The sequence below is a fragment of the Ovis canadensis genome, chromosome 21 (genome assembly GCF_042477335.2).
Source record: "Ovis canadensis isolate MfBH-ARS-UI-01 breed Bighorn chromosome 21, ARS-UI_OviCan_v2, whole genome shotgun sequence".
In the NCBI taxonomy this organism is placed as follows: domain Eukaryota; kingdom Metazoa; phylum Chordata; class Mammalia; order Artiodactyla; family Bovidae; genus Ovis; species Ovis canadensis.
In genome coordinates, this window is record NC_091265.1 from 7,807,005 (window position 1) to 7,947,034 (window position 140,030).

A 140,030-nucleotide genomic window follows, 5' to 3' on the forward strand; every position below is an offset into this window, starting at 1 on the left:
CCACGTGCACACGTGGTGGGAGTCGATCCTCGGCTTGAACGTCAAGGCAGTGCAGGGAAAACAGGTTCCTCTGGAATGGACTGACACATCTGGGGGACTCTTGGAATGGTGGCACGACCCTGGAGTTCCTCTCGCCTTTCCTGTGGAGAGCGCCTCCTCTTGAGATGCGACGGGAAAGCCGGGAATTCTTTCCCTACGAAACAGGGAAAGGCTCCCTCATCTCGAGCTAGGAGGCGGAAACGGGACTCCCCTGGATGTGTGCCGGACCCTCGTGTTTCCTCTCGAGTGGGGACGGGTATGTCGGGGAACTTCTTGAGTTGCAGCAAGGCTGTGAAGGACCCTTTGGAAGTTCCAGAGGTTAGATGTGATTAGCCTCGAGAAGCCTCAGCGGAAATGGGCCTCATCTCGCCTGGAGGGCAAAACCTCCTGGATTTTCTCGAGTTGCGGCAGGTGCTCTCGACTTACGACGGGGACCTCGGGGACCCGCTCTGGTGGCCTCAGGAAAATCCAGTCCCCATGCGAGTTCCTCGGGGCCCTCTCGGGATTCCTCTCCCGTCGATGCCAGGGCCTAAGACCTTGTGTGGAGTCGGGGCCGGAACATGAGGATTCCTCTCCAGTGCTGACATGGATCTTGGGGTACTTCTGGAGCCTTCCGAGGGGAGTCAGTCCTCTTCTCGAATGCGGGCAGGCACTTGCGCTTTCCTCCAGAGCAGTAGCAGCAGTGTCACGCAGTCCACCGCGTGGATCAAAGGATCTATGGTTTTCCCTCGAGACTTTCCCACGAGGCTTTCCCACGAGGCTTTCCCACAGGGCTGTCCCACGTGCACACGTGGTGGGAGTCGATCCTCGGCTTGAACGTCAAGGCAGTGCAGGGAAAACAGGTTCCTCTGGAAAGGACTGACACATCTGGGGGACTCTTGGAATGGTGGCACGATCCTGGAGTTCCTCTGGCCTTTCCTGTGGAGAGCGCCTCCTCCTGAGATGCGACGGGAACGCCGGGAATTCTTTCCCTACGAAACAGGGAAAGGATCCCTCATCTCGAGCTAGGAGGCGAAAACGGCACTCCCCTGGATGTGTGCGGGACCCTCGTGCTTCCTCTCGAGTGGAGACGGGTATGTCGGAGAACTTCTTGAGTTGCAACAAGGGTGTGAAGGACCCTTTGGAAGTTTCAGTGGTTAGATGTGATTAGCCTCAAGAAGCCTCAGGGGAAATGGGCCTCATCTCGCCTGGAGAGCAAAACCTCCTGGATTTTCTCGAGTTGCGGCAGGTGCTCTCGACTTACGACTGGGACCTCAGGGACCCGCTCTGGTGGCCTCAGGAAAGGCCAGTCCCCATGCGAGTTCCTCGGGGGCCTCTCGGGATTCCTCTCCCGTCGATGCCGGGGCCTAAGACCTTGTGTGGAGTCGGGGCCGGAACCTGAGGATTCCTCTCCAGTGCTGACATGGATCTTGGGGTACTTCTGGAGTCTCCCCAGGGGAGTCAGTCCTCGTCTCCAATGCGGGCATGCACTTGCGCTTTCCTCCAGAGCGGTAGCAGCAGTGTCACGCAGTCCGCCGCGTGGATCAAAGGATCTATGGTTTTCCCTCGAGTCTTTCCCACGAGGCTTTCCCACGAGGCTTTCCCACAGGGCTGTCCCACGTGCACACGTGGTGGGAGTCGATCCTCGGCTTGAATGTCAAGGCAGTGCAGGGAAATCAGGTTCCTCTGGAATGGACTGACACATCTGGGGGTCTCTTGGAATGGTGCCACGACCCTGGAGTTCCTCTCGCCTTTCCTGTGGAGAGCGCCTCCTCTTGAGATGCGACGGGAACGCCGGGAATTCTTTCCCTACTAAACAGGGAAATGATCCCTCATCTCGAGCTAGGAGGCGGAAACGGGGCTCCCCTGGATGTGTGCAGGACCCTCGTGCTTCCTCTTCTGTGGAGACGGGTATGTCGGGGAACTTCTTGAGTTGCAGCAAGGGTGTGAAGGACCCTTTGGAAGTGCCAGTGGTTAGATGTGATGAGCCTCGAGAAGCCTCAGCGGAAATGGGCCTCATCTCGCCTGGAGGGCAAAGCCTCCTGGATTTTCTCGAGTTTCGGCAGGTGCTCTCGACTTACGACGGGGACCTCAGGGACCCGATCTGTTGGCCTCAGGAAAGGCAAGTCCCCATGCGAGTTCCTCCGGGGCCTCTCGGGATTCCTCTCCTGTCGATGCCGGGGCCTAACACCTTGTGTGGAGTCGGGGCCGGAACCTGAGGATTCCTCTCCAGTGCTGACATGGATCTTGGGGTACTTCTGGAGTCTCCCCAGGGGAGTCATTCCTCGTCTCGAATGCGGGCATGCACTTGCAATTTCCTCCAGAGCGGTAGCAGCAGTGTCACGCAGTCCACCGCGTGGATCAAAGGATTTATGGTTTTCCCTCGAGTCTTTCCCACGAGGCTTTCCCACGAGGCTTTCCCGTAGGGCTGTCCCACGTGCACACATGGTGGGAGTCGATCCTCGGCTTGAAGGTCAAGGCAGTGCAGGGAAAACAGGTTCCTCTGGAATGGACTGACACATCTGGGGGTCTCTTGGAATGGTGCCACGACCCTGGAGTTCCTCTCGCCTTTCCTGTGGAGATCGCCTCCTCTTGAGATGCGACGGGAACGCCGGGAATTCTTTCCCTACGAAACAGGGAAAGGATCCCTCATCTCGAGTTAGGAGGCGGAAACGGGGCTCCCCTGGATGTGTGCGGGACCCCACGTGCTTCCTCTCGAGTGGAGACGGGTATGTCGCGGAACTGCTTGAGTTGCAGCAAGGGTGTGAAGGACCCTTTGGAAGTTCCAGTGGTTAGATGTGATTAGCCTCGAGAAGCCTCAGCGGAAATGGGCCTCATCTCGCCTGGAGGGCAAAACCTCCTGGATTTTCTCGAGTTGCGGCAGGTGCTCTCGACTTACGACGGGGACTTCAAGGACCCGTTCTGGTGGCCTCAGGAAAGGCCAGTCCCCATGCGAGTTCCTCGGGGGCCTCACGGGATTCCTCTCCCGTCGATGCCGGGGCCTAAGACCTTGTGTGGATTCGGGGCCGGAACCTGAGTATTCCTCTCCAGTGCTGACATGGATCTTGGGGTACTTCTGGAGTCTTCCGAGGGGAGTCAGTCCTCGTCTCGAATGCGGGCATGCACTTGCGCTTTCCTCCAGAGCAGTAGCAGCAGTGTCACGCAGTCCAGCGCGTGGATCAAAGGATCTATGGTTTTCCCTCGAGTCGTTCCCATGAGGCTTTCCCACGAGGCTTTCCCACAGGGCTGTCCCACGTGCACACGTGGTGGGAGTCGATCCTCGGCTTGAACGTCAAGGCAGTGCAGGGAAAACAGGTTCCTCTGTAATGGACTGACACATCTGGTGGTCTCTTGGAATGGTGGCAGGACCCTGGAGTTCCTCTCGCCTTTCCTTTGGAGAGCGCCTCCTCTTGAGATGCGACGGGAACGCCGGGAATTCTTTCCGTACGAAACAGGGAAGAGATCCCTCATCTCGAGCTAGGAGGCGGAAACGGGGCTCCCCTGGATGTGTGCGGGACCCCACGTGCTTCCTCTCGAGTGGAGACGGGTATGTCGGGGAACTGCTTGAGTTGCAGCAAGGGTGTGATGGACCCTTTGGAAGTTCCAGTGGTTAGATGTGATTAGCCTCGAGAAGCCTCAGCGGAAATGGGCCTCATCTCGCCTGGAGGGCAAAACCTCCTCGATTTTCTCGAGTTGCGGCAGGTGCTCTCGACTTACGACGGGGACCTCAGGGACCCACTCTGGAGGCCTCAGGAAAGGCCAGTCCGCATGCGAGTTCCTCGGGGGCCTCTCGGGATTCCTCTCCCGTCGATGCCGGGGCCTAAGACATTGTGTGGACTCGGGGCCGGAACCTGAGGATTCCTCTCCAGTGCTGACATGGATCTTGGGGTACTTCTGCAGTCTCCTCAGGGGAGTCAGTCCTCGTCTCGAATGCGGGCATGCACTTGCGCTTTCCTCCAGAGCGGTAGCAGCAGTGTCACGCAGTCCGCCTCGTGGATTAAATGATCTATGGTTTTCCCTCGAGCCTTTCCCACGAGGCTTTCCCACGAGGCTTTCCCACAGGGCTGTCCCACGTGCACACGTGGTGGGAGTCGATCCTCGGCTTGAACGTCAAGGCAGTGCAGGGAAAACAGGTTCCTCTGGAATGGACTGACCCATCTGGGGGACTCTTGGAATGGTGGCACGACCCTGGAGTTCCTCTCGCCTTTCCTGTATAGAGAGCCTCCTATTGAGATGCGACGGGAACGCCGGGAATCTTTCCCTACGAAACAGGGAAAGGATCCGTAATCTCGAGCTAGGAGGCGGAAACGGGGCTCCCCTGGATGTGTGCGGGAGCCTCGTGCTTCCTCTCGAGTGGAGACGGGTATGTCGGGGAACTTCTTGCGTTGCAGTAAGGGTGTGAAGGACCCTTTGAAAGTTCCAGTGGTTAGATGTGATTAGCCTCGAGAAGCCTCAGCGGAATTGGGCCTCATCTCGGCTGGAGGGCAAAACCTCCTGGATTTTCTCGAGTTGCGGCAGGTGCTCTCGACTTACGACGGGGACCTCGGGGACCCGCTCTGGTGGCCTCAGGAAAAGCCAGTCCCCATGCGAGTTCCTCGGGGGCCTCTCGGGATTCCTCTCCCATCGATGCCGGGGCCTAAGACCTTGTGTGGAGTCGGGGCCGGAACCTGAGGATTCCTCTCCGGTGCTGACATGGATCTTGGGGTACTTCTGGAGTCTCCCCAGGGGACTCAGTCCTCGTCTCGAATGCGGGCATGCACTTGCGCTTTCCTCCAGAGCGGTAGCAGCAGTGTCACGTGGTCCGCCGCGTGGATCAAGGGATCTATGTTTTTCCCTCGAGTCTTTCCCACGAGGCTTTCCCACGAGGCTTTCCCACAGGGCTGTCCCACGTGCACACGTGGTGAGAGTCGATCCTCGGCTTGAAATCAAGACAGTGCAGGGAAAACAGGTTCCTCTGGAATGGACTGACCCATCTGGGTGACTCTTGGAATGGTGGCACGACCCTGGAGTTCCTCTCGCCTTTCCTGTGTAGTGAGCCTCCTCTTGAGATGCGACGGGAACGCCGGGAATTCCTCCTTACGAAACAGGGAAAGGATCCCACATCTCGAGCTAGGAGGCGGAAACGGGGCTCCCCTGGATGTGTGCGGGACCCTCGTGCTTCCTCTCGAGTGGAGACGGGTGTGTCGGGGAACTTCTTGAGTTGCAGCAAGGGTGTGAAGGACCCTTTGGAAGTTCCAGTGGTTAGATGTGATTAGCCTCGGGAAGCCTCAGCGGAAATGGGCCTCATCTCCCTGGAGGGCAAAACCTCCTGGATTTTCTCGAGTTGCGGCAGGTGCTCTCGACTTACGACGGGGACCTCGAGGACACGCTCTGGTGGCCTCAGGAAAGGCCATTCTCCATGCGAGTTCCTCGGGGGCCTCTCAGGATTCCTCTCCCGTCGATGCCGGGGCCTAAGACCTTGTGTGGAATCGGGGCCGGAACCTGAGGTTTCCTCTCCAGTGCTGACATGGATCTTGGGCTACTTCTGGAGTCTCCACAGTGGAGTCAGTGCTCGTCTCGAATGCGGGCATGCACTTGCGCTTTCCTCCAGAGCTGTAGCAGCAGTGTCACGCAGTCCTCCGTGTGGATCAATGGATCTATGGTTTTCTCTCGAGTCTTTCCCACGAGGCTTTTCCACGAGGCTTTCCCACAGGGCCGTCCCACGTGCACACGTGGTGGGAGTCGATCCTCGGCTTGAACGTCAAGGCAGTGCAGGGAAAACAGGTTCCTCTGGAATGGACTGACACATCTGGGGGACTCTTGGAATGGTGGCACGACCCTGGAGTTCCTCTCGCCTTTCCTGTGGAGAGCGCCTCCTCTTGAGATGCGACGGGAAAGCCGGGAATTCTTTCCCTACGAAACAGGGAAAGGATCCCTCATCTCGAGCTAGGAGGCGGAAACGGGACTCCCCTGGATGTGTGCCGGACCCTCGTGTTTCCTCTCGAGTGGGGACGGGTATGTCGGGGAACTTCTTGAGTTGCAGCAAGGCTGTGAAGGACCCTTTGGAAGTTCCAGAGGTTAGATGTGATTAGCCTCGAGAAGCCTCAGCGGAAATGGGCCTCATCTCGCCTGGAGGGCAAAACCTCCTGGATTTTCTCGAGTTGCGGCAGGTGCTCTCGACTTACGAAGGGGACCTCAGGGACCCGCTCTGGTGGCCTCAGGAAAAGCCAGTCCCCATGCGAGTTCCTCGGGGCCCTCTCAGGATTCCTCTCCCGTCGATGCCAGGGCCTAAGACCTTGTGTGGAGTCGGGGCCGGAACATGAGGATTCCTCTCCAGTGCTGACATGGATCTTGGGGTAATTCTTGAGTCTCCCCAGGGGAGTCAGTCCTCGTCTCGAATGCGGGCATGCACTTGCGCTTTCCTCCAGAGCGGTAGCAGCCGTGTCACGCAGTCCACCGCGTGGATCAAAGGATCTATGGTTTTCCCTCGAGACTTTCCCACGAGGCTTTCCCACGAGGCTTTCCCACAGGGCTGTCCCACGTGCACACGTGGTGGGAGTCGATCCTCGGCTTGAACGTCAAGGCAGTGCAGGGAAAACAGGTTCCTCTGGAAAGGACTGACACATCTGGGGGACTCTTGGAATGGTGGCACGACCCTGGAGTTCCTCTCGCCTTTCCTGTGGAGAGCGCCTCCTCCTGAGATGCGACGGGAACGCCGGGAATTCTTTCCCTACGAAACAGGGAAAGGATTCCTCATCTCGAGCTAGGAGGCGAAAACGGCACTCCCCTGGATGTGTGCGGGACCCTCGTGCTTCCTCTCGAGTGGAGACGGGTATGTCGGAGAACTTCTTGAGTTGCAACAAGGGTGTGAAGGACCCTTTGGAAGTTTCAGTGGTTAGATGTGATTAGCCTCAAGAAGCCTCAGGGGAAATGGGCCTCATCTCGCCTGGAGAGCAAAACCTCCTGGATTTTCTCGAGTTGCGGCAGGTGCTCTCGACTTACGACTGGGACCTCAGGGACCCGCTCTGGTGGCCTCAGGAAAGGCCAGTCCCCATGCGAGTTCCTCGGGGGCCTCTCGGGATTCCTCTCCCGTCGATGCCGGGGCCTAAGACCTTGTGTGGAGTCGGGGCCGGAACCTGAGGATTCCTCTCCAGTGCTGACATGGATCTTGGGGTACTTCTGGAGTCTCCCCAGGGGAGTCAGTCCTCGTCTCCAATGCGGGCATGCACTTGCGCTTTCCTCCAGAGCGGTAGCAGCAGTGTCACGCAGTCCGCCGCGTGGATCAAAGGATCTATGGTTTTCCCTCGAGTCTTTCCCACGAGGCTTTCCCACGAGGCTTTCCCACAGGGCTCTCCCACGTGCACACGTGGTGGGAGTCGATCCTCGGCTTGAATGTCAAGGCAGTGCAGGGAAATCAGGTTCCTCTGGAATGGACTGACACATCTGGGGGTCTCTTGGAATGGTGCCACGACCCTGGAGTTCCTCTCGCCTTTCCTGTGGAGAGCGCCTCCTCTTGAGATGCGACGGGAACGCCGGGAATTCTTTCCCTACTAAACAGGGAAATGATCCCTCATCCCGAGCTAGGAGGCGGAAACGGGGCTCCCCTGGATGTGTGCAGGACCCTCGTGCTTCCTCTTCTGTGGAGACGGGTATGTCGGGGAACTTCTTGAGTTGCAGCAAGGGTGTGAAGGACCCTTTGGAAGTGCCAGTGGTTAGATGTGATGAGCCTCGAGAAGCCTCAGCGGAAATGGGCCTCATCTCGCCTGGAGGGCAAAGCCTCCTGGATTTTCTCGAGTTTCGGCAGGTGCTCTCGACTTACGACGGGGACCTCAGGGACCCGATCTGGTGGCCTCAGGAAAGGCAAGCCCCATGCGAGTTCCTCCGGGGCCTCTCGGGATTCCTCTCCTGTCGATGCCGGGGCCTAACACCTTGTGTGGAGTCGGGGCCGGAACCTGAGGATTCCTCTCCAGTGCTGACATGGATCTTGGGGTACTTCTGGAGTCTCCCCAGGGGAGTCATTCCTCGTCTCGAATGCGGGTATGCACTTGCAATTTCCTCCAGAGCGGTAGCAGCAGTGTCACGCAGTCCACCGCGTGGATCAAAGGATTTATGGTTTTCCCTCGAGTCTTTCCCACGAGGCTTTCCCACGAGGCTTTCCCGTAGGGCTGTCCCACGTGCACACGTGGTGGGAGTCGATCCTCGGCTTGAAGGTCAAGGCAGTGCAGGGAAAACAGGTTCCTCTGGAATGGACTGACACATCTGGGGGTCTCTTGGAATGGTGCCACGACCCTGGAGTTCCTCTCGCCTTTCCTGTGGAGATCGCCTCCTCTTGAGATGCGACGGGAACGCCGGGAATTCTTTCCCTACGAAACAGGGAAAGGATCCCTCATCTCGAGTTAGGAGGGGGAAACGGGGCTCCCCTGGATGTGTGCGGGACCCCACGTGCTTCCTCTCGAGTGGAGACGGGTATGTCGCGGAACTGCTTGAGTTGCAGCAAGGGTGTGAAGGACCCTTTGGAAGTTCCAGTGGTTAGATGTGATTAGCCTCGAGAAGCCTCAGCGGAAATGGGCCTCATCTCGCCTGGAGGGCAAAACCTCCTGGATTTTCTCGAGTTGCGGCAGGTGCTCTCGACTTACGACGGGGAACTCAGGGACCCGCTCTGGAGGCCTCAGGAAAGGCCAGTCCGCATGCGAGTTCCTCGGGGGCCTCTCGGGATTCCTCTACCGTCGATGCCAGGGCCTAAGACCTTGTGTGGATTCGGGGTCGGAACCTGAGGATTCCTCTCCAGTGCTGACATGGATCTTGGGGTACTTCTGGAGTCTCCCCAGGGGAGTCAGTCCTCGTCTCGAATGCGGGCATGCACTTGCGCTTTCCTCCAGAGCGGTAGCAGCAGTGTCACGCAGTCCGCCACGTTGATCAAAGGATCTATGGTTTTCCCTCGAGTCTTTCTCACGAGTCTTTCCCACGAGGCTTTCCCACAGGGCTGTCCCACGTGCACACGTGGTGGGAGTCGATCCTCGGCTTGAACGTCAAGGCAGTGCAGGGAAAACAGGTTCCTCTGGAATGGACTGACACATCTGGGGGACTCTTGGAATGGTGACACGACCCTGGAGTTCCTCTCCGCTTTCCTGTGGAGAGCGCCACCTCTTGAGATGCGACGGGAACGCCGGGAATTCTTTCCCTACGAAACAGGGAAAGGATCCCTCATCTCGAGCTAGGAGGCGGAAACGGGGCTCACCTGGATGTGTGCGGGACCCTCGTGCTTCCTCTCGAGTGGAGACGGGTATGTCGGGGAACTTCTTGAGTTGCAGCAAGGGTGTGAAGGACCCTTTGGAAGTTCCAGTGGATAGATGTGATTAGCCTCGAGAAGCCTCAGCGGAAATGGGCCTCATCTCGCCTGGAGGGCAAAACCTCCTGGATTTTCTCGAGTTGCGGCAGGTGCTCTCGACTTACGACGGGGACCTCAGGGACCCGCTCTGGTGGCCTCAGGAAAGGCCAGTCCCCATGCGAGTTCCTCGGGGGCCTCTCGGGATTCCTCTCCCGTCGATGCCGGGGCCTAAGTCCTTGTGTGGAGTCGGGGCCGGAACCTGAGGATTCCTCTCCAGTGCTGACATGGATCCTGGGGTACTTCTGCAGTCTCCTCAGGGGAGTCAGTCCTCGTCTCGAATGCGGGCATGCACTTGCGCTTTCCTCCAGAGCGGTAGCAGCAGTGTCACGCAGTCCGCCTCGTGGATTAAATGATCTATGGTTTTCCCTCGAGCCTTTCCCACGAGGCTTTCCCACGAGGCTTTCCCACAGGGCTGTCCCACGTGCACACGTGGTGGGAGTCGATCCTCGGCTTGAACGTCAAGGCAGTGCAGGGAAAACAGGTTCCTCTGGAATGGACTGACCCATCTGGGGGACTCTTGGAATGGTGGCACGACCCTGGAGTTCCTCTCGCCTTTCCTGTGGAGAGAGCCTCCTATTGAGATGCGACGGGAACGCCGGGAATCTTTCCCTACGAAACAGGGAAAGGATCCGTAATCTCGAGCTAGGAGGCGGAAACGGGGCTCCCCTGGATGTGTGCGGGAGCCTCGTGCTTCCTCTCGAGTGGAGACGGGTGTGTCGGGGAACTTCTTGAGTTGCAGCAAGGGTGTGAAGGACCCTTTGGAAGTTCCAGTGGTTAGATGTGATTAGCCTCGGGAAGCCTCAGCGGAAATGGGCCTCATCTCCCTGGAGGGCAAAACCTCCTGGATTTTCTCGAGTTGCGGCAGGTGCTCTCGACTTACGACGGGGACCTCGGGGACCCGCTCTGGTGGCCTCAGGAAAAGCCAGTCCCCATGCGAGTTCCTCGGGGGCCTCTCCGGATTCCTCTCCCATCGATGCCGGGGCCTAAGACCTTGTGTGGAGTCGGGGCCGGAACCTGAGGATTCCTCTCCGGTGCTGACATGGATCTTGGGGTACTTCTGGAGTCTCCCCAGGGGACTCAGTCCTCGTATCGAATGCGGGCATGCACTTGCGCTTTCCTCCAGAGCGGTAGCAGCAGTGTCACGTGGTCCGCCGCGTGGATCAAGGGATCTATGTTTTTCCCTCGAGTCTTTCCCGCGAGGCTTTCTCACGAGGCTTTCCCACAGGGCTGTCCCACGTGCACTCGTGGTGGGAGTCCATCCTCGGCTTGAACGTCAAGGCAGTGCGGGGAAAACAGGTTCCTCTGGATGGACTGACACATCTGGGGGACTCTTGGAATGGTGGCACGACCCTGGAGTTCCTCTCGCCTTTCCTGTGGAGAGCGCCTCCTCTTGAGATGCGACGGGAATGCCGGGAATTCTTTCCCTAAGAAACAGGGAAAGGATCCCTCATCTCGAGCTAGGAGGCGGAAACGGGGCTCCCCTGGATGTGTGCGGGACCCCACGTGCTTCCTCTCGAGTGGAGACGGGTATGTCGCGGAACTGCTTGAGTTGCAGCAAGGGTGAGAAGGACCCTTAGGAAGTTCCAGTGGTTAGACGTGATTAGCCTCGAGAAGCCTCAGCGGAAATGGGCCTCATCTCGCCTGGAGGGCAAAACCTCCTGGATTTTCTCGAGTTGCGGCAGGTGCTCTCGACTTACGACGGGGACCTCAGGGACCCGCTCTGGTGGCCTCAGGAAAGGCCAGTCCCCATGCGAGTTCCTCGGGGGCCTCTCGGGATTCCTCTACCGTCGATGCCGGGGCCTAAGACCTTGTGTGGAGTCGGGGCCGGAACCTGAGGATTCCTCACCAGTGCTGACATGGATCTTGGGGTACTTCTGGAGACTCCCCAGGGCAGTCAGTCCTCGTATCGAATGCGGGCATGCACTTGTGCTTTCCTCCAGAGCGGTAACAGCAGTGTCACGCAGTCCGCCGCGAGGATCAAAGGATCTATGGTTTTCCCTCGAGTCTTTCCCACGAGGCTTTCCCACGAGGCTTTCCCACAGGGCTGTCCCACGTGCACACGTGGTGGGAGTCGATCCTCGGCTTGAACGTCAAGGCAGTGCAGGGAAAACAGGTTCCTTTGGAATGGACTGACACATCTGGGGGTCTCTTAGAATGGTGCCACGACCCTGGAGTCCTCTCGCCTTTCCTGTGGAGAGGGCCTCCTCTTGAGATGGGACGGGAACGCCGGGAATTCTTTCCCTACGAAAAAGGGAAAGGATACCTCATCTCGAGCTAGGAGGCAGAAACGGGGCTCCCCTGGATGTGTGCGGGACCCCATGTGATTCCTCTCGAGTGGAGACGGGTATGTCGGGGAACTTCTTGAGTTGCAGCAAGGGTGAGAAGGACCCTTGGAAGTTCCAGTGGTTAGATGTGATTAGCCTCGAGAAGCCTCATGGGAAATGGGCCTCATCTCGCCTGGAGGGCAAAACCTCCTGGATTTTCTCGAGTTGCGGCAGGTGCTCTCGACTTACGACGGGGACCTCAGGGACCCGCTCTGGTAGCCTCAGGAAAGGCCAATCCCCATGCGAGTTCCTCGGGGGCCTCTCGGGATTCCTCTCCCATCGAGGCCGGGGCCTAAAACCTTGTGTGGAGTCGGGGCCGGAACCTTAGGATTCCTCTCCAGTGCTGACATGGATCTTGGGGTGCTTCTGGAGTCTCCCCAGGGGAGTCAGTCCTCGTCTCGAATGCGGACATGCACTTGCGCTTCCCTCCAGTGCGGTAGGAGCAGTGTCACGCAGTCTGCAGCGTGGATCAAAGGATCTATAGTTTTCCCTCGAGTCTTTCCCACGAGGCTTTCCCACGAGGCGTTCCCCCAGGGATGTCCCACTTGCACACGTGGTGGTAGTCGATCCTCGGCTTGAACGTCAAGGCAGTGCAGGGAAAACAGGTTCCTCTGGAATGGACTGACACATCTGGGGGACTCTTGGAATGGTGGCACGACCCTGAAGTTCCTCTCGCCTTTCCGGTGGAGAGCGCCTCCTCTTGAGATGCGACGGGAACGCAGGGAATTCTTTCCCTACGAAACAGGGAAAGGATCCCTCATCTCGAGGTAGGAGGCGGAAACGGGGCTCCCCTGGATGTGTGCGGGACCCTCGTGCTTTCTTTCGAGTGGAGACGGCTATGTCGGGGAACTTCTTGAGTTGCAGCAAGGGTGTGAAGGACCCTTTGGAAGTTCCAGTGGTTAGATGTGATTAGCCTCGAGAAGCCTCAGCGGAAATGGGCCTCATCTCGCCTGGAGGGCAAAACCTCCTGGATTTTCTCGAGTTGCGGCAGGTGCTCTCGACTTACGACGGGGACCTCAGGGACCCGCTCTGGTGGCCTCACGAAAGGCCAGTCCCCATGCGAGTTCCTCGGGGGCCTCTCGGGATTCCTCTCCCGTCGATGCCGGGGCCTAAGACCTTGTGTGGAGTCGGGGCCGGAACCTGAGGATTCCTCTCCAGTGCTGACATGGATCTTGGGGTACTTCTGGAGTCTCCACAGGGGAGTCAGTCCTCGTCTCGAATGAGGGCATGTACTTGTGCTTTCCTCCAGAGCGGTAGCAGCAGTGTCACGCAGTCCGCCGCATAGATCAAAGGATCTATGGTTTTCCCTCGAGTCTTTCCCACGAGGCTTTCCCACGAGGCTTTCCCACAGGGCTGTCCCACGTGCACACGTGGTGGGACTCGATCCTCGGCTTCAACGTCAAGGCAGTGCAGGGAAAACAGGTTCCTCTGGAATGGACTGACACATCTGGGGGTCTCTTGGAATGGTGACAGGACCCTGGAGTTCCTCTCGCCTTTCCTGTGGAGAGGTCCTCCTCTTGAGATGCGACGGGAACGCCGGGAATTCTTTCCCTACGAAACAGGGAAAGGATCCCTCATCTCGAGCTAGGAGGCAGAAACGGGGCTCCCCTGGATGTGTGCGGGACCCCATGTGCTTCCTCTCGAGTGGAGACGGGTATGTCGGGGAACTTCTTGAGTTGCAGCAAGGGTGAGAAGGACCCTTTGGAAGTTCCAGTGGTTAGATGTGATTAGCCTCGAGAAGCCTCAGCGGAAATGGGCCTCATCTCGCCTGGAGGGCAAAACCTCGTGGATTTTCTCGAGTTGCGGCAGGTGCTCTCGACTTACGACGGGGACCTCAGGGACCCGCTCTGGTAGCCTCAGGAAAGGCCAATCCCCATGCGAGTTCCTCGGGGGCCTCTCGGGATGCCTCTCCCATCGAGGCCGGGGCCTAAAACCTTGTGTGGAGTCGGGGCCGGAACCTGAGGATTCCTCTCGAGTGCTGACATGGATCTTGGGGTACTTCTGGAGTCTCCCCAGGGGAGTCAGTCCTCGTCTCGAATGCGGACATGCACTTGCGCTTCCCTCCAGTGCGGTAGGAGCAGTGTCACGCAGTCTGCAGCGTGGATCAAAGGATCTATAGTTTTCCCTCGAGTCTTTCCCACGAGGCTTTCCCACGAGGCGTTCCCCCAGGGATGTCCCACATGCACACGTGGTGGGAGTCGATCCTCGGCTTGAACGTCAAGGCAGTGCAGGAAAAACAGGTTCCTCTGGAATGGACTGACACATCTGGGGGACTCTTGGAATCGTGGCACGACCCTGAATTTCCTCTCGCCTTTCCTGTGGAGAGCGCCTCCTCTTGAGATGCGACGGGAACGCCGGGAATTCTTTCCCTACGAAACAGGGAAAGGATCCCTCATCTCGAGGTAGGAGGCGGAAACGGGGCTCCCCTGGATGTGTGCGGGACCTCGTGCTTTCTCTCGAGTGGAGACGGGTATGTCGGGGAACTTCTTGAGTTGCAGCAAGGGTGTGAAGGACCCTTTTGAAGTTCCAGTGGTTAGATGTGATTAGCCTCGAGAAGCCTCAGCGGAAATGGGCCTCATCTCGCCTGGAGGGCAAAACCTCCTAGATTTTCCCGAGTTGCGGCAGGTGCTCTCGACTTACGACGGGGACCTCAGGGACCCGCTCTGGTGGCCTCAGGAAAGGCCAGTCCCCATGCGAGTTCCTCGGGGGCCTCTCGGGATTCCTCTCCCGTCGATGCCGGGGCCTAAGACCTTGTGTGGATTCGGGGCCGGAACCTGAGGATTCCTCTCCAGTGCTGACATGGATCTTGGGGTACTTCTGGAGTCTCCCCAGGGGAGTCAGTCCTCATCTCGAATGCGGGCATGCACTTGCGCTTTCCTCCAGAGCGGTAGCAGCAGTGTCACGCAGTCCGCCGCGTGGATCAAAGGATCTATGGTTTTCCCTCGAGTCTTTCCCACGAGGCTGTCCCACGAGGCTTTCCCACAGTGCTGTCCCACGTGCACACGTGGTGCGAGTCGATCCTCGGCTTGAACGTCAAGGCAGTGCAGGGAAAACAGGTTCCTCTGGAATGGACTGACACATCTGGGGGACTCGTGGAATGGTGGCACGACCCTGGAGTTCCTCTCGCCTTTCATGTGGAGAGCGCCTCCTCTTGAGATGCGACGGGAACGCCGGGAATTCTTTCCCTACGAAACAGGGAAAGGATCCCTCATCTCGAGCTAGGAGGCGGAAACGGGGCTCCCCTGGATGTGTGCGGGACCCCACGTTCTTCCTCTCGAGTGGAGACGGTTATGTCGGGGAACTTCTTGAGTTGCAGCAAGGGTGTGAAGGACCCTTTGGAAGTTCCAGTGGTAGGATGTGATTAGCCTCGAGAAGCCTCAGCGGAAATGGGCCTCATCTCGCCTGGAGGGCAAAACCTCCTGGATTATCTCGAGTTGCGGCAGGTGCTCTCGACTCACGACGGGGACCGCAGGGACCCGTTCTCGTGGCCTCAGGAAAGGCCATTCCCCTGCGAGTTCCTCGGGGGCCTCTCGGGATTCCTCTCCCGTCGATGCCGGGGCCTAAGACCTTGTGTTAAGTCGGGGCCGGACCTGAGGATTCCTCTCCAGTGCTGACATGGATCTTGGGGTACTTCTGGAGTCTCCCCAGGGGAGTCAGTCCTCGTCTCGAATGCGGGCATGCACTTGCGCTTTCCTCCAGAGCGGTAGCAGCAGTGTCACGCAGTCCGCCGCGTGGATCAAAGGATCTATGGTTTTCCCTCGAGTCTTTCCCACGAGGCTTTCCCACGAGGCTTTCCCACAGGGCTGTCCCGCGTGCACAAGTGGTGGGAGTCGATCCTCGGATTGAACGTCAAGGCATTGCAGGGAAAACAGGTTCCTCTGGAATGGACTGACACATCTGGGGGTCTCTTGGAATGCTGGCACGACCGTGGAGTTCCTCTCCCCTTTCCTGTGGAGAGCGCCTCCTCTTGAGATGCGCCGGGATCGCCGGGAATTCTTTCCCTCCGAAACAGGGAAAGGATCCCTCATCTCGAGCTAGGAGGCGGTTACCGGGCGCCCCTGGATGTGTGCGGGACCCCACGTGCTTCCTCTCGAGTGGAGACGGGTATGTCGGGAAACTTCTTGAGTTGCAGCAAGGGTGTGAAGGACCCTTTGGAAGTTCCAGTGGTTAGATGTGATTAGCCTCGAGAAGCCTCAGTGGAAATGGGCCTCATCTCGCCTGGAGGGCAAAACCTCCTGGATTTTCTCGAGTTGCGGCAGGTGCTCTCAACTTACGAGGGGGACCTCAGGGACCCGCTCTGGTGGCCTCAGGAAAGGCCAGTCCCCATGCGAGTTCCTCGGGGGCCTCTCGGGATTCCTCTCCCGTCGATGCCGGGGCCTAAGACCTTGTGTGGAGTCGGGGCCGGAACCTGAGGATTCCTCTCCAGTGCTGACATGGATCTTGGGGTACTTCTGGAGTCTCCCCAGGGAAGTCAGTCCTCGTCTCGAATGCGGGCATGCCTTGCGCTTTCCTCCCGAGCGGTAGCAGCAGTGTCACGCAGTCCGCCGCGTGGATCAAAGGATCTACGGTTTTCCCTAGAGTCTTTCCCACGAGGCTTTCCCACGAGGCTTTCCCACAGGGCTGTCCCACGTGCACACGTGGTGAGAGTCGATCCTCGGCTTGAAATCAAGACAGTGCAGGGAAAACAGGTTCCTCTGGAATGGACTGACCCATCTGGGTGACTCTTGGAATGGTGGCACGACCCTGGAGTTCCTCTCGCCTTTCCTGTGTAGTGAGCCTCCTCTTGAGATGCGACGGGAACGCCGGGAATTCCTCCTTACGAAACAGGGAAAGGATCCCTCATCTCGAGCTAGGAGGCGGAAACGGGGCTCCCCTGGATGTGTGCGGGACCCTCGTGCTTCCTCTCGAGTGGAGACGGGTGTGTCGGGGAACTTCTTGAGTTGCAGCAAGGGTGTGAAGGACCCTTTGGAAGTTCCAGTGGTTAGATGTGATTAGCCTCGGGAAGCCTCAGCGGAAATGGGCCTCATCTCCCTGGAGGGCAAAACCTCCTGGATTTTCTCGAGTTGCGGCAGGTGCTCTCGACTTACGACGGGGACCTCGAGGACACGCTCTGGTGGCCTCAGGAAAGGCCATTCTCCATGCGAGTTCCTCGGGGGCCTCTCAGGATTCCTCTCCCGTCGATGCCGGGGCCTAAGACCTTGTGTGGAATCGGGGCCGGAACCTGAGGTTTCCTCTCCAGTGCTGACATGGATCTTGGGCTACTTCTGGAGTCTCCCCAGTGGAGTCAGTGCTCGTCTCGAATGCGGGCATGCACTTGCGCTTTCCTCCAGAGCTGTAGCAGCAGTGTCACGCAGTCCTCCGTGTGGATCAATGGATCTATGGTTTTCTCTCGAGTCTTTCCCACGAGGCTTTTCCACGAGGCTTTCCCACAGGGCCGTCCCACGTGCACACGTGGTGGGAGTCGATCCTCGGCTTGAACGTCAAGGCAGTGCAGGGAAAACAGGTTCCTCTGGAATGGACTGACACATCTGGGGGACTCTTGGAATGGTGGCACGACCCTGGAGTTCCTCTCGCCTTTCCTGTGGAGAGCGCCTCCTCTTGAGATGCGACGGGAAAGCCGGGAATTCTTTCCCTACGAAACATGGAAAGGATCCCTCATCTCGAGCTAGGAGGCGGAAACGGGACTCCCCTGGATGTGTGCCGGACCCTCGTGTTTCCTCTCGAGTGGGGACGGGTTTGTCGGGGAACTTCTTGAGTTGCAGCAAGGCTGTGAAGGACCCTTTGGAAGTTCCAGAGGTTAGATGTGATTAGCCTCGAGAAGCCTCAGCGGAAATGGGCCTCATCTCGCCTGGAGGGCAAAACCTCCTGGATTTTCTCGAGTTGCGGCAGGTGCTCTCGACTTACGACGGGGACCTCGGGGACCCGCTCTGGTGGCCTCAGGAAAAGCCAGTCCCCATGCGAGTTCCTCGGGGCCCTCTCGGGATTCCTCTCCCGTCGATGCCAGGGCCTAAGACCTTGTGTGGAGTCGGGGCCGGAACCTGAGGATTCCTCTCCAGTGCTGACATGGATCTTGGGGTAATTCTTGAGTCTCCCCAGGGGAGTCAGTCCTCGTCTCGAATGCGGGCATGCACTTGCGCTTTCCTCCAGAGCGGTAGCAGCCGTGTCACGCAGTCCACCGCGTGGATCAAAGGATCTATGGTTTTCCCTCGAGACTTTCCCACGAGGCTTTCCCACGAGGCTTTCCCACAGGGCTGTCCCACGTGCACACGTGGTGGGAGTCGATCCTCGGCTTGAATGTCAAGGCAGTGCAGGGAAATCAGGTTCCTCTGGAATGGACTGACACATCTGGGGGTCTCTTGGAATGGTGCCACGACCCTGGAGTTCCTCTCGCCTTTCCTGTGGAGAGCGCCTCCTCTTGAGATGCGTCGGGAACGCCGGGAATTCTTTCCCTACTAAACAGGGAAATGATCCCTCATCTCGAGCTAGGAGGCGGAAACGGGGCTCCCCTGGATGTGTGCAGGACCCTCGTGCTTCCTCTTCTGTGGAGACGGGTATGTCGGGGAACTTCTTGAGTTGCAGCAAGGGTGTGAAGGACCCTTTGGAAGTGCCAGTGGTTAGATGTGATGAGCCTCAAGAAGCCTCAGCGGAAATGGGCCTCATCTCGCCTGGAGGGCAAAGCCTCCTGGATTTTCTCGAGTTTCGGCAGGTGCTCTCGACATACGACGGGGACCTCAGGGACCCGATCTGGTGGCCTCAGGAAAGGCAAGTCCCCATGCGAGTTCCTCCGGGGCCTCTCGGGATTCCTCTCCTGTCGATGCCGGGGCCTAACACCTTGTGTGGAGTCGGGGCCGGAACCTGAGGATTCCTCTCCAGTGCTGACATGGATCTTGGGGTACTTCTGGAGTCTCCCCAGGGGAGTCATTCCTCGTCTCGAATGCGGGCATGCACTTGCAATTTCCTCCAGAGCGGTAGCAGCAGTGTCACGCAGTCCACCGCGTGGATCAAAGGATTTATGGTTTTCCCTCGAGTCTTTCCCACGAGGCTTTCCCACGAGGCTTTCCCGTAGGGCTGTCCCACGTGCACACGTGGTGGGAGTCGATCCTCGGCTTGAAGGTCAAGGCAGTGCAGGGAAAACAGGTTCCTCTGGAATGGACTGACACATCTGGGGGTCTCTTGGAATGGTGCCACGACCCTGGAGTTCCTCTCGCCTTTCCTGTGGAGATCGCCTCCTCTTGAGATGCGACGGGAACGCCGGGAATTCTTTCCCTACGAAACAGGGAAAGGATCCCTCATCTCGAGTTAGGAGGCGGAAACGGGGCTCCCCTGGATGTGTGCGGGACCCCACGTGCTTCCTCTCGAGTGGAGACGGGTATGTCGCGGAACTGCTTGAGTTGCAGCAAGGGTGTGAAGGACCCTTTGGAAGTTCCAGTGGTTAGATGTGATTAGCCTCGAGAAGCCTCAGCGGAAATGGGCCTCATCTCGCCTGGAGGGCAAAACCTCCTGGATTTTCTCGAGTTGCGGCAGGTGCTCTCGACTTACGACGGGGAACTCAGGGACCCGCTCTGGAGGCCTCAGGAAAGGCCAGTCCGCATGCGAGTTCCTCGGGGGCCTCTCGGGATTCCTCTACCGTCGATGCCAGGGCCTAAGACCTTGTGTGGATTCGGGGTCGGAACCTGAGGATTCCTCTCCAGTGCTGACATGGATCTTGGGGTACTTCTGGAGTCTCCCCAGGGGAGTCAGTCCTCGTCTCGAATGCGGGCATGCACTTGCGCTTTCCTCCAGAGCGGTAGCAGCAGTTTCACGCAGTCCGCCGCGTTGATCAAAGGATCTATGGTTTTCCCTCGAGTCTTTCTCACGAGTCTTTCCCACGAGGCTTTCCCACAGGGCTGTCCCACGTGCACACGTGGTGGGAGTCGATCCTCGGCTTGAACGTCAAGGCAGTGCAGGGAAAACAGGTTCCTCTGGAATGGACTGACACATCTGGGGGTCTCTTGGAATGGTGCCACGACCCTGGAGTTCCTCTCGCCTTTCCTGTGGAGAGCACCTCCTCTTGAGATGCGACGGGAACGCCGGGAATTCTTTCCCAACTAAACAGGGAAAGGATCCCTCATCTCGAGCTAGGAGGCGGAAACGGGGCTCCCCTGGATGTGTGCGGGACCCCACGTGCTTCCTCTCGAGTAGAGACGGGTATGTCGCGGAACTGCTTGAGTTGCAGCAAGGGTGTGAAGGACCCTTTGGAAGTTCCAGTGGTTAGATGTGATTAGCCTCGAGAAGCCTCAGCGGAAATGGGCCTCATCTCGCCTGGAGGGCAAAACCTCCTGGATTTTCTCGAGTTGCGGCAGGTGCTCTCGACTTACGACGGGGACTTCCGGGACCCGTTCTGGTGGCCTCAGGAAAGGCCAGTCCCCATGCGAGTTCCTCGGGGGCCTCTCGGGATTCCTCTCCCGTCGATGCCGGGGCCTAAGACCTTGTGTGGATTCGGGGCCGGAACCTGAGTATTCCTCTCCAGTGCTGACATGGATCTTGGGGTACTTCTGGAGTCTTCCGAGGGGAGTCAGTCCTCGTCTCGAATGCGGGCATGCACTTGCGCTTTCCTCCAGAGCAGCAGCAGCAGTGTCACGCAGTCCAGCGCGTGGATCAAAGGATCTATGGTTTTCCCTCGAGTCGTTCCCATGAGGCTTTCCCACGAGGCTTTCCCACAGGGCTGTCCCACGTGCACACGTGGTGGGAGTCGATCCTCGGCTTGAACGTCAAGGCAGTGCAGGGAAAACAGGTTCCTCTGTAATGGACTGACACATCTGGTGGTCTCTTGGAATGGTGGCAGGACCCTGGAGTTCCTCTCCCCTTTCCTTTGGAGAGCGCCTCCTCTTGAGATGCGACGGGAACGCCGGGAATTCTTTCCCTACGAAACAGGGAAGAGATCCCTCATCTCGAGCTAGGAGGCGGAAACGGGGCTCCCCTGGATGTGTTCGGGACCCCACGTGCTTCCTCTCGAGTGGAGACGGGTATGTCGGGGAACTGCTGGAGTTGCAGCAAGGGTGTGATGGACCCTTTGGAAGTTCCAGTGGTTAGATGTGATTAGCCTCGAGAAGCCTCAGCGGAAATGGGCCTCATCTCGCCTGGAGGGCAAAACCTCCTCGATTTTCTCGAGTTGCGGCAGGTGCTCTCGACTTACGACGGGGACCTCAGGGACCCACTCTGGAGGCCTCAGGAAAGGCCAGTCCGCATGCGAGTTCCTCGGGGGCCTCTCGGGATTCCTCTCCCGTCGATGCCGGGGCCTAAGACCTTGTGTGGACTCGGGGCCGGAACCTGAGGATTCCTCTCCAGTGCTGACATGGATCTTGGGGTACTTCTGGAGTCTCCCCAGGTGAGTCAGTCCTCGTCTCGAATGCGGGCATGCACTTGCGCTTTCCTCCAGAGCGGTAGCAGCAGTTTCACGCAGTCCACCGCGGGGATCAAAGGATCTATGGTTTTCCCACGAGATTTTCCCACGAGGCTTTCCCACGAGGCTTTCCCACAGGGCTGTCCCACGTGCACACTTTGTGGGAGTCGATCCTCGGCTTGAACTTCAAGGCAGTGCAGGGAAAACAGGTTCCTCTGGAATGGACTGACACATCTGGGGGATTCGTGGAATGGTGGCACGACCCTGGAGTTCCTCTCGCCTTTCCTGTGGAGAGCTCCTCCTCTTCAGATGCGATGGGAACGCCGGGAAATTTTTCCCTACGAAACAGGGAAAGGATCCCTCATCTCGAGCTAGGAGGCGGAAACGGGGCTCCCCTGGATGTGTGGGGGAGCCTCGTGCTTCCTCTCGAGTGGAGACGGGTATGTCGGGGAACTTCTTGCGTTGCAGTAAGGGTGTGAAGGACCCTTTGAACGTTCCAGTGGTTAGATGTGATTAGCCTCGAGAAGCCTCAGCGGAATTGGGCCTCATCTCGGCTGGAGGGCAAAACCTCCTGGATTTTCTCGAGTTGCGGCAGGTGCTCTCGACTTACGACGGGGACCTCAGGGACCCGCTCTGGTGGCCTCAGGAAAGGCCAGTCCCCATGCGAGTTCCTCGGGGGCCTCTCGGGATTCCTCTCCCATCGATGCCGGGGCCTAAGACCTTGTGTGGATTCGGGGCCGGAACCTGAGGATTCCTCTCCAGTGCTGACATGGATCTTGGGGTACTTCTGGAGTCTCCCCAGTGGAGTCAGTCCTCGTCTCGAATGCGGGCATGCACTTGGGCTTTCCTCCAGAGCAGTAGCAGCAGTGTCACGCAGTCCGCCACGTGGATCAAAGGATCTATGTTTTTCCCTCGAGTCTTTCCCACGAGGCTTTCCCACGAGGCTTTCCCACAGGGCTGTCCCACGTGCACACGTGGTGGGAGTCGATCCTCGGTTTGAACGTCAAGGCAGTGCAGGGAAAACAGGTTCCTCTGGAATGGACTGACACATCTGTGGGACTCTTGGAATGGTGCCACGACCCTGGAGTTCCTCTCGCCTTTCCTGTGGAGAGCGCCTCCTCTTGAGATGCGACGGGAACGCCGGGAATTCTTTCCCTACTAAACAGGGAAAGGATCCCTCATCTCGAGCTAGGAGGCGGATACGGGGCTCACCTGGATGTGTGCGGGACCCCACGTGCTTCCTCTCGAGTGGAGACGGGTATGTCGGGGAACTTCTTGAGGTGCAGCAAGGGTGTGAAGGACCCTTTGGAAGTTCCAGTGGTCAGATGTGATTAGCCTCGAGAAGCCTCAGCGGAAATGGGCCTCATCTCGCCTGGAGGGCAAAACCTCCTGGATTTTCTCGAGTTGCGGCAGGTGCTCTCGACTTACGACGGGTACCTCAGGGACACGCTCTGGTGGCCTCAGGAAAGGCCAGTCCCCATGCGAGTTCCTCGGGGGCCTCTCCGGATTCCTCTCCCGTCGATGCCGGGGCCTAAGACCTTGTGTTAAGTCGGGGCCGGACCTGAGGATTCCTCTCCAGTGCTGACATGGATCTTGGGGTACTTCTGGAGTCTCCCCAGGGGAGTCAGTCCTCGTCTCGAATGCGGGCATGCACTTGCGCTTTCCTCCAGAGCGGTAGCAGCAGTGTCACGCAGTCCGCCGCGTGGATCAAAGGATCTATGTTTTTCCCTCGAGTCTTTCCCACGAGGCTTTCCCACGAGGCTTTCCCACAGGGCTGTCCCGCGTGCACAAGTGGTGGGAGTCGATCCTCGGCTTGAACGTCAAGGCATTGCAGGGAAAACAGGTTCCTCTGGAATGGACTGACACATCTGGGGGTCTCTTGGAATGCTGGCACGACCGTGGAGTTCCTCTCCCCTTTCCTGTGGAGAGCGCCTCCTCTTGAGATGCGACGGGATCGCCGGGAATTCTTTCCCTCCGAAACAGGGAAAGGATCCCTCATCTCGAGCTAGGAGGCGGTTACCGGGCGCCCCTGGATGTGTGCGGGACCCCACGTGCTTCCTCTCGAGTGGAGACGGGTATGTCGGGAAACTTCTTGAGTTGCAGCAAGGGTGTGAAGGACCCTTTGGAAGTTCCAGTGGTTAGATGTGATTAGCCTCGAGAAGCCTCAGTGGAAATGGGCCTCATCTCGCCTGGAGGGCAAAACCTCCTGGATTTTCTCGAGTTGCGGCAGGTGCTCTCAACTTACGAGGGGGACCTCAGGGACCCGCTCTGGAGGCCTCAGGAAAGGCCAGTCCCCATGCGAGTTCCTCGGGGGCCTCTCGGGATTCCTCTCCCGTCGATGCCGGGGCCTAAGACCTTGTGTGGAGTCGGGGCCGGAACCTGAGGATTCCTCTCCAGTGCTGACATGGATCTTGGGGTACTTCTGGAGTCTCCCCAGGGAAGTCAGACCTCGTCTCGAATGCGGGCATGCACTTGCGCTTTCCTCCCGAGCGGTAGCAGCAGTGTCACGCAGTCCGCCGCGTGGATCAAAGGATCTACGGTTTTCCCTAGAGTCTTTCACACGAGGCTTTCCCACGAAGCTTTCCCACGAGGCTTTCCCACAGGGCTGTCCCACGTGCACACGTGGTGAGAGTCGATCCTCGGCTTGAAATCAAGACAGTGCAGGGAAAACAGGTTCCTCTGGAATGGACTGACCCATCTGGGTGACTCTTGGAATGGTGGCACGACCCTGGAGTTCCTCTCGCCTTTCCTGTGTAGTGAGCCTCCTCTTGAGATGCGACGGGAACGCCGGGAATTCCTCCTTACGAAACAGGGAAAGGATCCCTCATCTCGAGCTAGGAGGCGGAAACGGGGCTCCCCTGGATGTGTGCGGGACCCTCGTGCTTCCTCTCGAGTGGAGACGGGTGTGTCGGGGAACTTCTTGAGTTGCAGCAAGGGTGTGAAGGACCCTTTGGAAGTTCCAGTGGTTAGATGTGATTAGCCTCGGGAAGCCTCAGCGGAAATGGGCCTCATCTCCCTGGAGGGCAAAACCTCCTGGATTTTCTCGAGTTGCGGCAGGTGCTCTCGACTTACGACGGGGACCTCGAGGACACGCTCTGGTGGCCTCAGGAAAGGCCATTCTCCATGCGAGTTCCTCGGGGGCCTCTCAGGATTCCTCTCCCGTCGATGCCGGGGCCTAAGACCTTGTGTGGAATCGGGGCCGGAACCTGAGGTTTCCTCTCCAGTGCTGACATGGATCTTGGGCTACTTCTGGAGTCTCCCCAGTGGAGTCAGTGCTCGTCTCGAATGCGGGCATGCACTTGCGCTTTCCTCCAGAGCTGTAGCAGCAGTGTCACGCAGTCCTCCGTGTGGATCAATGGATCTATGGTTTTCTCTCGAGTCTTTCCCACGAGGCTTTTCCACGAGGCTTTCCCACAGGGCCGTCCCACGTGCACACGTGGTGGGAGTCGATCCTAGGCTTGAACGTCAAGGCAGTGCAGGGAAAACAGGTTCCTCTGGAATGGACTGACACATCTGGGGGACTCTTGGAATGGTGGCACGACCCTGGAGTTCCTCTCGCCTTTCCTGTGGAGAGCGCCTCCTCTTGAGATGCGACGGGAAAGCCGGGAATTCTTTCCCTACGAAACAGGGAAAGGATCCCTCATCTCGAGCTAGGAGGCGGAAACGGGACTCCCCTGGATGTGTGCCGGACCCTCGTGTTTCCTCTCGAGTGGAGACGGGTATGTCGGGGAACTTCTTGAGTTGCAGCAAGGCTGTGAAGGACCCTTTGGAAGTTCCAGAGGTTAGATGTGATTAGCCTCTAGAAGCCTCAGCGGAAATGGGCCTCATCTCGCCTGGAGGGCAAAACCTCCTGGATTTTCTCGAGTTGCGGCAGGTGCTCTCGACTTACGACGGGGACCTCGGGGTCCCGCTCTGGTGGCCTCAGGAAAAGCCAGTCCCCATGCGAGTTCCTCGGGGCCCTCTCGGGATTCCTCTCCCGTCGATGCCAGGGCCTAAGACCTTGTGTGGAGTCGGGGCCGGAACATGAGGATTCCTCTCCAGTGCTGACATGGATCTTGGGGTAATTCTTGAGTCTCCCCAGGGGAGTCAGTCCTCGTCTCGAATGCGGGCATGCACTTGCGCTTTCCTCCAGAGCGGTAGCAGCCGTGTCACGCAGTCCACCGCGTGGATCAAAGGATCTATGGTTTTCCCTCGAGACTTTCCCACGAGGCTTTCCCACGAGGCTTTCCCACAGGGCTGTCCCACGTGCACACGTGGTGGGAGTCGATCCTCGGCTTGAATGTCAAGGCAGTGCAGGGAAATCAGGTTCCTCTGGAATGGACTGACACATCTGGGGGTCTCTTGGAATGGTGCCACGACCCTGGAGTTCCTCTCGCCTTTCCTGTGGAGAGCGCCTCCTCTTGAGATGCGACGGGAACGCCGGGAATTCTTTCCCTACTAAACAGGGAAATGATCCCTCATCTCGAGCTAGGAGGCGGAAACGGGGCTCCCCTGGATGTGTGCAGGACCCTCGTGCTTCCTCTTCTGTGGAGACGGGTATGTCGGGGAACTTCTTGAGTTGCAGCAAGGGTGTGAAGGACCCTTTGGAAGTGCCAGTGGTTAGATGTGATGAGCCTCGAGAAGCCTCAGCGGAAATGGGCCTCATCTCGCCTGGAGGGCAAAGCCTCCTGGATTTTCTCGAGTTTCGGCAGGTGCTCTCGACTTACGACGGGGACCTCAGGGACCCACTCTGGAGGCCTCAGGAAAGGCCAGTCCGCATGCGAGTTCCTCGGGGGCCTCTCGGGATTCCTCTCCCATCGATGCCGGGGCCTAAGACCTTGTGTGGATTCGGGGCCGGAACCTGAGGATTCCTCTCCAGTGCTGACATGGATCTTGGGGTACTTCTGGAGTCTCCCCAGTGGAGTCAGTCCTCGTCTCGAATGCGGGCAAGCAGTTGCGCTTTCCTCCAGAGCGGTGGCAGCAGTGTCACGCAGTCCGCCACATGGATCAAAGGATCTATGGTTTTCCCTCGAGTCTTTCCCACGAGGCTTTCCCACGAGGCTTTCCCACAGGGCTGTCCCACGTGCACACGTGGTGGGAGTCGATCGTCAGCTTGAACGTCAAGGCAGTGCAGGGAAAACAGGTTCCTCTGTAATGGACTGACACATCTGGGGGATTCGTGGAATGGTGGCACGACCCTGGAGTTCCTCTCGCCTTTCCTGTGGAGAGCTCCTCCTCTTCAGATGCGACGGGAACGCCGGGAAATTTTTCCCTACGAAACAGGGAAAGGATCCCTCATCTCGAGCTAGGAGGCGGAAACGGGGCTCCCCTGGATGTGTGCGGGACCCTCGTGCTTCCTCTCGAGTGGAGACGGGTATGTCGGGGAACTTCTTGCGTTGCAGTAAGGGTGTGAAGGACCCTTTGAAAGTTCCAGTGGTTAGATGTGATTAGCCTCGAGAAGCCTCAGCGGAATTGGGCCTCATCTCGGCTGGAGGGCAAAACCTCCTGGATTTTCTCGAGTTGCGGCAGGTGCTCTCGACTTACGACGGGGACCTCAGGGACCCGCTCTGGTGGCCTCAGGAAAGGCCAGTCCCCATGCGAGTTCCTCGGGGGCCTCTCGGGATTCCTCTCCCGTCGATGCCGGGGCCTAAGACCTTGTGTGGAGTCGGGGCCGGAACCTGAGGATTCCTCTCCAGTGCTGACATGGATCCTGGGGTAATTCTGCAGTCTCCTCAGGGGAGTCAGTCCTCGTCTCGAATGCGGGCATGCACTTGCGCTCTCCTCCAGAGCGGTAGCAGCAGTGTCACGCAGTCCGCCTCGTGGATTAAATGATCTATGGTTTTCCCTCGAGCCTTTCCCACGAGGCTTTCCCACGAGGCTTTCCCACAGGGCTGTCCCACGTGCACACGTGGTGGGAGTCGATCCTCGGCTTGAACGTCAAGGCAGTGCAGGGAAAACAGGTTCCTCTGGAATGGACTGACCCATCTGGGGGACTCTTGGAATGGTGGCACGACCCTGGAGTTCCTCTCGCCTTTCCTGTGGAGAGAGCCTCCTATTGAGATGCGACGGGAACGCCGGGAATCTTTCCCTACGAAACAGGGAAAGGATCTGTAATCTCGAGCTAGGAGGCGGAAACGGGGCTCCCCTGGATGTGTGCGGGAGCCTCGTGCTTCCTCTCGAGTGGAGACGGGTATGTCGGGGAACTTCTTGCGTTGCAGTAAGGGTGTGAAGGACCCTTTGAAAGTTCCAGTGGTTAGATGTGATTAGCCTCGAGAAGCCTCAGAGGAATTGGGCCTCATCTCGGCTGGAGGGCAAAACCTCCTGGATTTTCTCGAGTTGCGGCAGGTGCTCTCGACTTACGACGGGGACCTCGGGGACCCGCTCTGGTGGCCTCAGGAAAAGCCAGTCCACATGCGAGTTCCTCGGGGGCCTCTCGGGATTCCTCTCCCATCGATGCCGGGGCCTAAGACCTTGTGTGGAGTCGGGGCCGGAACCTGAGGATTCCTCTCCGGTGCTGACATGGATCTTGGGGTACTTCTGGAGTCTCCCCAGGGCAGTCAGTCCTCGTCTCGAATGCGGGCATGCACTTGTGCTTTCCTCCAGAGCGGTAACAGCAGTGTCACGCAGTCCGCCGCGTGGATCAAAGGATCTATGGTTTTCCCTCGAGTCTTTCCCACGAGGTTTTCCCACGAGGCTTTCCCACAGGACTGTCCCACGTGCACACGTGGTGGGAGTCGATCCTCGGCTTGAACGTCAAGGCAGTGCGGGGAAAACAGGTTCCTGTGGAATGGACTGACACATCTGGGGGACTCTTGGAATGGTGGCACGACCCTGGAGTTCCTCTCGCCTTTCCTGTGGAGAGCGCCTCCTCTTGAAATGCGACGGGAACGCCGGGAATTCTTTCCCTACGAAACAGGGAAAGGATCCCTCATCTCGAGCTAGGAGGCGGAAACGGGGCTCCCCTGGATGTGTGCTGGACCCCACGTGCTTCCTCTCGTGTGGAGACGGGTATGTCGGGGAACTTCTTGAGTTGCAGCAAGGTTGAGAAGGACCCTTAGGTAGTTCCTGTGGTTAGAGGTGATTAGCCTCGAGAAGCCTCAGCGGAAATGGGCCTCATCTCGCCTGGAGGGCAAAACCTCGTGGATTTTCTCGAGTTGCGGCAGGTGCTCTCGACTTACGACGGGGACCTCAGAGACCCGCTCTGGTGGCCTCAGGAAGGCCAGTCCCCATGCGAGTTCTTCGGGGGCCTCTCGGGATTCCTCTCCCGTCGATGCCGGTGCCTAAGACCTTGTGTGGAGTCGAGGCCGGATCCTGAGGATTCCTCTCCAGTGCTGACATGGATCTTGGGGTACTTCTGGAGTCTCCCCAGGGGAGTCAGTCCTCGTCTCGAATGCGGGCAAGCAGTTGCGCTTTCCTCCAGAGCGGTGGCAGCAGTGTCACGCAGTCCGCCACATGGATCAAAGGATCTATGGTTTTCCCTCGAGTCTTTCCCACGAGGCTTTCCCACGAGGCTTTCCCACAGGGCTGTCCCACGTGCACACGTGGTGGGAGTCGATCGTCAGCTTGAACGTCAAGGCAGTGCAGGGAAAACAGGTTCCTCTGTAATGGACTGACACATCTGGGGGATTCGTGGAATGGTGGCACGACCCTGGAGTTCCTCTCGCCTTTCCTGTGGAGAGCTCCTCCTCTTCAGATGCGACGGGAACGCCGGGAAATTTTTCCCTACGAAACAGGGAAAGGATCCCTCATCTCGAGCTAGGAGGCGGAAACGGGGCTCCCCTGGATGTGTGCGGGAGCCTCGTGCTTCCTCTCGAGTGGAGACGGGTATGTCGGGGAACTTCTTGCGTTGCAGTAAGGGTGTGAAGGACCCTTTGAAAGTTCCAGTGGTTAGATGTGATTAGCCTCGAGAAGCCTCAGCGGAATTGGGCCTCATCTCGGCTGGAGGGCAAAACCTCCTGGATTTTCTCGAGTTGCGGCAGGTGCTCTCGACTTACGACGGGGACCTCAGGGACCCGCTCTGGTGGCCTCAGGAAAGGCCAGTCCCCATGCGAGTTCCTCGGGGGCCTCTCGGGATTCCTCTCCCGTCCATGCCGGGGCCTAAGACCTTGTGTGGAGTCGGGGCCGGAACCTGAGGATTCCTCTCCCGTGCTGACATGGATCTTGGGGTACTTCTGGAGTCTCCCCAGGGGAGTCAGTCCTCGTCTCGAATGCGGGCATGCACTTGCGATTTCCTCCAGAGCAGTAGCAGCAGTGACACGCAGTCCGCCGCGTGGATCAAAGGATCTATGGTTTTCCCTCGAGTCTTTCCCACGAGGCTTTCCCACGAGGCTTTCCCACAGGGCTGTACCACGTGCACACGTGGTGGGAGTCGATCCTCGGCTTGAACGTCAAGGCAGTGCAGGGAAAACAGGTTCCTCTGGAATGGACTGACACATCTGGGGGTCTCTTGGAATGGTGCCACGACCCTGGAGTTCCTCTCGCCTTTCCTGTGGAGAGCGCCTCCTCTTGAGATGCGACGGGAACGCCGGGAATTCTTTCCCTACTAAACAGGGAAAGGATCCCTCATCTCGAACTAGGAGGCAGAAACGGGGCTCCCCTGGATGTGTGCGGGACCCCACGTGCTTCCTCTCGAGTGGAGACGGGTATGTCGCGGAACTGCTTGAGTTGCAGCAAGGGTGTGAAGGACCCTTTGGAAGTTCCAGTGGTTAGATGTGATTAGCCTCGAGAAGCCTCAGCGGAAATGGGCCTCATCTCGCCTGGAGGGCAACACCTCCTGGATTTTCTCGAGTTGCGGCAGGTGCTCTCGACTTACAACGGGGATCTCAGGGACCCGCTCTGGAGGCCTCAGGAAAGGCCAGTCCCCATGCGAGTTCCTCGGGGGCCTCTCGCGATTCCTCTCCCGTCGATGCCGGGGCCTAAGACCTTGTGTGGAGTCGGGGCCGGAACCTGAGGATCCTCTCCAGTGCTGACATGGATCTTCGGGTACTTCTGGAGTCTCCCAGGGGAGTCAGTCCTCGTCTCGAATGCGGGCATGCACATGCGCTTTCCTCCAGAGCGGTAGCAGCAGTGTCACGCAGTCCGCCGCGTGGATCAAAGGATCTATGGTTTTCCCTCGAGTCTTTCCCACGAGGCTTTCCCACGAGGCTTTCCCACAGGGCTGTCCCACGTGCACTCGTGGTGGGAGTCCATCCTCGGCTTGAACGTCAAGGCAGTGCGGGGAAAACAGGTTCCTCTGGAATGGACTGACACATCTGGGGGACTCTTGGAATGGTGGCACGACCCTGGAGTTCCTCTCGCCTTTCCTGTGGAGAGCGCCTCCTCTTGAGATGCGACGGGAATGCCGGGAATTCTTTCCCTAAGAAACAGGGAAAGGATCCCTCATCTCGAGCTAGGAGGCGGAAACGGGGCTCCCCTGGATGTGTGCGGAACCCCACGTGCTTCCTCTCGAGTGGAGACGGGTATGTCGCGGAACTGCTTGAGTTGCAGCAAGGGTGAGAAGGACCCTTAGGAAGTTCCAGTGGTTAGACGTGATTAGCCTCGAGAAGCCTCAGCGGAAATGGGCCTCATCTCTCCTGGAGGGCAAAACCTCCTGGATTTTCTCGAGTTGCGGCAGGTGCTCTCGACTTACGACGGGGACCTCAGGGAACCGCTCTGGTGGCCTCAGGAAAGGCCAGTCCCCATGCGAGTTCCTCGGGGGCCTCTCGGGATTCCTCTCCCGTCGATGCCAGGGCCTAAGACCTTGTGTGGAGTCGGGGCCGGAACCTGAGGATTCCTCACCAGTGCTGACATGGATCTTGGGGTACTTCTGGAGTCTCCCCAGGGGAGTCAGTCCTCGTCTCGAATGCGGGCATGCACTTGTGCTTTCCTCCAGAGCGGTAACAGCAGTGTCACGCAGTCCGCCGCGTGGATCAAAGGATCTATGGTTTTCCCTCGAGTCTTTCCCACGAGGCTTTCCCACGAGGCTTTCCCACAGGGCTGTCCCACGTGCACACGTGGTGGGAGTCGATCCTCGGCTTGAACGTCAAGGCAGTGCGGGGAAAACAGGTTCCTCTGGAATGGACTGACACATCTGGGGGACTCTTGGAATGGTGGCACGACCCTGGAGTTCCTCTCGCCTTTCCTGTGGAGAGCGCCTCCTCTTGACATGCGACGGGAACGCCGGGAATTCTTTCCCTACGAAACAGGGAAAGGATCCCTCATCTCGAGCTAGGAGGCGGAAACGGGGCTCCCCTGGATGTGTGCTGGACCCCACGTGCTTCCTCTCGTTTGGAGACGGGTATGTCGGGGAACTTCTTGAGTTGCAGCAAGGGTGAGAAGGACCCTTAGGAAGTTCCTGTGGTTAGACGTGATTAGCCTCGAGAAGCCTCAGCGGAAATGGGCCTCATCTCGCCTGGAGGGCAAAACCTCGTGGATTTTCTCGAGTTGCGGCAGGTGCTCTCGACTTACGACGGGGACCTCAGGGACCCGCTCTGGTGGCCTCAGGAAGGCCAGTCCCCATGCGAGTTCTTCGGGGGCCTCTCGGGATTCCTCTCCCGTCGATGCCGGTGCCTAAGACCTTGTGTGGAGTCGAGGCCGGATCCTGAGGATTCCTCTCCAGTGCTGACATGGATCTTGGGGTACTTCTGGAGTCTCCCCAGGGGAGTCAGTCCTCGTCTCGAATGCGGGCAAGCAGTTGCGCTTTCCTCCAGAGCGGTAGCAGCAGTGTCACGCAGTCCACCGCGTGGATCAAAGGATCTATGGTTTTCCCTCGAGTCTTTCCCACGAGGCTTTCCCACGAGGCTTTCCCACAGGGCTGTCCCACGTGCACACGTGGTGGGAGTCGATCGTCAGCTTGAACGTCAAGGCAGTGCAGGGAAAACAGGTTCCTCTGTAATGGACTGACACATCTGGGGGATTCGTGGAATGGTGGCACGACCCTGGAGTTCCTCTCGCCTTTCCTGTGGAGAGCTCCTCCTCTTCAGATGCGACGGGAACGCCGGGAATTTTTTCCCTACGAAACAGGGAAAGGATCCCTCATCTCGAGCTAGGTGGCGGAAACGGGGCTCCCCTGGATGTGTGCGGGAGCCTCGTGCTTCCTCTCGAGTGGAGACGGGTATGTCGGGGAACTTCTTGCGTTGCAGTAAGGGTGTGAAGGACCCTTTGAAAGTTCCAGTGGTTAGATGTGATTAGCCTCGAGAAGCCTCAGCGGAATTGGGCCTCATCTCGGCTGGAGGGCAAAACCTCCTGGATTTTCTCGAGTTGCGGCAGGTGCTCTCGACTTACGACGGGGACCTCAGGGACCCGCTCTGGTGGCCTCAGGAAAGGCCAGTCCCCATGCGAGTTCCTCGGGGGCCTCTCGGGATTCCTCTCCCTTGGATGCCGGGGCCTAAGACCTTGTGTGGAGTCGGGGCCGGAACCTGAGGATTCCTCTCCAGTGCTGACATGGATCTTGGGGTACTTCTGGAGTCTCCCCAGGGGAGTCAGTCCCCGTCTCGAATGCGGGCATGCACTTGCGCTTTCCTCCAGAGCCGTAGCAGCAGTGTCACGCATTCCGCCGCGTAGATCAAAGGATCTATGGTTTTCCCTCGAGTCTTTCCCACGAGGCTTTCCCACGAGGCTTTCCCACAGGGCTGTCCCACGTGCACACGTGGTGGGAGTCGATCCTCGGCTTGAACGTCAAGGCAGTGCAGGGAAAACAGGTTCCTCTGGAATGGACTGACACATCTGGGGGTCTCTTGGAATGGTGCCACGACCCTGGAGTTCCTCTCGCCTTTCCTGTGGAGAGCGCCTCCTCTTGAGATGCGACGGGAACGCCGGGAATTCTTTCCCTACGAAACATGGAAAGGATCCCTCATCTCGAGCTAGGAGGCGGAAACGGGGCTCCCCTGGATGTGTGCGGGACCCCACGTGCTTCCTCTCGAGTGGAGACGGGTATGTCGCGGAACTGCTTGAGTTGCAGCAAGGTTGTGAAAGACCCTTTGGAAGTTCCAGTGGTTAGATGTGATTAGCCTCGAGAAGCCTCATGGGAAATGGGCCTCATCTCGCCTGGAGGGCAAAACCTCGTGGAATTTCTCGAGTTGCGGCAGGTGCTCTCGACTTACGACGGGGACCTCAGGGACCCGCTCTGGAGGCCTCAGGAAAGGCCAGTTCCCATGCGAGTTCCTCAGGGGCCTCTCGGGATTCCTCTCCCGTCGATGCCGGGGCCTAAGACCTTGTGTGGAGTCGGGGCCGGAACCTGAGGATTCCTCTCCCGTGCTGACATGGATCTTGGGGTACTTCTGGAGTCTCCCCAGGGGAGTCAGTCCTCGTCTCGAATGCGGGCATGCACTTGCGCTTTCCTCCAGAGCGGTAGCAGCAGTGTCACGCAGTCCGCCGCGTGGATCAAAGGATCTATGGTTTTCCCTCGAGTCTTTCCCACGAGGCTTTCCCACGAGGCTTTCCCACAGGGCTGTCCCACGTGCACACGTGGTGGGAGTCGATCCTCGGCTTGAACGTCAAGGCAGTGCGGGGAAAACTGGTTCCTCTGGAATGGACTGACACATCTGGGGGACTCTTGGAATGGTGGCACGACCCTGGAGTTCCTCTCGCCTTTCCTGTGGAGAACGCCTCCTCTTGAGATGCGACGGGAACGCCGGGAATTCTTTCCCTACGAAACAGGGAAAGGATCCCTCATCTCGAGCTAGGAGGCGGAAACGGGGCTCCCCTGGATGTGTGCGGGACCCCACGTGCTTCCTCTCGAGTGGAGACGGGTATGTCGCGGAACTGCTTGAGTTGCAGCAAGGGTGTGAAGGACCCTTTGGAAGTTCCAGTGGTTAGCTGTGATTAGCCTCGAGAAGCCTCAGCGGAAATGGGCCTCATCTCGCCTGGAGGGCAAAACCTCGTGGATTTTCTCGAGTTGCGGCAGGTGCTCTCGACTTACGATGGGGACTTCAGGGACCCGCTCTGGTGGCCTCAGGAACGGCCAGTCCCCATTCGAGTTCCTCGGGGGCCTCTCGGGATTCCTCTCCCGTGGATGCCGATTCCTAAGACCTTGTGTGGAGTCCGGGCAGGAACCTGAAGATTCCTCTCCAGTGCTGACATGGATCTTGGGGTACTTCTGGAGTCTCCCCAGGGGAGTCAGTCCTCGTCTCGAATGCGGGCATGCACTTGCGCTTTCCTCCAGAGCGGTAGCAGCAGTGTCACGCAGTCCGCCGCGTGGATCAAAGATCTATGGTTTTCCCTCGAGTGTTTCCCACGAGGCTTTCCCACGGGACTTTCCCACAGGGCTGTCCCACGTGCACACGTGGAGGGAGTCGATCCTCGGCTTGAACGTCAAGGCAGTGCACGGAAAACTGGTTCCTCTGGAATGGACTGAAACATCTGGTGGTCTCTTGGAATGATGGCACGACCCTGGAGTTCCTCTCGCCTTTCCTGTGGAGAGCCCCTCCTCTTGAGATGCGACGGGAACGCCGGGAATTCTTTCCCTACGAATCAGGGAAAGGATCCCTCATCTCGAGCTAGGAGGCGGAAACGGGGCTCCCCTGGATGTGTGCTTGACCCTCGTGCTTCCTCTCGAGTGGAGACGGGTATGTCGGGGAACTTCTTGAGTTGCAGCAAGGGTGAGAAGGACCCTTTGGATGTTCCAGTGGTTAGATGTGATTAGCTTCGAGAAGCCTCAGCGGAAATGGGCCTCATCTCGCCTGGAGGGCAAAACCTCCTGTATTTTCTGGAGTTGCGGCAGGTGCTCTCGACTTACGACGGGGACCTCAGGGACCTGCTCTGGTGGCTTCAGGAAAGGCCAGTCCCCATGCGAGTTCTTGTGGGCCTCTCGGGATTCCTCTCCCGTCGATGCCGGGGCCTAAGACCTTGTGTGGAGTCGGGGCCGGAACCTGAGGATTCCTCTCCAGTGCTGACATGGATCTTGGGGTACTTCTGGAGTCTCCCCAGGGGAGTCAGTCCTCGTCTCGAATGCGGGCATGCACTTGCGCTTTCCTCCAGAGCGGTAGCAGCAGTGTCACGCAGTCCGCCGCGTGGATCAAAGGATCTATGGTTTTCCCTCGAGTCTTTCCCACGAGGCTTTCCCACGAGGCTTTCCCACAGGGCTGTCCCACGTGCACACGTGGTGGGAGTCGATCCTCGGCTTGAACGTCAAGGCAGTGCAGGGAAAACAGGTTCCTCTGGAATGGACTGACACATCTGGGGGTCCCTTGGAATGGTGGCACGACCCTGGAGTTCCTCTCGCCTTTCCTCTGGAGAGCGCCTCCTCTTGAGATGCGACGGGAACGCCGGGAATTCTTTCCCTACGAAACAGGGAAAGGATCCCTCATCTCGAGCTAGGAGGCGGAAACGGGGCTCCCCTGGATGTGTGCGGGACCCCACGTGCTTCCTCTCCAGTGGAGACGGGTATGTCGCGGAACTGCTTGAATTGCAGCAAGGGTGTGAAGGACCCTTTGGAAGTTCCAGTGGTTAGATATGATTAGCCTCGAGAAGCCTCAGCGGAAATGGGCCTCATCTCGCCTGGAGGGCAAAACCTCCTGGATTTTCTTGAGTTGCGGCAGGTGCTCTCGACTTACGACGGGGACCTCAGGGACCCGCTCTGGTGGCCTCAGGAAAGGCCAGTCCCCATGCGAGTTCCTCGGGGGCCTCTCGGGATTCCTCTCCCGTGGATGCCGGGGCCGAAGACCTTGTGTGGAGTCGGGGCCGGAATCTGAGGATTCCTCTCCAGTGCTGACATGGATCTTGGGGTACTTCTACAGTCTCCCCAGGGGAGTCAGTCCTCGTCTCGAATGCGGGCATGCACTTGCGCTTTCCTCCAGAGCGGTAGCAGCAGTGTCACGCAGTCCGCCGCGTGGATCAAAGGATCTATGGTTTTCCCTCGAGTCTTTCCCACGAGGCTTTCCCACGAGGCTTTCCCACAGGGCTGTCCCACGTGCACACGTGGTGGGAGTCGATCCTCGGCTTGAACGTCAAGGCAGTGCAGGGAAAACAGGTTCCTCTGGAATGGACTGACCCATCTGGGGGACTCTTGGAATGGTGGCACGACCCTGGAGTTCCTCTCGCCTTTCCTGTGGAGAGCGCCTCCTCTTGAGATGCGACGGGAACGCCGGGAATTCTTTCCCTGCGAAACAGGGAAAGGATCCCTCATCTCGAGCTAGGAGGCGGAAACGGGGCTCCCCGGGATGTGTGCGGGACCCCACGTGCTTCCTCTCGAGTGGAGACGGGTATGTCGCGGAACTGCTTGAGTTGCAGCAATGGTGTGAAGGACCCTTTGGAAGTTCCAGTGGTTAGATGTGATTAGCCTCGAGAAGCCTCATGGGAAATGGGCCTCATCTCGCCTGGAGGGCAAAACCTCGTGGAATTTCTCGAGTTGCGGCAGGTGCTCTCGACTTACGACGGGGACCTCAGGGACCCGCTCTGGTGGCCTCAGGAAAGGCCAGTCCCCATGCGAGTTCCTCGGGGGCCTCTCGGGATTCCTCTCCCGTCGATGCCGGGGCCTAAGACCTTGTGTGGAGTCGGGGCCGGAACCTGAGGATTCCTCTCCAGTGCTGACATGGATCTTGGGGTACTTCTGGAGTCTCCCCAGGGGAGTCAGTCCTCGTTTCGAATGCGGGCATGCACTTGCGCTTTCCTCCAGAGCGGTAGTAGCAGTGTCACGCAGTCCGCCGCGTGGATCAAAGGATCTATGGTTTTCCCTCGAGTCTTTCCCACGAGGCTTTCCCACGAGGCTTTCCCACAGGGCTGTACCACGTGCACACGTGGTGGGAGTCGATCCTCGGCTTGAACGTCAAGGCAGTGCAGGGAAAACAGGTGCCTCTGGAATGGACTGACACCTCTGGGGGTCTCTTGGAATGGTGGCACGACCCTGGAGTTCCTCTCGCCTTTCCTGTGGAGAGTGCCTCCTTTTGAGATGCGACGGAAACGCCGGGAATTCTTTCCCTACGAAACAGGGAAAGGATCCCTCATCTCGAGCTAGGAGGCGGAAACGGGGCTCCCCTGGATGTGTGCGGGACCCCATGTGCTTCCTCTCAAGTGGAGACGGGTATGTCGGGGAACTTCTTGAGTTGCAGCAAGGGTGTGAAGGACCCTTTGGAAGTTCCAGTGGTTAGATATGATTAGCCTCGAGAAGCCTCAGCGGAAATGGGCCTCATCTCGCCTGGAGGGCAAAACCTCCTGGATTTTCTCGAGTTGCGGCAGGTGCTCTCGACTTACGACGGGGACCTCAGGGACCCGCTCTGGTGGCCTCAGGAAAGGCCAGTCCCCATGCAAGTTCCTCGGGGGCCTCTCGGGATTCCCCTCCCGTCGATGCCGGGGCCTAAGACCTTGCGTGGAGTCGGGGCCGGAACCTGAGGATTCCTCTCCAGTGCTGACATGGATCTTGGGGTATTTCTGGACTCTCCCCAGGGGAGTCAGTCCTCGTCTCGAATGCGGGCATGCACTTGCGCTTTCCTCCAGAGCGGTAGCAGCAGTGTCACGCAGTCCGCCGCGTGGATCAAAGGATCTATGGTTTTCCCTCGAGTCTGTCCCACGAGGCTTTCCCACGAGGCTTTCCCACAGGGCTGTCCCACGTGCACACGTGGTGGGAGTCGATCCTCGGCTTGAACGTCAAGGCAGTGCAGGGAAAACAGGTTCCTCTGGAATGGACTGACACATCTGGGGGACTCTTGGAATGGTGGCACGACCCTGGAGTTCCTCTCGCCTTTCCTGTGGAGAGCGCCTCCTCTTGAGATGCGACGGGAACCCCGGGAATTCTTTCCCTACGAAACACGGAAAGGATCCCTCATCTCGAGCTAGGAGGCGGAAACGGGGCTCCCCTGGATGTCTGCGGGACCCCACGTGCTTCCTCTCGAGTGGAGACGGGTATGTCGGGGAACTTCTTGACTTGCAGCAAGGGTGTGAAGGACCCTTTGGAAGTTCCAGTGGTTAGACGTGATTAGCCTCGAGAAGCCTCAGCGGAAATGTGCCTCATCTCGCCTGGAGCGCAAAACCTCCTGGATTTTCTCGAGTTGCGGCAGGTGCTCTCGACTTACGACGGGGACCTCAGGGACCCGCTCTGGTGGCCTCAGGAAAGGCCAGTCCCCATGCGAGTTCCTCGGGGGCCTCTCGGGATTCCTCTCCCGTCGATGCCGGGGCCTAAGACCTTGTGTGGAGTCGGGGCCGGAACCTGAGGATTCCTCTCCAGTGCTGACATGGATCTTGGGGTACTTCTGGAGTCTCCCCAGGGGAGTCAGTCCTCGTCTCGAATGCGGGCATGCACTTGCGCTTTCCTCCAGAGCGGTAGCAGCAGTGTCACGCAGTCCGCCACGTGGATCAAAGGATCTATGGTTTTCCCTCGAGTCTTTCCCACGAGGCTTTACCACGAGGCTTTCCCACAGGGCTGTCCCACGTGCACACGTGGTGGGAGTCGATCCTCGGCTTGAACGTCAAGGCAGTGCAGGGAAAACAGGTTCCTCTGGAATGGACTGACACATCTGGGGGACTCTTGGAATGGTGGCACGACCCTGGAGTTCCTCTCGCCTTTCCTGTGGAGAGCACCGCCTCTTGAGATGCGACGGGAACGCCGGGAATTCTTTCCCTACGAAACAGGGAAAGGATCCCTCATCTCGAGCTAGGAGGCGGAAACGGTGCTAGCCTTGATGTGTGCGGGACCCCACGTGCTTCCTCTCGAGTGGAGACGGGTATGTCGGGGAAATTCTTGAGTTGCACCAAGGGTGTGAAGGACCCTTTGGAAGTTCCAGTGGTTAGACGTGATTAGCCTCGAGAAGCCTCAGCGGAAATGTGCCTCATCTCGTCTGGAGGGCAAAACCTCCTGGATTTTCTCGAGTTGCGGCAGGTGCTCTCGACTTACGACAGGGACCTCAGGGACCCGCTCTGGTGGCCTCAGGAAAGGCCAGTCCCCATGCGAGTTCCTCGGGGGCCTCTCGGGATTCCTCTCCCGTCGATGCCGGGGCCTAAGACCTTGTGTGGAGTCGGGGCCGGAACCTGAGGATTCCTCTCCAGTGCTGACATGGATCTTGGGGTACTTCTGGAGTCTCCCCAGGGGAGTCAGTCCTCGTCTCGAATGCGGGCATGCACTTGCGCTTTCCTCCAGAGCGGTAGCAGCAGTGTCACGCAATCCGCCGCGTGGATCAAAGGATCTATGGTTTTCCCTCGAGTCTTTCCCACGAGGCTTTCCCACGAGGCTTTCCCACAGGGCTGTCCCACGTGCACACGTGGTGGGAGTCGATCCTCAGCTTGAACGTCAAGGCAGTGCAGGGAAAACAGGTTCCTCTGGAATGGACTGACACATCTGGGGGACTCTTGGAATGGTGGCACGACCCTGGAGTTCCTCTCGCCTTTCCTGTGGAGAGCGCCTCCTCTTGAGATGCGACGGGAACGCCGGGAATTCTTTCACTACGAAACAGGGAAAGGATCCCTCATCTCGAGCTAGGAGGCGGAAACGGGGCTCCCCTGGATGTGTGCGGGACCCTCGTGCTTCCTCTCGAGTGGAGACGGGTATGTCGGGGAACTTCTTGAGCTGCAGCAAGGGTGAAAAGGACCCTTTGGATGTTCCAGTGGTTAGATGTGATTAGCCTCGAGAAGCCTCATCGGAAATGGGCCTCATCTCGCCTGGAGGGCAAAACCTCCTGGATTTTCTTGAGTTGCGGCAGGTGCTCTCGACTTACGACGGGGACCTCAGGGACCCGCTCTGGTGGCCTCAGGAAAGGCCAGTCCTCATGCGAGTTCCTCGGGGGCCTCTCGGGATTCCTCTCCCGTCGATGCCGGGGCCTAAGACCTTGTGTGGAGTCGGGGCCGGAACCTGAGGATTCCTCTCCAGTGCTGACATGGATCTTGGGGTACTTCTGGAGTCTCCCCAGGGTAGTCAGTCCTCGTCTCGAATGCGGGCATGCACTTGCGCTTTCCTCCAGGGCGGTAGCAGCAGTGTCACGCAGTCCGCCGCGGGGATCAAAGGATCTATGGTTTTCCCTCGAGTCTTTCCCACGAGTCTTTCCCACGAGGCTTTCCCACAGGGCTGTCCCACGTGCACACGTGGTGGGATTCGATCCTCTGCTTGAACGTCAAGGCAGTGCAGGGAAAACAGGTTCCTCTGGAATGGACTGACACATCTGGGAGACTCTTGGAATGGTGGCAAGACCCTGGAGTTCCTCTCGCCTTTCCTGTGGAGAGCGCCTCCTCTTGAGATGCGACGGGAACGCCGGGAATTCTTTCCCTACGAAACAGGGAAAGGATCCCTCATCTCGAGCTAGGAGGCGGAAACGGGACTCCCCTGGATGTTTGCGGGACCCCACGTGCTTCCTCTCGAGTGGAGACGGGTATGTCGGGGAACTTCTTGAGTTGCAGCAAGGGTGTGAAGGACCCTTTGGAAGTTCCAGTGGTTAGAAGTGATTAGCCTCGAGAAGCCTCAGCGGAAATGGGCCTCATCTCGCCTGGAGGGCAAAACCTCCTGGATTTTCTCGAGTTGCGGCAGGTGCTCTCGACTTACGACGGGGACCTCAGGGACCCGCTCTGGTGGCCTCAGGAAAGGCCAGTCCCCATGCGAGTTCCTCGGGGGCCTCTCGGGATTCCTCTCCCGTCGATGCCGGGGCCTAAGACCTTGTGTGGAGTCGGGGCCGGAACCTGAGGATTCCTCTCCAGTGCTGACATGGATCTTGGGGTACTTCTGGAGTCTCCCCAGGGGAGTCAGTCCTCGTCTCGAATGCGGGCGTGCACTTGCGCTTACCTCCAGAGCGGTAACAGCCGTGTCACGCAGTCCACCGCGTGGATCAAAGGATCTATGGTTTTCCCTCGAGTCTTTCCCACGAGGCTTTCCCACGAGGCTTTCCCACAGGGCTGTCCCACGTGCACACGTGGTGGGAGTCGATCCTCGGCTTGAACGTCAAGGCAGTGCAGGGAAAACAGGTTCCTCTGGAATCGACTGACACATCTGGGGGACTCTTGGAATGGTGGCACTACCCTTGAGTTCCTCTCGCCATTCCTGTGGAGAGCGCCTCCTCTTGAGATGCGACGGGAACGCCGGGAATTCTTTCCCTACGAAACAGGGAAAGGATCCCTCATCTCGAGCTAGGAGGCGGAAACGGGGCTCCCCTGGATGTGTGCGAGACCCCACGTGTTTCCTCTCGAGTGGAGACGGGTATGTCGGGGAACTTCTTGAGTTGCAGCAAGGGTGTGAAGGACCCTTTGGAAGTTCCAGTGGTTAGATGTGATTAGCCTCCAGAAGCCTCAGCGGAAATGGGCCTCATCTTGCCTGGAGGGCAAAACCTCCTGGATTTTCTCGAGTTGCGGCAGGTGCTCTCGACTTACGACGGGGACCTCAGGGACCCGCTCTAGTGGCCTCAGGAAAGGCCAGTCCCCATGCGAGTTCCTCGGGGGCCTCTCGGGATTCCTCTCCCGTCGATGCCGGGGCCTAAGACCTTGTGTGGAGTCGGGGCCGGAACCTGAGGATTCCTCTCCAGTGCTGACATGGATCTTGGGGTACTTCTGGAGTCTCCCCAGGGGAGTCAGTCCTCGTCTCGAATGCGGGCATGCACTTGCGCTTTCCTCCAGGGCGGTAGCAGCAGTGTCACGCAGTCCGCCGCGTGGATCAAAGGATCTATGGTTTTCCCTCGAGTCTTTCCCACGAGGCTTTCCCACGAGGCTTTCCCACGAGGCTTTCCCACAGGGCTGTCCCACGTGCCCACGTGGTGGGTGTCTATCCTCGGCTTGAACGTCAAGGCAGTGCAGGGAAAACAGGTTCCTCTGGAATGGACTGACACATCTGGGGGACTCTTGGAATGGTGGCACGACCCTCGAGTTCCTCTCGCCTTTCCTGTGGAGAGCGCCTCTTCTTGAGATGCGACGGGAACGCCGGGAATTCTTTCCCTACGAAACAGGGAAAGGATCCCTCATCTCGAGCTAGGAGGCGGAAACGGGGCTCCCCTGGATGTGTGCGGGACCCCACGTGCTTCCTCTCGAGTGGAGACGGGTATGTCGGGGAACTTCTTGAGTTGCAGCAAGGGTGTGAAGGACCCTTTGGAAGTTCCAGTGGTTAGACGTGATTAGCCTCGAGAAGCCTCAGCGGAAATGGGCCTCATCTCGCCTGGAGGGCAAAACCTCCTGGATTTTCTCGAGTTGCGGCAGGTGCTCTCGACTTACGACGGGGACCTCAGGGACCCGCTCTGGTGGCCTCAGGAAAGGCCAGTCCCCATGCGAGTTCCTGGGGGCCTCTCGGGATTCCTCTCCCATCGAGGCCGGGGCCTAAGACCTTGTGTGGAGTCGGGGCCGGAACCTGAGGATTCCGCTCCAGTGCTGACATGGATCTTGGGGTACTTCTGGAGTCTCCCCAGGGGAGTCAGTCCTCGTCTCGAATGCGGGCATGCACTTGCGCTTTCCTCCAATGCGGTAGCAGCAGTGTCACGCAATCCGCCGCGTGGATCAAAGGATCTATGGTTTTCCCTCGAGTCTTTCCCACGAGGCTTTCCCACGAGGCTTTCCCACAGGGCTGTCCCACGTGCACACGTGGTGGGAGTCGATCCTCGGCTTGAACGTCAAGGCAGTGCAGGGAAAACAGTTTCCTCTGGAATGGACTGACACATCTGGGGGACTCTTGGAATGGTGGCACGACCCTGGAGTTCCTCTCGCCTTTCCTGTGGAGAGCGCCGACTCTTGAGATGCGACGGGAACGCTGGGAATTCTTTCCCTACGAAACAGGGAAAGGATCCCTCATCTCGAGCTAGGAGGCGGAAACGGGGCTCCCCTGGATGTGTGCGGGACCCTCGTGCTTCCTCTCGAGTGGAGACGGGTATGTCGGGGAACTTCTTGAGTTGCAGCAAGGGTGAGAAGGACCCTTTGGATGTTCCAGTGGTTAGATGTGATTAGCCTCGAGAAGCCTCAGCGGAAATGGGCCTCATCTCGCCTGGAGGACAAAACCTCCTGGATTTTCTAGAGTTGCGGCAGGTGCTCTCGATTTACGACGGGGACCTCAGGGACCCGCTCCGGTGGCCTCAGGAAAGGCCAGTCCCCATGCTAGTTCCTCGGGGGCCTCTCGGGATTCCTCTCCTGTCGATGCCGGGGCCTAAGACCTTGTGTGGAGTCGGGGCCGGAACCTGAGGATTCCTCTCCAGTGCTGACATGGATCTTGGGGTACTTCTGGAGTCTCCCCAGGGGAGTCAGTCCTCGTCTCGAATGCGGGCATGCACTTGCCCTTTCCTCCAGAGCGGTGGCAGCAGTGTCACGCAGTCCGCCGCGTGGATCAAAGGATCTATGGTTTTCCCTCGAGTCTTTCCCACGAGGCTTTCCCACGAGGCTTTCCCACAGGGCTGTCCCACGTGCACACGTGGAGGGAGTCGATCCTCGGCTTGAACGTCAAGGCAGTGCAGGGAAAAAAGTTTCCTCTGGAATGGACTGACACATCTGGGGGTCTCTTGGAATGGTGGCACGACCCTGGAGTTCCTCTCCCCTTTCCTGTGGAGAGCGCCTCCTCTTGAGATGCGACGGGAACGCCGGGAATTCTTTCCCTACGAAACAGGGAAAGGATCCCTCATCTCGAGCTAGGAGGCGGAAACGGGGTTCCCATGGATGTGTGCGGGACCCCACGTGCTTCCTCTCGAGTGGAGACGGGTATGTCGGGGAACTTCTTGAGTTGCAGCAAGGGTTTGAAGAACCCTTTGGAGTTCCAGTGGTTAGATGTGATTAGCCTCGAGAAGCCTCAGCGGAAATGGGCCTCATCTCGCCTGGAGGACAAAACCTCCTGGATTTTCTAGAGTTGGGGCAGGTGCTCTCGACTTACGACGGGGACCTCAGGGACCCGCTCCGGTGGCCTCAGGAAAGGCCAGTCCCCATGCTAGTTCCTCGGGGGCCTCTCGGGATTCCTCTCCTGTCGATGCCGGGGCCTAAGACCTTGTGTGGAGTCGGGGCCGGAACCTGAGGATTCCTCTCCAGTGCTGACATGGATCTTGGGGTACTTCTGGAGTCTCCCCAGGGGAGTCAGTCCTCGTCTCGAATGCGGGCATGCACTTGCGCTTTCCTCCAGAGCAGTAGCAGCAGTGTCACGCAGTCCGCCGCGTGGATCAAAGGATCTATGGTTTTCCCTCGAGTCTTTCCCACGAGTCTTTCCCACGAGGCTTTCCCACAGGGCTGTCCCACGTGCACACGTGGTGGGAGTCGATCCTCGGCTTGAACGTCAAGGCAGTGCAGGGAAAACAGGTTCCTCTGGAATGGACTGACACATCTGGTGGTCTCTTGGAATGGTGGCACGACCCTGGAGTTCCTCTCCCCTTTCCTGTGGAGAGCGCCTCCTCTTGAGATGCGACGGGAACGCCGGGAATTCTTTCCCTACGAAAGACAGAAAGGATCCCTCATCTCGAGCTAGGAGGCGGAAACGGGGCTCCCCTGGATGTGTGCGGGACCCCACGTGCTTCCTCTCGAGTGGAGACGGGTATGTCGGGGAACTTCTTGAGTTGCAGCAAAGGTGTGACGGACCCTTTGGAAGTTCCAGTGGTTAGATGTGATTAGCATCGAGAAGCCTCAGCGGAAATGGGCCTCATCTCGCCTGGAGGGCAAAACCTCCTGGATTTTCTCGGGTTCCGGCAGGTGCTCTCGACTTACGACGGGGACCTCAGGGACCCGCTCTGGTGGCCTCAGGAAAGGCCAGTCCCCATGCGAGTTCCTCGGGGGCCTCTCGGGATTCCTCTCCCGTCGATGCCGGGGACGAAGACCTTGTGTGGAGGCGGGGCCGGAACCTGAGGATTCCTCTCCAGTGCTGACATGGATCTTGGGGTACTTCTGGAGTCTCCCCAGGGGAGTCAGTCCTCGTCTCGAATGCGGGCATGCCCTTGCGCTTTCCTCCAGAGCAGTAGCACCACTGTCACGCAGTCCGCCGCGTGGATCAAAGGATTTATGGTTTTCCCTCGAGTCTTTCCCACGAGGCTTTCCCACGAGGCTTTCCCACAGGGCTGTCCCACGTGCACACGTGGTGGGAGTCGATCCTCGGCTTGAACGTCAAGGCAGTGCAGGGAAAACAGGTTCCTCTGGAATGGACTGACACATCTGGTGGTCTCTTGGAATGGTGGCACGACCCTGGAGTTCCTCTCGCGTTTCCTGTGGAGAGCGCCTCCTCTTGATATGCGACGGGAACGCCGGAAATTCTTTCCCTACTAAACAGGGAAAGGATCCCTCATCTCAAGCTAGGAAGCGGAAACGGGGCTCCCCTGGATGTGTGCGGTACCCCACGTGCTTCCTCTCGAGTGGAGACGGGTATGTCGGGGAACTTCTCGAGTTGCAGCAAGGGTGTGAAGGACCCTTTGGAAATTCCAGTGGTTAGATGTGATTAGCCTCGAGAAGCCTCAGCGGAAATGGGCCTCATCTCGCCTGGAGGGCAAAACCTCCTGGATTTTCTCGAGTTGCGGCAGGTGCTCTCGACTTGCGACGGGGACCTCAGGGACCCGCCCTGGAGGCCTCAGGAAAGGCCAGTCCCCATGCGAGTTCCTCGGGGGCCTCTCGGGATTCCTCTCCCGTCGATGCCGGGGCCTAAGACCTTGTGTGGAGTCGGGGCCGGAACCTGAGGATTCCTCTCCAGTGCTGACATGGATCTTGGGGTACTTCTGGAGTCTCCCCAGGGGAGTCAGTCCTCGTCTCGAATGGGGGCATGCACTTGCGCTTTCCTCCAGAGCGGTAGCAGCAGTTTCACGCTGTCCGCCGCGTGGATCAAAGGATCTATGGTTTTCCCTCGAGTCTTTCCCACGAGGCTTTCCCACGAGGCTTTCCCACAGGGCTGTCCCACGTGCACACGTGGTGGGAGTCGATCTTCGGCTTGAACGTCAAGGCAGTGCAGGGAAAACAGGTTCCTCTGGAATGGACTGACATTTCTGGGGGACTCTTGGAATGGTGGCACGACCCTGGAGTTCCTCTCCCCTTTCCTGTGGAGAGCGCCTCCTCTTGAGATGCGACGGGAACGCCGGGAATTCTTTCCCTACGAAACAGGGATAGGATCCCTCATCTCGAACTAGGAGGCGGAAACGGGGCTCCCCTGGATGTGTGCGGCACCCCACGGACTTCCTCTCGAGTGGAGACGTGTATGTCGCGGAACTGCTTGAGTTGCAGCAAGGGTGTGAAGGACCCTTTGGAAGTTCCAGTGGTTAGATGTGATTAGCCTCGAGAAGCCTCAGCGGAAATGGGCCTCATCTCGCCTGGAGGGCAAAACCTCCTGGATTTACTCGAGTTGCGGCAGGTGCTCTCGACTTACGACGGGGACCTCAGAGACCCGCTCTGGTGGCCTCAGGAAAGGCCAGTCCCCATGCGAGTTCCTCGGGGGCCTCTCGGGATTCCTCTCCCGTCGATGCCGGGGCCTAAGTCCTTGTGTGGAGTCGGGGTCGGTACCTGAGGTCTCCTCTCCAGTGTTGACATGGATCTTGGGGTACTTCTGGAGTCTCCCCAGTGGAGTTAGTCCTCGTCTCGAATGCGGGCATGCACTTGCGGTTTCCTCCAGAGCGGTAGCAGCAGTGTCAGGCAGTCCGCCGCGTGGATCAAAGGATCTATGGTTTTCCCTCGAGTCTTTCCCACGAGGCTTTCCCACGAGGCTTTCCCACAGGGCTGTCCCACGTGCACACGTGGTGGGAGTCAATCCTCGGCTTGAACGTCAAGGCAGTACAGGGAAAAGAGGTTCCTCTGGAATAGACTGACACATCTGGGGTCTCTTGGAATGGTGGCACGACCCTGGAGTTTCTCTCGCCTTTCCTTTGGAGAGCGCCTCCTCTTGAGATGCGACGGGAACGCCGGGAATTCTTTCCCTACGAAACAGGGAAAGGATCCCTCATTTCGAGCTACGAGGCGGACGGGGCTCCCCTGGATGTGTGCGGGACCCACGTGCTTCCTCTCGAGTGGAGACGGGTATGTCGCGGAACTTCTTGAGTTGCAGCAAGGGTGTGAAGGACCCTTAGGAAGTTCCAGTGGTTAGACGTGTTTAGCCTCGAGAAGCCTCAGCGGAAATGGGCCTCATCTCGCCTGGAGGGCAAAACCTCCTGGATTTTCTCGAGTTGTGGCAGGTGCTCTCGACTTACGACGGGGACCTCAGGGACCCGCTCTGGTGGCCTCAGGAAAGGCCAGTCCCCATGCGAGTTCCTCGCGGGCCTCTCGGGATTCCTCTCCCGTCGATGCCGGGGCCTAAGACCTTGTGTGGAGTCGGGGCCGGAACCTGAGGATTCCTCTCCAGTGCTGACATGGATCTTGGGGTACTTCTGGAGTCTCCCCAGGGGAGTCAGTCCTCGTCTCGAATGCGGGCATGCACTTGTGCTTTCCTCCAGAGTGGTAGCAGCAGTGTCACGCAGTCCGCCGCGTGGATCAAAGGATCTGTGGTTTTCCCTCGAGTCTTTCCCACGAGGCTTTCCCACGAGGCTTTCCCACAGGGCTGTACCACGTGCACACGTGGTGGGAGTCGATCCTCGGCTTGATCGTCAAGGCAGTGCAGGGAAAACAGGTTCCTCTGGAATGGACTGACACATCTGGGGGTCTCTTGGAATGGTGACACTACCCTGGAGTTTCTCTCGCCTTTCCTTTGGAGAGCGCCTCCTCTTGAGATGCGACGGGAACGCCGGGAATTCTTTCCCTACGAAACAGGGAAAGGATCCCTCATTTCGAGCTACGAGGCGGACGGGGCTCCTCTGGATGTGTGCGGGACCCACGTGCTTCCTCTCGAGTGGAGACGGGTATGTCGGGGAACTTCTTGAGTTGCAGCAAGGGTGTGAAGGACCCTTAGGAAATTCCAGTGGTTAGACGTGATTAGCCTCGAGAAGCCTCAGCGGAAATGGGCCTCATCTCACCTGGAGGGCAAAACCTCCTGGATTTTCTCGAGTTGCGGCAGGTGCTCTCGACTTACGACGGGACCTCAGGGACCCGCTCTGGTGGCCTCAGGAAAGGCCAGTCCCCATGCGAGTTCCTCGTGGGCCTCTCGGGATTCCTCTCCCGTCGATGCCGGGGCCTAAGACCTTGTGTGGAGTCGGGGCCGGAACCTGAGGATTCCTCTCCAGTGCTGACATGGATCTTGGGGTACTTCTGGAGTCTCCCCAGGGGAGTCAGTCCTCGTCTCGAATGCGGGCATGCACTTGCGCTTTCCTCCAGAGCGGTAGCAGCAGTGTCACGCAGTTCGCCGCGTGGATCAAAGGATCTATGTTTTTCCCTCGAATCTTTCCCACGAGGCTGTCCCAGGAGGCTTTCCCACAGGGCTGTTCCACGTGCACACGTGGTGGGAGTCGATCCTCGGCTTGAATGTCAAGGCAGTGCAGGGAAAACAGGTTCCTCTGGAATGGACTGACACATCTGGGGGACTTTTGGAATGGTGGCACGACCCTGGAGTTCCTCTCGCCTTTCCTGTGGAGAGCGCCTCCTCTTGAGATGCGAAGGGAAAGCCGGGAATTCTTTCCCTACGAAACAGGGATAGGATCCCTCATCTCGAACTAGCAGGCGGAAACGGGGCTCCCCTGGATGTGTGAGGCACCCCACGGTCTTCCTCTCGAGTGGAGACGGGTATGTCGCGGAACTGCTTGAGTTGCAGCAAGGGTGTGAAGGACCCTTTGGAAGTTCCAGTGGTTAGATGTGATTAGCCTCGAGAAGCCTCAGCGGAAATGGGCCTCATCTCGCCTGGAGGGCAAAACCTCCTGGATTTACTCGAGTTGCGGCAGGTGCTCTCGACTTACGACGGGGACCTCAGAGACCCGCTCTGGTGGCCTCAGGAAAGGCCAGTCCCCATGCGAGTTCCTCGGGGGCCTCTCGGGATTCCTCTCCCGTCGATGCCGGGGCCTAAGACCTTGTGTGGAGTCGGGGTCGGAACCTGAGGAATCCTCTCCAGTGCTGACATGGATCTTGGGGTACTTCTGGAGTCTCCCCAGTGGAGTCAGTCCTCGTCTCGAATGCGGGCATGCACTTGCGCTTTCCTCCAGAGCGGTAGCAGCAGTGTCAGGCAGTCCGCCGCGTGGATCAAAGGATCTAGGGTTTTCCCTCGAGCCTTTCCCACGAGGCTTTCCCACGAGGCTTTCCCACAGGGCTGTCCCACGTGCACACGTGGTGGGAGTCGATCCTCGGCTTGAACGTCAAGGCAGTACAGGGAAAAGAGGTTACTTTGGAATAGACTGACACATCTGGGGTCTCTTGGAATGGTGGCACGACCCTGGAGTTTCTCTCGCCTTTCCTTTGGAGAGCGCCTCCTCTTGAGATGCGACGGGAACGCCGGGAATTCTTTCCCTACGAAACAGGGAAAGGATCCCTCATTTCGAGCTACGAGGCGGACGGGGCTCCTCTGGATGTGTGCGGGACCCACGTGCTTCCTCTCGAGTGGAGACGGGTATGTCGGGGAACTTCTTGAGTTGCAGCAAGGGTGTGAAGGACCCTTAGGAAGATCCAGTGGTTAGACGTGATTAGCCTCGAGAAGCCTCAGCGGAAATGGGCCTCATCTCGCCTGGAGGGCAAAACCTCCTGGATTTTCTCGAGTTGCAGCAGGTGCTCTCGACTTACGACGGGACCTCAGGGACCCGCTCTGGTGGCCTCAGGAAAGGCCAGTCCCCATGCGAGTTCCTCGCGGGCCTCTCGGGATTCCTCTCCCGTCGATGCCGGGGCCTAAGACCTTGTGTGGAGTCGGGGCCGGAACCTGAGGATTCCTCTCCAGTGCTGACATGGATCTTGGGGTACTTCTGGAGTCTCCCCAGGGTAGTCAGTCCTCGTCTCGAATGCGGGCATGCACTTGCGCTTTCCTCCAGAGCGGTAGCAGCAGTGTCACGCAGTTCGCCGCGTGGATCAAAGGATCTATGGTTTTCCCTCGAGTCTTTCCCACGAGGCTGTCCCAGGAGGCTTACCCACAGGGCTGTTCCACGTGCACACGTGGTGGGAGTCGATCCTCGGCTTGAACGTCAAGGCAGTGCAGGGAAAACAGGTTCCTCTGGAATGGACTGACACATCTGGGGGACTCTTGGAATGGTGGCACGACCCTGGAGTTCCTCTCGCCCTTCCTGTGGAGAGCGCCTCCTCTTGAGATGCGACGGGAACGCCGGGAATTCTTTCCCTACGAAACAGGGAAAGGATCCCTCATCTCGAGCTAGGAGGCGGAAACGGGGCTCCCCTGGATGTGTGCGGGACCCCACGTGCTTCCTCTCGAGTGGAGACGGGTATGTCGGGGAACTTCTTGAGTTGCAGCAAGGGTGTGAAGGACCCTTTGGAAGTTCCAGTGGTTAGACGTGATTAGCCTCGAGAAGCCTCAGCGGAAATGGGCCTCATCTCGCCTGGAGGGCAAAACCTCCTGGATTTTCTCCAGTTGCGGCAGGTGCTCTCGACTTACGACGGGGACCTCAGGGACCCGCTCTGGTGGCCTCAGGAAAGGCCAGTCCCCATGCGAGTTCCTCGGGAGCCTCTCGGGATTCCTTTCCCGTCGATGCCGGGGCCTAAGACCTTGTGTGGAGTCGGGGCCGGAACCTGAGGATTCCTCTCCAGTGCTGACATGGATCTTGGGGTACTTCTGGAGTCTCCACAAGGGAGTCAGTCCTCGTCTCGAATGCGGGCATGCACTTGCGCTTTCCTCCAGAGCGGTAGCAGCAGTGTCACGCAGTCCGCCGCGTGGATCAAAGGATCTATGGTTTTCCCTCGAGTCTTTCCCACGAGGCTTTCCCACGAGGCTTTCCCACAGGGCTGTCCCACGTGCACACGTGGTGGGAGTCGATCCTCGGCTTGAACGTCAAGGCAGTGCAGGGAAAACAGGTTCCTCTGGAATGGACTGACACATCTGGGGGTCTCTTGGAATGGTGGCACGACCCTGGAGTTCCTCTCGCCTTTTCTGTGGAGAGCGCCTCCTCTTGAGATGCGACGGGAACGCCGGGAATTCTTTCCCTACGAAACAGGGAAAGGATCCCTCATCTCGAGCTAGTAGGCAGAAACGGGGCTCCCCTGGATGTTTGCGGGACCCTCGTGCTTCCTCTCGAGTGGAGACGGGTATGACGGAGAACTTCTTGAGTTGGAGCAAGGGTGTGAAGGACCCTTTGGAATTTTCAGTGGTTAAATGTGATTAGCCTCGAGAAGACTCAGCGGAAATGGGCTTCATCTCGCCTGGAGGGCAAAACCTCCTGGATTTTCTCGAGTTGCGGCAGGTGCTCTCGACTTATGACGGGGACCTCAGGGACCCGCTCTGGTGGCCTCAGGAAAGGCCAGTCCCCATGCGTGTTCCTCGGGGGCCTCTCGGGATTCCTCTCCCGTCGATGCCGGGGCTTAAGACCTTGTGTGGACTCGGGGTCCGAACCTGAGGATTCCTCTCCAGTGCTGAAATGGATCTTGTGGTACTTCTGGAGTCTCCCCAGGGGAGTCAGTCCTCGTCTCGAATGCGGGCATGCACTTGCGCTTTCCTCCAGAGCGGTAGCAGCAGTGTCACGCAGTCCGCCGCGTGGATCAAAGGATCTATGGTTTTCCCTCGAGTCTTTCCCACGAGGCTTTCCCACGAGGCTTTCCCACAGGGCTGTCCCACGTGCACACGTGGTGGGAGTCGATCCTCGGCTTGAACGTCAAGGCAGTGCAGGGAAAACAGGTTCCTCTGGAATGGACTGACACATCTGGGGGACTCTTGGAATGGTGGCACGACCCTGGAGTTCCTCTCGCCTTTCCTGTGGAGAGCGCCTCATCTTGAAATGCGACGCGAACGCCGGGAATTCTTTCCCTACGAAACAGGGAAAGGATCCATCATCTCGAGCTAGGAGGCGGAAACGGGGCTCCCCTGGATGTGTGCGGGACCCCACGTGCTTCCTCTCGAGTGGAGACGGGTATGTCGGGGAACTTCTTGAGTTGCAGCAAGGGTGTGAAGGACCCTTTGGAAGTTCCAGTGGTTAGACGTGATTGGCCTCGAGAAGCCTCAGCGGAAATGGGCCTCATCTCGCTTGGACTGCAAAACCTCCTTGATTTTCTCGAGTTGCGGCAGGTGCTCTCGACTTACGACGGGGACCTCAGGGACCCGCTCTGGTGGCCTCAGGAAAGGCCAGTCCCCATGCGAGTTCCTCGGGGGCCTCTCGGGATTCCTCTCCCGTCGATGCCGGGGCCTAAGACCTTATGTGGAGTCGGGGCCGGAACCTGAGGATTCCTCTCCAGTGCTGACATGGATCTTGGGGTACTTCTGGAGTCTCCCCAGGGGAGTCAGTCCTCGTCTCGAATGCGGGCATGCACTTGCGCTTTCCTCCAGAGCGGTAGCAGCAGTGTCACGCAGTCCGCCGAGTGGATCAATGATCTATGGTTTTCCCTCGAGTTTTTCCCACGAGGCTTTCCCACGAGGCTTTCCCACAGGGCTGTCCCACGTGCACACGTGGTGGGAGTCGATCCTCGGCTTGAACGTCAAGGCAGTTCAGGGAAAACAGGTTCCTCTGGAATGGACTGACACATCTGGGGGACTCTTGGAATGGTGGCACGACCCTGGAGTTCCTCTCGCCTTTCCTGTGGAGAGCGCCTCCTCTTGAGATGCGACGGGAACGCCGGGAATTCTTTCCCTACGAAACAGGGAAAGGATCCCTCATCTCGAGCTAGGAGGCGGAAACGGGGCTCCCCTGGATGTGTGCGGGACCCTCGTGTTTCCTCTCGAGTGGAGACGGGTATGTCGCGGAACTGCTTGAGTTGCAGCAAGGGTGTGAAAGACCCTTTGGAAGTTCCAGTGGTTAGATGTGATTAGCCTCGAAAAGCCTCAGCGGAAATGGGCCTCATCTCGCCTGGAGGGCAAAACCTCCTGGATTTTCTCGAGTTGCGGCAGGTGCTCTCGACTTACGACGGGGACCTCAGGAACCCGCTCTGGAGGCCTCAGGAAAGGCCAGTCCCCATGCGAGTTCCTCGGGGGCCTCTCGGGATTCCTCTCCCGTCGATGCCGGGGCCTAAGACCTTGTGTGGAGTCGGGGCCGGAACCTGAGGATTCCTCTCCAGTGCTGACATGGATCTTGGGGTACTTCTGGAGTCTCCCCAGGGGAGTCAGTCTTCGTCTCGAATGCGGGCATGCACTTGCGGTTTCCTCGAGAGTGGTAGCAGCAGTGTCACGCAGTCCGTCGCGTGGATCAAAGGATCTATGGTTTTCCCTTGAGTCTTTCCCACGAGGCTTTCCCACAGGGCTGTCCCACGTGCACACGTGGTGGGAGTCGATCCTCGGCTTGAACGTCAAGTCAGTGCAGGGAAAAAAGGTTCCTCTGGAATGGACTGACCCATCTGGGGGACTCTTGGAATGGTGGCACGACCCTGGAGTTCCTCTCGCCTTTCCTGTGGAGAGCGCCTTCTCTTGAGATGCGACGGGAACGCCGGGAATTCTTTCCCTACGAAACAGGGAAAGGATCCCTTATCTCGAGCTAGGAGGCGGAAACCGGGCTCCCCTGGATGTGTGCGGGACCCCACGTGATTCCTCTCGAGTGGAGACGGGTATGTCGCAGAACTGCTTGAGTTGCAGCAAGGGTGTGAAGGACCCTTTGGAAGTTCCAGTGGTTAGATGTGATTAGCCTCGAAAAGCCTCAGCGGAAATGGGCCTCATCTCGCCTGGAGGGCAAAACCTTCTGGATTTACTCGAGTTGCGGCAGGTGCTCTCGACTTACGACTGGGACCTCAGGGACCCGCTCTGGTGGCCTCAGGAAAGGCCAGTCCCCATGCGAGTTCCTCGGGGGCCTCTCGGGATTCCTCTCCCGTCGATGCCGGGGCCTAAGACCTTGTGTGGAGTCGGTGCCGGAACCTGAGGTTTCCTCTCCAGTGCTGACATGGATCTTGGGGTACTTCTTGAGTCTCCCCAGGGGAGTCAGTCCTCGTCTCGAATGCGTGCATGCACTTGCGCTTTCCTCCAGAGCGGTCGCAGCAGTGTCACGCAGTCCGCCGCGTGGATCAAAGGATCTATGGTTTTCCCTCGAGTCTTTCCCACGAGGCTTTCCCACGAGGCTTTCCCACAGGGCTGTCCCACGTGCACACGTGGTGGGAGTCGATCCTCGGCTTGAACGTCAAGGCAGTGCAGGGAAAACAGGTTCCTCTGGAATGGACTGACACATCTGGGGGACTCTTGGAATGGTGCCACGACCCTGGAGTTCCTCTCGCCTTTCCTGTGGAGAGCGCCTCCTCTTGAGATGCGACGGGAACGCCGGGAATTCTTTCCCTACGAAACAAGGAAAGGATCCCTCATCTCGAGCTAGGAGGCGGAAACGGGGCTCCCCTGGATGTGTGCGGGACCCCACGTGCTTCCTCTCGAGTGGAGACGGGTATGTCGGGGAACTTCTTGAGTTGCAGCAAGGGTGTGAAGCACCCTTTGGAAGTTCCAGTGGTTAGATGTGATTAGCCTCGAGAAGCCTCAGCGGAAATGGGCCTCATCTCGCCAGGAGGGCAAAACCTCCTGGATTTTCTCGAGTTGGGGCAGGTGCTCTCGACTTACGACGGGGATCTCAGGGACCCGCTCTGGTGGCCTCAGGAAAGGCCAGTCCCCATGCGAGTTCCTCGGGGGCCTCTCGGGATTCCTCTCCCGTCGATGCCGGGGCCTAGGACCTAGTGTGGAGTCGGGGCCGGAACCTGAGGATTCCTCTCCAGTGCTGACATGGATCTTGGGGTACTTCTGGAGTCTCCCCAGGGGAGTCAGTCCTCGTCTCGAATGCGGGCATGCACTTTTGCTTTCCTACAGAGCGGTAGCAGCAGTGTCACGGAGTCCGCCGGGTGGATCAAAGGATCTATGGTTTTCCCTCTAGTCTTTCCCACGAGGCTTTCCCACGAGGCTTTCCCACAGGGCTGTACCACGTGCACACTTGGTGGGACTCGATCTTCGGCTTGAACGTCAAGGCAGTGCAGGGAAAACAGGTTCCTCTGGAATGGACTGACACATCTGGGGGTCTCTTGGAATGGTGACACGACCCTGGAGTTCCTCTCGCCTTTCCTGTGGAGAGTGCCACCTCTTGAGATGCGACGGGAACGCCGGGAATTCTTTCCCTACGAAACAGGGAAAGGATCCCTCATCTCGAGCTAGGAGGCGGAAACGGGGCTCCCCTGGATGTGTGCGGGACCCCACGTGCTTCCTCTCGAGTTGAGACGGGTATGTCGGGGAACTTCTTGAGTTGCAGCAAGGGTGTGAAGGACCCTTTGGAAGTTCCAGTGGTTAGATGTGATTAGCCTCGAGAAGCCTCAGCGGAAATGGGCCTCATCTCGCCTGGAGGGCAAATCCTCCTGGATTTTCTCGAGTTGCGGCAGGTGCTCTCGACTTACGACGGGGACCACAGGGACCCGCTCTGGTGGCCTCAGGAAAGGCCAGTCCCCTTGCGAGTTCCTCGGGGGCCTCTCGGGATTCCTCTCCCGTCGATGCCGGGGCCTAGGACCTAGTGTGGAGTCGGGGCCGGAACCTGAGGATTCCTCTCCAGTGCTGACATCGATCTTGGGGTACTTCTGGAGTCTCCCCAGGGGAGTCAGTCCTCGTCTCGAATGCGGGCATGCACTTGCGCTTTCCTCCAGAGCGGTAGCAGCAGTGTCACGCAGTCCGCCGCGTGGATCAAAGGATCTATGGTTTTCCCTCCAGTCTTTCCCACGAGGCTTTCCGACGAGGCTTTCCCACAGGGCTGTCCCACGTGCACACGTGGTGGGAGTCGATCCTCGGCTTGCACGTCAAGGCAGTGCAGGGAAAACAGGTTCCTCTGGAATGGACTGACACATCTGGGGGACTCTTGGAATGGTGGCATGACCCTGGAGTTCCTCTCGCCTTTCCTGTGGAGAGCGCCTCGTCTTGAGATGCGACGGGAACGCCGGGAATTCTTTCCCTACTAAACAGGGAAAGGATCCCTCATCTCGAGCTAGGAGGCGGAAACGGGGCTCCCCTGGATGTGTGCGGGACCCCACGTGCTTCCTCTCGAGTGGAGACGGGTATGTCGGGGGACTTCTTGAGTTGCAGCAAGGGTGTGAAGGACCCTTTGGAAGTTCCAGTGGTTAGATGTGATTAGCCTCGAGAAGCCTCAGCGGAAACGGGCCTCATCTCGCCTTGAGGGCAAATCCTCCTGGATTTTCTCGAGTTGCGGCAGGTGCTCTCGACTTACGACGGGGACCTCAGGGACCCGTTCTGGTGGCCTCAGGAATGGCCAGTCCCCATGCGAGTTCCTCGGGGGCCTCTCGGGATTCCTCTCCCGTCGATGCCGGGGCCTAAGACCTTGTGTGAAGTCCGGGCCGGAACCTGAGGATTCCTCTCCAGTGCTGACATGGATCTTGGGGTACTTCTGGAGTCTTCCGAGGGGAGTCAGTCCGCGTCTCGAATGCGGGCATGCACTTGTGCTTTCCTCCAGAGCAGTAGCAGCAGTGTCACGCAGTCCGCCGCGTGGATCAAAGGATCTATGGTTTTCCCTCGAGTCTTTCCCACGAGGCTTTCCCACGAGGCTTTCCCACAGGGCTGTCCCACGTGCACACGTGGTGGGAGTCGATCCTCGGCTTGAACGTCAAGGCAGTGCAGGGAAAACAGGTTCCCCTGGAATGGACTGACACATCTGGGGGACTCTTGGAATGGTGCTACGACCCTGGAGTTCCTCTCGCCTTTCCTGTGGAGAGCGCCTCCTCTTGAGATGCGACGGGAACGCCGGGAATTCTTTCCCTACTAAACAGGGAAAGGATCCCTCATCTCGAGCTAGGAGGCGGAAACAGGGCTCCCCTGGATGTGTGCGGGACCCCACGTGCTTCCTCTCGAGTGGAGACGGGTATGTCGGGCAACATCTTGAGTTGCAGTAAGGGTGTTAAGGACCCTTTGGAAGTTCCAGTGGCTGGATGCGATTAGCCTCGAGAAGCCTCAGCGGAAATGGGCCTCATCTCGCCTGGAGGGCAAAACCTCCTGGATTTTCTCGAGTTGCGGCAGGTGCTCTCGACTTACGACGGGGACCTCAGGGACCCGCTCTGGAGGCCTCAGGAAAGGCCAGTCCCCATGCGAGTTCCTCGGGGGCCTCTCGGGATTCCTCTCCCGTCGATGCCCGGGCCTAAGACCTTGTGTGGAGTCGGGGCCGGAACCTGAGGATTCCTCTCCAGTGCTGACATGGATCTTGGGGTACTTCTGGAGTCTCCCCAGGGGAGTCAGTCCTCGTCTCGAATGCGGGCATGCACTTGCGCTTTCCTCCAGAGCGGTAGCAGCAGTGTCACGCAGTCCGCCGCGTGGATCAAAGGATCTATGGTTGTCCCTCGAGTCTTTCCCACGAGGCTTTCCCATGAGGCTTTCCCACAGGGCTGTCCCACGTGCACACGTGGTGGGAGTCGATCCTCGGCTTGAACGTCAAGGAAGTGCAGGGAAAACAGGTTCCTCTGGAATGGACTGACCCATCTGGGGGACTCTTGGAATGGTGGCACGACCCTGGAGTTCCTCTCGCCTTTCCTGTGGAGAGCGCCTCCTCTTGAGATGCGTCGGGAATGCCGGGAATTCTTTCCCTACGAAACAGGGAAAGGATCCCTCATCTCGAGCTAGGAGGCGGAAACGGGGCTCCCCTGGATGTGTGCGGGAACCCACGTGTTTCCTCTCGAGTGGAGACGGGTATGTCGGGGAACTTCTTGAGTTGCAGCAAGGGTGTGAAGGACCCTTTGGAAGTTCCAGTGGTTAGATGTGATTAGCCTGGAGAAGCCTCAGCGGAAATGAGCCTCATCTCGCCTGGAGGGCAAAACCTACTGGATTTTCTCGAGTTAGGGCAGGTGCTCTCGACTTATGAGGGGGACCTCAGGGACCCGCTCTGGTGGCCTCAGGAAAGGTCAGTCCCCATGCGAGTTCCTCGGGGGCCTCTCGGGATTCCTCTCCCGTCGATGCCGGGGCCTAAGACCTTGTGTGGAGTCGGGGCCGGAACCTGACGATTCCTCTCCAGTGCTGACATGGATCTTGGGGTACTTCTGGAGTCTCCCGAGGGGAGTCAGTCCTCCTTTCAAATGCGGGCATGCACTTGCGCTTTCCTCCAGAGCAGTAGCAGCAGTGTCACGCAGTCCGCCGCGTGGATCAAAGGATCTATGGTTTTCCCTCGAGTCTTTCCCACGAGGCTTTCCCACGAGGCTTTCCCACAGGGCTGTCCCACGTGCACACGTGGTGGGAGTCGATCCTCGGCTTGAACGTCAAGGCAGTGCAGGGAAAACAGGTTCCTCTGGAATGGACTGACCCATCTAGGGGACTCTTCGAATGGTGGCACGACCCTGGAGTTCCTCTCGCCTTTCCTGTGGAGAGCGCCTCCTCTTGAGATGCGACGGGAACGTCGGGAATTCTTTAACTACTAAACAGGGAAAGGATCCATCATCTCGAGCTAGGAGGCGGAAACGTGGCTCCCCTGGATGTGTGCGGACCCCACGTGCTTCCTCTCCAGTGGAGACGGTTATGTCGGGGAACTTCTTGAGTTGCAGCAAGGGTGTGAAGGACCCTTTGGAAGTTCCAGTGGTTAGATGCTATTAGCCTCGAGAAGCCTCAGCGGAAATGGGCCTCATCTCGCCTGGAGGGCAAAACCTCCTGGATTTTCTCGAGTTGCGGCAGGTGCTCTCGACTTACGACGGGGACCTCAGGGACCCGCTCTGGTGGCCTCAGGAAAGGCCAGTCCCCATGCGAGTTCCTCGGGGGCCTCTCGGGATTCCTCTCCCGTCGATGCCGGGGCCTGAGACCTTGTGTGGAGTCGGGGCCGGAACCTGAGGATTCCTCTCCAGTGCTGACATGGATCTTGGGGTACTTCTGGAGTCTCCCCAGGGGAGTCAGTCCTCGTCTCGAATGCGGGCATGCACTTGCGGTTTCCTCGAGAGTGGTAGCAGCAGTGTCACGCAGTCCGCCGCGCGGATCAAAGGATCTATGGTTTTCCCTTGAGTCTTTCCCACGAGGCTTTTCCACAGGGCTGTCCCACGTGCACACGTGGTGGGAGTCGATCCTCGGCTTGAATGTCAAGTCAGTGCAGGGAAAACAGGTTCCTCTGGAATGGACTGACCCATCTGGGGGACTCTTGGAATGGTGGCACGACCCTGGAGTTCCTCTCGCCTTTCCTGTGGAGAGCGCCTTCTCTTGAGATGCGACGGGAACGCCGGGAATTCTTTCCCTACGAAACAGGGAAAGGATCCCTTATCTCGAGCTAGGAGGCGGAAACGGGGCTCCCCTGGATGTGTGCGGGACCCCACGTGATTCCTCTCGAGTGGAGACGGGTATGTCGCAGAACTGCTTGAGTTGCAGCAAGGGTGTGAAGGACCCTTTGGAAGTTCCAGTGGTTAGATGTGATTAGCCTCGAAAAGCCTCAGCGGAAATGGGCCTCATCTCGCCTGGAGGGCAAAACCTCCTGGATTTTCTCGAGTTGCGGCAGGTGCTCTCGACTTATGAAGGGGAACTCAGGGACCCGCTCTGGTGGCCTCAGGAAAGGCCAGTCCCCATGCGAGTTCCTCGAGGGCTTCTTGGGATTCCTCTTCTGTCGATGCCGGGGCCTAAGACCTTGTGTGGAGTCGGGACCGGAACCTGAGGATTCCTCTCCAGTGCTTACATGGATCTTGGGGTACTTCTGGAGTCTCCCCAGGGGAGTCAGTCCTCGTCTCGAATGCGGGCATGCACTTGCGCTTTCCTCCAGAGCAGTAGCAGCAGTGTCACGCAGTCCGCCGCGTGGATCAAAGGATCTATGGTTTTCCCTCGAGTCTTTCCCACGAGGCTTTCCCACGAGGCTTTCCCACAGAGCTGTCCCACGTGCACAAGTGGTGGGAGTCGATCCTTGGCTTGAACGTCAAGGCAGTGCAGGGAAAACAGGTTCCTCTGGAATGGACTGACACATCTGGGGACTCTTGGAATGGTGGCACGACCCTGGAGTTCCTCTCGCCTTTCCTGTGGAGAGCGCCTCCTCTTGAGATGCGACGGGAACGCCGAGAATTCTTTACCTACGAAACAGGGAAAGGATCCCTCATCTCTAGCTAGGAGGCGGAAACGGGGCTCCCCTGGATATGTGCGGGACCCTCGTGCTTCCTCTCGAGTGGAGACGGGTATGTCGGGGAACTTCTTGAGTTGCAGCAAGGGTGTGAAGGACCCTTTGAAAGTTCCAGTGGTTAGATGTGATTAGCCTCGAGAAGCCTCAGCGGAAATGGGCCTCATCTCGCCTGGAGGGCAAAACCTCCTGGATTTTCTCGAGTTGGGCAGGTGTTCTCGACTTACGACGGGGACATCAGGGACCCGTTCTGGTGGCCTCAGGAAAGGCCAGTCCCCATGCGAGTTCCTCGGGGGCCTCTCGGGATTCCTCTCCCGTCGATGCCGGTGCCTAAGACCTTGTGTGGAGTCGGGGCCGGAACCTGAGGATTCCTCTCCAGTGCTGACATGGATCTTGGGGTACTTCTGGAGTCTCCCCAGGGGAGTCAGTCCTCGTCTCGAATGCGGGCATGCACTTGCGCTTTCCTCCAGAGCGGTAGCAGCAGTGTCACGCAGTCCGCCGCATGGATCAAAGGATCTATGGTTTTACCTCGAGTTTTTCCCAAGAGGCTTTCCCACGAGGCTTTCCCACAGGGCTGTCCCACGTGCACACGTGGTGGGAGTCGATCCTCGGCTTGACCGTCAAGGCACTGCAGGGAAAACAGGTTCCTCTGGAATGGACTGACACATCTGGGGGACTCTTGGAATGGTGGCACGACCCTGGAGTTCCTCTCGCCCTTCCTGTGGAGAGCGCCTCCTCTTGAGATGCGACGGGAACGCCGGGAATTCTTTCCCTACGAAACAGGGAAAGGATCCCTCATCTCGAGCTAGGAGGCGGAAACGGGGCTCCCCTGGATGTGTGCGGGACCCTCGTGCTTCCTCTCGAGTGGAGACGGGTATGTCGGGGAACTTCTTGAGTAGCAGCAAGGGTGTGAAGGACCCTTTGAAAGTTCCAGTGGTTAGATGTGATTAGCCTCGAGAAGCCTCAGCGGAAATGGGCCTCATCTCGCCTGGAGGGCAAAACCTCCTGGATTTTCTCGAGTTGCGGCAGGTGCTCTCGACTTACGACGGGGACCTCAGGGACCCGATCTGGTGGCTTCAGGAAAGGCCAGTCCCCATGCGAGTTCCTCTGGGGGCCTCTCGGCATTCCTCTCCCGTCGATGCCGGGGCCTAAGACTTTGTGTGGAGTCGGGGCCGGAACGTGAGGATTCCTCTCGAGTGCTGACATGGATCTTGGGATACTTCTGGAGTCTCCACAGGGGAGTCAGTCCTCGTCTCGAATGCGGGCATGCACTTGTGCTTTCCTCCAGATCGGTAGCAGCAGTGTCACGCAGTCCGCCGCATGGATCAAAGGATCTATGGTTTTCCCACGAGTCTTTCCCACGAGGCTTTCCCACGAGGCTTTCCCACAGGGCTGTCCCACGTGCACACGTGGTGGGACTCGATCCTCGGCTTGAACGTCAAGGCAGTGCAGGGAAAACAGGTTCCTCTGGAATGGACTGACACATCTGGGGGTCTCTTGGAATGGTGACAGGACCCTGGAGTTCCTCTCGCCTTTCCTGTGGAGAGGTCCTCCTCTTGAGATGCGACGGGAACGCCGGGAATTCTTTCCCTACGAAACAGGGAAAGGATCCCTCATCTCGAGCTAGGAGGCAGAAACGGGGCTCCCCTGGATGTGTGCGCGACCCCATGTGCTTCCTCTCGAGTGGAGACGGGTATGTCGGGGAACTTCTTGAGTTGCAGCAAGGGTGAGAAGGACCCTTTGGAAGTTCCAGTGGTTAGATGTGATTAGCCTCGAGAAGCCTCAGCGGAAATGGGCCTCATCTCGCCTGGAGGGCAAAACCTCCTGGATTTTCTCGAGTTGCGGCAGGTGCTCTCGACTTACGACGGGGACCTCAGGGACCCGCTCTAGTAGCCTCAGGAAAGGCCAGTCCCCATGCGAGTTCCTCGGGGGCCTCTCGGGATTCCTCTCCCGTCGATGCCCGGGCCTAAGACCTTGTGAGGAGTCGAGGCCGGAACCTGAGGATTCCTCTCCAGTGCTGACATGGATCTTGGGGTACTTCTGGAGTCTCCCCAGGGGAGTCAGTCCTCGTCTCGAATGCGGGCATGCACTTGTGCTTTCCTCCAAAGCGGTAGCAGCAGTGTCTCGCAGTCCGCCGCGTGGATCAAAGGATCTATGGTTTTCCCTCGAGTCTTTCCCACGAGGCTTTCCCACGAGGCTTTCCCACAGGGCTGTCCCACGTGCACACGTGGTGGGAGTCGATCCTCGGCTTGAACGTCAAGGCAGTACAGGGAAAAAAGGTTCCTCTGGAATGGACTGACACATCTGGGGTCTCTTGGAATGGTGGCACGACCCTGGAGTTCCTCTCGCCTTTCCTGTGGAGAGCGCCTCCTCTTGAGATGCGACGGGAACACCGGGAATTCTTTCACTACGAAACAGGGATAGGATCCCTCATCTCGAACTTGGAGGCGGAAAGGGGGCTCACCTGGATGTGTGTGGCACCCCACGTGCTTCCTCTCGAGTGGAGACGGGTATGTCGCGGAACTGCTTGAGTTGCAGCAAGGGTGTGAAGGACCCATTGGAAGTTCCAGCGGTTAAATGTGATTAGCCTCGAGAAGCCTCAGCGGACATGGGCCTCATCTCGCCTGGAGGGCAAAACCTCCTGGATTTTCTTGAGTACCGGCAGGTGCTCTCGACTTACGACGGGGACCTCAGGGACCCGCTCTGGTGGCCTCAGGAAAAGCCAGTCCCCATGCGAGTTCCTCGGGGGCCTCTCGGGATTCCTCTCCCCTCGATGCCCGGGCCTAAGACCCTGTGTGGAGTCGGGGCCGGAACCTGAGGATTCCTCTCCAGTGCTGACATGGACCTTGGGGTACTTCTGGAGTCTCCCCAGGGGAGTCAGTCCTCGTCTCGAATGCGGGCATGCACTTGCGCTTTCCTCCAGAGCGGTAGCAGCAGTGTCACGCATTCCGCCGCGTGGATCAATGGATCTATGGTTTTCCCTCGAGTCTTTCCCACGAGGCTTTCCCACAGGCCTGTCCCACGTGCACACGTAGTGGGAGTCGATCCTCGGCTTGAACGTCATTCAGTGCAGGGAAAAGAGGTTCCTCTGTAATGGACTGACACATCTGGGGGTTTCTTGGAATGGTGGCACGACTCTGGAGTTCCTCTTCCCTTTCCTGTGGAGAGCGCCTCCTCTTGAGTTGCGACGGGAACACCGGGAATTCTTTCCCTACGAAACAGGGAAAGGATCCCTCATCTCGAGCTATGAGGCGGAAACGGGGCTCCCCTGGATGTGTGCGGGACCCCACGTGCTTCCTCTCGAGTGGAGACGGGTATGTCGGGGAACTTCTTGAGTTGCAGCAATAGTGTGAAGGACCCTTTGGAACTTCCAGTGGTTAGATGTGATTAGCCTCGAGAAGCCTCAGCGGAAAAGTGCCTCATCTCGCCTGGAGGGCAAAACCTCCTGGATTTTTTCGAGTTGCGGCAGGTGCTCTCGACATACGACGGGGACCTCAGGGAACCGCTCTGGTGGCCTCAGGAAAGGCCAGTCCCCATGCGAGTTCCTCGGGGGCCTCTCGGGATTCCTCTCCCGTCGATGCCGGGGACTAAGACCTTGTGTGGAGTCGGGGCCGGAACCTGAGGATTCCTCTCCAGTGCTGACATGGATCTTGGGGTACTTCTGGAGTCTCCCCAGGGTAGTCAGTCCTCGTTTCGAATGCGGGCATGCACTTGAGTTTTCATCCAGAGCGGTAGCAGCAGTGTCACGCAGTCGCCGCGTGGATCAAAGGATCTATGGTTTTCCCTAGAGTCTTTCCCACGAGGCTTTCCCACGAGGCTTTCCCACAGGGCAGTACCACGTGCACACGTGGTGGGAGTCGATCCTCGGCTTGAACGTCAAGGCAGTGCAGGGAAAACAGGTTCCTCTGGAATGGACCGACACATCTGGAGGACTCTTGGAATGGTGACACGACCCTGGAGTTCCTCTCGCCTTTCCTGTGGAGAGCGCCTCCTCTTGAGATGCGACGGGAACGTCGGGAATTCTTTCCCTTCGAAACAGGGAAAGGATCCCTCATCTCGAGCTAGGAGGTGGAAACGGGGCTCCCCTGGATGTGTGCGGGACCCCACGTGCTTCCTCTCCATTGGAGACGGGTATGTCGCGGAACTGCTTGAGTTGCAGCAAGGGTGTGAAGGACCCTTTGGAAGTTCCAGTGGTTAGATGTGATTAGCCTCGAGAAGCCTCAGCGGAAATGGGCCTCATCTCGCCTGGAGGGCAAAACCTCCTGGATTTTCTCGAGTTGCGGCAGGTGCTCTCGACTTACGACGGGGACCTCAGGAACCCGATCTGGAGGCCTCAGGAAAGGCCAGTCCCCATGCGAGTTCCTCGGGGGCCTCTCGGGATTCCTCTCCCGTCGATGCCGGGGCCTAAGACCTTGTGTGGAGTCGGGGCCGGAATCTGAGGATTCCTCTCCAGTGCTGACATGGATCTTGGGGTAATTCTGGAGTCTCCCAAGGGGAGTCAGTCCTCGTCTCGAATGCGGGCATGCACTTGCGCTTTCCTCCAGAGCGGTAGCAGCAGTGTCACGCAGTCCGCCGCGTGGATCAAAGGATCTTTGGTTTTCCCTCGAGTCTTTCCCACGAGGCTTTCCCACGAGGCTTTCCCACAGGGCTGTCCCACTTGCACACGTGGTGGGAGTCGATCCTCGGCTTGAACGTCAAGGCAGTTCAGGGAAAACAAGTTCCTCTGGAATGGACTGACACATCTGGGGGACTCTTGGAATGGAGGCACGACCCTGGAGTTCCTCTCGCCTTTCCTGTGGAGAGCGCCTCCTCTTGAGATACGACGGGAACGTCGGGAATTCTTTCCCTACGAAACAGGGAAAGGATCCCTCATCTCGATCTAGGAGGCGGTAACGGGGCTCCCCTGGATGTGTGCGGGACCCCACGTGCTTCCTCTAGAGTGGAGACGGGTATGTCGGGGAACTTCTTGAGTTGCAGCAAGGGTGTGAAGGACCCTTTGGAAGTTCCAGTGGTTTGATGTGATTAGCCTCGAGAAGCCTCAGCGCAAATGGGCCTCATCTCGCCTGGAGGGCAAAACCTCCTGGATTTTCTCGAGTTGCGGCAGGTGCTCTCGACTTACGACGGGGACCTCAGGAACCCGCTCTGGAGGCCTCAGGAAAGGCCAGTCCCCATGCGAGTTCCTCGGGGGCCTCTCGGGATTCCTCTCCGGTCGATGCCGGGGCCTAAGACCTTGTGTGGAGTCAGGGCCGGAACCTGAGGATTCCTCTCCAGTGTGACATGGATCTTGGGGTACTTCTGGAGTCTCCCCAGGGGAGTCAGTCCTCGTCTCGAATGCGGGCATGCACCTGCGCTTTCCTCCAGAGCAGTAGCAGCAGGGTCACGGAGTCCGACGCGTGGATAAAAGGATCTATGGTTTTCCCTCGAGTCTTTCCCACGAGGCTTTCCCAGGAGGCTTTCCCACAGGGCTGTCCCACGTGCACACGTGGTGGGAGTCGATCCTCGGCTTGAACGTCAAGGCAGTGCAGGGAAAACAGGTTCCTCTGGAATGGACTGACACATCTGGGGGACTCTTGGAATGGTGGCACGACTCTGGAGTTCCTCTCGCCTTTCCTGTGTAGAGCGCCTCCTCTTGAGTTACGACGGGAACGCCGGGAATTCTTTCCCTACGAAACAGGGAAAGGATCCCTCATCTCGATCTAGGAGGCGGAAACGGGGCTCCCCTGGATGTGTGCGGGACCCCAAGTGCTTCCTCTTGAGTGGAGACGGGTATGTCGGGGAACTTCTTGAGTTGCAGCAAGGGTGTGAAGGACCCTTTGGAAGTTCCAGTGGATAGATGTGGTTAGCCTCGAGAAGCCTCAGCGGAAATGGGCAGCATCTCGCCTGGAGGGCAAAATCTCCTGGATTTTCTCGAGTTGCGGCAGGTGCTCTCGACTTACGACGGGGACCTCAGGGACCCGCTCTGGTGGCCTCAGGAAAGGCCAGTCCCCATGCGAGTTCCTCGGGGGCCTCTCGGGATTCCTCTCCCGTCGATGCCGGGGCCTAAGACCTTGTGTGGAGTCGGGGCCGGAACCTGAGGATTCCTCTCCAGTGCTGACATGGATCTTGGGGTACTTCTGGAGTCTCCCCAGGGGAGTCAGTCCTCGTCTCGAATGCGGGCATGCACTTGTGCTTTCCTCCAGAGCGGTAGCAGCAGTGTCACGCAGTCCGCCGCGTGGATCAAAGGATCTATGGTTTTCCCTCGAGTCTTTCCCACGAGGCTTTCCCACGAGGCTTTCCCACAGGGCTGTCCCACGTGCACACGTGGTGGGAGTCGATCCTCGGCTTGAACGTCAAGGCAGTACAGGGAAAACAGGTTCCTCTGGAATGGACTGACACATCTGGGGTCTCTTGGAATGGTGGCACGACCCTGGAGTTCCTCTCGCCTTTCCTGTGGAGAGCGCCTCCTCTTGAGATGCGACGGGAACACCGGGAATTCTTTCCCTACGAAACAGGGATAGGATCCCTCATCTCGAACTTGGAAGCGGAAATGGGGGCTCACCTGGATGTGTGTGGCACCCCACGTGCTTCCTCTCGAGTGGAGACGGGTATGTCGCGGAACTGCTTGAGTTGCAGCAAGGGTGTGAATGACCCATTGGAAGTTCCAGTGGTTAGATGTGATTAGCCTCGAGAAGCCTCAGCGGACATGGGCCTCATCTCGCCTGGAGGGCAAAACCTCCTGGATTTTCTTGAGTACCGGCAGGTGCTCTCGACTTACGAAGGGGACCTCAGGGACCCGCTCTGGTGGCCTCAGGAAAAGCCAGTCCCCATGCGAGTTCCTCGGGGGCCTCTCGGGATTCCTCTCCCCTCGATGCCCGGGACTAAAACCTTGTGTGGAGTCGGGGCCGGAACCTGAGGATTCCTCTCCAGTGATGACATGGACCTTGGGGTACTTCTGGAGTCTCCCCAGGGGAGTCAGTCCTCGTCTCGAATGCGGGCATGCACTTGCGCTTTCCTCCAGAGCGGTAGCAGCAGTGTCACGCAGTCCGCCGCGTGTATCAAAGGATCTATGGTTTTCCCTCGAGTCTTTCCCACGAGGCTTTCCCACAGGCCTGTCCCACGTGCACACGTAGTGGGAGTCGATCCTCGGCTTGAACGTCAAGGCAGTGCAGGGAAAAGAGGTTCCTCTGTAATGGACTGACACATCTGGGGGTTTCTTGGAATGGTGGTACGACTCTGGAGTTCCTCTTCCCTTTCCTGTGGAGAGCGCCTCCTCTTGAGTTGCGACGGGAACACCGGGAATTCTTTCCCTACGAAACAGGGAATGAATCCCTCATCTCGAGCTAGGAGGCGGAAACGGGGCTCCCCTGGATGTGTGCGGGACCCCTCGTGCTTCCTCTCGAGTGGAGACGGGTATGTCGGGGAACTTCTTGAGTTGCAGCAAGGGTGTGAAGGACCCTTTGGAACTTCCAGTGGTTAGATGTGATTAGCCTCGAGAAGCCTCAGCGGAAATGTGCCTCATCTCGCCTGGAGGGCAAAACCTCCTGGATTTTTTCGAGTTGCGGCAGGTGCTCTCGACATACGACGGGGACCTCAGGGAACCGCTCTGGTGGCCTCAGGAAAGGCCAGTCCCCATGCGAGTTCCTCGGGGGCCTCTCGGGATTCCTCTCCCGTCGATGCCGGGGACTAAGACCTTGTGTGGAGTCGGGGCCGGAACCTGAGGATTCCTCTCCAGTGCTGACATGGATCTTGGGGTACTTCTGGAGTCTCCCCAGGGTAGTCAGTCCTCGTCTCGAATGCGGGCATGCACTTGCGCTTTCATCCAGAGCGGTAGCAGCAGTGTCACGCAGTCGCCGCGTGGATCAAAGGATCTATGGTTTTCCCTAGAGTCTTTCCCACGAGGCTTTCCCACGAGGCTTTCCCACAGGGCAGTACCACGTGCACACGTGGTGGGAGTCGATCCTCGGCTTGAACGTCAAGGCAGTGCAGGGAAAACAGGTTCCTCTGGAATGGACTGACACATCTGGAGGACTCTTGGAATGGTGACACGACCCTGGAGTTCCTCTCGCCTTTCCTGTGGAGAGCGCCTCCTCTTGAGATGCGACGGGAACGCCGGGAATTCTTTCCCTTCGAAACAGGGAAAGGATCCCTCATCTCGAGCTAGGAGGTGGAAACGGGGCTCCCCTGGATGTGTGCGGGACCCCACGTGCTTCCGCTCCATTGGAGACGGGTATGTCGCGGAACTGCTTGAGTTGCAGCAAGGGTGTGAAGGACCCTTTGGAAGTTCCAGTGGTTAGATGTGATTAGCCTCGAGAAGCCTCAGCGGAAATGGGCCTCATCTCGCCTGGAGGGCAAAACCTCCTGGATTTTCTCGAGTTGCGGCAGGTGCTCTCGACTTACGACGGGGACCTCAGGAACCCGCTCTGGAGGCCTCAGGAAAGGCCAGTCCCCATGCGAGTTCCTCGGGGGCCTCTCGGGATTCCTCTCCCGTCGATGCTGGGGCCTAAGACCTTGTGTGGAGTCGGGGCCGGAATCTGAGGATTCCTCTCCAGTGCTGACATGGATCTTGGGGTAATTCTGGAGTCTCCCCAGGGGAGTCAGTCCTCGTCTCGAATGCGGGCATACACTTGCGCTTTCCTCCAGAGCGGTAGCAGCAGTGTCACGCAGTCCGCCGCGTGGATCAAAGGATCTATGGTTTTCCCTCGAGTCTTTCCCACGAGGCTTTCCCACGAGGCTTTCCCACAGGGCTGTCCCACGTGCACACGTGGTGGGAGTCGATCCTCGGCTTGAACGTCAAGGCAGTGCAGGGAAAACAGGTTCCTCTGGAATGGACTGACCCATCTGGGGGACTCTTGGAATGGTGGCACGACCCTGGAGTTCCTCTCGCCTTTCCTGTGGAGAGCGCCTCCTCTTGAGATACGACGGGAACGCCGGGAATTCTTTCCCTACGAAACAGGGAAAGGATCCCTCATCTCGATCTAGGAGGCGGAAACGGGGCTCCCGTGGATGTGTGCGGGACCCCAAGTGCTTCCTCTTGAGTGGAGACGGGTATGTCGGGGAACTTCTTGAGTTGCAGCAAGGGTGTGAAGGACCCTTTGGAAGTTCCAGTGGATAGATGTGATTAGCCTCGAGAAGCCTCAGCGGAAATGGGCCTCATCTCGCCTGGAGGGTAAAACCTCCTGGATTTTCTCGAGTTGCGGCAGGTGCTCTCGACTTACGACGGGGACCTCAGGGACCCGCTCGGTGGCCTCAAGAAAGGCCAGTCCCCATGCGAGTGCCTCGGGGGCCTCTCGGGATTCCTCTCCCGTCGATGCCGGGGCCTAAGACCTTGTGTGGAGTCGGGGTTGGAACCTCAGGATTCCTCTCCCGTGCTGACATGGACCTTGGGGAACTTCTGGAGCCTCCCCAGGGGAGTCAGTCCTCGTCTCGAATGCGGGCATGCACTTGCACTTTCCTCCAGAGCGTTAGCAGCAGTGTCACGCAGTCCGCCGCGTGGATCAAAGGATCTATGGTTTTCCCACAAGTCTTTCCCACGAGGCTTTCCCACGAGGCTTTCCCACAGGGCTGTCCCACGTGCACACGTGGTGGGAGTCGATCCTCGGCTTGAACGTCAAGGTAGTGCAGGGAAAACAGGTTCCTCTGGAATGGACTGACACATCTGGGGGACTCTTGGAATGGTGGAACGACCCTGGAGTTCCTCTCGCCTTTCCTGTGGAGAGCGCCTCCTCTTGAGATGCGACGGGAACGCCGGGAATTCTTTCCCTAAGAAACAGGGAAAGGATCCCTCATCTCGAGCTAGGAGGCGGAAACGGGGCTCCCCTGGATGTGTGCGGGACCCCACGTGCTTCCTCTCGAGTGGAGACGGGTATGTCGCGAAACTGCTTGAGTTGCAGCAAGGGTGTGAAGGACCCTTTGGAAGTTCCAGTGGTTAGATATGATTAGCCTCGAGAAGCCTCAGCGGAAATGGGCCTCATCTCGCCTGGAGGGCAAAACCTCCTGGATTTTCTCGAGTTGCGGCAGGTGCTCTCGACTTACGACGGGGACCTCAGGGACCCGCTCTGGAGGCCTCAGGAAAGGCCAGTCCCCATGCGAGTTCCTCGGGGGCCTCTCGGGATTCCTCTCCCGTTGATGCCGGGGCCTAAGACCTTGTGTGGAGTGAGGATTCCTCTCCAGTGCTGACATGGATCTTGGGGTACTTCTGGAGTCTCCCCAGGGGAGTCAGTCCTCGTCTCGAATGCGGGCATGCACTTGCGCTTTCCTCCAGAGTGGTAGCAGCAGTGTCACGCAGTCCGCCGCGTGGATCAAAGGATCTATGTTTTCCCTCGAGTCTTTCCCACGAGGCTTTCCCACGATGCTTTCCCACAGGGCTGTCCCACGTGCACACGTGGTGGGAGTCGATCCTCGGCTTGAACGTCAAGGCAGTGCAGGGAAAACAGGTTCCTCTGGAATGGACTGACCCATCTGGGGGTCTCTTGGAATGGTGGCACGACCCTGGAGTTCCTCTCGCCTTTCCTGTGGAGAGCGCCTCCCCTTGAGATGCGACGGGAACGCCGGGAATTCTTTCCCCTGGAAACAGGGAAAGGATCCCTCATCTCGAGCTAGGAGGCGGAAACGGGGCTCCCCTGGATGTGATCGCGACCTCACGTGCTTCCTCTCGAGTGGAGACGGATATGTCCGGGAACTTCTTGAGTTGCAGCAAGGGTGTGAAGGACCCTTAGGAAGTTCCAGTGGTTAGACGTGATTAGCCTCGAGAAGCCTCAGCGGAAATGGCCCTCATCTCGCCTGAGGGCAAAACCTCCTGGATTTTCTCGAGTTGCGGCAGGTGCTCTCGACTTACGACGGGGACCTCAGGGACCCGCTCTGGTGGCCTCAGGAAAGGCAAGACCACATGTGAGTTCCTCTGGGGCCTCTCGGGATTCCTCTCCCGTCGATGCCGGGGCCTAAGACCTTGTGTGGATTCGGGGCTGGAACCTGAGGATTTCTCTCCAGTGCTGACATGGATCTTGGGGTACTTCTGGAGTCTCCCCAGGGGAGTCAGTCCTCGTCTCGAATGCGGGCATGCACTTGCGCTTTCCTCCAGAGCGGTAGCAGCAGTGTCACGCAGTCCGCCGTGTGGATCAAAGGATCTATGTTTTTCCCTCGAGTCTTTCCCACGAGGCTTTCCCACGAGGCTTTCCCACAGGGCTGTCCCACGTGCACACGTGGTGGGAGTCGATCCTCGGCTTGAACGTCAAGGCAGTGCAGGGAAAACAGGTTCCTCTGGAATGGACTGACCCATCTGGGGGACTCTTGGAATGGTGGCACGACCCTGGAGTTCCTCTCGCCTTTCCTGTGGAGAGCGCCTCCTCTTGAGATGCGACGGGAATGCCGGAAATTCTTTCCCTACGAAACAGGGAATGAATCCCTCATCTCGAGCTAGCAGGCGGAAACGGGGCTCCCCTGGATGTGTGCGGGACCCCACGTGCTTCATCTCGAGTGGAGACGAGTATGTCGGGAAACTTCTTGAGTTGCAGCAAGGTTGTGATGGACCCTTTGGAAGTTCCAGTGGTTAGATGTGCTTAGCCTCGAGAAGCCTCAGCGGAAATGTGCCTCATCTCGCCTGGAGGGCAAAACCTCCTGGATTTTTTCGAGTTGCGGCAGGTGCTCTCGACATACGACGGGGACCTCAGGGAACCGCTCTGGTGGCCTCAGGAAAGGCCAGTCCCCATGCGAGTTCCTCGGGGGCCTCTCGGGATTCCTCTCCCGTCGATGCCGGGGACTAAGACCTGTGTGGAGTCGGGGCCGGAACCTGAGGATTCCTCTCCAGTGCTGACATGGATCTTGGGGTACTTCTGGAGTCTCCCCAGGGTAGTCAGTCCTCGTCTCGAATGCGGGCATGCACTTGCGCTTTCATCCAGAGCGGTAGCAGCAGTGTCACGCAGTCGCCGCGTGGATCAAAGGATCTATGGTTTTCCCTCGAGTCTTTCCCACGAGGCTTTCCCACGAGGCTTTCCCACAGGGCAGTACCACGTGCACACGTGGTGGGAGTCGATCCTCGGCTTGAACGTCAAGGCAGTGCAGGGAAAACAGGTTCAACTGGAATGGACTGACACATCTGGAGGACTCTTGGAATGGTGACACGACCCTGGAGTTCCTCTCGCCTTTCCTGTGGAGAGCGCCTCCTCTTGAGATGCGACGGGAACGCCGGGAATTCTTTCCCTTCGAAACAGGGAAAGGATCCCTCATCTCGAGCTAGGAGGTGGAAACGGGGATCCCCTGGATGTGTGCGGGACCCCACGTGCTTCCGCTCCATTGGAGACGGGTATGTCGCGGAACTGCTTGAGTTGCAGCAAGGGTGTGAAGGACCCTTTGGAAGTTCCAGTGGTTAGATGTGATTAACCTCGAGAAGCCTCAGCGGAAATGGGCCTCATCTCGCCTGGAGGGCAAAACCTCCTGGATTTTCTCGAGTTGCGGCAGGTGCTCTCGACTTACGACGGGGACCTCAGGAACCCGCTCTGGAGGCCTCAGGAAAGGCCAGTCCCCATGCGAGTTCCTCGGGGGCCTCTCGGGATTCCTCTCCCGTCGATGCCGGGGCCTAAGACCTTGTGTGGAGTCGGGGCCGGAATCTGAGGATTCCTCTCCAGTGCTGACATGGATCTTGGGGTAATTCTGGAGTCTCCCCAGGGGAGTCAGTCCTCGTCTCGAATGCGGGCATACACTTGCGCTTTCCTCCAGAGCGGTAGCAGCAGTGTCACGCAGTCCGCCGCGTGGATCAAAGGATCTACGGTTTTCCCTCGAGTCTTTCCCACGAGGCTTTCCCACGAGGCTTTCCCACAGGGCTGTCCCACTTGCACACGTGGTGGGAGTCGATCCTCGGCTTGAACGTCAAGGCAGTGCAGGGAAAACAAGTTCCTCTGGAATGGACTGACACATCTGGGGGACTCTTGGAATGGAGGCACGACCCTGGAGTTCCTCTCGCCTTTCCTGTGGAGAGCGCCTCCTCTTGAGATACGACGGGAACGTCGGGAATTCTTTCCCTACGAAACAGGGAAAGGATCCCTCATCTCGATCTAGGAGGCGGTAACGGGGCTCCCCTGGATGTGTGCGGGACCCCAGGTGCTTCCTCTAGAGTGGAGACGGGTATGTCGGGGAACTTCTTGAGTTGCAGCAAGGGTGTGAAGGACCCTTTGGAAGTTCCAGTGGTTTGATGTGATTAGCCTCGAGAAGCCTCAGCGCAAATGGGCCTCATCTCGCCTGGAGGGCAAAACCTCCAGGATTTTCTCGAGTTGCGGCAGGTGCTCTCGACTTACGACGGGGACCTCAGGAACCCGCTCTGGAGGCCTCAGGAAAGGCCAGTCCCCATGCGAGTTCCTCGGGGGCCTCTCGGGATTCCTCTCCGGTCGATGCCGGGGCCTAAGACCTTGTGTGGATTCGGGGCCGGAACCTGAGGATTCCTCTCCAGTGCTGACATGGATCTTGGGGTACTTCTGGAGTCTCCCCAGGGGAGTCAGTCCTCGTCTCGAATGCGGGCATGCACCTGCGCTTTCCTCCAGAGCAGTAGCAGCAGGGTCACGCAGTCCGACGCGTGGATAAAAGGATCTATGGTTTTCCCTCGAGTCTTTCCCAGGAGGCTTTCCCACGAGGCTTTCCCACAGGGCTGTCCCACGTGCACACGTGGTGGGAGTCGATCCTCGGCTTGAACGTCAAGGCAGTGCAGGGAAAACAGGTTCCTCTGGAATGGACTGACACATCTGGGGGACTCTTGGAATGGTGGCACGACCCTGGAGTTCCTCTCGCCTTTCCTGTGGAGAGCGCCTCCTCTTGAGATACGACGGGAACGCCGGGAATTCTTTCCCTACGAAACAGGGAAAGGATCCCTCATCTCGATCTAGGAGGCGGAAACGGGGCTCCCGTGGATGTGTGCGGGACCCCAAGTGCTTCCTCTTGAGTGGAGACGGGTATGTCGGGGAACTTCTTGAGTTGCAGCAAGGGTGTGAAGGACCCTTTGGAAGTTCCAGTGGATAGATGTGATTAGCCTCGAGAAGCCTCAGCGGAAATGGGCAGCATCTCGCCTGGAGGGCAAAACCTCCTGGATTTTCTCGAGTTGCGGCAGGTGCTCTCGACTTACGACGGGGTCCTCAGGGACCCGCTCTGGTGGCCTCAGGAAAGGCCAGTCCCCATGCGAGTTCCTCGGGGGCCACTCGGGATTCCTCTCCCGTCGATGCCGGGGCCTAAGACCTTGTGTGGAGTCGGGGCCGGAACCTGAGGATTCCTCTCCAGTGCTGACATGGATCTTGGGGTACTTCTGGAGTCTCCCCAGGGGAGTCAGTCCTCGTCTCGAATGCGGGCATGCACTTGTGCTTTCCTCCAGAGCGGTAGCAGCAGTGTCACGCAGTCCGCCGCGTGGATCAAAGGATCTATGGTTTTCCCTCGAGTCTTTCCCACGAGGCTTTCCCACGAGGCTTTCCCACAGGGCTGTCCCACGTGCACACGTGGTGGGAGTCGATCCTCGGCTTGAACGTCAAGGCAGTACAGGGAAAACAGGTTCCTCTGGAATGGACTGACACATCTGGGGTCTCTTGGAATGGTGGCACGACCCTGGAGTTCCTCTCGCCTTTCCTGTGGAGAGCGCCTCCTCTTGAGATGCGACGGGAACACCGGGAATTCTTTCCCTACGAAACAGGGAAAGGATCCCTCATCTCGAACTTGGAGGCGGAAAGGGGGCTCCCCTGGATGTGTGTGACACCCCACGTGCTTCCTCTCGAGTGGAGACGGGTATGTCGCGGAACTGCTTGAGTTGCAGCAAGGGTGTGAAGGACCCATTGGAAGTTCCAGTGGTTAGATGTGATTAGCCTCGAGAAGCCTCAGCGGACATGGGCCTCATCTCGCCTGGAGGGCAAAACCTCCTGGATTTTCTTGAGTACCGGCAGTTGCTCTCGACTTACGACGGGGACCTCAGGGACCCGCTCTGGTGGCCTCAGGAAAAGCCAGTCCCCATGCGAGTTCCGCGGGGGCCTCTCGGGATTCCTCTCCCCTCGATGCCCGGGCCTAAGACCTTGTGTGGAGTCGGGGCCGGAACCTGAGGATTCCTCTCCAGTGCTGACATGGACCTTGGGGTACTTCTGGAGTCTCCCCAGGGGAGTCAGTCCTCGTCTCGAATGCGGGCATGCACTTGCGCTTTCCTCCAGAGCGGTAGCAGCAGTGTCACGCAGTCCGCCGCGTGGATCAAAGGATCTATGGTTTTCCCTCGAGTCTTTCCCACGAGGCTTTCCCACAGGCCTGTCCCACGTGCACACGTAGTGGGAGTCGATCCTCGGCTTGAACGTCAAGGCAGTGCAGGGAAAAGAGGTTCCTCTGTAATGGACTGACACATCTGGGGGTTTCTTGGAATGGTGGCACGACTCTGGAGTTCCTCTTCCCTTTCCTGTGGAGAGCGCCTCCTCTTGAGTTGCGACGGGAACACCGGGAATTCTTTCCCTACGAAACAGGGAAAGGATCCCTCATCTCGAGCTATGAGGCGGAAACGGGGCTCCCCTGGATGTGTGCGGGACCCCACGTGCTTCCTCTCGAGTGGAGACGGGTATGTCGGGGAACTTCTTGAGTTGCAGCAAGGGTGTGAAGGACCCTTTGGAAGTTCCAGTGGTTAGACGTGATTAGCCTCGAGAAGCCTCAGCGGAAATGGGCCTCATCTCGCCTGGAGGGTAAAACCTCCTGGATTTTCTCGAGTTGCGGCAGGTGCTCTCGACTTACGACGGGGACCTCAGGGACCCGCTCGGTGGCCTCAAGAAAGGCCAGTCCCCATGCGAGTTCCTCGGGGGCCTCTCGGGATTCCTCTCCCGTCGATGCCGGGGCCTAAGACCTTGTGTGGAGTCGGGGTTGGAACCTGAGGATTCCTCTCCCGTGCTGACATGGACCTTGGGGAACTTCTGGAGCCTCCCCAGGGGAGTCAGTCCTCGTCTCGAATGCGGGCATGCACTTGCACTTTCCTCCAGAGCGTTAGCAGCAGTGTCACGCAGTCCGCCGCGTGGATCAAAGGATCTATGGTTTTCCCACAAGTCTTTCCCACGAGGCTTTCCCACTAGGCTTTCCCACAGGGCTGTCCCACGTGCACACGTGGTGGGAGTCGATCCTCGGCTTGAACGTCAAGGTAGTGCAGGGAAAACAGGTTCCTCTGGAATGGACTAACACATCTGGGGGACTCTTGGAATGGTGGAACGACCCTGGAGTTCCTCTCGCCTTTCCTGTGGAGAGCGCCTCCTCTTGAGATGCGACGGGAACGCCGGGAATTCTTTCCCTAAGAAACAGGGAAAGGATCCCTCATCTCGAGCTACGAGGCGGAAACGGGGCTCCCCTGGATGTGTGCGGGACCCCACGTGCTTCCTCTCGAGTGGAGATGGGTATGTCGCGAAACTGCTTGAGTTGCAGCAAAGGTGTGAAGGACCCTTTGGAAGTTCCAGTGGTTAGATATGATTAGCCTCGAGAAGCCTCAGCGGAAATGGGCCTCATCTCGGCTGGAGGGCAAAACCTCCTGGATTTTCTCGAGTTGCGGCAGGTGCTCTCGACTTACGACGGGGACCTCAGGGACCCGCTCTGGAGGCCTCAGGAAAGGCCAGTCCCCATGCGAGTTCCTCGGGGGCCTCTCGTTATTCCTCTCCCGTTGATGCCGGGGCCTAAGACCTTGTGTGGAGTGAGGATTCCTCTCCAGTGCTGACATGGATCTTGGGGTACTTCTGGAGTCTCCCCAGGGGAGTCAGTCCTCGTCTCGAATGCGGGCATGCACTTGCGCTTTCCTCCAGAGTGGTAGCAGCAGTGTCACGCAGTCCGCCGCGTGGATCAAAGGATCTATGTTTTCCCTCGAGTCTTTCCCACGAGGCTTTCCCACGATGCTTTCCCACAGGGCTGTCCCCCGTGCACACGTGGTGGGAGTCGATCCTCAGCTTGAACGTCAAGGCAGTGCAGGGAAAACAGGTTCCTCTGGAATGGACTGACCCATCTGGGGGACTCTTGGAATGGTGGCACGACCCTGGAGTTCCTCTCGCCTTTCCTGTGGAGAGCGCCTCCCCTTGAGATGCGACGGGAACGCCGGGATTTCTTTCCCCTGGAAACAGGGAAAGGATCCCTCATCTCGAGCTAGGAGGCGGAAACGGGGCTCCCCTGGATGTGATCGCGACCTCACGTGCTTCCTCTCGAGTGGAGACGGATATGTCCGGGAACTTCTTGAGTTGCAGCAAGGGTGTGAAGGACCCTTAGGAAGTTCCAGTGGTTAGACGTGATTAGCCTCGAGAAGCCTCAGCGGAAATGGCCCTCATCTCGCCTGAGGGCAAAACCTCCTGGATTTTCTCGAGTTGCGGCAGGTGCTCTCGACTTACGACGGGGACCTCAGGGACCCGCTCTGGTGGCCTCAGGAAAGGCAAGACCACATGCGAGTTCCTCGGGGGCCTCTCGGGATTCCTCTCCCGTCGATGCCGGGGCCTAAGACCTTGTGTGGAGTCGGGGCTGGAACCTGAGGATTTCTCTCCAGTGCTGACATGGATCTTGGGGTACTTCTGGAGTCTCCCCAGGGGAGTCAGTCCTCGTCTCGAATGCGGGCATGCACTTGCGCTTTCCTCCAGAGCGGTAGCAGCAGTGTCACGCAGTCCGCCGCGTGGATCACAGGATCTATGGTTTTCCCTCGAGTCTTTCCCACGAGGCTTTCCAACGAGGCTTTCCCACAGGGCTGTCCCACGTGCACACGTGGTGGGAGTCGATCCTCCGCTTGAACGTCAAGGCAGTGCAGGGAAAACAGGTTCCTCTGGAATGGACTGACACTTCTGCGGGTCTCTTGGAATGGTGGCACGACCCTGGAGTTCCTCTCCCCTTTCCTGTGGAGAGTGCCTCCTCTTGAGATGCGACGGGAACGCCGGGAATTCTTTCCCTACGAAACAGGGAAACGATCCCTCATCTCGAGCTAGGAGGCGGAAACGGGGCTCCCCTGGATGTGTGCGGGACCCCACGTGCTTCCTCTCGAGTGGAGACGGGTATGTCGGGGAACTTCTTGAGTTGCAGCAAGGGTGTGAAGGACCCTTTGGAAGTTCCAGTGGTTAGATGTGATTAGCCTCGAGAAGCCTCAGCGGAAATGGGCCTCATCTCGCCTGGAGGGCAAAACCTCCTGGATTTTCTCGAGTTGCGGCAGGTGCTCTCGACTTACGACGGGGACCTCAGGGACCCGCTCTCGTGGCCTCAGGAAAGGCCAGTCCCCATGCGAGTTCCTCGGGGGCCTCTCGGGATTCCTCTCCCGTGGATGCCGGGGCCTAAGACCTTGTGTGGAGTCGGGGCCGGAACCTGAGGATTCCTCTCCAGTGCTGACATGGATCTTGGGGTACTTCTGGAGTCTCCCCAGAGGAGTCAGTCCTCGTCTCGAATGAGGGCATGCACTTGCGCTTTCCTCCAGAGCGGTAGCAGCAGTGTCACGCAGTCCGCCGTGTGGATCAAAGGATCTATGGTTTTCCCTCGAGTCTTTCCCACGAGGCTTTCCCACGAGGCTTTCCCACAGGGCTGTCCCACGTGCACACGTGGTGGGAGTCGATCCTCGGCTTGAACGTCAAGGCAGTGCAGGGAAAACAGGTTCCTCTGGAATGGACTGACCCATCTGGGGGACTCTTGGAATGGTGGCACGACCCTGGAGTTCCTCTCGCCTTTCCTGTGGAGAGCGCCTCCTCTTGAGATGCGACGGGAATGCCGGAAATTCTTTCCCTACGAAACAGGGAATGAATCCCTCATCTCGAGCTAGGAGGCGGAAACGGGGCTCCCCTGGATGTGTGCGGGACCCCACGTGCTTCATCTCGAGTGGAGACGAGTATGTCGGGAAAATTCTTGAGTTGCAGCAAGGTTGTGATGGACCCTTTGGAACTTCCAGTGGTTAGATGTGCTTAGCCTCGAGAAGCCTCAGCGGAAATGTGCCTCATCTCGCCTGGAGGGCAAAACCTCCTGGATTTTTTCGAGTTGCGGCAGGTGCTCTCGACATACGACGGGGACCTCAGGGAACCGCTCTGGTGGCCTCAGGAAAGGCCAGTCCCCATGCGAGTTCCTCGGGGGCCTCTCGGGATTCCTCTCCCGTCTATGCCGGGGCCTAAGACCTTGTGTGGAGTCGGGGCCGGAACCTGAGGATTCCTCTCCAGTGCTGACATGGATCTTGGGGTACTTCTGGAGTCTCCCCAGGGGAGTCAGTCCTCGTCTCGAATGCGGGCATGCACTTGCGCTTTCATCCAGAGCGGTAGCAGCAGTGTCACGCAGTCGCCGCGTGGATCAAAGGATCTATGGTTTTCCCTAGAGTCTTTCCCACGAGGCTTTCCCACGAGGCTTTCCCACAGGGCAGTACCACGTGCACACGTGGTGGGAGTCGATCCTCGGCTTGAACGTCAAGGCAGTGCAGGGAAAACAGGTTCCTCTGGAATGGACTGAAACATCTGGAGGACTCTTGGAATGGTGACACGACCCTGGAGTTCCTCTCGCCTTTCCTGTGGAGAGCGCCTCCTCTTGAGATGCGACGGGAACGCCGGGAATTCTTTCCCTTCGAAACAGGGAAAGGATCCCTCATCTCGAGCTAGGAGGTGGAAACGGGGCTCCCCTGGATGTGTGCGGGACCCCACGTGCTTCCGCTCCATTGGAGACGGGTATGTCGCGGAACTGCTTGAGTTGCAGCAAGGGTGTGAAGGACCCTTTGGAAGTTCCAGTGGTTAGATGTGATTAGCCTCGAGAAGCCTCAGCGGAAATAGGCCTCATCTCGCCTGGAGGGCAAAACCTCCTGGATTTTCTCGAGTTGCGGCAGGTGCTCTCGACTTACGACGGGGACCTCAGGAACCCGCTCTGGAGGCCTCAGGAAAGGCCAGTCCCCATGCGAGTTCCTCGGGGGCCTCTCGGGATTCCTCTCCCGTCGATGCCGGGGCCTAAGACCTTGTGTGGAGTCGGGGCCGGAATCTGAGGATTCCTCTCCAGTGCTGACATGGATCTTGGGGTAATTCTGGAGTCTCCCCAGGGGAGTCAGTCCTCGTCTCGAATGCGGGCATACACTTGCGCTTTCCTCCAGAGCGGTAGCAGCAGTGTCACGCAGTCCGCCGCGTGGATCAAAGGATCTATGGTTTTCCCTCGAGTCTTTCCCACGAGGCTTTCCCACGAGGCTTTCCCACAGGGCTGTCCCACTTGCACACGTGGTGGGAGTCGATCCTCGGCTTGAACGTCAAGGCAGTGCAGGGAAAACAAGTTCCTCTGGAATGGACTGACACATCTGGGGGACTCTTGGAATGGAGGCACGACCCTGGAGTTCCTCTCGCCTTTCCTGTGGAGAGCGCCTCCTCTTGAGATACGACGGGAACGTCGGGAATTCTTTCCCTACGAAACAGGGAAAGGATCCCTCATCTCGAGCTAGGAGGCGGTAACGGGGCTCCCCTGGATGTGTGCGGGACCCCAGGTGCTTCCTCTAGAGTGGAGACGGGTATGTCGGGGAACTTCTTGAGTTGCAGCAAGGGTGTGAAGGACCCTTTGGAAGTTCCAGTGGTTTGATGTGATTAGCCTCGAGAAGCCTCAGCGCAAATGGGCCTCATCTCGCCTGGAGGGCAAAACCTCCTGTATTTTCTCGAGTTGCGGCAGGTGCTCTCGACTTACGACGGGGACCTCAGGAACCCGCTCTGGAGGCCTCAGGAAAGGCCATTCCCCATGCGAGTTCCTCGGGGGCCTCTCGGGATTCCTCTCCGGTCGATGCCGGGGCCTAAGACCTTGTGTGGATTCGGGGCCGGAACCTGAGGATTCCTCTCCAGTGCTGACATGGATCTTGGGGTACTTCTGGAGTCTCCCCAGGGGAGTCAGTCCTCGTCTCGAATGCGGGCATGCACCTGCGCTTTCCTCCAGAGCAGTAGCAGCAGGGTCACGCAGTCCGACGCGTGGATAAAAGGATCTATGGTTTTCCCTCGAGTCTTTCCCACGAGGCTTTCCCACGAGGCTTTCCCACAGGGCTGTCCCACGTGCACACGTGGTGGGAGTCGATCCTCGGCTTGAACGTCAAGGCAGTGCAGGGAAAACAGGTTCCTCTGGAATGGACTGACACATCTGGGGGACTCTTGGAATGGTGGCACGACCCTGGAGTTCCTCTCGCCTTTCCTGTGGAGAGCGCCTCCTCTTGAGATACGACGGGAACGCCGGGAATTCTTTCCCTACGAAACAGGGAAAGGATCCCTCATCTCGATCTAGGAGGCGGAAACGGGGCTCCCGTGGATGTGTGCGGGACCCCAAGTGCTTCCTCTTGAGTGGAGACGGGTATGTCGGGGAACTTCTTGAGTTGCAGCAAGGGTGTGAAGGACCCTTTGGAAGTTCCAGTGGATAGATGTGATTAGCCTCGAGAAGCCTCAGCGGAAATGGGCAGCATCTCGCCTGGAGGGCAAAACCTCCTGGATTTTCTCGAGTTGCGGCAGGTGCTCTCGACTTACGACGGGGACCTCAGGGACCCGCTCTGGTGGCCTCAGGAAAGGCCAGTCCCCATGCGAGTTCCTCGGGGGCCTCTCGGGATTCCTCTCCCGTCGATGCCGGGGCCTAAGACCTTGTGTGGAGTCGGGGCCGGAACCTGAGGATTCCTCTCCAGTGCTGACATGGATCTTGGGGTACTTCTTGAGTCTCCCCAGGGGAGTCAGTCCTCGTCTCGAATGCGGGCATGCACTTGTGCTTTCCTCCAGAGCGGTAGCAGCAGTGTCACGCAGTCCGCCGCGTGGATCAAAGGATCTATGGTTTTCCCTCGAGTCTTTCCCACGAGGCTTTCCCACGAGGCTTTCCCACAGGGCTGTCCCACGTGCACACGTGGTGGGAGTCGATCCTCGGCTTGAACGTCAAGGCAGTACAGGGAAAACAGGTTCCTCTGGAATTGACTGACACATCTGGGGTCTCTTGGAATGGTGGCACGACCCTGGAGTTCCTCTCGCCTTTACTGTGGAGAGCGCCTCCTCTTGAGATGCGACGGGAACACCGGGAATTCTTTCCCTACGAAACAGGGAAAGGATCCCTCATCTCGAACTTGGAGGCGGAAAGGGGGCTCCCCTGGATGTGTGTGACACCCCACGTGCTTCCTCTCGAGTGGAAACGGGTATGTCGCGGAACTGCTTGAGTTGCAGCAAGGGTGTGAAGGACCCATTGGAAGTTCCAGTGGTTAGATGTGATTAGCCTCGAGAAGCCTCAGCGGACATGGGCCTCATCTCGCCTGGAGGGCAAAACCTCCTGGATTTTCTTGAGTACCGGCAGGTGCTCTCGACTTACGATGGGGACCTCAGGGACACGCTCTGGTGTTCTCAGGAAAAGCCAGTCCCCATGCGAGTTCCGCGGGGGCCTCTCGGGATTCCTCTCCCCTCGATGCCCGGGCCTAAGACCTTGTGTGGAGTCGGGGCCGGAACCTGAGGATTCCTCTCCAGTGCTGACATGGACCTTGGGGTACTTCTGGAGTCTCCCCAGGGGAGTCAGTCCTCGTCTCGAATGCGGGCATGCACTTGCGCTTTCCTCCAGAGCGGTAGCAGCAGTGTCACGCAGTCCGCCGCGTGGATCAAAGGATCTATGGTTTTCCCTCGAGTCTTTCCCACGAGGCTTTCCCACAGGCCTGTCCCACGTGCACACGTAGTGGGAGTCGATCCTCGGCTTGAACGTCAAGGCAGTGCAGGGAAAAGAGGTTCCTCTGTAATGGACTGACACATCTGGGGGTTTCTTGGAATGGTGGCACGACTCTGGAGTTCCTCTTCCCTTTCCTGTGGAGAGCGCCTCCTCTTGAGTTGCGACGGGAACACCGGGAATTCTTTCCCTACGAAACAGGGAAAGGATCCCTCATCTCGAGCTAGCAGGCGGAAACGGGGCTCCCCTGGATGTGTGCGGGACCCCACGTGCTTCCTCTCGAGTGGAGACGGGTATGTCGGGGAACTTCTTGAGTTGCAGCAAGGGTTTGAAGGACCCTTTGGAAGTTCCAGTGGTTAGACGTGATTAGCCTCGAGAAGCCTCAGCGGAAATGGGCCTCATCTCGCCTGGAGGGTAAAACCTCCTGGATTTTCTCGAGTTGCGGCAGGTGCTCTCGACTTACGACGGGGACCTCAGGGACCCGCTCGGTGGCCTCAAGAAAGGCCAGTCCCCATGCGAGTTCCTCGGGGGCCTCTCGGGATTCCTCTCCCGTCGATGCCGGGGCCTAAGACCTTGTGTGGAGTCGGGGCCGGAACCTGAGGTTTCCTCTCCAGTGCTGACATGGATCTTGGGGTACTTCTGGAGTCTCCCCAGGGGAGTCAGTCCTCGTCTCGAATGCGGGCATGTACTTGCGCTTTCCTCCAGAGCGGAGGCAGCAGTGTCACGCAGTCCGCCGCGTGGATCAAAGGATCTATGGTTTTCCCTCGAGTCTTTCCCACGAGGCTTTCCCACGAGGCTTTCCCACAGGGCTGTCCCACGTGCACACGTGGTGGGAGTGGATCCTCGGCTTGAACGTCAAGGCAGTGCAGGGAAAACAGGTTCCTCTGGAATGGACTGACACATCTGGGGGACTCTTGGAATGGTGGCACGACCTTGGAGTTCCTCTCGCCTTTCCTGTGGAGAGCGCCTCCTCTTGAGATGCGACGGGAACGCCGGGAATTCTTTCCCTACGAAACAGGGAAAGGATCCCTCATCTCGAGCTAGGAGGCGGAAACGGGGCTCCCCTGGATGTGTGGGGGATACCACGTGCTTCCTATCGAGTGGAGACGGGTATGTCGGGGAACTTCTTGAGTAGCAGCAAGGGTGTGAAGGACCCTTTGGAAGTTCCAGTGGTTAGATGTGATTGGCCTCGAGAAGCCTCAGCGGAAATGGGCCTCATCTCGCCTGGAGGGCAAAACCTCCTGGATTTTCTCGAGTTACGGCAGGTGCTCTCGACTTACGACGGGGACCTCAGGGACCCGCTCTGGTGGCCTCAGGAAAGGCCAGTCCCCATGCGAGTTCCTCGGGGGCCTCTCGGGATTCCTCTCCCGTCGATGCCGGGGCCTAAGACCTTGTGTGGAGTCGGGGCCGGAACCTGAGAATTCCTCTCCAGTGCTGACATGGATCTTGGGGTACTTCTGGAGTCTCCCCAGGGGAGTCAGTCCTCGTCTCGAATGCGGGCATGCACTTGCGCTTTCCTCCAGAGCGGTAGCAGCAGTGTCACACAGTCCGCCGCGTGGATCAAAGGATCTATGGTTTTCCCTCGAGTCTTTCCCACGAGGCTTTCCCACGAGGCTTTCCCACAGGGCTGTCCCACGTGCACACGTGGTGGGAGTCGATCCTCGGCTTGAACGTCAAGGCAGTGCAGGGAAAACTGGTTCCTCTGGAATGGACTGACCCATCTGGGCGTCTCTTGGAATGGTGGCACGACCCTGGAGTTCCTCTCGCCTCTCCTGTGGAGAGCGCCTCCTCTTGAGATGCGACGGGAACGCCGGGAATTCTTTCCCTACGAAACAGGGAAAAGATCCCTCATCTCGAGCTAGGAGGCGGAAACGGGGCTCCCCTGGATGTTTACGGGACCCCACGTGCTTCCTCTCGAGTGGAGACGGGTATGTCGGGGAACTTCTTGAGTTGCAGCAAGGGTGTGAAGGACCCTTTGGAAGTTCCAGTGGTTAGATGTGATTAGCCTCGAGAAGCCTCAGCGGAAATGGGCCTCATCTCGCCTGGAGGGCAAAACCTCCTGGATTTTCTCGAGTTGCGGCAGGTGCTCTCGACTTACGACGGGGACCTCAGGGACCCGCTCCGGTGACCTCAGGAAAGGCCAGTCCCCATGCGAGTTCCTCGGGGGCCTCTCGGGATTCCTCTCCCATTGATGCCGGGGCCTAAGACCTTGTGTGGAGTCGGGGCCGGAACCTGAGGATTCCTCTCCAGTGCTGACATGGATCATGGGGTACTTCTGGAGTCTCCCCAGGGGAGTCAGTCCTCGTCTCGAATGCGGGCATGTACTTGCGCTTTCCTCCAGAGCGGTAGCAGCAGTGTCACGCAGTCTGCCGCGTGGATCAAAGGATCTATGGTTTTCCCTCGAGTCTTTCCCACGAGGCTTTCCCACGAGGCTTTCCCACAGGGCTGTCCCACGTGCACACGTGGTGGGAGTCGATCCTCGGCTTCAACGTCAAGGCAGTGCAGGGAAAACAGGTTCCTCTGGAATGGACTGACACATCTGGGGGACTCTTGGAATGGTGGCACGACCCTGGAGTTCCTCTCGCCTTTCCTGTGGAGAGCGCCTCCTCTTGAGATGCGACGGGAACGCCGGGAATTCTTTCCCTACGAAACAGGGAAAGGATCCCTCATCTCGAGGTAGGAGGCGGAAACGGGGCTCCCCTGGATGTGTGCGGGAACCCACGTGCTTCCTCTCGAGTGGAGACGAGTATGTCGGGGAACTTCTTGAGTTGCAGCAAGGGTGTGAAGGACCCTTTGGAAGTTCCAGTGGTTAGACGTGATTCGCCTCGAGAAGCCTCAGCGGAAATGGGCCTCATCTCGCCTGGAGGGCAAAACCTCCTGGATTTTCTCGAGTTGCGGCAGGTGCTCTCGACTTACGACGGGGACCTCAGGGACCCGCTCTGGTAACCTCAGGAAAGGCCAGTCCCCATGCGAGTTCCTCGGGGGCCTCTCGGGATTCCTCTCCCGTCGTTGCCGGGGCCTAAGACCTTGTGTGGAGTCGGGGCCGGAACCTGAGGATTCCTCTCCAGTGCTGACATGGATCTTGGGGTACTTCTGGAGTCTCCCCAGGGGAGTCAGTCCTCGTCTCGAATGCGGGCATGCACTTGCGCTTTCCTCCAGAGCGGTAGCAGCAGTGTCACGCAGTCCGCCGCGTGGATCAAAGGATCTATGGTTTTCCCTCGAGTCTTTCCCACGAGGCTTTCCCACGAGGCTTTCCCACGAGGCTTTCCCACAGGGCTGTCCCACGTGCACAGGTGGTGGGAGTCGATCCTCGGCTTGAACGTCAAGGCAGTGCAGGGAAAACAGGTTCCTCTGGAATGGACTGACCCATCTGGGCGTCTCTTGGAATGGTGGCACGACCCTGGAGTTCCTCTCGCCTCTCCTGTGGAGAGCGCCTCCTCTTGAGATGCGACGGGAACTCCGGGAATTCTTTCCCTACGAAACAGGGAAAGGATCCCTCATCTCGAGCTAGGAGGCGGAAACGGGGCTCCCCTGGGTGTGTGCGGGACCCCATGTGCTTCCTCTCGAGTGAGACGGGTATGTCGGGGAACTTCTTGAGTTGCAGCAAGGGTGTGAAGGACCCTTTGGAAGTTCCAGTGGTTAGACGTGATTAGCCTCGAGAAGCCTCAGTGGAAATGGGCCTCATCTCGCCTGGAGGGCAAAACCTCCTGAATTTTCTCGAGTTGCGGCAGGTGCTCTCGACTTACGACGGGGACCTCAGGGACCCGCTCTGGTGGCCTCAGGAAAGGCCAGTCCCCATGCGAGTTCCTCGGGGGCCTCTCGGGATTCCTCTCCCGTCGATGCCGGGGCCTAAGACCTTGTGTGGAGTCGGGGCCGGAACCTGAGGATTCCTCTCCAGTGCTGACATGGATCTTGGGGTACTTCTGGAGTCTCCCCAGGGGAGTCAGTCCTCGTCTCGAATGCGGGCATGCACTTGCGCTTTCCTCCAGAGCGGTAGGAGCAGTGTCACGCAGTCCGCCGCGTGGATCAAACGATCTATGGTTTTCCCTCGAGTCTTTCCCACGAGGCTTTCCCACGAGGCTTTCCCACGAGGCTTTCCCACAGGGCTGTCCCACGTGCACAGGTGGTGGGAGTCGATCCTCGGCTTGAACGTCAAGGCAGTGCAGGGAAAACAGGTTCCTCTGGAATGGACTGACCCATCTGGGCGTCTCTTGGAATGGTGGCACGACCCTGGAGTTCCTCTCGCCTCTCCTGTGGAGACCGCCTCCTCTTGAGATGCGACGGGAACGCCGGGAATTCTTTCCCTAAGAAACAGGGAAAGGATCCCTCATCTCGAGCTAGGAGGCGGAAACGGGGCTCCCCTGGATGTGTGCGGGACCCCACGTGCTTCCTCTCGAGTGGAGACGGGTATGTAGGGGAACTTCTTGAGTTGCAGCAAGGGTGTGAAGGACCCTTTGGAAGTTCCAGTGGTTAGATGTGATTAGCCTCGAGAAGCCTCAGTGGAAATGGGCCTCATCTCGCCTGGAGGGCAAAACCTCCTGGATTTTCTCGAGTTGCGGCATGTGCTCTCGACTTACGACGGGGACCTCAGTGACCCGCTCTGGTGACCTCAGGAAAGGCCAGTCCCCATGCGAGTTCCTCGGGGGCCTCTCGGGATTCCTCTCCCATTGATGCCGGGGCCTAAGACCTTGTGTGGAGTCGGGGCCGGAACCTGAGGATTCCTCTCCAGTGCTGACATGTATCATGGGGTACTTTTGGAGTCTCCCCAGGGGAGTCAGTCCTCGTTTCGAATGCGGGCATGTACTTGTGCTTTCCTCCAGAGCGGTAGCAGCAGTGTCACGCAGTCCGCCGGATGGATCAAAGGATCTATGTTTTTCCTTCGAGTCTTTCCCACGAGTCTTTCCCACGAGGCTTTCCCACGAGGCTTTCCCACAGGGCTGTCCCACGTGCACACGTGGTGGGAGTGGATCCTCGGCTTGAACGTCAAGGCAGTGCAGGGAAAACAGGTTCCTCTGGAATGGACTGACACATCTGGGGGACTCTTGGAATGGTGGCACGACCCTGGAGTTCCTCTCGCCTTTCCTGTGGAGAGCGCCTCCTCTTGAGATGCGACGGGAACGCCGGGAATTCTTTCCCTACGAAACAGGGAAAGGATCCCTCATCTCGAGCTAGGAGGCGGAAACGGGGCTCCCCTGGATGTGTGCGGGACCCCACGTGCTTCCTCTCGAGTGGAGACGGGTATGTCGGGGAACTTCTTGAGTTGCAGCAAGGGTGCGAAGGACCCTTTGGAAGTTCCAGTGGTTAGATGTGATTGGCCTCGAGAAGCCTCAGCGGAAATGGGCCTCATCTCGCCTGGAGGGCAAAACCTCCTGGATTTTCTCGAGTTGCGGCAGGTGCTCTCGACTTACGACGGGGACCTCAGGGACCCGCTCTGGTGGCCTCAGGAAAAGCCAGTCCCCATGCGAGTTCCTCGGGGGCCTCTCGGGATTCCTCTCCCGTCGTTGCCGGGGCCTAAGACCTTGTGTGGAGTCGGGGCCGGAACCTGAGAATTCCTCTCCAGTGCTTACATGGATCTTGGGGTACTTCTGGAGTCTCCCCAGGGGAGTCAGTCCTCGTCTCGCATGCGGGCATGCACTTGCGCTTTCCTCCAGAGCGGTAGCAGCAGTGTCACGCAGTCCGCCGCGTGGATCAAAGGATCTATGGTTTTCCCTCGAGTCTTTCCCACGAGGCTTTCCCACGAGGCTTTCCCACAGGGCTGTCCCACGTGCACACGTGGTGGGAGTGGATCCTCGGCTTGAACGTCAAGGCAGTGCAGGGAAAACAGGTTCCTCTGGAATGGACTGACACATCTGGGGGACTCTTGGAATGGTGGCACGACCCTGGAGTTCCTCTCGCCTTTCCTGTGGAGAGGGCCTCCTCTTGAGATGCGACGGGAACGCCGGGAATTCTTTCCTACGAAACAGGGAAAGGATCCCTCATCTCGAGCTAGGAGGCGGAAACGGGGCTCCCCTGGATGTGTGCGGGACCCCACGTGCTTCCTCTCGAGTGGAGACGGGTATGTCGGGGAACTTCTTGAGTTGCAACAAGGGTGTGAAGGACCCTTTGGAAGTTCCAGTGGTTAGACGTGATTAGCCTCGAGAAGCCTCAGCGGAAATGGGCCTCATCTCGCCTGGAGGGCAAAACCTCCTGGATTTTCTCGAGTTGCGGCAGGTGCTCTCGACTTACGACGGGGACCTCAGGGACCCGCTCTGGTGGCCTCAGGAAAAGCCAGTCCCCATGCGAGTTCCTCGGGGGCCTCTCGGGATTCCTCTCCCGTCGATGCCGGGGCCTAAGACCTTGTGTGGAGTCGGGGCCGGAACCTGAGGATTCCTCTCCAGTGCTGACATGGATCTTGGGGTACTTCTGGAGTCTCCCCAGGGGAGTCAGTCCTCGTCTCGAATGCGGGCATGCACTTGCGCTTTCCTCCAGAGCGGTAGCAGCAGTGTCACGCAGTCCGCCGCGTGGATCAAAGGATCTATGGTTTTCCCTCGAGTCTTTCCCACGAGGCTTTCCCACGAGGCTTTCCCACAGGGCTGTCCCACGTGCACAGGTGGTGAGAGTCGATCCTCGGCTTGAACGTCAAGGCAGTGCAGGGAAAACAGTTTCCTCTGGAATGGACTGACCCATCTGGGCGTCTCTTGGAATGGTGGCACGACCCTGGAGTTCCTCTCGCCTCTCCTGTGGAGAGTGCCTCCTCTTGAGATGCGACGGGAACGCCGGGAATTCTTTCCCTAAGAAACAGGGAAAGGATCCCTCATCTCGAGCTAGGAGGCGGAAACGGGGCTCCCCTGGATGTGTGCGGGACCCCACGTGCTTCCTCTCGAGTGGAGACGGGTATGTCGGGGACCTTCTTGAGTTGCAGCAAGGGTGTGAAGGACCCTTTGGAAGTTCCAGTGGTTAGATGTGATTAGCCTCGAGAAGCCTCAGCGGAAATGGGCCTCATCTCGCCTGGAGGGCAAAACCTCCTGGATTTTCTCGAGTTGCGGCATGTGCTCTCGACTTACGACGGGGACCTCAGTGACCCGCTCTGGTGACCTCAGGAAAGGCCAGTCCCCATGCGAGTTCCTCGGGGGCCTCTCGGGATTCCTCTCCCATTGATGCCGGGGCCTAAGACCTTGTGTGGAGTCGGGGCCGGAACCTGAGGATTCCTCTCCAGTGCTGACATGTATCATGGGGTACTTTTGGAGTCTCCCCAGGGGAGTCAGTCCTCGTTTCGAATGCGGGCATGTACTTGTGCTTTCCTCCAGAGCGGTAGCAGCAGTGTCACGCAGTCCGCCGGATGGATCAAAGGATCTATGTTTTTCCTTCGAGTCTTTCCCACGAGTCTTTCCCACGAGGCTTTCCCACGAGGCTTTCCCACAGGGCTGTCCCACGTGCACACGTGGTGGGAGTGGATCCTCGGCTTGAACGTCAAGGCAGTGCAGGGAAAACAGGTTCCTCTGGAATGGACTGACACATCTGGGGGACTCTTGGAATGGTGGCACGACCCTGGAGTTCCTCTCGCCTTTCCTGTGGAGAGCGCCTCCTCTTGAGATGCGACGGGAACCCCGGGAATTCTTTCCCTACGAAACAGGGAAAGGATCCCTCATCTCGAGCTAGGAGGCGGAAACGGGGCTCCCCTGGATGTGTGCGGGATACCACGTGCTTCCTATCGAGTGGAGACGGGTATGTCGGGGAACTTCTTGAGTAGCAGCAAGGGTGTGAAGGACCCTTTGGAAGTTCCAGTGGTTAGATATGATTGGCCTCGAGAAGCCTCAGCGGAAATGGGCCTCATCTCGCCTGGAGGGCAAAACCTCCTGGATTTTCTCGAGTTGCGGCAGGTGCTCTCGACTTACGACGGGGACCTCAGGGACACGCTCTGGTGGCCTCAGGAAAGGCCAGTCCCCATGCGAGTTCCTCGGGGGCCTCTCGGGATTCCTCTCCCGTCGTTCCCGCGGCCTAAGACCTTGTGTGGAGTCGGGGCCGGAACCTGAGGATTCCTCTCCAGTGCTTACATGGATCTTGGGGTACTTCTGGAGTCTCCCCAGGGGAGTCAGTCCTCGTCTCGAATGCGGGCATGCACTTGCGCTTTCCTCCAGAGCGGTAGCAGCAGTGTCACGCAGTCCGCCGCGTGGATCAAAGGATCTATGTTTTTCCCTCGAGTCTTTCCCACGAGGCTTTCCCACGAGGCTTTCCCACAGGGCTGTCCCACGTGCACACGTGGTGGTAGTCGATCCTCGGCTTGAACGTCAAGGCAGTGCAGGGAAAACAGGTTCCTCTGGAATGGACTGACACATCTGGGGGACTCTTGGAATGGTGGCACGACCCTGGAGTTCCTCTCGCCTTTCCTGTGGAGAGCGCCTCCTCTTGAGATGCGACGGGAACGCCGGGAATTCTTTCCTACGAAACAGGGAAAGGATCCCTCATCTCGAGCTAGGATGCGGAAACGGGGCTCCCCTGGATGTGTGCGGGACCCCACGTGCTTCCTCTCGAGTGGAGACGGGTATGTCGGGGAACTTCTTGAGTTGCAACAAGGGTGTGAAGGACCCTTTGGAAGTTCCAGTGGTTAGACTTGATTAGCCTCGAGAAGCCTCAGCGGAAATGGGCCTCATCTCGCCTGGAGGGCAAAACCTCCTGGATTTTCTCGAGTTGCGGCAGGTGCTCTCGACTTACGACGGGGACCTCAGGGACCCGCTCTGGTGGCCTCAGGAAAAGCCAGTCCCCATGCGAGTTCCTCGGGGGCCTCTCGGGATTCCTCTCCCGTCGATGCCGGGGCCTAAGACCTTGTGTGGAGTCGGGGCCGGAACCTGAGGATTCCTCTCCAGTGCTGACATGGATCTTGGGGTACTTCTGGAGTCTCCCCAGGGGAGTCAGTCCTCGTCTCGAATGCGGGCATGCACTTGCGCTTTCCTCCAGAGCGGTAGCAGCAGTGTCACGCAGTCCGCCGCGTGGATCAAAGGATCTATGGTTTTCCCTCGAGTCTTTCCCACGAGGCTTTCCCACGAGGCTTTCCCACAGGGCTGTCCCACGTGCACAGGTGGTGGGAGTCGATCCTCGGCTTGAACGTCAAGGCAGTGCAGGGAAAACAGGTTCCTCTGGAATGGACTGACACTTCTGGGGGACTCTTGGAATGGTGGCACGACCCTGGAGTTCCTCTCGCCTTTCCTGTGGAGAGCGCCTCCTCTTGAGATGCGACGGGAACGCCGGGAATTCTTTCCCTACGAAACAGGGAAAGGATCCCTCATCTCGAGCTAGGAGGCGGAAACGGGGCTCCCCTGGATGTGTGCGGGACCCCACGTGCTTCCTCTCGAGTGGAGACGGGTATGTCGGGGAACTTCTTGAGTTGCAGCAAGGGTGTGAAGGACGCTTTGGAAGTTCCAGTGGTTAGACGTGATTAGCCTCGAGAAGACTCAGCGGAAATGGGCCTCATCTCGCCTGGAGGGCAAAACCTCCTGGATTTTCTCGAGTTGCGGCAGGTGCTCTCGACTTACGACGGGGACCTCGGGGTACCGCTCTGGTGACCTCAGGAAATGCCAGTCCCCATGCGAGTTCCTCGGGGGCCTCTCGGGATTCCTCTCCCATCGATGCCGGGGCCTAAGACCTTGTGTGGAGTCGGGGCCGGAACCTGAGGATTCCTCTCCAGTGCTGACATGGATCTTGGGGTACTTCTGGAGTCTCCCCAGGGGAGTCAGTCCTCGTCTCGAATGCGGGCATGCACTTGCGCTTTCCTCCAGAGCGGTAGCAGCAGTGTCACGCAGTCCGCCGCGTGGATCAAAGGATCTATGGTTTTCCCTCGAGTCTTTCCCACGAGGCTTTCCCACGAGGCTTTCCCACAGGGCTGTCCCACGTGCACACGTGGTGGGAGTCGATCCTCGGCTTGAACGTCAAGGCAGTGCAGGGAAAACAGGTTCCTCTGGAATGGACTGACACATCTGGGCGTCTCTTGGAATGGTGGCACGACCCTGGAGTTCCTCTCGCCTCTCCTGTGGAGAGCCCCTCCTCTTGAGATGCGATGGGAACGCCGGGAATTCTTTCCTAAGAAACAGGGAAAGGATCCCTCATCTCGAGCTAGGAGGCGGAAACGGGGCTCCCCTGGATGTGTGCGGGACCCCACGTGCTTCCTCTCGAGTGGAGATGGGTATGTCGCGGAACTTCTTGAGTTGCAGCAAGGGTGTGAAGGACCCTTTGGAAGTTCCAGTGGTTAGATGTGATTAGCCTCGAGAAGCCTCAGCGGAAATGGGCCTCATCTCGCCTGGAGGGCAAAACCTCCTGGATTTTCTCGAGTTGCGGCATGTGCTCTCGACTTACGACGGGGACCTCGGGGTACCGCTCTGGTGACCTCAGGAAATGCCAGTCCCCATGCGAGTTCCTCGGGGGCCTCTCGGGATTCCTCTCCCATCGATGCCGGGGCCTAAGACCTTGTGTGGAGTCGGGGCCGGAACCTGAGGATTCCTCTCCAGTGCTGACATGGATCTTGGGGTACTTCTGGAGTCTCCCCAGGGGAGTCAGTCCTCGTCTCGAATGCGGGCATGCACTTGCGCTTTCCTCCAGAGCGGTAGCAGCAGTGTCACGCAGTCCGCCGCGTGGATCAAAGGATCTATGGTTTTCCCTCGAGTCTTTCCCACGAGGCTTTCCCACGAGGCTTTCCCACAGGGCTGTCCCACGTGAACACGTGGTGGGAGTCGATCCTCGGCTTGAACGTCAAGGCAGTGCAGGGAAAACAGGTTCCTCTGGAATGGACTGACACATCTGGGGGTCTCTTGGAATGGTGGCACGACCCTGGAGTTCCTCTCGCCTTTCCTGTGGAGAGCGCCTCCTCTTGAGTTGCGACGGGAACGCCGGGAATTCTTTCCCTACGAAACAGGGAAAGGATCCCTCATCTCGAGCTAGGAGGCGGAAACGTGGCTCCCCTGGATGTGTGCGGGACCCCACGTGCTTCCTCTCGAGTGGAGACGGGTATGTCGGGGAACTTCTTGAGTTGCAGCAAGGGTGTGAAGGACCCTTTGGAAGTTCCAGTGGTTACACGTGATTAGCCTCGAGAAGCCTCAGCGGAAATGGGCCTCATCTCGCCTGGAGGGCAAAACCTCCTGGATTTTCTCGAGTTGCGGCAGGTGCTCTCGACTTACGACGGGGACCTCAGTGACCCGCTCTGGTGGCCTCAGGAAAGGCCAGTCCCCATGCGAGTTCCTCGGGGGCCTCTCGGGATTCCTCTCCCGTCGATGCCGGGGACTAAGACCTTGTGTGGAGTCGGGGCCGGAACCTGAGGATTCCTCTCCAGTGCTGACATGGATCTTGGGGTACTTCTGGAGTCTCCCCAGGGGAGTCAGTCCTCGTCTCGAATGCGGGCATGCACTTGCGCTTTCCTCCAGAGCGGTAGCAGCAGTGTCACGCAGTCCGCCGCGTGGATCAAAGGATCTATGGTTTTCCCTCGAGTCTTTCCCACGAGGCTTTCCCACGAGGCTTTCCCACAGGGCTGTCCCACGTGCACACGTGGTGGGAGTCGATCCTCGGCTTGAACGTCAAGGCAGTGCAGGGAAAACAGGTTCCTCTGGAATGGACTGACACATCTGGGGACTCTGGGAATGGTGGCACGACCCTGGAGTTCCTCTCGCCTTTCCTGTGGAGAGCGCCTCCTCTTGAGATGCGACGGGAACGCCGGGAATTCTTTCCCTACGAAACAGGGAAAGGATCCCTCATCTCGAGCTAGGAGGCGGAAACGGGGCTCCCCTGGATGTGTGCGGGACCCCACGTGCTTCCTCTCGAGTGGAGACGGGTATGTCGGGGAACTTCTTGAGTTGCAGCAAGGGTGCGAAGGACCCTTTGGAAGTTCCAGTGGTTAGATGTGATTGGCCTCGAGAAGCCTCAGCGGAAATGGGCCTCATCTCGCCTGGAGGGCAAAACCTCCTGGATTTTCTCGAGTTGCGGCAGGTGCTCTCGACTTACGACGGGGACCTCAGGGACCCGCTCTGGTGGCCTCAGGAAAAGCCAGTCCCCATGCGAGTTCCTCGGGGGCCTCTCGGGATTCCTCTCCCGTCGTTGCCGGGGCCTAAGACCTTGTGTGGAGTCGGGGCCGGAACCTGAGAATTCCTCTCCAGTGCTTACATGGATCTTGGGGTACTTCTGGAGTCTCCCCAGGGGAGTCAGTCCTCGTCTCGCATGCGGGCATGCACTTGCGCTTTCCTCCAGAGCGGTAGCAGCAGTGTCACGCAGTCCGCCGCGTGGATCAAAGGATCTATGGTTTTCCCTCGAGTCTTTCCCACGAGGCTTTCCCACGAGGCTTTCCCACAGGGCTGTCCCACGTGCACACGTGGTGGGAGTGGATCCTCGGCTTGAACGTCAAGGCAGTGCAGGGAAAACAGGTTCCTCTGGAATGGACTGACACATCTGGGGGACTCTTGGAATGGTGGCACGACCCTGGAGTTCCTCTCGCCTTTCCTGTGGAGAGCGCCTCCTCTTGAGATGCGACGGGAACGCCGGGAATTCTTTCCTACGAAACAGGGAAAGGATCCCTCATCTCGAGCTAGGAGGCGGAAACGGGGCTCCCCTGGATGTGTGCGGGACCCCACGTGCTTCCTCTCGAGTGGAGACGGGTATGTCGGGGAACTTCTTGAGTTGCAACAAGGGTGTGAAGGACCCTTTGGAAGTTCCAGTGGTTAGACGTGATTAGCCTCGAGAAGCCTCAGCGGAAATGGGCCTCATCTCGCCTGGAGGGCAAAACCTCCTGGATTTTCTCGAGTTGCGGCAGGTGCTCTCGACTTACGACGGGGACCTCAGGGACCCGCTCTGGTGGCCTCAGGAAAAGCCAGTCCCCATGCGAGTTCCTCGGGGGCCTCTCGGGATTCCTCTCCCGTCGATGCCGGGGCCTAAGACCTTGTGTGGAGTCGGGGCCGGAACCTGAGGATTCCTCTCCAGTGCTGACATGGATCTTGGGGTACTTCTGGAGTCTCCCCAGGGGAGTCAGTCCTCGTCTCGAATGCGGGCATGCACTTGCGCTTTCCTCCAGAGCGGTAGCAGCAGTGTCACGCAGCCCGCCGCGTGGATCAAAGGATCTATGGTTTTCCCTCGAGTCTTTCCCACGAGGCTTTCCCACGAGGCTTTCCCACAGGGCTGTCCCACGTGCACAGGTGGTGGGAGTCGATCCTCGGCTTGAACGTCAAGGCAGTGCAGGGAAAACAGTTTCCTCTGGAATGGACTGACCCATCTGGGCGTCTCTTGGAATGGTGGCACGACCCTGGAGTTCCTCTCGCCTCTCCTGTGGAGAGTGCCTCCTCTTGAGATGCGACGGGAACGCCGGGAATTCTTTCCCTAAGAAACAGGGAAAGGATCCCTCATCTCGAGCTAGGAGGCGGAAACGGGGCTCCCCTGGATGTGTGCGGGACCCCACGTGCTTCCTCTCGAGTGGAGACGGGTATGTAGGGGAACTTCTTGAGTTGCAGCAAGGGTGTGAAGGACCCTTTGGAAGTTCCAGTGGTTAGATGTGATTAGCCTCGAGAAGCCTCAGCGGAAATGGGCCTCATCTCGCCTGGAGGGCAAAACCTCCTGGATTTTCTCGAGTTGCGGCATGTGCTCTCGACTTACGACGGGGACCTCAGTGACCCGCTCTGGTGACCTCAGGAAAGGCCAGTCCCCATGCGAGTTCCTCGGGGGCCTCTCGGGATTCCTCTCCCATTGATGCCGGGGCCTAAGACCTTGTGTGGAGTCGGGGCCGGAACCTGAGGATTCCTCTCCAGTGCTGACATGTATCATGGGGTACTTTTGGAGTCTCCCCAGGGGAGTCAGTCCTCGTTTCGAATGCGGGCATGTACTTGTGCTTTCCTCCAGAGCGGTAGAAACAGTGTCACGCAGTCCGCCGGATGGATCAAAGGATCTATGTTTTTCCTTCGAGTCTTTCCCACGAGTCTTTCCCACGAGGCTTTCCCACGAGGCTTTCCCACAGGGCTGTCCCACGTGCACACGTGGTGGGAGTGGATCCTCGGCTTGAACGTCAAGGCAGTGCAGGGAAAACAGGTTCCTCTGGAATGGACTGACACATCTGGGGGACTCTTGGAATGGTGGCACGACCCTGGAGTTCCTCTCGCCTTTCCTGTGGAGAGCGCCTCCTCTTGAGATGCGACGGGAACCCCGGGAATTCTTTCCCTACGAAACAGGGAAAGGATCCCTCATCTCGAGCTAGGAGGCGGAAACGGGGCTCCCCTGGATGTGTGCGGGATACCACGTGCTTCCTATCGAGTGGAGACGGGTATGTCGGGGAACTTCTTGAGTAGCAGCAAGGGTGTGAAGGACCCTTTGGAAGTTCCAGTGGTTAGATGTGATTGGCCTCGAGAAGCCTCAGCGGAAATGGGCCTCATCTCGCCTGGAGGGCAAAACCTCCTGGATTTTCTCGAGTTGCGGCAGTTGCTCTCGACTTACGACGGGGACCTCAGGGACACGCTCTGGTGGCCTCAGGAAAGGCCAGTCCCCATGCGAGTTCCTCGGGGGCCTCTCGGGATTCCTCTCCCGTCGTTCCCGGGGCCTAAGACCTTGTGTGGAGTCGGGGCCGGAACCTGAGGATTCCTCTCCAGTGCTTACATGGATCTTGGGGTACTTCTGGAGTCTCCCCAGGGGAGTCAGTCCTCGTCTCGAATGCGGGCATGCACTTGCGCTTTCCTCCAGAGCGGTAGCAGCAGTGTCACGCAGTCCGCCGCGTGGATCAAAGGATCTATGTTTTTCCCTCGAGTCTTTCCCACGAGGCTTTCCCACGAGGCTTTCCCACAGGGCTGTCCCACGTGCACACGTGGTGGTAGTCGATCCTCGGCTTGAACGTCAAGGCAGTGCAGGGAAAACAGGTTCCTCTGGAATGGACTGACACATCTGGGGGACTCTTGGAATGGTGGCACGACCCTGGAGTTCCTCTCGCCTTTCCTGTGGAGAGCGCCTCCTCTTGAGATGCGACGGGAACGCCGGGAATTCTTTCCTACGAAACAGGGAAAGGATCCCTCATCTCGAGCTAGGATGCGGAAACGGGGCTCCCCTGGATGTGTGCGGGACCCCACGTGCTTCCTCTCGAGTGGAGACGGGTATGTCGGGGAACTTCTTGAGTTGCAACAAGGGTGTGAAGGACCCTTTGGAAGTTCCAGTGGTTAGACGTGATTAGCCTCGAGAAGCCTCAGCGGAAATGGGCCTCATCTCGCCTGGAGGGCAAAACCTCCTGGATTTTCTCGAGTTGCGGCAGGTGCTCTCGACTTACGACGGGGACCTCAGGGACCCGCTCTGGTGGCCTCAGGAAAAGCCAGTCCCCATGCGAGTTCCTCGGGGGCCTCTCGGGATTCCTCTCCCTTAGATTCCGGGGCCTAAGACCTTGTGTGCAGTCGGGGCCGGAACCTGAGGATTCCTCTCCAGTGCTGACATGGATCTTGGGGTACTTCTGGAGTCTCCCCAGGGGAGTCAGTCCTCGTCTCGAATGCGGGCATGCACTTGCGCTTTCCTCCAGAGCGGTAGCAGCAGTGTCACGCAGTCCGCCGCGTGGATCAAAGGATCTATGGTTTTCCCTCGAGTCTTTCCCACGAGGCTTTCCCACGAGGCTTTCCCACATGGCTGTCCCACGTGCACACGTGGTGGGAGTCGATCCTCGGCTTGAACGTCAAGGCAGTGCAGGGAAAACAGGTTCCTCTGTAATGGACTGACACATCTGGGCGTCTCTTGGAATGGTGGCACGACCCTGGAGTTCCTCTCGCCTATCCTGTGGAGAGCCCCTCCTCTTGAGATGCGATGGGAACGCCGGGAATTCTTTCCTAAGAAACAGGGAAAGGATCCCTCATCTCGAGCTAGGAGGCGGAAACGGGGCTCCCCTGGATGTGTGCGGGACCCCACGTGCTTCCTCTCGAGTGGAGATGGGTATGTCGCGGAACTTCTTGAGTTGCAGCAAGGGTGTGAAGGACCCTTTGGAAGTTCCAGTGGTTAGATGTGATTAGCCTCGAGAAGCCTCAGCGGAAATGGGCCTCATCTCGCCTGGAGGGCAAAACCTCCTCGATTTTCTCGAGTTGCGGCATGTGCTCTCGACTTACGACGGGGACCTCGGGGTACCGCTCTGGTGACCTCAGGAAATGCCAGTCCCCATGCGAGTTCCTCGGGGGCCTCTCGGGATTCCTCTCCCATCGATGCCGGGGCCTAAGACCTTGTGTGGAGTCGGGGCCGGAACCTGAGGATTCCTCTCCAGTGCTGACATGGATCTTGGGGTACTTCTGGAGTCTCCCCAGGGGAGTCAGTCCTCGTCTCGAATGCGGGCATGCACTTGCGCTTTCCTCCAGAGCGGTAGCAGCAGTGTCACGCAGTCCGCCGCGTGGATCAAAGGATCTATGGTTTTCCCTCGAGTCTTTCCCACGAGGCTTTCCCACGAGGCTTTCCCACAGGGCTGTCCCACGTGAACACGTGGTGGCAGTCGATCCTCGGCTTGAACGTCAAGGCAGTGCAGGGAAAACAGGTTCCTCTGGAATGGACTGACACATCTGGGGGTCTCTTGGAATGGTGGCACGACCCTGGAGTTCCTCTCGCCTTTCCTGTGGAGAGCGCCTCCTCTTGAGTTGCGACGGGAACGCCGGGAATTCTTTCCCTACGAAACAGGGAAAGGATCCCTCATCTCGAGCTAGGAGGCGGAAACGGGGCTCCCCTGGATGTGTGCGGGACCCCACGTGCTTCCTCTCGAGTGGAGACGGGTATGTCGGGGAACTTCTTGAGTTGCAGCAAGGGTGTGAAGGACCCTTTGGAAGTTCCAGTGGTTAGACGTGATTAGCCTCGAGAAGACTCAGCGGAAATGGGCCTCATCTCGCCTGGAGGGCAAAACCTCCTGGATTTTCTCGAGTTGCGGCAGGTGCTCTCGACTTACGACGGGGACCTCAGGGACCCGCTCTGGTGGCCTCAGGAAAGGCCAGTCCCCATGCGAGTTTCTCGGGGGCCTCTCGGGATTCCTCTCCCTTAGATTCCGGGGCCTAAGACCTTGTGTGCAGTCGGGGCCGGAACCTGAGGATTCCTCTCCAGTGCTGACATGGATCTTGGGGTACTTCTGGAGTCTCCCCAGGGGAGTCAGTCCTCGTCTCGAATGCGGGCATGCACTTGCGCTTTCCTCCAGAGCGGTAGCAGCAGTGTCACGCAGTCCGCCGCGTGGATCAAAGGATCTATGGTTTTCCCTCGAGTCTTTCCCACGAGGCTTTCCCACGAGGCTTTCCCACATGGCTGTCCCACGTGCACACGTGGTGGGAGTAGATCCTCGGCTTGAACGTCAAGGCAGTGCAGGGAAAACAGGTTCCTCTGGAATGGACTGACACATCTGGGCGTCTCTTGGAATGGTGGCACGACCCTGGAGTTCCTCTCGCCTCTCCTGTGGAGAGCGCCTCCTCTTGAGATGCGATGGGAACGCCGGGAATTCTTTCCTAAGAAACAGGGAAAGGATCCCTCATCTCGAGCTAGGAGGCGGAAACGGGGCTCCCCTGGATGTGTGCGGGACCCCACGTGCTTCCTCTCGAGTGGAGATGGGTATGTCGCGGAACTTCTTGAGTTGCAGCAAGGGTGTGAAGGACCCTTTGGAAGTTCCAGTGGTTACACGTGATTAGCCTCGAGAAGCCTCAGCGGAAATGGGCCTCATCTCGCCTGGAGGGCAAAACCTCCTGGATTTTCTCGAGTTGCGGCAGGTGCTCTCGACTTACGACGGGGACCTCAGTGACCCGCTCTGGTGGCCTCAGGAAAGGCCAGTCCCCATGCGAGTTCCTCGGGGGCCTCTCGGGATTCCTCTCCCGTCGATGCCGGGGCCTTAGTCCATGTGTGGAGTCGGGGCCGGAACCTGAGGATTCCTCTCCAGTGATGACATGGATCTTGGGGTACTTCTGGAGTCTCCCCAGGGGAGTCAGTCCTCGTCTCGAATGCGGGCATGCACTTGCGCTTTCCTCCAGAGCGGTAGCAGCAGTGTCACGCAGTCCGCCGCGTGGATCAAAGGATCTATGGTTTTCCCTCGAGTCTTTCCCACGAGGCTTTCCCACAGGGCTGTCCCACGTGCACACGTGGTGGGAGTCGATCCTCGGCTTGAACGTCAAGGAGGTGCAGGGAAAACAGGTTCCTCTGGAATGGACTGACACACCTGGGGGACTCTTGGAATGGTGGCACGACCCTGGAGTTCCTCTCGCCTTTCCTGTGGAGAGCGCCTCCTCTTGAGATGCGACGGGAACGCCGGGAATTCTTTCCCTACGAAACAGTGAAAGGATCCCTCATCTCGAGCTAGGAGCCGGAAACGGGGCTCCCCTGGATGTGTGCGGGATACCACGTGCTTCCTATCGAGTGGAGACGGGTATGTCGGGGAACTTCTTGAGTTGCAGCAAGGGTGTGAAGGACCCTTTGGAAGTTCCAGTGGTTAGATGTGATTGGCCTCGAGAAGCCTCAGCGGAAATGGGCCTCATCTCGCCTGGAGGGCAAAGCCTCCTGGATTTTCTCGAGTTACGGCAGGTGCTCTCGACTTACGACAGGGACCTCAGGGACCCGCTCTGGTGGCCTCAGGAAAGGCCAGTCCCCATGCGAGTTCCTCGGGGGCCTCTCGGGATTCCTCTCCCGTCGATGCCGGGGCCTAAGACCTTGTGTGGAGTCGGGGCCGGAACCTGAGGATTCCTCTCCAGTGCTGACATGGATCTTGGGGTACTTCTGGAGTCTCCCCAGGGTAGTCAGTCCTCGTCTCGAATGCGGGCATGCACTTGCGCTTTCCTCCAGAGCGGTAGCAGCAGTGTCACGCAGTCCGCCGCGTGGATCAAAGGATCTATGTTTTTCCCTCGAGTCTTTCCCACGAGGCTTTCCCACGAGGCTTTCCCACAGGGCTGTCCCACGTGCACACGTGGTGGGAGTCGATCCTCGGCTTGAACGTCAAGGCAGTGCAGGGAAAACAGGTTCCTCTGGAATGGACTGACACATCTGGGGGACTCTTGGAATGGTGGCACGACCCTGGAGTTCCTCTCGCCTTTCTTGTGGAGAGCGCCTCCTCTTGAGATGCGACGGGAACGCCGGGAATTCTTTCCCTACGAAACAGGGAAAGTATCCCTCATCTCGAGCTAGGAGGCGGAAACGGGGCTCCCCTGGATGTGTGCGGGACCCCACGTGCTTCCTCTCGAGTGGAGACGGGTATGTCGGGGAACTTCTTGAGTTGCAGCAAGGGTGTGAAGGACCCTTTGGAAGTTCCAGTGGTTAGACGTGATTAGCCTCGAGAAGCCTCAGCGGAAATGGGCCTCATCTCGCCTGGAGGGCAAAACCTCCTGGATTTTCTCCAGTTGCGGCAGGTGCTCTCGACTTACGACGGGGACCTCAGGGACCCGCTCTGGTGGCCTCAGGAAAGGCCAGTCCCCATGCGAGTTCCTCGGGAGCCTCTCGGGATTCCTTTCCCGTCGATGCCGGGGCCTAAGACCTTGTGTGGAGTCGGGGCCGGAACCTGAGGATTCCTCTCCAGTGCTGACATGGATCTTGGGGTACTTCTGGAGTCTCCACAAGGGAGTCAGTCCTCGTCTCGAATGCGGGCATGCACTTGCGCTTTCCTCCAGAGCGGTAGCAGCAGTGTCACGCAGTCCGCCGCGTGGATCAAAGGATCTATGGTTTTCCCTCGAGTCTTTCCCACGAGGCTTTCCCACGAGGCTTTCCCACAGGGCTGTCCCACGTGCACACGTGGTGGGAGTCGATCCTCGGCTTGAACGTCAAGGCAGTGCAGGGAAAACAGGTTCCTCTGGAATGGACTGACACATCTGGGGACTCTGGGAATGGTGGCACGACCCTGGAGTTCCTCTCGCCTTTCCTGTGGAGAGCGCCTCCTCTTGAGATGCGACGGGAACGCCGGGAATTCTTTCCCTACGAAACAGGGAAAGGATCCCTCATCTCGAGCTAGGAGGCGGAAACGGGGCTCCCCTGGATGTGTGCGGGACCCCACGTGCTTCCTCTCGAGTGGAGACGGGTATGTCGGGGAACTTCTTGAGTTGCAGCAAGGGTGCGAAGGACCCTTTGGAAGTTCCAGTGGTTAGATGTGATTGGCCTCGAGAAGCCTCAGCGGAAATGGGCCTCATCTCGCCTGGAGGGCAAAACCTCCTGGATTTTCTCGAGTTGCGGCAGGTGCTCTCGACTTACGACGGGGACCTCAGGGACCCGCTCTGGTGGCCTCAGGAAAAGCCAGTCCCCATGCGAGTTCCTCGGGGGCCTCTCGGGATTCCTCTCCCGTCGTTGCCGGGGCCTAAGACCTTGTGTGGAGTCGGGGCCGGAACCTGAGAATTCCTCTCCAGTGCTTACATGGATCTTGGGGTACTTCTGGAGTCTCCCCAGGGGAGTCAGTCCTCGTCTCGCATGCGGGCATGCACTTGCGCTTTCCTCCAGAGCGGTAGCAGCAGTGTCACGCAGTCCGCCGCGTGGATCAAAGGATCTATGGTTTTCCCTCGAGTCTTTCCCACGAGGCTTTCCCACGAGGCTTTCCCACAGGGCTGTCCCACGTGCACACGTGGTGGGAGTGGATCCTCGGCTTGAACGTCAAGGCAGTGCAGGGAAAACAGGTTCCTCTGAAATGGACTGACACATCTGGGGGACTCTTGGAATGGTGGCACGACCCTGGAGTTCCTCTCGCCTTTCCTGTGGAGAGCGCCTCCTCTTGAGATGCGACGGGAACGCCGGGAATTCTTTCCTAAGAAACAGGGAAAGGATCCCTCATCTCGAGCTAGGAGGCGGAAACGGGGCTCCCCTGGATGTGTGCGGGACCCCACGTGCTTCCTCTCGAGTGGAGACGGGTATGTCGGGGAACTTCTTGAGTTGCAACAAGGGTGTGAAGGACCCTTTGGAAGTTCCAGTGGTTAGACGTGATTAGCCTCGAGAAGCCTCAGCGGAAATGGGCCTCATCTCGCCTGGAGGGCAAAACCTCCTGGATTTTCTCGAGTTGCGGCAGGTGCTCTCGACTTACGACGGGGACCTCAGGGACCCGCTCTGGTGGCCTCAGGAAAAGCCAGTCCCCATGCGAGTTCCTCGGGGGCCTCTCGGGATTCCTCTCCCGTCGATGCCGGGGCCTAAGACCTTGTGTGGAGTCGGGGCCGGAACCTGAGGATTCCTCTCCAGTGCTGACATGGATCTTGGGGTACTTCTGGAGTCTCCCCAGGGGAGTCAGTCCTCGTCTCGAATGCGGGCATGCACTTGCGCTTTCCTCCAGAGCGGTAGCAGCAGTGTCACGCAGTCCGCCGCGTGGATCAAAGGATCTATGGTTTTCCCTCGAGTCTTTCCAACGAGGCTTTCCCACGAGGCTTTCCCACAGGGCTGTCCCACGTGCACAGGTGGTGGGAGTCGATCCTCGGCTTGAACGTCAAGGCAGTGCAGGGAAAACAGTTTCCTCTGGAATGGACTGACCCATCTGGGCGTCTCTTGGAATGGTGGCACGACCCTGGAGTTCCTCTCGCCTCTCCTGTGGAGAGTGCCTCCTCTTGAGATGCGACGGGAACGCCGGGAATTCTTTCCCTAAGAAACAGGGAAAGGATCCCTCATCTTGAGCTAGGAGGCGGAAACGGGGCTCCCCTGGATGTGTGCGGGACCCCACGTGCTTCCTCTCGAGTGGAGACGGGTATGTAGGGGAACTTCTTGAGTTGCAGCAAGGGTGTGAAGGACCCTTTGGAAGTTCCAGTGGTTAGATGTGATTAGCCTCGAGAAGCCTCAGTGGAAATGGGCCTCATCTCGCCTGGAGGGCAAAACCTCCTGGATTTTTTCGAGTTGCGGCATGTGCTCTCGACTTACGACGGGGACCTCAGTGACCCGCTCTGGTGACCTCAGGAAAGGCCAGTCCCCATGCGAGTTCCTCGGGGGCCTCTCGGGATTCCTCTCCCATTGATGCCGGGGCCTAAGACCTTGTGTGGAGTCGGGGCCGGAACCTGAGGATTCCTCTCCAGTGCTGACATGTATCATGGGGTACTTTTGGAGTCTCCCCAGGGGAGTCAGTCCTCGTTTCGAATGCGGGCATGTACTTGTGCTTTCCTCCAGAGCGGTAGCAGCAGTGTCACGCAGTCCGCCGGATGGATCAAAGGATCTATGTTTTTCCTTCGAGTCTTTCCCACGAGTCTTTCCCACGAGGCTTTCCCACGAGGCTTTCCCACAGGGCTGTCCCACGTGCACACGTGGTGGGAGTGGATCCTCGGCTTGAACGTCAAGGCAGTGCAGGGAAAACAGGTTCCTCTGGAATGGACTGACACATCTGGGGGACTCTTGGAATGGTGGCACGACCCTGGAGTTCCTCTCGCCTTTCCTGTGGAGAGCGCCTCCTCTTGAGATGCGACGGGAACGCCGGGAATTCTTTCCCTACGAAACAGGGAAAGGATCCCTCATCTCGAGCTAGGAGGCGGAAACGGGGCTCCCCTGGATGTGTGCGGGACCCCACGTGCTTCCTCTCGAGTGGAGACGGGTATGTCGGGGAACTTCTTGAGTTGCAGCAAGGGTGCGAAGGACCCTTTGGAAGTTCCAGTGGTTAGATGTGATTGGCCTCGAGAAGCCTCAGCGGAAATGGGCCTCATCTCGCCTGGAGGGCAAAACCTCCTGGATTTTCTCGAGTTGCGGCAGGTGCTCTCGACTTACGACGGGGACCTCAGGGACCCGCTCTGGTGGCCTCAGGAAAAGCCAGTCCCCATGCGAGTTCCTCGGGGGCCTCTCGGGATTCCTCTCCCGTCGTTGCCGGGGCCTAAGACCTTGTGTGGAGTCGGGGCCGGAACCTGAGAATTCCTCTCCAGTGCTTACATGGATCTTGGGGTACTTCTGGAGTCTCCCCAGGGGAGTCAGTCCTCGTCTCGCATGCGGGCATGCACTTGCGCTTTCCTCCAGAGCGGTAGCAGCAGTGTCACGCAGTCCGCCGCGTGGATCAAAGGATCTATGGTTTTCCCTCGAGTCTTTCCCACGAGGCTTTCCCACGAGGCTTTCCCACAGGGCTGTCCCACGTGCACACGTGGTGGGAGTGGATCCTCGGCTTGAACGTCAAGGCAGTGCAGGGAAAACAGGTTCCTCTGGAATGGACTGACACATCTGGGGGACTCTTGGAATGGTGGCACGACCCTGGAGTTCCTCTCGCCTTTCCTGTGGAGAGCGCCTCCTCTTGAGATGCGACGGGAACGCCGGGAATTCTTTCCTACGAAACAGGGAAAGGATCCCTCATCTCGAGCTAGGAGGCGGAAACGGGGCTCCCCTGGATGTGTGCGGGACCCCACGTGCTTCCTCTCGAGTGGAGACGGGTATGTCGGGGAACTTCTTGAGTTGCAACAAGGGTGTGAAGGACCCTTTGGAAGTTCCAGTGGTTAGACGTGATTAGCCTCGAGAAGCCTCAGCGGAAATGGGCCTCATCTCGCCTGGAGGGCAAAACCTCCTGGATTTTCTCGAGTTGCGGCAGGTGCTCTCGACTTACGACGGGGACCTCAGGGACCCGCTCTGGTGGCCTCAGGAAAAGCCAGTCCCCATGCGAGTTCCTCGGGGGCCTCTCGGGATTCCTCTCCCGTCGATGCCGGGGCCTAAGACCTTGTGTGGAGTCGGGGCCGGAACCTGAGGATTCCTCTCCAGTGCTGACATGGATCTTGGGGTACTTCTGGAGTCTCCCCAGGGGAGTCAGTCCTCGTCTCGAATGCGGGCATGCACTTGCGCTTTCCTCCAGAGCGGTAGCAGCAGTGTCACGCAGTCCGCCGCGTGGATCAAAGGATCTATGGTTTTCCCTCGAGTCTTTCCCACGAGGCTTTCCCACGAGGCTTTCCCACAGGGCTGTCCCACGTGCACAGGTGGTGGGAGTCGATCCTCGGCTTGAACGTCAAGGCAGTGCAGGGAAAACAGGTTCCTCTGGAATGGACTGACCCATCTGGGCGTCTCTTGGAATGGTGGCACGACCCTGGAGTTCCTCTCGCCTTTCCTGTGGAGAGCGCCTCCTCTTGAGATGCGACGGGAACCCCGGGAATTCTTTCCCTACGAAACAGGGAAAGGATCCCTCATCTCGAGCTAGGAGGCGGAAACGGGGCTCCCCTGGATGTGTGCGGGATACCACGTGCTTCCTATCGAGTGGAGACGGGTATGTCGGGGAACTTCTTGAGTAGCAGCAAGGGTGTGAAGGACCCTTTGGAAGTTCCAGTGGTTAGATATGATTGGCCTCGAGAAGCCTCAGCGGAAATGGGCCTCATCTCGCCTGGAGGGCAAAACCTCCTGGATTTTCTCGAGTTGCGGCAGGTGCTCTGGACTTACGACGGGGACCTCAGGGACACGCTCTGGTGGCCTCAGGAAAGGCCAGTCCCCATGCGAGTTCCTCGGGGGCCTCTCGGGATTCCTCTCCCGTCGTTCCCGGGGCCTAAGACCTTGTGTGGAGTCGGGGCCGGAACCTGAGGATTCCTCTCCAGTGCTTACATGGATCTTGGGGTACTTCTGGAGTCTCCCCAGGGGAGTCAGTCCTCGTCTCGAATGCGGGCATGCACTTGCGCTTTCCTCCAGAGCGGTAGCAGCAGAGTCACGCAGTCCGCCGCGTGGATCAAAGGATCTATGTTTTTCCCTCGAGTCTTTCCCACGAGGCTTTCCCACGAGGCTTTCCCACAGGGCTGTCCCACGTGCACACGTGGTGGTAGTCGATCCTCGGCTTGAACGTCAAGGCAGTGCAGGGAAAACAGGTTCCTCTGGAATGGACTGACACATCTGGGGGACTCTTGGAATGGTGGCACGACCCTGGAGTTCCTCTCGCCTTTCCTGTGGAGAGCGCCTCCTCTTGAGATGCGACGGGAACGCCGGGAATTCTTTCCTACGAAACAGGGAAAGGATCCCTCATCTCGAGCTAGGAGGCGGAAACGGGGCTCCCCTGGATGTGTGCGGGACCCCACGTGCTTCCTCTCGAGTGGAGACGGGTATGTCGGGGAACTTCTTGAGTTGCAACAAGGGTGTGAAGGACCCTTTGGAAGTTCCAGTGGTTAGACGTGATTAGCCTCGAGAAGCCTCAGCGGAAATGGGCCTCATCTCGCCTGGAGGGCAAAACCTCCTGGATTTTCTCGAGTTGCGGCAGGTGCTCTCGACTTACGACGGGGACCTCAGGGACCCGCTCTGGTGGCCTCAGGAAAAGCCAGTCCCCATGCGAGTTCCTCGGGGGCCTCTCGGGATTCCTCTCCCGTCGATGCCGGGGCCTAAGACCTTGTGTGGAGTCGGGGCCGGAACCTGAGGATTCCTCTCCAGTGCTGACATGGATCTTGGGGTACTTCTGGAGTCTCCCCAGGGGAGTCAGTCCTCGTCTCGCATGCGGGCATGCACTTGCGCTTTCCTCCAGAGCGGTAGCAGCAGTGTCACGCAGTCCGCCGCGTGGATCAAAGGATCTATGGTTTTCCCTCGAGTCTTTCCCACGAGGCTTTCCCACGAGGCTTTCCCACAGGGCTGTCCCACGTGCACAGGTGGTGGGAGTCGATCCTCGGCTTGAACGTCAAGGCAGTGCAGGGAAAACAGGTTCCTCTGGAATGGACTGACACTTCTGGGGGACTCTTGGAATGGTGGCACGACCCTGGAGTTCCTCTCGCCTTTCCTGTGGAGAGCGCCTCCTCTTGAGATGCGACGGGAACGCCGGGAATTCTTTCCCTACGAAACAGGGAAAGGATCCCTCATCTCGAGCTAGGAGGCGGAAACGGGGCTCCCCTGGATGTGTGCGGGACCCCACGTGCTTCCTCTCGAGTGGAGACGGGTATGTCGGGGAACTTCTTGAGTTGCAGCAAGGGTGTGAAGGACCCTTTGGAAGTTCCAGTGGTTAGACGTGATTAGCCTCGAGAAGACTCAGCGGAAATGGGCCTCATCTCGCCTGGAGGGCAAAACCTCCTGGATTTTCTCGAGTTGCGGCAGGTGCTCTCGACTTACGACGGGGACCTCGGGGTACCGCTCTGGTGACCTCAGGAAATGCCAGTCCCCATGCGAGTTCCTCGGGGGCCTCTCGGGATTCCTCTCCCATCGATGCCGGGGCCTAAGACCTTGTGTGGAGTCGGGGCCGGAACCTGAGGATTCCTCTCCAGTGCTGACATGGATCTTGGGGTACTTCTGGAGTCTCCCCAGGGGAGTCAGTCCTCGTCTCGAATGCGGGCATGCACTTGCGCTTTCCTCCAGAGCGGTAGCAGCAGTGTCACGCAGTCCGCCGCGTGGATCAAAGGATCTATGGTTTTCCCTCGAGTCTTTCCCACGAGGCTTTCCCACGAGGCTTTCCCACAGGGCTGTCCCACGTGCACACGTGGTGGGAGTCGATCCTCGGCTTGAACGTCAAGGCAGTGCAGGGAAAACAGGTTCCTCTGTAATGGACTGACACATCTGGGCGTCTCTTGGAATGGTGGCACGACCCTGGAGTTCCTCTCGCCTCTCCTGTGGAGAGCCCCTCCTCTTGAGATGCGATGGGAACGCCGGGAATTCTTTCCTAAGAAACAGGGAAAGGATCCCTCATCTCGAGCCAGGAGGCGGAAACGGGGCTCCCCTGGATGTGTGCGGGACCCCACGTGCTTCCTCTCGAGTGGAGATGGGTATGTCGCGGAACTTCTTGAGTTGCAGCAAGGGTGTGAAGGACCCTTTGGAAGTTCCAGTGGTTAGATGTGATTAGCCTCGAGAAGCCTCAGCGGAAATGGGCCTCATCTCGCCTGGAGGGCAAAACCTCCTGGATTTTCTCGAGTTGCGGCATGTGCTCTCGACTTACGACGGGGACCTCGGGGTACCGCTCTGGTGACCTCAGGAAATGCCAGTCCCCATGCGAGTTCCTCGGGGGCCTCTCGGGATTCCTCTCCCATCGATGCCGGTGCCTAAGACCTTGTGTGGAGTCGGGGCCGGAACCTGAGGATTCCTCTCCAGTGCTGACATGGATCTTGGGGTACTTCTGAAGTCTCCCCAGGGGAGTCAGTCCTCGTCTCGAATGCGGGCATGCACTTGCGCTTTCCTCCAGAGCGGTAGCAGCAGTGTCACGCAGTCCGCCGCGTGGATCAAAGGATCTATGGTTTTCCCTCGAGTCTTTCCCACGAGGCTTTCCCACGAGGCTTTCCCACAGGGCTGTCCCACGTGAACACGTGGTGGGAGTCGATCCTCGGCTTGAACGTCAAGGCAGTGCAGGGAAAACAGGTTCCTCTGGAATGGACTGACACATCTGGGGGTCTCTTGGAATGGTGGCACGACCCTGGAGTTCCTCTCGCCTTTCCTGTGGAGAGCGCCTCCTCTTGAGTTGCGACGGGAACGCCGGGAATTCTTTCCCTACGAAACAGGGAAAGGATCCCTCATCTCGAGCTAGGAGGCGGAAACGTGGCTCCCCTGGATGTGTGCGGGACCCCACGTGCTTCCTCTCGAGTGGAGACGGGTATGTCGGGGAACTTCTTGAGTTGCAGCAAGGGTGTGAAGGACCCTTTGGAAGTTCCAGTGGTTACACGTGATTAGCCTCGAGAAGCCTCAGCGGAAATGGGCCTCATCTCGCCTGGAGGGCAAAACCTCCTGGATTTTCTCGAGTTGCGGCAGGTGCTCTCGACTTACGACGGGGACCTCAGTGACCCGCTCTGGTGGCCTCAGGAAAGGCCAGTCCCCATGCGAGTTCCTCGGGGGCCTCTCGGGATTCCTCTCCCGTCGATGCCGGGGCCTAAGACCTTGTGTGGAGTCGGGGCCGGAACCTGAGGATTCCTCTCCAGTGCTGACATGGATCTTGGGGTACTTCTGGAGTCTCCCCAGGGGAGTCAGTCCTCCTCTCGAATGCGGGCATGCACTTGCGCTTTCCTCCAGAGCGGTAGCAGCAGTGTCACGCAGTCCGCCGCGTGGATCAAATGATCTATGGTTTTCCCTCGAGTCTTTCCCACGAGGCTTTCCCACGAGGCTTTCCCACAGGGCTGTCCCACGTGCACACGTGGTGGGAGTCGATCCTCGGCTTGAACGTCAAGGCAGTGCAGGGAAAACAGGTTCCTCTGGAATGGACTGACACATCTGGGGACTCTGGGAATGGTGGCACGACCCTGAAGTTCCTCTCGCCTTTCCTGTGGAGAGCGCCTCCTCTTGAGATGCGACGGGAACGCCGGGAATTCTTTCCCTACGAAACAGGGAAAGGATCCCTCATCTCGAGCTAGGAGGCGGAAACGGGGCTCCCCTGGATGTGTGCGGGACCCCACGTGCTTCCTCTCGAGTGGAGACGGGTATGTCGGGGAACTTCTTGAGTTGCAGCAAGGGTGCGAAGGACCCTTTGGAAGTTCCAGTGGTTAGATGTGATTGGCCTCGAGAAGCCTCAGCGGAAATGGGCCTCATCTCGCCTGGAGGGCAAAACCTCCTGGATTTTCTCGAGTTGCGGCAGGTGCTCTCGACTTACGACGGGGACCTCAGGGACCCGCTCTGGTGGCCTCAGGAAAAGCCAGTCCCCATGCGAGTTCCTCGGGGGCCTCTCGGGATTCCTCTCCCGTCGTTGCCGGGGCCTAAGACCTTGTGTGGAGTCGGGGCCGGAACCTGAGAATTCCTCTCCAGTGCTTACATGGATCTTGGGGTACTTCTGGAGTCTCCCCAGGGGAGGCAGTCCTCGTCTCGCATGCGGGCATGCACTTGCGCTTTCCTCCAGAGCGGTAGCAGCAGTGTCACGCAGTCCGCCGCGTGGATCAAAGGATCTATGGTTTTCCCTCGAGTCTTTCCCACGAGGCTTTCCCACGAGGCTTTCCCACAGGGCTGTCCCACGTGCACACGTGGTGGGAGTCGATCCTCGGCTTGAACGTCAAGGCAGTGCAGGGAAAACAGGTTCCTCTGGAATGGACTGACACATCTGGGGGACTCTTGGAATGGTGGCACGACCCTGGAGTTCCTCTCGCCTTTCCTGTGGAGAGCGCCTCCTCTTGAGATGCGACGGGAACGCCGGGAATTCTTTCCTACGAAACAGGGAAAGGATCCCTCATCTCGAGCTAGGAGGCGGAAACGGGGCTCCCCTGGATGTGTGCGGGACCCCACGTGCTTCCTCTCGAGTGGAGACGGGTATGTCGGGGAACTTCTTGAGTTGCAACAAGGGTGTGAAGGACCCTTTGGAAGTTCCAGTGGTTAGACGTGATTAGCCTCGAGAAGCCTCAGCGGAAATGGGCCTCATCTCGCCTGGAGGGCAAAACCTCCTGGATTTTCTCGAGTTGCGGCAGGTGCTCTCGACTTACGACGGGGACCTCAGGGACCCGCTCTGGTGGCCTCAGGAAAAGCCAGTCCCCATGCGAGTTCCTCGGGGGCCTCTCGGGATTCCTCTCCCGTCGATGCCGGGGCCTAAGACCTTGTGTGGAGTCGGGGCCGGAACCTGAGGATTCCTCTCCAGTGCTGACATGGATCTTGGGGTACTTCTGGAGTCTCCCCAGGGGAGTCAGTCCTCGTCTCGAATGCGGGCATGCACTTGCGCTTTCCTCCAGAGCGGTAGCAGCAGTGTCACGCAGCCCGCCGCGTGGATCAAAGGATCTATGGTTTTCCCTCGAGTCTTTCCCACGAGGCTTTCCCACGAGGCTTTCCCACAGGGCTGTCCCACGTGCACAGGTGGTGAGAGTCGATCCTCGGCTTGAACGTCAAGGCAGTGCAGGGAAAACAGTTTCCTCTGGAATGGACTGACCCATCTGGGCGTCTCTTGGAATGGTGGCACGACCCTGGAGTTCCTCTCGCCTCTCCTGTGGAGAGTGCCTCCTCTTGAGATGCGACGGTAACGCCGGGAATTCTTTCCCTAAGAAACAGGGAAAGGATCCCTCATCTCGAGCTAGGAGGCGGAAACGGGGCTCCCCTGGATGTGTGCGGGACCCCACGTGATTCCTCTCGAGTGGAGACGGGTATGTAGGGGAACTTCTTGAGTTGCAGCAAGGGTGTGAAGGACCCTTTGGAAGTTCCAGTGTTTAGATGTGATTAGCCTCGAGAAGCCTCAGCGGAAATGGGCCTCATCTCGCCTGGAGGGCAAAACCTCCTGGATTTTCTCGAGTTGCGGCATGTGCTCTCGACTTACGACGGGGACCTCAGTGACCCGCTCTGGTGACCTCAGGAAAGGCCAGTCCCCATGCGAGTTCCTCGGGGGCCTCTCGGGATTCCTCTCCCATTGATGCCGGGGCCTAAGACCTTGTGTGGAGTCGGGGCCGGAACCTGAGGATTCCTCTCCAGTGCTGACATGTATCATGGGGTACTTTTGGAGTCTCCCCAGGGGAGTCAGTCCTCGTTTCGAATGCGGGCATGTACTTGTGCTTTCCTCCAGAGCGGTAGCAGCAGTGTCACGCAGTCCGCCGGATGGATCAAAGGATCTATGTTTTTCCTTCGAGTCTTTCCCACGAGTCTTTCCCACGAGGCTTTCCCACGAGGCTTTCCCACAGGGCTGTCCCACGTGCACACGTGGTGGGAGTGGATCCTCGGCTTGAACGTCAAGGCAGTGCAGGGAAAACAGGTTCCTCTGGAATGGACTGACACATCTGGGGGACTCTTGGAATGGTGGCACGACCCTGGAGTTCCTCTCGCCTTTCCTGTGGAGAGCGCCTCCTCTTGAGATGCGACGGGAACGCCGGGAATTCTTTCCTACGAAACAGGGAAAGGATCCCTCATCTCGAGCTAGGAGGCGGAAACGGGGCTCCCCTGGATGTGTGCGGGACCCCACGTGCTTCCTCTCGAGTGGAGACGGGTATGTCGGGGAACTTCTTGAGTTGCAACAAGGGTGTGAAGGACCCTTTGGAAGTTCCAGTGGTTAGACGTGATTAGCCTCGAGAAGCCTCAGCGGAAATGGGCCTCATCTCGCCTGGAGGGCAAAACCTCCTGGATTTTCTCGAGTTGCGGCAGGTGCTCTCGACTTACGACGGGGACCTCAGGGACCCGCTCTGGTGGCCTCAGGAAAAGCCAGTCCCCATGCGAGTTCCTCGGGGGCCTCTCGGGATTCCTCTCCCGTCGATGCCGGGGCCTAAGACCTTGTGTGGAGTCGGGGCCGGAACCTGAGGATTCCTCTCCAGTGCTGACATGGATCTTGGGGTACTTCTGGAGTCTCCCCAGGGGAGTCAGTCCTCGTCTCGAATGCGGGCATGCACTTGCGCTTTCCTCCAGAGCGGTAGCAGCAGTGTCACGCAGTCCGCCGCGTGGATCAAAGGATCTATGGTTTTCCCTCGAGTCTTTCCCACGAGGCTTTCCCACGAGGCTTTCCCACAGGGCTGTCCCACGTGCACAGGTGGTGGGAGTCGATCCTCGGCTTGAACGTCAAGGCAGTGCAGGGAAAACAGTTTCCTCTGGAATGGACTGACACATCTGGGCGTCTCTTGGAATGGTGGCACGACCCTGGAGTTCCTCTCGCCTCTCCTGTGGAGAGTGCCTCCTCTTGAGATGCGACGGGAACGCCGGGAATTCTTTCCCTAAGAAACAGGGAAAGGATCCCTCATCTCGAGCTAGGAGGCGGAAACGGGGCTCCCCTGGATGTGTGCGGGACCCCACGTGCTTCCTCTCGAGTGGAGACGGGTATGTAGGGGAACTTCTTGAGTTGCAGCAAGGGTGTGAAGGACCCTTTGGAAGTTCCAGTGGTTAGATGTGATTAGCCTCGAGAAGCCTCAGCGGAAATGGGCCTCATCTCGCCTGGAGGGCAAAACCTCCTGGATTTTTTCGAGTTGCGGCATGTGCTCTCGACTTACGACGGGGACCTCAGTGACCCGCTCTGGTGACCTCAGGAAAGGCCAGTCCCCATGCGAGTTCCTTGGGGGCCTCTCGGGATTCCTCTCCCATTGATGCCGGGGCCTAAGACCTTGTGTGGAGTCGGGGCCGGAACCTGAGGATTCCTCTCCAGTGCTGACATGTATCATGGGGTACTTTTGGAGTCTCCCCAGGGGAGTCAGTCCTCGTTTCGAATGCGGGCATGTACTTGTGCTTTCCTCCAGAGCGGTAGCAGCAGTGTCACGCAGTCCGCCGGATGGATCAAAGGATCTATGTTTTTCCTTCGAGTCTTTCCCACGAGTCTTTCCCACGAGGCTTTCCCACGAGGCTTTCCCACAGGGCTGTCCCACGTGCACACGTGGTGGGAGTGGATCCTCGGCTTGAACGTCAAGGCAGTGCAGGGAAAACAGGTTCCTCTGGAATGGACTGACACATCTGGGGGACTCTTGGAATGGTGGCACGACCCTGGAGTTCCTCTCGCCTTTCCTGTGGAGAGCGCCTCCTCTTGAGATGCGACGGGAACCCCGGGAATTCTTTCCCTACGAAACAGTGAAAGGATCCCTCATCTCGAGCTAGGAGGCGGAAACGGGGCTCCCCTGGATGTGTGCGGGATACCACGTGCTTCCTATCGAGTGGAGACGGGTATGTCGGGGAACTTCTTGAGTAGCAGCAAGGGTGTGAAGGACCCTTTGGAAGTTCCAGTGGTTAGATATGATTGGCCTCGAGAAGCCTCAGCGGAAATGGGCCTCATCTCGCCTGGAGGGCAAAACCTCCTGGATTTTCTCGAGTTGCGGCAGGTGCTCTCGACTTACGACGGGGACCTCAGGGACACGCTCTGGTGGCCTCAGGAAAGGCCAGTCCCCATGCGAGTTCCTCGGGGGCCTCTCGGGATTCCTCTCCCGTCGTTCCCGGGGCCTAAGACCTTGTGTGGAGTCGGGGCCGGAACCTGAGGATTCCTCTCCAGTGCTTACATGGATCTTGGGGTACTTCTGGAGTCTCCCCAGGGGAGTCAGTCCTCGTCTCGAATGCGGGCATGCACTTGCGCTTTCCTCCAGAGCGGTAGCAGCAGTGTCACGCAGTCCGCCGCGTGGATCAAAGGATCTATGTTTTTCCCTCGAGTCTTTCCCACGAGGCTTTCCCACGAGGCTTTCCCACAGGGCTGTCCCACGTGCACACGTGGTGGTAGTCGATCCTCGGCTTGAACGTCAAGGCAGTGCAGGGAAAACAGGTTCCTCTGGAATGGACTGACACATCTGGGGGACTCTTGGAATGGTGGCACGACCCTGGAGTTCCTCTCGCCTTTCCTGTGGAGAGCGCCTCCTCTTGAGATGCGACGGGAACGCCGGGAATTCTTTCCTACGAAACAGGGAAAGGATCCCTCATCTCGAGCTAGGAGGCGGAAACGGGGCTCCCCTGGATGTGTGCGGGACCCCACGTGCTTCCTCTCGAGTGGAGACGGGTATGTCGGGGAACTTCTTGAGTTGCAACAAGGGTGTGAAGGACCCTTTGGAAGTTCCAGTGGTTAGACGTGATTAGCCTCGAGAAGCCTCAGCGGAAATGGGCCTCATCTCGCCTGGAGGGCAAAACCTCCTGGATTTTCTCGAGTTGCGGCAGGTGCTCTCGACTTACGACGGGGACCTCAGGGACCCGCTCTGGTGGCCTCAGGAAAAGCCTGTCCCCATGCGAGTTCCTCGGGGGCCTCTCGGGATTCCTCTCCCGTCGATGCCGGGGCCTAAGACCTTGTGTGGAGTCGGGGCCGGAACCTGAGGATTCCTCTCCAGTGCTGACATGGATCTTGGGGTACTTCTGGAGTCTCCCCAGGGGAGTCAGTCCTCGTCTCGAATGCGGGCATGCACTTGCGCTTTCCTCCAGAGCGGTAGCAGCAGTGTCACGCAGTCCGCCGCGTGGATCAAAGGATCTATGGTTTTCCCTCGAGTCTTTCCCACGAGGCTTTCCCACGAGGCTTTCCCACAGGGCTGTCCCACGTGCACAGGTGGTGGGAGTCGATCCTCGGCTTGAACGTCAAGGCAGTGCAGGGAAAACACGTTCCTCTGGAATGGACTGACACTTCTGGGGGACTCTTGGAATGGTGGCACGACCCTGGAGTTCCTCTCGCCTTTCCTGTGGAGAGCGCCTCCTCTTGAGATGCGACGGGAACGCCGGGAATTCTTTCCCTACGAAACAGGGAAAGGATCCCTCATCTCGAGCTAGGAGGCGGAAACGGGGCTCCCCTGGATGTGTGCGGGACCCCACGTGCTTCCTCTCGAGTGGAGACGGGTATGTCGGGGAACTTCTTGAGTTGCAGCAAGGGTGTGAAGGACCCTTTGGAAGTTCCAGTGGTTAGACGTGATTAGCCTCGAGAAGACTCAGCGGAAATGGGCCTCATCTCGCCTGGAGGGCAAAACCTCCTGGATTTTCTCGAGTTGCGGCAGGTGCTCTCGACTTACGACGGGGACCTCGGGGTACCGCTCTGGTGACCTCAGGAAATGCCAGTCCCCATGCGAGTTCCTCGGGGGCCTCTCGGGATTCCTCTCCCATCGATGCCGGGGCCTAAGACCTTGTGTGGAGTCGGGGCCGGAACCTGAGGATTCCTCTCCAGTGCTGACATGGATCTTGGGGTACTTCTGGAGTCTCCCCAGGGGAGTCAGTCCTCGTCTCGAATGCGGGCATGCACTTGCGCTTTCCTCCAGAGCGGTAGCAGCAGTGTCACGCAGTCCGCCGCGTGGATCAAAGGATCTATGGTTTTCCCTCGAGTCTTTCCCACGAGGCTTTCCCACGAGGCTTTCCCACAGGGCTGTCCCACGTGCACACGTGGTGGGAGTCGATCCTCGGCTTGAACGTCAAGGCAGTGCAGGGAAAACAGGTTCCTCTGTAATGGACTGACACATCTGGGCGTCTCTTGGAATGGTGGCACGACCCTGGAGTTCCTCTCGCCTCTCCTGTGGAGAGCCCCTCCTCTTGAGATGCGATGGGAACGCCGGGAATTCTTTCCTAAGAAACAGGGAAAGGATCCCTCATCTCGAGCCAGGAGGCGGAAACGGGGCTCCCCTGGATGTGTGCGGGACCCCACGTGCTTCCTCTCGAGTGGAGATGGGTATGTCGCGGAACTTCTTGAGTTGCAGCAAGGGTGTGAAGGACCCTTTGGAAGTTCCAGTGGTTAGATGTGATTAGCCTCGAGAAGCCTCAGCGGAAATGGGCCTCATCTCGCCTGGAGGGCAAAACCTCCTGGATTTTCTCGAGTTGCGGCATGTGCTCTCGACTTACGACGGGGACCTCGGGGTACCGCTCTGGTGACCTCAGGAAATGCCAGTCCCCATGCGAGTTCCTCGGGGGCCTCTCGGGATTCCTCTCCCATCGATGCCGGGGCCTAAGACCTTGTGTGGAGTCGGGGCCGGAACCTGAGGATTCCTCTCCAGTGCTGACATGGATCTTGGGGTACTTCTGAAGTCTCCCCAGGGGAGTCAGTCCTCGTCTCGAATGCGGGCATGCACTTGCGCTTTCCTCCAGAGCGGTAGCAGCAGTGTCTCGCAGTCCGCCGCATGGATCAAAGGATCTATGGTTTTCCCTCGAGTCTTTCCCACGAGGCTTTCCCACGAGGCTTTCCCACAGGGCTGTCCCACGTGAACACGTGGTGGGAGTCGATCCTCGGCTTGAACGTCAAGGCAGTGCAGGGAAAACAGGTTCCTCTGGAATGGACTGACACATCTGGGGGTCTCTTGGAATGGTGGCACGACCCTGGAGTTCCTCTCGCCTTTCCTGTGGAGAGCGCCCCCTCTTGAGTTGCGACGGGAACGCCGGGAATTCTTTCCCTACGAAACAGGGAAAGGATCCCTCATCTCGAGCTAGGAGGCGGAAACGGGGCTCCCCTGGATGTGTGCGGGATACCACGTGCTTCCTATCGAGTGGAGACGGGTATGTCGGGGAACTTCTTGAGTAGCAGCAAGGGTGTGAAGGACCCTTTGGAAGTTCCAGTGGTTAGATTTGATTGGCCTCGAGAAGCCTCAGCGGAAATGGGCCTCATCTCGCCTGGAGGGCAAAACCTCCTGGATTTTCTCGAGTTGCGGCAGGTGCTCTCGACTTACGACGGGGACCTCAGGGACACGCTCTGGTGGCCTCAGGAAAGGCCAGTCCCCATGCGAGTTCCTCGGGGGCCTCTCGGGATTCCTCTCCCGTCGTTCCCGGGGCCTAAGACCTTGTGTGGAGTCGGGGCCGGAACCTGAGGATTCCTCTCCAGTGCTTACATGGATCTTGGGGTACTTCTGGAGTCTCCCCAGGGGAGTCAGTCCTCGTCTCGAATGCGGGCATGCACTTGCGCTTTCCTCCAGAGCGGTAGCAGCAGTGTCACGCAGTCCGCCGCGTGGATCAAAGGATCTATGTTTTTCCCTCGAGTCTTTCCCACGAGGCTTTCCCACGAGGCTTTCCCACAGGGCTGTCCCACGTGCACACGTGGTGGTAGTCGATCCTCGGCTTGAACGTCAAGGCAGTGCAGGGAAAACAGGTTCCTCTGGAATGGACTGACACATCTGGGGGACTCTTGGAATGGTGGCACGACCCTGGAGTTCCTCTCGCCTTTCCTGTGGAGAGCGCCTCCTCTTGAGATGCGACGGGAACGCCGGGAATTCTTTCCTACGAAACAGGGAAAGGATCCCTCATCTCGAGCTAGGAGGCGGAAACGGGGCTCCCCTGGATGTGTGCGGGACCCCACGTGCTTCCTCTCGAGTGGAGACGGGTATGTCGGGGAACTTCTTGAGTTGCAACAAGGGTGTGAAGGACCCTTTGGAAGTTCCAGTGGTTAGACATGATTAGCCTCGAGAAGCCTCAGCGGAAATGGGCCTCATCTCGCCTGGAGGGCAAAACCTCCTGGATTTTCTCGAGTTGCGGCAGGTGCTCTCGACTTACGACGGGGACCTCAGGGACCCGCTCTGGTGGCCTCAGGAAAAGCCTGTCCCCATGCGAGTTCCTCGGGGGCCTCTCGGGATTCCTCTCCCGTCGATGCCGGGGCCTAAGACCTTGTGTGGAGTCGGGGCCGGAACCTGAGGATTCCTCTCCAGTGCTGACATGGATCTTGGGGTACTTCTGGAGTCTCCCCAGGGGAGTCAGTCCTCGTCTCGAATGCGGGCATGCACTTGCGCTTTCCTCCAGAGCGGTAGCAGCAGTGTCACGCAGTCCGCCGCGTGGATCAAAGGATCTATGGTTTTCCCTCGAGTCTTTCCCACGAGGCTTTCCCACGAGGCTTTCCCACAGGGCTGTCCCACGTGCACAGGTGGTGGGAGTCGATCCTCGGCTTGAACGTCAAGGCAGTGCAGGGAAAACACGTTCCTCTGGAATGGACTGACACTTCTGGGGGACTCTTGGAATGGTGGCACGACCCTGGAGTTCCTCTCGCCTTTCCTGTGGAGAGCGCCTCCTCTTGAGATGCGACGGGAACGCCGGGAATTCTTTCCCTACGAAACAGGGAAAGGATCCCTCATCTCGAGCTAGGAGGCGGAAACGGGGCTCCCCTGGATGTGTGCGGGACCCCACGTGCTTCCTCTCGAGTGGAGACGGGTATGTCGGGGAACTTCTTGAGTTGCAGCAAGGGTGTGAAGGACCCTTTGGAAGTTCCAGTGGTTAGACGTGATTAGCCTCGAGAAGACTCAGCGGAAATGGGCCTCATCTCGCCTGGAGGGCAAAACCTCCTGGATTTTCTCGAGTTGCGGCAGGTGCTCTCGACTTACGACGGGGACCTCGGGGTACCGCTCTGGTGACCTCAGGAAATGCCAGTCCCCATGCGAGTTCCTCGGGGGCCTCTCGGGATTCCTCTCCCATCGATGCCGGGGCCTAAGACCTTGTGTGGAGTCGGGGCCGGAACCTGAGGATTCCTCTCCAGTGCTGACATGGATCTTGGGGTACTTCTGGAGTCTCCCCAGGGGAGTCAGTCCTCGTCTCGAATGCGGGCATGCACTTGCGCTTTCCTCCAGAGCGGTAGCAGCAGTGTCACGCAGTCCGCCGCGTGGATCAAAGGATCTATGGTTTTCCCTCGAGTCTTTCCCACGAGGCTTTCCCACGAGGCTTTCCCACAGGGCTGTCCCACGTGCACACGTGGTGGGAGTCGATCCTCGGCTTGAACGTCAAGGCAGTGCAGGGAAAACAGGTTCCTCTGTAATGGACTGACACATCTGGGCGTCTCTTGGAATGGTGGCACGACCCTGGAGTTCCTCTCGCCTCTCCTGTGGAGAGCCCCTCCTCTTGAGATGCGATGGGAACGCCGGGAATTCTTTCCTAAGAAACAGGGAAAGGATCCCTCATCTCGAGCCAGGAGGCGGAAACGGGGCTCCCCTGGATGTGTGCGGGACCCCACGTGCTTCCTCTCGAGTGGAGATGGGTATGTCGCGGAACTTCTTGAGTTGCAGCAAGGGTGTGAAGGACCCTTTGGAAGTTCCAGTGGTTAGATGTGATTAGCCTCGAGAAGCCTCAGCGGAAATGGGCCTCATCTCGCCTGGAGGGCAAAACCTCCTGGATTTTCTCGAGTTGCGGCATGTGCTCTCGACTTACGACGGGGACCTCGGGGTACCGCTCTGGTGACCTCAGGAAATGCCAGTCCCCATGCGAGTTCCTCGGGGGCCTCTCGGGATTCCTCTCCCATCGATGCCGGGGCCTAAGACCTTGTGTGGAGTCGGGGCCGGAACCTGAGGATTCCTCTCCAGTGCTGACATGGATCTTGGGGTACTTCTGAAGTCTCCCCAGGGGAGTCAGTCCTCGTCTCGAATGCGGGCATGCACTTGCGCTTTCCTCCAGAGCGGTAGCAGCAGTGTCTCGCAGTCCGCCGCATGGATCAAAGGATCTATGGTTTTCCCTCGAGTCTTTCCCACGAGGCTTTCCCACGAGGCTTTCCCACAGGGCTGTCCCACGTGAACACGTTGTGGGAGTCGATCCTCGGCTTGAACGTCAAGGCAGTGCAGGGAAAACAGGTTCCTCTGGAATGGACTGACACATCTGGGGGTCTCTTGGAATGGTGGCACGACCCTGGAGTTCCTCTCGCCTTTCCTGTGGAGAGCGCCCCCTCTTGAGTTGCGACGGGAACGCCGGGAATTCTTTCCCTACGAAACAGGGAAAGGATCCCTCATCTCGAGCTAGGAGGCGGAAACGTGGCTCCCCTGGATGTGTGCGGGACCCCACGTGCTTCCTCTCGAGTGGAGACGGGTATGTCGGGGAACTTCTTGAGTTGCAGCAAGGGTGTGAAGGACCCTTTGGAAGTTCCAGTGGTTACACGTGATTAGCCTCGAGAAGCCTCAGCGGAAATGGGCCTCATCTCGCCTGGAGGGCAAAACCTCCTGGATTTTCTCGAGTTGCGGCAGGTGCTCTCGACTTACGACGGGGACCTCAGTGACCCGCTCTGGTGGCCTCAGGAAAGGCCAGTCCCCATGCGAGTTCCTCGGGGGCCTCTCGGGATTCCTCTCCCGTCGATGCCGGGGCCTAAGACCTTGTGTGGAGTCGGGGCCGGAACCTGAGGATTCCTCTCCAGTGCTGACATGGATCTTGGGGTACTTCTGGAGTCTCCCCAGGGGAGTCAGTCCTCCTCTCGAATGCGGGCATGCACTTGCGCTTTCCTCCAGAGCGGTAGCAGCAGTGTCACGCAGTCCGCCGCGTGGATCAAAGGATCTATGGTTTTCCCTCGAGTCTTTCCCACGAGGCTTTCCCACGAGGCTTTCCCACAGGGCTGTCCCACGTGCACAGGTGGTGGGAGTCGATCCTCGGCTTGAACGTCAAGGCAGTGCAGGGAAAACAGGTTCCTCTGGAATGGACTGACACATCTGGGGACTCTGGGAATGGTGGCACGACCCTGGAGTTCCTCTCGCCTTTCCTGTGGAGAGCGCCTCCTCTTGAGATGCGACGGGAACGCCGGGAATTCTTTCCCTACGAAACAGGGAAAGGATCCCTCATCTCGAGCTAGGAGGCGGAAACGGGGCTCCCCTGGATGTGTGCGGGACCCCACGTGCTTCCTCTCGAGTGGAGACGGGTATGTCGGGGAACTTCTTGAGTTGCAGCAAGGGTGCGAAGGACCCTTTGGAAGTTCCAGTGGTTAGATGTGATTGGCCTCGAGAAGCCTCAGCGGAAATGGGCCTCATCTCGCCTGGAGGGCAAAACCTCCTGGATTTTCTCGAGTTGCGGCAGGTGCTCTCGACTTACGACGGGGACCTCAGGGACCCGCTCTGATGGCCTCAGGAAAAGCCAGTCCCCATGCGAGTTCCTCGGGGGCCTCTCGGGATTCCTCTCCCGTCGTTGCCGGGGCCTAAGACCTTGTGTGGAGTCGGGGCCGGAACCTGAGAATTCCTCTCCAGTGCTTACATGGATCTTGGGGTACTTCTGGAGTCTCCCCAGGGGAGTCAGTCCTCGTCTCGCATGCGGGCATGCACTTGCGCTTTCCTCCAGAGCGGTAGCAGCAGTGTCACGCAGTCCGCCGCGTGGATCAAAGGATCTATGGTTTTCCCTCGAGTCTTTCCCACGAGGCTTTCCCACGAGGCTTTCCCACAGGGCTGTCCCACGTGCACACGTGGTGGGAGTGGATCCTCGGCTTGAACGTCAAGGCAGTGCAGGGAAAACAGTTTCCTCTGGAATGGACTGACCCATCTGGGCGTCTCTTGGAATGGTGGCACGACCCTGGAGTTCCTCTCGCCTCTCCTGTGGAGAGTGCCTCCTCTTGAGATGCGACGGGAACGCCGGGAATTCTTTCCCTAAGAAACAGGGAAAGGATCCCTCATCTCGAGCTAGGAGGCGGAAACGGGGCTCCCCTGGATGTGTGCGGGACCCCACGTGCTTCCTCTCGAGTGGAGACGGGTATGTAGGGGAACTTCTTGAGTTGCAGCAAGGGTGTGAAGGACCCTTTGGAAGTTCCAGTGTTTAGATGTGATTAGCCTCGAGAAGCCTCAGCGGAAATGGGCCTCATCTCGCCTGGAGGGCAAAACCTCCTGGATTTTCTCGAGTTGCGGCATGTGCTCTCGACTTACGACGGGGACCTCAGTGACCCGCTCTGGTGACCTCAGGAAAGGCCAGTCCCCATGCGAGTTCCTCGGGGGCCTCTCGGGATTCCTCTCCCGTCGATGCCGGGGCCTAAGACCTTGTGTGGAGTCGGGGCCGGAACCTGAGGATTCCTCTCCAGTGCTGACATGTATCATGGGGTACTTTTGGAGTCTCCCCAGGGGAGTCAGTCCTCGTTTCGAATGCGGGCATGTACTTGTGCTTTCCTCCAGAGCGGTAGCAGCAGTGTCACGCAGTCCGCCGGATGGATCAAAGGATCTATGTTTTTCCTTCGAGTCTTTCCCACGAGTCTTTCCCACGAGGCTTTCCCACGAGGCTTTCCCACAGGGCTGTCCCACGTGCACACGTGGTGGGAGTGGATCCTCGGCTTGAACGTCAAGGCAGTGCAGGGAAAACAGGTTCCTCTGGAATGGACTGACACATCTGGGGGACTCTTGGAATGGTGGCACGACCCTGGAGTTCCTCTCGCCTTTCCTGTGGAGAGCGCCTCCTCTTGAGATGCGACGGGAACGCCGGGAATTCTTTCCTACGAAACAGGGAAAGGATCCCTCATCTCGAGCTAGGAGGCGGAAACGGGGCTCCCCTGGATGTGTGCGGGACCCCACGTGCTTCCTCTCGAGTGGAGACGGGTATGTCGGGGAACTTCTTGAGTTGCAACAAGGGTGTGAAGGACCCTTTGGAAGTTCCAGTGGTTACACGTGATTAGCCTCGAGAAGCCTCAGCGGAAATGGGCCTCATCTCGCCTGGAGGGCAAAACCTCCTGGATTTTCTCGAGTTGCGGCAGGTGCTCTCGACTTACGACGGGGACCTCAGGGACCCGCTCTGGTGGCCTCAGGAAAAGCCAGTCCCCATGCGAGTTCCTCGGGGGCCTCTCGGGATTCCTCTCCCGTCGATGCCGGGGCCTAAGACCTTGTGTGGAGTCGGGGCCGGAACCTGAGGATTCCTCTCCAGTGCTGACATGGATCTTGGGGTACTTCTGGAGTCTCCCCAGGGGAGTCAGTCCTCGTCTCGAATGCGGGCATGCACTTGCGCTTTCCTCCAGAGCGGTAGCAGCAGTGTCACGCAGTCCGCCGCGTGGATCAAAGGATCTATGGTTTTCCCTCGAGTCTTTCCCACGAGGCTTTCCCACGAGGCTTTCCCACAGGGCTGTCCCACGTGCACAGGTGGTGGGAGTCGATCCTCGGCTTGAACGTCAAGGCAGTGCAGGGAAAACAGTTTCCTCTGGAATGGACTGACCCATCTGGGCGTCTTTTGGAATGGTGGCACGACCCTGGAGTTCCTCTCGCCTCTCCTGTGGAGAGTGCCTCCTCTTGAGATGCGACGGGAACGCCGGGAATTCTTTCCCTAAGAAACAGGGAAAGGATCCCTCATCTCGAGCTAGGAGGCGGAAACGGGGCTCCCCTGGATGTGTGCGGGACCCCACGTGCTTCCTCTCGAGTGGAGACGGGTATGTAGGGGAACTTCTTGAGTTGCAGCAAGGGTGTGAAGGACCCTTTGGAAGTTCCAGTGGTTAGATGTGATTAGCCTCGAGAAGCCTCAGCGGAAATGGGCCTCATCTCGCCTGGAGGGCAAAACCTCCTGGATTTTTTCGAGTTGCGGCATGTGCTCTCGACTTACGACGGGGACCTCAGTGACCCGCTCTGGTGACCTCAGGAAAGGCCAGTCCCCATGCGAGTTCCTTGGGGGCCTCTCGGGATTCCTCTCCCATTGATGCCGGGGCCTAAGACCTTGTGTGGAGTCGGGGCCGGAACCTGAGGATTCCTCTCCAGTGCTGACATGTATCATGGGGTACTTTTGGAGTCTCCCCAGGGGAGTCAGTCCTCGTTTCGAATGCGGGCATGTACTTGTGCTTTCCTCCAGAGCGGTAGCAGCAGTGTCACGCAGTCCGCCGGATGGATCAAAGGATCTATGTTTTTCCTTCGAGTCTTTCCCACGAGTCTTTCCCACGAGGCTTTCCCACGAGGCTTTCCCACAGGGCTGTCCCACGTGCACACGTGGTGGGAGTGGATCCTCGGCTTGAACGTCAAGGCAGTGCAGGGAAAACAGGTTCCTCTGGAATGGACTGACACATCTGGGGGACTCTTGGAATGGTGGCACGACCCTGGAGTTCCTCTCGCCTTTCCTGTGGAGAGCGCCTCCTCTTGAGATGCGACGGGAACCCCGGGAATTCTTTCCCTAAGAAACAGGGAAAGGATCCCTCATCTCGAGCTAGGAGGCGGAAACGGGGCTCCCCTGGATGTGTGCGGGATACCACGTGCTTCCTATCGAGTGGAGACGGGTATGTCGGGGAACTTCTTGAGTAGCAGCAAGGGTGTGAAGGACCCTTTGGAAGTTCCAGTGGTTAGATATGATTGGCCTCGAGAAGCCTCAGCGGAAATGGGCCTCATCTCGCCTGGAGGGCAAAACCTCCTGGATTTTCTCGAGTTGCGGCAGGTGCTCTCGACTTACGACGGGGACCTCAGGGACACGCTCTGGTGGCCTCAGGAAAGGCCAGTCCCCATGCGAGTTCCTCGGGGGCCTCTCGGGATTCCTCTCCGTCGTTCCCGGGGCCTAAGACCTTGTGTGGAGTCGGGGCCGGAACCTGAGGATTCCTCTCCAGTGCTTACATGGATCTTGGGGTACTTCTGGAGTCTCCCCAGGGGAGTCAGTCCTCGTCTCGAATGCGGGCATGCACTTGCGCTTTCCTCCAGAGCGGTAGCAGCAGTGTCACGCAGTCCGCCGCGTGGATCAAAGGATCTATGTTTTTCCCTCGAGTCTTTCCCACGAGGCTTTCCCACGAGGCTTTCCCACAGGGCTGTCCCACGTGCACACGTGGTGGTAGTCGATCCTCGGCTTGAACGTCAAGGCAGTGCAGGGAAAACAGGTTCCTCTGGAATGGACTGACACATCTGGGGGACTCTTGGAATGGTGGCACGACCCTGGAGTTCCTCTCGCCTTTCCTGTGGAGAGCGCCTCCTCTTGAGATGCGACGGGAACGCCGGGAATTCTTTCCTACGAAACAGGGAAAGGATCCCTCATCTCGAGCTAGGATGCGGAAACGGGGCTCCCCTGGATGTGTGCGGGACCCCACGTGCTTCCTCTCGAGTGGAGACGGGTATGTCGGGGAACTTCTTGAGTTGCAACAAGGGTGTGAAGGACCCTTTGGAAGTTCCAGTGGTTAGACGTGATTAGCCTCGAGAAGCCTCAGCGGAAATGGGCCTCATCTCGCCTGGAGGGCAAAACCTCCTGGATTTTCTCGAGTTGCGGCAGGTGCTCTCGACTTACGACGGGGACCTCAGGGACCCGCTCTGGTGGCCTCAGGAAAAGCCAGTCCCCATGCGAGTTCCTCGGGGGCCTCTCGGGATTCCTCTCCCGTCGATGCCGGGGCCTAAGACCTTGTGTGGAGTCGGGGCCGGAACCTGAGGATTCCTCTCCAGTGCTGACATGGATCTTGGGGTACTTCTGGAGTCTCCCCAGGGGAGTCAGTCCTCGTCTCGAATGCGGGCATGCACTTGCGCTTTCCTCCAGAGCGGTAGCAGCAGTGTCACGCAGTCCGCCGCGTGGATCAAAGGATCTATGGTTTTCCCTCGAGTCTTTCCCACGAGGCTTTCCCACGAGGCTTTCCCACAGGGCTGTCCCACGTGCACAGGTGGTGGGAGTCGATCCTCGGCTTGAACGTCAAGGCAGTGCAGGGAAAACAGGTTCCTCTGGAATGGACTGACACTTCTGGGGGACTCTTGGAATGGTGGCACGACCCTGGAGTTCCTCTCGCCTTTCCTGTGGAGAGCGCCTCCTCTTGAGATGCGACGGGAACGCCGGGAATTCTTTCCCTACGAAACAGGGAAAGGATCCCTCATCTCGAGCTAGGAGGCGGAAACGGGGCTCCCCTGGATGTGTGCGGGACCCCACGTGCTTCCTCTCGAGTGGAGACGGGTATGTCGGGGAACTTCTTGAGTTGCAGCAAGGGTGTGAAGGACCCTTTGGAAGTTCCAGTGGTTAGACGTGATTAGCCTCGAGAAGACTCAGCGGAAATGGGCCTCATCTCGCCTGGAGGGCAAAACCTCCTGGATTTTCTCGAGTTGCGGCAGGTGCTCTCGACTTACGACGGGGACCTCAGGGACCCGCTCTGGTGGCCTCAGGAAAGGCCAGTCCCCATGCGAGTTCCTCGGGGGCCTCTCGGGATTCCTCTCCCTTAGATTCCGGGGCCTAAGACCTTGTGTGCAGTCGGGGCCGGAACCTGAGGATTCCTCTCCAGTGCTGACATGGATCTTGGGGTACTTCTGGAGTCTCCCCAGGGGAGTCAGTCCTCGTCTCGAATGCGGGCATGCACTTGCGCTTTCCTCCAGAGCGGTAGCAGCAGTGTCACGCAGTCCGCCGCGTGGATCAAAGGATCTATGGTTTTCCCTCGAGTCTTTCCCACGAGGCTTTCCCACGAGGCTTTCCCACATGGCTGTCCCACGTGCACACGTGGTGGGAGTCGATCCTCGGCTTGAACGTCAAGGCAGTGCAGGGAAAACAGGTTCCTCTGTAATGGACTGACACATCTGGGCGTCTCTTGGAATGGTGGCACGACCCTGGAGTTCCTCTCGCCTCTCCTGTGGAGAGCCCCTCCTCTTGAGATGCGATGGGAACGCCGGGAATTCTTTCCTAAGAAACAGGGAAAGGATCCCTCATCTCGAGCTAGGAGGCGGAAACGGGGCTCCCCTGGATGTGTGCGGGACCCCACGTGCTTCCTCTCGAGTGGAGATGGGTATGTCGCGGAACTTCTTGAGTTGCAGCAAGGGTGTGAAGGACCCTTTGGAAGTTCCAGTGGTTAGATGTGATTAGCCTCGAGAAGCCTCAGCGGAAATGGGCCTCATCTCGCCTGGAGGGCAAAACCTCCTGGATTTTCTCGAGTTGCGGCATGTGCTCTCGACTTACGACGGGGACCTCGGGGTACCGCTCTGGTGACCTCAGGAAATGCCAGTCCCCATGCGAGTTCCTCGGGGGCCTCTCGGGATTCCTCTCCCATCGATGCCGGGGCCTAAGACCTTGTGTGGAGTCGGGGCCGGAACCTGAGGATTCCTCTCCAGTGCTGATATGGATCTTGGGGTACTTCTGGAGTCTCCCCAGGGGAGTCAGTCCTCGTCTCGAATGCGGGCATGCACTTGCGCTTTCCTCCAGAGCGGTAGCAGCAGTGTCACGCAGTCCGCCGCGTGGATCAAAGGATCTATGGTTTTCCCTCGAGTCTTTCCCACGAGGCTTTCCCACGAGGCTTTCCCACAGGGCTGTCCCACGTGAACACGTGGTGGCAGTCGATCCTCGGCTTGAACGTCAAGGCAGTGCAGGGAAAACAGGTTCCTCTGGAATGGACTGACACATCTGGGGGTCTCTTGGAATGGTGGCACGACCCTGGAGTTCCTCTCGCCTTTCCTGTGGAGAGCGCCTCCTCTTGAGTTGCGACGGGAACGCCGGGAATTCTTTCCCTACGAAACAGGGAAAGGATCCCTCATCTCGAGCTAGGAGGCGGAAACGGGGCTCCCCTGGATGTGTGCGGGACCCCACGTGCTTCCTCTCGAGTGGAGACGGGTATGTCGGGGAACTTCTTGAGTTGCAGCAAGGGTGTGAAGGACCCTTTGGAAGTTCCAGTGGTTACACGTGATTAGCCTCGAGAAGCCTCAGCGGAAATGGGCCTCATCTCGCCTGGAGGGCAAAACCTCCTGGATTTTCTCGAGTTGCGGCAGGTGCTCTCGACTTACGACGGGGACCTCAGTGACCCGCTCTGGTGGCCTCAGGAAAGGCCAGTCCCCATGCGAGTTCCTCGGGGGCCTCTCGGGATTCCTCTCCCGTCGATGCCGGGGCCTAAGACCTTGTGTGGAGTCGGGGCCGGAACCTGAGGATTCCTCTCCAGTGCTGACATGGATCTTGGGGTACTTCTGGAGTCTCCCCAGGGGAGTCAGTCCTCGTCTCGAATGCGGGCATGCACTTGCGCTTTCCTCCAGAGCGGTAGCAGCAGTGTCACGCAGTCCGCCGCGTGGATCAAAGGATCTATGGTTTTCCCTCGAGTCTTTCCCACGAGGCTTTCCCACGAGGCTTTCCCACAGGGCTGTCCCACGTGCACACGTGGTGGGAGTCGATCCTCGGCTTGAACGTCAAGGCAGTGCAGGGAAAACAGGTTCCTCTGGAATGGACTGACACATCTGGGGACTCTTGGAATGGTGGCACGACCCTGGAGTTCCTCTCGCCTTTCCTGTGGAGAGCGCCTCCTCTTGAGATGCGACGGGAACGCCGGGAATTCTTTACCTACGAAACAGGGAAAGGATCCCTCATCTCGAGCTAGGAGGCGGAAACGGGGCTCCCCTGGATGTGTGCGGGACCCCACGTGCTTCCTCTCGAGTGGAGACGGGTATGTCAGGGAACATCTTGAATTGCAGCAAGGGTGTGAAGGACCCTTTGGAAGTTCCAGTGGTTAGACGTGATTAGCCTCGAGAAGCCTCAGCGGAAATGGGCCTCATCTCGCCTGGAGGGCAAAACCTCCTGGATTTTCTCGAGTTGCGGGAGGTGCTCTCGACTTACGACGGGGACCTCAGGGACCCGCTCTGGTGGCCTCAGGAAAGGCCAGTCCCCATGCGAGTTCCTCGGGAGCCTCTCGGGATTCCTCTCCCATCGATGCCGGGGCCTAAGACCTTGTGTGGAGTCGGGGCCGGAACCTGAGGATTCCTCTCCAGTGCTGACATGGATCTTGGGGTACTTCTGGAGTCTCCCCAGGGAGTCAGTCCTCGTCTCGAATGCGGGCATGCATTTGCGCTTTCCTCCAGAGCGGTAGCAGCAGTGTCACGCAGTCCGCCGCGTGGATCAAAGGATCTATGGTTTTCCCTCGAGTCTTTCCCACGAGGCTTTCCCACGAGGCTTTCCCACAGGGCTGTCCCACGTGCACACGTGGTGGGAGTCGATCCTCGGCTTGAACGTCAAGGCAGTGCAGGGAAAACAGGTTCCTCTGGAATGGACTGACACATTTGGGGGACTCTTGGAATGGTGGCACGACCCTGGAGTTCCTCTCGCCTTTCCTGTGGAGAGCGCCTCCTCTTGAGATGCGACGGGAACGCCGGGAATTCTTTCCCTACGAAACAGGGAAAGGATCCCTCATCTCGAGCTAGGAGGCGGAAACGGGGCTCCGCTGGATGTGTGCGGGACCCCACGTGCTTCCTCTCGAGTGGAGACGGGTATGTCGGGGAACTTCTTGAGTTGCAACAAGGGTGTGAAGGACCCTTTGGAAGTTCCAGTGGTTAGACGTGATTAGCCTTGAGAAGCCTCAGCGGAAATGGGCCTCATCTCGCCTGGAGGGCAAAACCTCCTGAATTTTCTCGAGTTGCGGCAGGTGCTCTCGACTTACGACGGGGACCTCAGGGACCCGCTCTGGTGGCCTCAGGAAAGGCCAGTCCCCATGCGAGTTCCTCGGGGGCCTCTCGGGATTCCTCTCCCGTCGATGCCGGGGCCTAAGACCTTGTGTGGAGTCGGGGCCGGAACCTGAGGATTCCTCTCCAGTGCTGACATGGATCTTGGGGTACTTCTGGAGTCTCCCCAGGGGAGTCAGTCCTCGTCTCGAATGCGGGCATGCACTTGCGCTTTCCTCCAGAGCGGTAGCAGCAGTGTCACGCAGTCCGCCGCGTGGATCAAAGGATCTATGGTTTTCCCTCGAGTCTTTCCCACGAGGCTTTCCCACGAGGCTTTCCCACAGGGCTGTCCCACGTGCACAGGTGGTGGGAGTCGATCCTCGGCTTGAACGTCAAGGCAGTGCAGGGAAAACATGTTCCTCTGGAATGGACTGACCCATCTGGGCGTCTCTTGGAATGGTGGCACGACCCTGGAGTTCCTCTCGCCTCTCCTGTGGAGAGCGCCTCCTCTTGAGATGCGACGGGAACGCCGGGAATTCTTTCCCTAAGAAACAGGGAAAGGATCCCTCATCTCGAGCTAGGAGGCGGAAACGGGGCTCCCCTGGATGTGTGCGGGACCCCACGTGCTTCCTCTCGAGTGGAGACGGGTATGTCGGGGAACTTCTTGAGTTGCAGCAAGGGTGTGAAGGACCCTTTGGAAGTTCCAGTGGTTAGATGTGATTAGCCTCGAGAAGCCTCAGCGGAAATGGGCCTCATCTCGCCTGGAGGGCAAAACCTCCTGGATTTTCTCGAGTTGCGGCAGGTGCTCTCGACTTACGACGGGGACCTCAGGGACCCGCTCTGGTGGCCTCAGGAAAGGCCAGTCCCCATGCGAGTTCCTCGGGGGCCTCTCGGGATTCCTCTCCCGTCCATGCCGGGGCCTAAGACCTTGTGTGGAGTCGGGGCCACAACCTGAGGATTCCTCTCCAGTGCTGACATGGATCTTGGGGTACTTCTGGAGTCTCCCCAGGGGAGTCAGTCCTCGTCTCGAATGCGGGCATGCACTTGCGCTTTCCTCCAGAGCGGTAGCAGCAGTGTCACGCAGTCCGCCGCGTGGATCAAAGGATCTATGGTTTTCCCTTGAGTCTTTCCCACGAGGCTTTCCCACGAGGCTTTCCCACAGGGCTGTCCCACGTGCACACGTGGTGGGAGTGGATCCTCGGCTTGAACGTCAAGGCAGTGCAGGGAAAACAGGTTCCTCTGGAATGGACTGACACATCTGGGGGACTCTTGGAATGGTGGCACGACCCTGGAGTTCCTCTCGCCTTTCCTGTGGAGAGCGCCTCCTCTTGAGATGCGACGGGAACGCCGGGAATTCTTTCCCTAAGAAACAGGGAAAGGATCCCTCATCTCGAGCTAGGAGGCGGAAACGGGGCTCCCCTGGATGTGTGCGGGATACCACGTGCTTCCTATCGAGTGGAGACGGGTATGTCGGGGAACTTCTTGAGTAGCAGCAAGGGTGTGAAGGACCCTTTGGAAGTTCCAGTGGTTAGATGTGATTGGCCTCGAGAAGCCTCAGCGGAAATGTGCCTCATCTCGCCTGGAGGGCAAAACCTCCTGGATTTTCTCGAGTTACGGCAGGTGCTCTCGACTTACGACGGGGACCTCAGGGACCCGCTCTGGTGGCCTCAGGAAAGGCCAGTCCCCATGCGAGTTCCTCGGGGGCCTCTCGGGATTCCTCTCCCGTCGATGCCGGGGCCTAAGACCTTGTGTGGAGTCGGGGCCGGAACCTGAGGATTCCTCTCCAGTGCTGACATGGATTTTGGGGTACTTCTGGAGTCTCCCCAGGGGAGTCAGTCCTCGTCTCGAATGCGGGCATGCACTTGCGCTTTCCTCCAGAGCGGTAGCAGCAGTGTGACGTAGTCCGCCGCCTGGATCAAAGGATCTATGGTTTTCCCTCGAGTCTTTCCCACGAGGCTTTCCCACGAGGCTTTCCCACAGGGCTGTCCCACGTGCACACGTGGTGGGAGTCGATCCTCGGCTTGAACGTCAAGGCAGTGCAGGGAAAACAGGTACCTCTGGAATGGACTGACCCATCTGGGCGTCTCTTGGAATGGTGGCACGACCCTGGAGTTCCTCTCGCCTCTCCTGTGGAGAGCGCCTCCTCTTGAGATGCGACGGGAACGCCGGGAATTCTTTCCCTAAGAAACAGGGAAAGGATCCCTCATCTCGAGCTAGGAGGCGGAAACGGGGCTCCCCTGGATGTGTGCGGGACCCCACGTGCTTCCTCTCGAGTGGAGACGGGTATGTCGGGGAACTTCTTGAGTTGCAGCAAGGGTGCGAAGGACCCTTTGGAAGTTCCAGTGGTTAGATGTGATTGGCCTCGAGAAGCCTCAGCGGAAATGGGCCTCATCTCGCCTGGAGGGCAAAACCTCCTGGATTTTCTCGAGTTGCGGCAGGTGCTCTCGACTTACGACGGGGACCTCAGGGACCCGCTCTGGTGGCCTCAGGAAAAGCCAGTCCCCATGCGAGTTCCTCGGGGGCCTCTCGGGATTCCTCTCCCGTCGTTGCCGGGGCCTAAGACCTTGTGTGGAGTCGGGGCCGGAACCTGAGGATTCCTCTCCAGTGCTTACATGGATCTTGGGGTACTTCTGGAGTCTCCCCAGGGGAGTCAGTCCTCGTCTCGCATGCGGGCATGCACTTGCGCTTTCCTCCAGAGCGGTAGCAGCAGTGTCACGCAGTCCGCCGCGTGGATCAAAGGATCTATGGTTTTCCCTCGAGTCTTTCCCACGAGGCTTTCCCACGAGGCTTTCCCACAGGGCTGTCCCACGTGCACACGTGGTGGGAGTGGATCCTCGGCTTGAACGTCAAGGCAGTGCAGGGAAAACAGGTTCCTCTGGAATGGACTGACACATCTGGGGGACTCTTGGAATGGTGGCACGACCCTGGAGTTCCTCTCGCCTTTCCTGTGGAGAGCGCCTCCTCTTGAGATGCGACGGGAACGCCGGGAATTCTTTCCTACGAAACAGGGAAAGGATCCCTCATCTCGAGCTAGGAGGCGGAAACGGGGCTCCCCTGGATGTGTGCGGGACCCCACGTGCTTCCTCTCGAGTGGAGACGGGTATGTCGGGGAACTTCTTGAGTTGCAACAAGGGTGTGAAGGACCCTTTGGAAGTTCCAGTGGTTAGACGTGATTAGCCTCGAGAAGCCTCAGCGGAAATGGGCCTCATCTCGCCTGGAGGGCAAAACCTCCTGGATTTTCTCGAGTTGCGGCAGGTGCTCTCGACTTACGACGGGGACCTCAGGGACCCGCTCTGGTGGCCTCAGGAAAAGCCAGTCCCCATGCGAGTTCCTCGGGGGCCTCTCGGGATTCCTCTCCCGTCGATGCCGGGGCCTAAGACCTTGTGTGGAGTCGGGGCCGGAACCTGAGGATTCCTCTCCAGTGCTGACATGGATCTTGGGGTACTTCTGGAGTCTCCCCAGGGGAGTCAGTCCTCGTCTCGAATGCGGGCATGCACTTGCGCTTTCCTCCAGAGCGGTAGCAGCAGTGTCACGCAGTCCGCCGCGTGGATCAAAGGATCTATGGTTTTCCCTCGAGTCTTTCCCACGAGGCTTTCCCACGAGGCTTTCCCACAGGGCTGTCCCACGAGCACACGTGGTGGGAGTCGATCCTCGGCCAGAACGTCAAGGCAGTGTGGGAAAACAGGTTCCTCTGTAATGGACTGACACATATGGGGTCTCTTGGAATGGTGGCACGACCCTGGAGTTCCTCTCGCCTTTCCTGTGGGAGCGCCTCCTCTTGAGATGCGACGGGACCGCCGGGAATTCTTTCCCTACGAAACAGGGAAAGGATCCCTCATCTCGAGCTAGGAGGTGGAAACGGGGCTACCCTGGATGTGTGCGGGACCCTCGTGCTTTCTCTCGAGTGGAGACGGGTATGTCGGGGAACTTCTTGAGTTGCAGCAAGGGTGTGAAGGACCCTTTAGAAGTTCCAGTGGTTAGATGTGATTAGCCTAGAGTAGTCTCAGCGGAAATGGGCTTCATCTCGCCTGGAGGGCAAAATCTCCTGGATTTTCTCGAGTTGTGGCAGGTGCTCTCGATTTACGACGGGGACCTCAGGGACCCGCTCTGGTGACCTCAGGAAAGGCCAATCCCCATGCGAGTTCCTCGGGGGCCTCTCGGGATTCCTCTCCCGTCGATGCCGGGGCCTAAGACCTTGTGTGGAGTCGGGGCCGGGACCTGAGGATTCCTCTCCAGTGCTGACATGGATCTTGGGGTACTTCTGGGGTCTCCCTAGGGGAGTCAGTCCTCGTCTCGAATGCGGGCATGCACTTGCGCTTTCCTCCAGAGCGGTAGCAGCAGTGTCACGCAGTCCGCCGTGTGGATCACAGGATCTATGGTTTTCCCTCGAGTCTTTCCCACGAGGCTTTCCCACGAGGCTTTCCCACAGGGCTGTCCCACGTGCACACGTGGTGGGAGTGGATCCTCGGCTTGAACGTCAAGGCAGTGCAGGGAAAACAGGTTCCTCTGGAATGGACTGACACATCTGGGGGACTCTTGGAATGGTGGCACGACCCTGGAGTTCCTCTCGCCTATCCTGTGGAGAGCGCCTCCTCTTGAGATGCGACGGGAACGCCGGGAATTCTTTCCCTACGAAACAGGGAAAGGATCCCTCATCTCGAGCTAGGAGTCGGAAACGGGGCTCCCCTGGATGTGTGCGGGACCCCACGTGCTTCCTCTCGAGTGGAGACGGGTATGTCGGGGAACTTCTTGAGTTGCAGCAAGGGTGTGAAGGACCCTTTGGAAGTTCCAGTGGTTAGAAGTGATTAGCCCCGAGAAGCCTCAGCGGAAATGGGCCTCATATCGCCTGGAGAGCAAAACCTCCTGGATTTTCTCGAGTTGCGGCAGGTACTCTCGACTTACGACGGGGACCTCAGAGACCCGCTCTGGTGGCCTCAGGAAAGGCCAGTCCCCATGCGAGTTCCTCGGGTCCTCTCGGGATTCCTCTCCCGTCGATGCCGGGGCCTAAGACCTTGTGTGGAGTCGGGGCCGGAACCTGAGGATTCCTCTCCAGTGCTGACATGGATCTTGGGGTACTTCTGGAGGCTCCCCAGGGGAGTCAGTCCTCGTCTCGAATGCGGGCATGCACTTGCGCTTTCCTCCAGAGCGGTAGCAGCAGTGTCACGCAGTCCGCCGCGTGGATCAACGGATCTATGTTTTTCCCTCGAGTCTTTCCCACGAGGCTTTCCCACGAGGCTTTCCCTCAGGGCTGTCCCACGTGCACACGTGGTGGGAGTCGATCCTCGGCTTGAACGTCAAGGCACTGCAGGGAAAACAGGTTCCTCTGGAATGGACTGACACATCTGGGGGTCTCTTGGAATGGTGCCGCGACCCTGGATTTCCTCTCGCCTTTCCTGTGGAGAGCGCCTCCTCTTGAGATGCGACGGGAACGCCGGGAATTCTTTCCCTACAAAACAGGGAAAGGATCCCTCATCTCGAGCTAGGAGGCGGAAACGGGGCTCCCCTTGATTTGTGCGGGACCCCACGTGCTTCCTCTCGAGTGGAGACGGGTATGTCGGGGAACTTCTTGAGTTGCAGCAAGGGTGTGAAGGACCCTTTGGAAGTTCCAGTTGTTAGACGTGATTAGCCTCGAGAAGCCTCAGCGGAAATGGGCCTCATCTCGCCTGGAGGGCAAAACCTCCTGGATTTTCTCGAGTTGCGGCAGGTGCTCTCGACTTACGACGGGGACCTCAGGGACCCGCTCTGGTGGCCACAGGAAAGGCCAGTCCCCATGCGAGTTCCTCGGGGGCCTCTCGGCATTCCTCTCCCGTCGATGCCGGGGCTTAAGACCTTGTGTGGAGTCGGGGCCGGAACCTGAGGATTCCTCTCCAGTGCTGACATGGATCTTGGGGTACTTCTGGAGGCTCCCCAGGGGAGTCAGTCCTCGTCTCGAATGCGCGCATGCACTTGCGCTTTCCTCCAGAGCGGTAGCAGCAGTGTCACGCAGTCCGCCGCGTGGAACAAAGGATCTATGGTTTTCCCTCGAGTCTTTCCCACGAGGCTTTCCCACGAGACTTTCCCACAGGGCTGTCCCACGTGCACACGTGGTGGGAGTGGATCCTCGTCTTGAACGTCAAGGCAGTGCAGGGAAAACAGGTTCCTCTGGAATGGACTGACACATCTGGGGGACTCTTGGAATGGTGGCACGACCCTGGAGTTCCTCTCGCCTTTCCTGTGGAGAGCGCCTCCTCTTGAGATGCGACGGGAACGCCGGGAATTCTTTCCCTACGAAACAGGGAAAGGATCCCTCATCTCGAGCTAGGAGGCGGAAACGGGGCTCCCCTGGATGTGTGCGGGACCCCACGTGCTTCCTCTCGAGTGGAGACTGGTATGTCGGGAAACTTCTTCAGTTGCAGCAAGGGTGTGAAGGACCCTTTGGAAGTTCCAGTGGTTAGACGTGATTCGCCTCGAGAAGCCTCAGCGGAAATGGGCCTCATCTCGCCTGGAGGGCAAAACCTCCTGGATTTTCTCGAGTTGCGGCAGGTGCTCTCGACTTACGACGGGGACCTCAGGGACCCGCTCTGGTGGCCTCAGGAAAGGCCAGTCCCCATGCGAGTTCCTCGGTGGCCTCTCGGGATTCCTCTCCCGTCGATGCCGGGGCCTAAGACCTTGTGTGGAGTCGGGGCCGGAACCTGAGGATTCCTCTCCAGTGCTGCCATGGATCTTGGGGTACTTCTGGAGTCTCCCCAGGGGCGTCAGTCCTCGTCTCGAATGCGGGCATGCACTTGCGCTTTCCTCCAGAGCGGTAGCAGCAGTGTCACGCAGTCCGCCGCGTGGATCAAAGGATCTATGGTTTTCCCTCGAGTCTTTCCCACGAGGCTTTCCCACGAGGCTTTCCCACAGGGCTGTCCCACGTGCACACGTGGTGGGAGTCGATCCTCGCCTTGAACGTCAAGGCAGTGCAGGGAAAACAGGTTCCTCAGGAATGGACTGACACATCTGGGGGACTCTTGGAATGGTGGCACGACCCTGGAGTTCCTCTCGCCTTTCCTGTGGAGAGCGCCTCCTCTTGAGATGCGACGGGAACGCCGGGAATTCTTTCCCTACGAAACAGGGAAAGGATCCCTCATCTCGAGCTAGGAGGCGGAAACGGGGCAAACCTGGATGTGTGCGGGACCCCACGTGCTTCCTCTCGAGTGGAGACGGGTATGTCGGGGAATTTGTGAGTTGCAGCAAGGGTGTGAAGCACCCTTTGGAAGTTCCAGTGGTTAGACGTGATTCGCCTCGAGAATCCTTAGCGGAAATGGGCCGCATCTCGCCTGGAGGGCAAAACCTCCTGGATTTTCTCGAGTTGCGGCAGGTGCTCTCGACTTATGACGAGGACCTCAGGGACCCGCTCTGGTGGCCTCAGGAAAGGCCAGTCCCCATGCGAGTTCCTCGGGGGCCTCTCGGGATTCCTCTCCCGTCGAAGCCGAAGCCTAAGACCTTGTGTGGAGTCGGGGCCGGAACCTGAGGATTCCTCTCCAGTGCTGACATGGATCTTGGGGTACTTCTGGAGGCTCCCCAGGGGAGTCAGTCCTCGTCTCGAATGCGCGCATGCACTTGCGCTTTCCTCCAGAGCGGTAGCAGCAGTGTCACGCAGTCCGCCGCGTGGATCAAAGGATCTATGGTTTTCCCTCGAGTCTTTCCCACGAGGCTTTCCCACGAGGCTTTCCCACAGGGCTGTCCCACGTGCACACGTGGTGGGAGTGGATCCTCGTCTTGAACGTCAAGGCAGTGCAGGGAAAACAGGTTCCTCTGGAATGGACTGACACATCTGGGGGACTCTTGGAATGGTGGCACGACCCTGGAGTTCCTCTCGCCTTTCCTGTGGAGAGCGCCTCCTCTTGAGATGCGACGGGAACGCCGGGAATTCTTTCCCTACGAAACAGGGAAAGGATCCCTCATCTCGAGCTAGGAGGCGGAAACGGGGCTCCCCTGGATGTGTGCGGGACCCCACGTGCTTCCTCTCGAGTGGAGACGGGTATGTCGGGAAACTTCTTCAGTTGCAGCAAGGGTGTGAAGGACCCTTTGGAAGTTCCAGTGGTTAGACGTGATTCGCCTCGAGAAGCCTCAGCGGAAATGGGCCTCATCTCGCCTGGAGGGCAAAACCTCCTGGATTTTCTCGAGTTGCGGCAGGTGCTCTCGACTTACGACGGGGACCTCAGGGACCCGCTCTGGTGGCCTCAGGAAAGGCCAGTCCCCATGCGAGTTCCTCGGGGGCCTCTCGGGATTCCTCTCCCGTCGATGCCGGGGCCTAAGACCTTGTGTGGAGTCGGGGCCGGAACCTGAGGATTCCTCTCCAGTGCTGCCATGGATCTTGGGGTACTTCTGGAGTCTCCCCAGGGGCGTCAGTCCTCGTCTCGAATGCGGGCATGCACTTGCGCTTTCCTCCAGAGCGGTAGCAGCAGTGTCACGCAGTCCGCCGCGTGGATCAAAGGATCTATGGTTTTCCCTCGAGTCTTTCCCACGAGGCTTTCCCACGAGGCTTTCCCACAGGGCTGTCCCACGTGCACACGTGGTGGGAGTCGATCCTCGCCTTGAACGTTAAGGCAGTGCAGGGAAAACAGGTTCCTCAGGAATGGACTGACACATCTGGGGGACTCTTGGAATGGTGGCACGACCCTGGAGTTCCTCTCGCCTTTCCTGTGGAGAGCGCCTCCTCTTGAGATGCGACGGGAACGCCGGGAATTCTTTCCCTACGAAACAGGGAAAGGATCCCTCATCTCGAGCTAGGAGGCGGAAACGGGGCAAACCTGGATGTGTGCGGGACCCCACGTGCTTCCTCTCGAGTGGAGACGGGTATGTCGGGGAATTTCTTGAGTTGCAGCAAGGGTGTGAAGCACCCTTTGGAAGTTCCAGTGGTTAGACGTGATTCGCCTCGAGAATCCTTAGCGGAAATGGGCCTCATCTCGCCTGGAGGGCAAAACCTCCTGGATTTTCTCGAGTTGCGGCAGGTGCTCTCGACTTATGACGAGGACCTCAGGGACCCGCTCTGGTGGCCTCAGGAAAGGCCAGTCCCCATGCGAGTTCCTCGGGGGCCTCTCGGGATTCCTCTCCCGTCGAAGCCGAAGCCTAAGACCTTGTGTGGAGTCGGGGCCGGAACCTGAGTATTCCTCTCCAGTGCTGACATGGATCTTGGGGTACTTCTGGAGTCTCCCCAGGGGAGTCAGTCCTCGTCTCGAAAGCGGGCATGCACTTGCGCTTTCCTCCAGAGCGGTAGCAGCAGTGTCACGCAGTCCGCCGCGTGGATCAAAGGATCTATGGTTTTCCCTCGAGTCTTTCCCACGAGGCTTTCCCACGAGGCTTTCCCACAGGGCTGTCCCACGTGCACAGGTGGTGGGAGTCGATCCTCGGCTTGAACGTCAAGGCAGTGCAGGGAAAACAGGTTCCTCTGGAATGGACTGACACATCTGGGCTTCTCTTGGAATGGTGGCACGACCCTGGAGTTCCTCTCGCCTCTCCTGTGGAGAGCGCCTCCTCTTGAGATGCGACGGGAACGCCGGGAATTCTTTCCCTAAGAAACAGGGAAAGGATCCCTCATCTCGATCTAGGAGGCGATACGGG